This window comes from Sturnus vulgaris, chromosome 5 (assembly GCF_052056855.1).
Source record: "Sturnus vulgaris isolate bStuVul1 chromosome 5, bStuVul1.hap1, whole genome shotgun sequence".
Classification (NCBI taxonomy): Eukaryota; Metazoa; Chordata; class Aves; order Passeriformes; family Sturnidae; genus Sturnus; species Sturnus vulgaris.
In genome coordinates, this window is record NC_142247.1 from 31577717 (window position 1) to 31719830 (window position 142114).

The 142114-nt window shown below is 45.8% G+C and overlaps 4 protein-coding genes across 6 annotated transcripts; all 4 read right to left on the bottom strand.

Annotated features, from left to right (window-relative positions):
* Nucleotides 1-564: 564 nt before the first annotated feature.
* Nucleotides 565-9794, bottom strand: MCM5 (minichromosome maintenance complex component 5). The gene is made up of 17 exons (XM_014889298.2): nt 9711-9794; nt 9322-9504; nt 8331-8457; nt 8105-8233; nt 7636-7808; nt 6221-6376; nt 5961-6127; nt 5191-5362; nt 4974-5085; nt 4080-4223; nt 3714-3779; nt 2979-3155; nt 2770-2882; nt 2422-2550; nt 2045-2187; nt 1344-1471; nt 565-921 (listed from the first exon to the last, which is right to left on the bottom strand). The coding sequence occupies exons 2-17, from the start codon at nt 9486-9488 to the stop codon at nt 820-822; spliced, it is 2205 nt and encodes a 734-aa protein (XP_014744784.1). The 5' UTR covers nt 9489-9504; nt 9711-9794; the 3' UTR covers nt 565-819.
* A 2048-nt stretch (nt 9795-11842) lies between these two features.
* HMOX1 (heme oxygenase 1) lies at nt 11843-17703 on the bottom strand. The gene is made up of 5 exons (XM_014889295.2): nt 17573-17703; nt 17132-17252; nt 14369-14860; nt 13632-13743; nt 11843-12575 (listed from the first exon to the last, which is right to left on the bottom strand). The coding sequence occupies exons 1-5, from the start codon at nt 17602-17604 to the stop codon at nt 12439-12441; spliced, it is 894 nt and encodes a 297-aa protein (XP_014744781.2). The 5' UTR covers nt 17605-17703; the 3' UTR covers nt 11843-12438.
* Nucleotides 17704-26364: 8661 nt separating this feature from the next.
* Nucleotides 26365-47303, bottom strand: TOM1 (target of myb1 membrane trafficking protein). Of its 2 annotated transcripts, XM_088165368.1 has the most exons (16): nt 47185-47303; nt 39809-39893; nt 37965-38043; nt 37649-37798; nt 37402-37536; nt 37012-37158; nt 35948-36064; nt 35381-35514; nt 34709-34742; nt 34083-34188; nt 32989-33109; nt 30515-30594; nt 30050-30129; nt 28276-28335; nt 27895-27931; nt 26365-27789 (listed from the first exon to the last, which is right to left on the bottom strand). In XM_088165368.1, exons 1-16 carry the CDS (start codon nt 47234-47236, stop codon nt 27641-27643), a joined length of 1566 nt encoding a protein of 521 aa, XP_088021494.1. In that variant the 5' UTR covers nt 47237-47303; the 3' UTR covers nt 26365-27640. The 2 variants fall into 2 exon arrangements, with proteins under 2 accessions (XP_088021494.1, XP_014744779.1); XM_014889293.2 differs by lacking the exon at nt 30050-30129 and having other exon boundaries at nt 30519-30594.
* A 3093-nt stretch (nt 47304-50396) lies between these two features.
* HMGXB4 (HMG-box containing 4) lies at nt 50397-62826 on the bottom strand. Of its 2 annotated transcripts, XM_088165367.1 has the most exons (11): nt 62704-62826; nt 60584-60689; nt 59874-59989; nt 58481-58556; nt 56391-57550; nt 55141-55222; nt 54594-54658; nt 54196-54301; nt 53483-53652; nt 52180-52302; nt 50397-50589 (listed from the first exon to the last, which is right to left on the bottom strand). In XM_088165367.1, exons 2-11 carry the CDS (start codon nt 60612-60614, stop codon nt 50545-50547), a joined length of 1974 nt encoding a protein of 657 aa, XP_088021493.1. In that variant the 5' UTR covers nt 60615-60689; nt 62704-62826; the 3' UTR covers nt 50397-50544. The 2 variants fall into 2 exon arrangements, with proteins under 2 accessions (XP_088021493.1, XP_014744775.1); XM_014889289.2 differs by lacking the exon at nt 62704-62826 and having other exon boundaries at nt 60584-60840.
* Between the last annotated feature and the right edge of the window lie 79288 nt (nt 62827-142114).

Sequence of the window (142114 nt, forward strand, 5' to 3'; positions counted from 1 at the left end):
GTGGGACAATCCTCCCCATGGCCACTGGCATAAAGGAGGAGGTGGCAGGGACTACTTGGACGACAGCACATAGCTGATGGGGATTATCCTGCATCCACATCCTTACTGGAGCAAGCAGGGAACTCTGTCCATGTCTCAAGCAAGGCTTTCACACAACCCTTTTAACATTGCACAGTAAAGGGTTTCCCTGCTGCAGCCCTGGGAGAAGGCAAAGATGGATTAGCAAAGAGCAGGGAACAAACAGGAAATAATTTCTTCACTGCCATTGGCCAAGGGGGAAGAAAGCAGCAGACTGTGGGTAGAGAGTGGGTAAAGTGCATCCTGCACTGCTGAGCCCAACTGGACAGCTTGTGCCAACAGGCTTTATGCCTTAATAGACAAACCCTGAGTGAAAAATGAGTTTCTGCCTTCAGGGATGCTGCCCATGAGTCTGGAGCCCGAGTTACAGTAAGTGCGTAAGAGAGGGCAGACAGGAGGGACACTTTTCTATCCAAAATCCTGCACCCTCTTCAAAGGAGGAAGGGGATCCATCTCCTCTGCCCCTCAGGGCCAAAGATCCCGAGCTACCAATATCAGGTTTTATTTTAATACAAACTAAAAGCTTTTGGAGCTCAAAGAAACACGGACGTGACACAGCAACAGAGCACACAAGGGGACACCCTGACCACCCCAAACCCTGGTTCAAGATGGACACCTGGGGCTTTCTGGCTCCCCAGTGAAAAGCTTCTTTCAGGAGCAGGCTCCAACTCCCGGGGCTCTCTGCCTGCTCCTGGGAAGGTGTCAAGTAGCAGCTCCCTCCTGGAGCCTGGGACAGGGAGGTCACTTGATGCGGTACAGGACCTTGCGCTGCATGCGGTGCTGGATCTCACCCCGCCGCATCATCAGCTGCAGCACCTTATAGATGGCATGTTCTGGGTATTTCTGCAAAAGGGGAGACCAGGGAAAATGAACCAGCACGGAATAGAAGACAGGAGCTCAGCAGGAACCTGCAACCTCTGCTAAAGCCTGGCTAGGACTCTCTAGAAGGAGCAAGCCCAATAGTCCACGACACTGATGCTCCCTTCCCTTTCACTACTTTAGATCTGACTGCAGCCAGTGACATAAATCAGAAAGTTCTGGTTTCAAGGGCAGAACCCCAAACCAGCCCCACGCCTCAGGCTGTTGCAGAAACTCACCTCAGTCCCCTTAAACTCTGCAATCACATTGCAAACCATTCCCTACTACCTCAAAAGCATGACCAAAGGGCTTGCCAGTCTGCTCTTGAGGAAGTGGTTTCATGCCCCCAGGAGCAGCCTGGGGTCCCAGGTTTCACAGCCCAGCCCTCCATGGGGTCCCTGGCCCACCTGCCGCATGAAGTCCTGGACGATGCTGTGCTCGGACACCTGGGAGCCGATGGCAAAGCGGCGCTTGAGCTGCTTCTCAATGCGGGACAGCATCTCCTGGTCCTCCTGGGTCGTGAAGCCTTCTACCCCTGCAGGGAGACACTGTGTGAGCTCGCTGTGCCGCCCAGAGGTCACGCTCCAGGATATGGTGCTCATCTCCTGTGTCTCCCATCACACCTGCACAGCTTAGAGACTTCAGGGAACCCATGGACAACACCATCAAAGGCTGTGGCTCTCCAGCCACAGAACTGAATGTGGACCTGACTGCTGGAGCTTTCACCAAACCCTTTATTCCATGCTGCTGCCCAAGGAAACATTGTCGTCACCCCCACAGGGAAAGACGTTAGAGGATTAATAGGTTGGGGAACCAAGTCCAGCATCAGACTTTGCCTTTGGGACCACAAGGGGCCAGCCCAGCTCTCCCCTGGGCAGCACAGGAGACTCTCAGTGTAATTTGCCTTGCCCTCCCTGTGAGGCACAGTCCCACAGCCACAAGGGCCCCTTGAAGCCACAAGCATTGCTTTATCTTTGCTCAGGAAGAAGGTCCAACACCTGCCCCTGACAGCCAGGTCCTGGGAGAGGAGCTCATCTCTCCTGCCCTGAGCAGCCAGGTCCAGCGTGTCTCCCTCTCCTACCCCCAGCACAGAACATCTCCTCCTCACCTGACAGGTTGCCCGACATGGCTGCATCGAGGGTGGACACGTGGAAGAGCCGCAAGGCCTCCTCAACATCTGCCTCAGTGGCAAAGGGCTGAAGCCTCATCTTCGCCAAGGACTCGGCAATGCGCACAATGGCCTCCAGCTGCCTGCAGCCACAGGAAACATTCCCTGCTTTCTACTGCAGCTACAAGAGTGTCTTCTTCCCACTGACATCCCCTCTTACCCCACTCCAGGCACCTCTTGCCTCCCCCCCTTAGCGCTTTCAATGTTCAAGGCCACACCCTCACACCCCAGCACTGTGAGAGCTCCTCTCCTGGATCAGCCCAGCAGTGCAGCCCCAATCCCGGAGGTTTGGGGGGTGAGGAGGGGGTTCTGCTCACCGGACAGTGATGGGGATGCTGGAGCGGCGGTCGCTCTCCTGCTCGTGCTGGCGGGTGCCGCTGCGCATCAGGATGTAGCGGTTCTTCAGCTTCTCCGCAGCCCCTGCCGACAGCCGAGGGCCACACTTCCTGCAAGGGGGACAGGAGATGGAGGCAACGCCACTGGGGAGGGTCCCCCGGGCACCCCTCCCTTCCTTGGGTGCTGCAGCACCACCGTGCACCACTCTTGCACCCTTTTTTCAAGGCAGGAGTTAAGAGAAAGGTCACTCAGAGTGCTGGGTGGTTCTCTTCTCCTGCTGCCTCCCACTGTGCAGCCTGGCTGCTGCCAAAGACACGCCTGCCACTCACGTCCGACAGAAGGAGATGAGCTTCTTCAGCTTGTTCAGCTCGATCTCGCCCTCCACGGCCTGGGTCTGCGTCAGGGCACTCACGTGTAAGGACATCACGTGCTTGGCCAGTGTCTGGGAAAGCAGAAGGCAGTCAGACATCGGGAACGCCCCTGCCTCCCCCTCCCAGAGAAAGGGACTCCGTGGCTGCACCCGCGCGGCTCAACGCACCATGTCTCGCTCCTCACTGTGCTCATCCTTAACGATGAAGATCATGTCAAATCGGGACAGGATGGTGGGCATAAAATCAATGTTCTCCTCGCCCTTAGTCTCATCCCAGCGCCCAAAGACTGAGTTGGCAGCTGCCAGAACCGAGCAGCGTGAGTTGAGTGTGGTTGTGATTCCTGCCTGCGGGTGAAGGCAAAAAAAAAGGATGGTGTCAAGACTACCTCCATGTCACAGCAGGTCATTAATTCAGTGAAAGGTTGAAAGCCATTTTCAAGGACTCATTGTCAATCACTTGCATTTAAATAAGTAGCACCCAATTGCTCTATAATGGTGGGGCTGGACACACATATCCTTCAGGAGGGGGATTGGCTTCAGCTGAAACTTGAGCACTGAGTAATTTCATTTAAAACCTCTTGTCAAGAGCAGAGACACAAGAGACCTCACGCCAGTTTTGTGATCTGAGACAAACACTGTGCGGACAGGGCTGAGTCCTCCAGGGCAGCTCTGGCACAAAGTACGGGTTTGCAGGTGCAGCCTGACAGCCACCAGCAAGGAGAACCCATAAAGTTCAGGCTGCCCAAAGCCTCCAGGCAGGGCTGACTGGTCTCAGACCAGAGACATCATCAGTACCACTGCCTGGACTCTAAAACAGGCAGTTCTGGCAAAAGATATGTGACAACTGGTTGCTGGGCTCTCAGATTCCCACCTCAGGGCAGAATGCATCAATCCACAGCTCACCTTGGCAATGGAGATGGTCTGCTGCTCCATGGCCTCATGGATGGCCACACGGTCATCCTCTCGCATCTTTTTATCCCAGGCAAGAGAAAGCAGGCAAAGAGAAAAAGTCACCATCAGTCACCTCTGCCAGACCTCTGTTACACACCTATCGAAGTGACCCCTGACACAAAGCTCTGTGAGGAGCTTCATGCCCAAGAGGGCAGGATGTAACTGAATTCCCTTGCAGCCTCATCTCCCTGACCTTCCCTGAAAGGAAGTGAAGGAGTCTCAGAGGAATTGTCCTTCCTCCTGCAGCTCTGGGCTCTCCTGGGACAGACTGTCATTCCAAGGGCTCTCCTTCCCACTCCCACATAGCCCCACAAGTACCTTGTCAAACTCATCGATGCACACCACTCCTCCATCTGCCAGCACCATGGCTCCTCCCTCCATAAAGAAATTCCTGGAGGCAGGGTCCCTGATCACGGAGGCTGTCAAGCCAGCAGCACTGCTGCCTTTTCCTGAAGTGTACACCTAGTGGCATGTGGGACAAGGAAAGGGACAGCACATCAGCTGCAGAAGCACCCAGGAGCCCACTGCTGCAGCTGAGAGACAAAGCACTCCTGGCACTGCAAAATCCAGAGCTCCTGGGGGAAGAACCTCCAGGAGAAGCCCTCAGCACATGTAAAAAGCAGATGTGCTGGGTGAAGAGCAGGGCTATTGCTTCATCCCAAGCCTCAGACAAAGCAGCTGTGACACACCGGAGGGCATGCAGACACAAACACAGATATTAAGTACAGAAGAGGGAGTGATTCATTGTTTCGTGGGCTGCTGCATTAGCTTTGTTTGCCCCTTGAGGGAACAATACAGTCAGAGGCTGAGTTTAATAGAGACTACAGAAAAAACACAGCTGAAAACATAATTCTATGCCTTGGCTCAGGCTGGAGGTCCGTGCTGGAGATGCAGTCAACTTAATTTGTCCTGACCAGCCAGCTCCTCTGCTGATCAAGTCTCAACAATAAACAGCAGCACCAGGCACGTCTTTGGACATCTGCAAACAGTCTGGCTCAAAGCACAATAAAAGGCATGACATTCTTCCCCTTCTCTCCCTCATTCCCCGTCCCTTCTAGTCTAGTACTGAAAATGGCCAGTTCACGCCTCTGCCACCAAGTCTAGCTGTGGATGCACGGGCAGGTGTCTGCTGTGACCATGGTTTGTCTCTGGGGTAGACAAGGAGCAGAGGGGAGAAAAGGGGTGCACAAGTGGGCACCTGGAGCCACATACCCCAATGGGCGAACACTTCTCAACAAACTTCAGCAGCTGGGATTTGGCCGTGCCAGGGTCCCCCAGCATCAGCAAGTTGATGTCCCCTCTGCGGGTCAGCCCATCCGGGAGCCTGGAGTGATGGGGTTGGGAAGAAGAGAGGGAGGAGAGATGGTGAGCCTTTATTTTGATAAGGAAGCACTGACTTTGATAACAAAGGCTGAGCCTTCCCCCCCACCTCTTGCGGGAGCCTCCAAACAAGAGGCAGGCGATGGCCTTCTTGATGTCCGTGCTGCCGTAGATGGAGGGCGCGATGCTCTTGGCAATGGTCTCGTAGATGTTGGGCATGGCAGCGAGGCGACGAAGCTCCTCCTCTTCCTGAGGGGTCACCGAGCCAGTGAAGCAATGTCCTGTACAGGGATGAGGGGAATGATGCAACAGTGAACAAATGGGGGTTTTAAAGGAAATTATACCACTCCCCCCATGCACACTACAACAAAAATCCCCTCTTGAAGATCATGCCAAGTGCCACCAGGTGGGAAAGGTGGAGAGGGCAAGCATCTGCTAACCCAGCAAGGCAGGTTGTATCCTTAGAGGCTGGTAAGAAAAAGCAAGGATCTTGGGCAAAGCAGCTCTTCTGGAACCCGAGGGAGAATTACAGTCAGGACCATGATTTAAATACAATTTTAACCACGGACTTCAGCTGGGATCCTCAGGGATGGCTTAGCAGATTCTCACTAAAACATCCTGGAGGACTCAGGGTGAGACCTCCTCATTTAATATGACTGAGAAAAAGCCTTACAGGATATGACTATAGAAAAAGCCCAGGGCAAGTGAGACCCCCGGAATGCCTTGAACCTTCCGTTATATAAACAGCAGAGAAGGACCAAGGCTGTGATTTCAAACAGTTCTTGCTGAGGGATCACCTTGCTCAGGAACAGGGTGGGGAGTGTCTCCTAACACCAGGCTACCAACACTGACCAAAGGCACACCAAAAGCAGCCCTCACCTGAGCCCTCCGTATCCACCTGGATGCCCACCACGCGGATGTAAGCGCTCCGGATGCCCACCCCCACGTTGTAACGGCTTTTGTTCTTGCTCTGTGCAGATTTCTTGATGGAGTAGATTCCCATGATAGTGACTCTGTTGCCTGGGACAACTTTGTCACACAGGTACCTAAGAAGAGACAGGGGAAAGCAGAGGATGGTGGTGGGAAATGATGGCACCAGCAACATCCAGCAGGGGCAGGGTGGAAGGCTGTGCCAGTACCTGTCACAGTAGAGCTGCAAGTGCCGGGGCATCTCCCCGTGTGGCACAGCATCTGGGGACTCCTGCAGTTTCAGGACCTGGAAATCCACACACTTGCACTTATCTGGCATGATAAAGTAAGGGTCCAGAGGGCACCTTGGGCGACCAGCTTGTTCTCTGTGCAGAGAGATCAATCAGGGAAGGCTGTTAGCACTGAGGAGCTGTGCCGTGGAGGGCACAGCAGCAATAGCAAGGGGAAGCTGCCCCTTCCAAGCAGCATCACATGAGCAGGTAAGGGCAGACACACGGGGCCAGACTGAAGGCCATCAAGCCCTCTGTCTTGTCTTCAACAAGTGCCAAATGTGTGCATGAGAACAAACCAGAGCCAGGTGACATTTGTCCGAGCACTCCGCCTGACTCTCACCCCTCCCCTGCTATCTGTAAGCAGGGAAAGTAATTCATTAATTACACAGAAGGTAGCAGCACAGACTCAGTGACATGGCATAGCGTTTTTCTTTCCAACCTCATGCACGAAGCAAATGTTAAGTGGTTTCTGGTGAGAAAGCAATTAGCAATGTGACAAGGCTGACATCCACCTCCAGTCTCTCAAGACATATCTGCCTTGCTAGATTACAAGCTCTCTGAGACAAAGAGCAGCTCCATGTCCTGCTGCTGTCTCAGAGGGGCATGACTGATGCCTGACTCCATGCAGGGCTTTCAGGGAGGGCAACATCAGAGTGCAGATTCACTCATGCAGTCAGGGATCAGGAGTGAGGTGCTGTACAGACCACAAACAAGAATGATCCCTAGCCCAAACCCCTCTCGAGCTGCATTAGAGTTCAGGTGCAGAGAATAAATACTGGCAGGTATAAGCCCAAAGACACAACCCACCAGGACTGGCTGCCTTAAGAGATGCAGCACAATGGCAGCCTAATGCTCACAGTTCTCAGAGGCACCAAGAGCTGTAAAGCAGGATGGAAAGGCTAGCAGAAAAGCATCCCTAAGGAAGGCAACACAAAACAGGCCCCTCAGGAGTGGGAATGTGAAAGCAAGGAGTTTGTTTGGAAAAGAGAAGAGCCACTTAACATAGCATTATGGGACAGCTGGAGGCAGAAATGAACCTCTAGGTATGACAGGCGAAATTCCCTATGAATAAAAAGAACTCCCTGGACACAGTCACTCAACAGTGCATGCAGCACTGACCATGCAGGGTCACAACCAGCATGACCGGAGATGGACAGCTAGAACTTGCCAGCCAGAACTGCCCACTAGCACAGGAGCAGCACAAAGGGCGGAGGCAGAGCAGTGCAGATGCTGCTGCCTTGTGGGACAGGGAGCAGATTCTGAAATGCATGCGATGTAGCAGGAGCAGGAAGAGGGAAAGCAGACTTTTCTTGCCCTCCAGCCTGCTGGTGCATGCCCTTGTCAGTCCTTACACGTTGCATTTCCTGGGCAGAGCGTAGCCCTCCAGGCCCGGGCGCACCGCGATGTTGCTGATGGTGTTGCGGCAGCTGCGGCACTGGATGGTGATTTTGGTGGCTTTGGCTCTCACAGGGGTTGCTGCAATTACAATCCCAGGGATCTTCACAAGGTGGGACATCTGGTCAGACTGAAAAGGGAAAGGTGAAGGGAAGGTGAGAAAACCATCAATGGAAGATGGATGGGAAACTACAAAGCATGAGAACAAAGGATGGAACACTGTGCAGAACCTCACTAACAGCAATAATGTCCCTGCAGTAGCAACCAGCAATAACAGCCCTCTGCAGCCTTTAAGCTGCAGAGTAATGCTGCTTGTAAATTAGTGAGTGACCTGTGTCCTGAGCCATGTGACCAAGTACCAAAAACTCCTCTGCTATAACCCCCACACAGACACTCTCTGTGTGGCAGCCATTCACTTCACCTCACCTTCAGGCTACGGATGTTGGCTGCATTGGCATCCGACCTCAGCATCACCTGGATGTCTTGGAGAGTCTCCTCTCCTGAGGGACGAGGACGAGTGACCTCATCTGCGACTTCTTTTGCTGCTTCTTCCAACTAGAGAGGGAACAATGGGCTATCAGTGGGTCTGTCACAGCAGAACATCAGAGCTGCTCTCCTGACAATGTTCTAGGTTGCCAACCTCCATCCTTACCAGCTGCAGGTGCTCTGCTGGTTGCTTGTACAGATAGTCTGCAAGGTCTTCATCAAAGCTGGCCAAGTCTTCCATCTCCACCTCCACCCAGTACTGCCCCAGGTTGTAGTGCCGTTTGAGCTCATCCCTGGAAGACAGGAAGCAGCTAAGGTTTGCAGGGCAGAAAGCACCAGTCACCCACAGTGGCCTTAGAACAAGGAGGGATCAGAAAAGGCAGGTTCTGCAGTAAGTCCTTGGTTTGGAAAGAAAGTAGGACGAATTAGGTGAGTTCCAGGAGAAGTGCAGGGGAACCTGGGCAATCTCACCCAAACCCACTTTGAAAGGTGACATAACACCAGGAACACCGGTGCTGGCAGTGGCAATGTAAAGTATTTGCTGAAGTTACATGTCCAAATAAACAAAGAGAAAATTTCTGTGTAGGATATTAACTCCTATATGTAAGATGTGGTTTAAAACAAAGGAAGTAATAACAGAACAGACAACATTTTTTTAAGAAACACCAGGACTAATGAAATTCAGATGTGAAAGGCTGTTCTAGCCCTTGATTATGACGTATCTCCATGTTTTCTTAATGTTGTGTCTCCAAACTGCACAGGCAAAGGGTGGCCAAAGGAACTTCATAGACTTGGAAGACACGGAGTGGTGCACTGATTTAATGGATACAGACAGTTCTCCAGACCAGAAAGCACTACAACTTCCAAGACAGATCTTGAATCTCAGAACTAAGTGCAAGCCTGGCAGTGTGGATCCCTCTACTGCTACCTTTTCCACTGGCTGGCTGTCTAAATATTTGTGAGAACACCAGACCTCTGCTTTTTTCTCAGGTTAAATATGAAAATTTATTAATACTGAGCTTTTTACGGCCTACGAGAAGAGACAAAGTGGCTATGGTGTATGCAGGGTGTGCACTGTAGAAAGGAGCTTAAGAACAGACTGGATGTGCAGGTGGGGATGGGAAAGGCTCAGAAGAACAAAAGAGCAACAGCAGCACCTGTATTTGAAAGTGAAGCCCGTCCGGTCCGTGCCCACCCGGTACTGCCGCAGGAACTCCTTGAACCGCTTCTGCAGCTGCGACTTCCGAACCTGCCCCTCGTCCACGGACGCATCTCCCCCAAAACTGTCGCTGTAGTAAATGCCGGGGTCATCGAAGCCGGACATCGCGGCTGCTGCTCCGCTGCGGGGGCGAGAGCGCTCGGTCAGCCCCAGCCGCCTCCTTCCGACGCCCCGCACCAAAGGCCCCGCGGGATCGGGACCCGCCGAGTGCCGTGCCCTGCCCTGCCCCGCACGGCACCGGCCGCGCTCTTTCCCCGCAATGCCCCAGGGACATCCCAACCCCAGTCCCAATCCCAGTCCCAGTCCCAGTCCCCTGCCGCTCCGCACCTCGCTCCCCGCCGGAACCCGCTGCCAAACTTTTTCGCGGCAAAAGCGGCGCGCGGCGGAAACCAAACAGGCGCAAAGCGCGCGAACCGCCTCCGCCGCCGCGCGCTCCGATTGGCCCTCCCGCCCCGCGCCGCCACTGATTGGCCAGAGCTCTCCGCTCCCCCCGCCCACCCCTAGCGCTGTGGCGCGAAATCTGGGCGCGAAGGGCGGGGGGAGGCGAAATGGCGGGCGGGCGACACCATTGCGGTGGCGCGCAGAGGGGGAGCGGGTGATGCCACTGCGGGCGGGGGGAGCGGCCCGGGCGGTGCGGGAATAAAGTTAATATTTATATATAAATATATATAATTAATGCTGTAGGCTCCTGGGGCCCGTCACTGCTTCAGGGCCTCAGGACACGAGTTCTCCGGGATGCCTTCCTCCCGGCTATTAGGGAATTTAGAGGGAAGGCTGGCAGGTCGCTGGGTGCATATTGTGGCCCCTCCAAAGCGTGGTAATGCACACCCTAAATGAAGAGTAGGCTGGGAAACGCAGTTCATGGCAAGGAAGAGTTCAGCTGCAGCCCGTGGGAAATAAAGTTGGTGTCGTTGTTGCAGAGAAACCAGATGTATTCATATTGATCATAGATGGGTACAAACAAAGCCTCAGTCTCCACCTGTGCGGACTGGAGGCTCAGTCTGGGGTCTTCAATGCGTGACCACAATGGTTGTGAGATACCCAAAGCGCCATCTCTCTCCTGCCATGAACAGGGAGGGTATGATGCCAATCAGAATTCATATTTTCCAACATTGAGGATGCAGTCAGGCTCTCTGAGCAGTGGAGAGGGGCTGAGTGTGGTGCAGTGTGATTCTGAGCTCATGGGCTTTTGTTTGTCTCTGAGATCTTAGTTACGTCAGCGTGTTTGAATGAACAAAATAGTTTAGTTGGGGTGGTTTAGAGGAACTCAATAGGTAGAACTTAACTCTGAAATCTGAATGAACAAGTTCTTGTATTTAAATAGCTATCAAGCCTCATGTCCCTGCTTTTCAAACACCCGACTATCTTTTTCTATTAGTCGGTAGTACTGAGAATTAATTATTTTTTTCTGGCAAGTGGACCCAAAGAGAGAATTATTAAAGGGGGTTGGAGAAAGGATGCAGAGTAGAAAAGAGCCTGAGAATGATGACAGTCCCGTTTTCCTGCTGCTCATTCTCAGCAGGACCTGCCTTCTGATTCTTGTTCTTTGAGCAGGTTCAGTGCTGGTCATTAAAACAGAGCAGTAGGAACACGCATCTTTGGGATTAAGGTCACAGCCAGAACAGTCAGATCATGGAGACAGGTTGGTCACAGAGGCTTTCTGGTAGAAAGAGAGGACTCTGAGGTGACACCTCCACAGTTTTGTCAGTACCTGCAGTGCCATACCTGAACTGCAGCCTCTCCTGTGCTGGGAGAGCTCCTGGAGCAGGCAGGGCTGTGGCTGGACACAAAGCCAGCCCTGCAGATGTGCCTCACAATAGTCAAGGAAAGCAAGCTGTGTGCATGGGCTGCTCCAGCAGTGCTGTGTGTTTGCAGTGCCTTTAGCAATGCCATGTGTGTGCCAAGTCCTGGGAGTGGAGGGTTGGTTTGCCACTCGGTGAGGGCAGTGGTTGTGTACTTGATGCCTCCCATTCAGCTGCCTCGACCAAAACCTAGAATGCCTTTAATTTTTGGGTGGTGAAAACATACTTGCATTTCTGATTCACGCTGAAGTTCGTGCAATGGCAGCCTGGTAACACAGAGCTTTGCTGGCAGTTCAGGGAGAACTGTCCTGCTTTTGACCAGCTGAGGGTCCCATCACCTTTTGCTTGTGATAGAATAGCAACCAGCTGCTATGTACCACTTCCACCCCTTAAAAATACTTTGCACGCTCACTGAATTTCATGCTGTTTCTAGAAATAGAGAGTGGTGTGTAGGAGCCGAAGGAACCTGCCTCAGCTTATAACAGGTTATTGTTAGCACTGAGTGGGAGCTGAGTCTGGCTCTGATGATAGCCTCCACTTCTGTCAATTGTCATGTCTGTGCAGGCAGCAGCTCCAAAAGACACATAACCAGGAGGATGAAAGACACCTCCCTTCTCCCCGGGTAAGGCTTTAATAATAGGAAACACCAGGCCTCAAGACTTTACATTGAAATTTATTATGTGCATAAATTATACAACCAGACAAGAATGACACTCTATCTTCAACAACTTTTGTCTTTTGTTTTTAAAAGACCAAAAATGATTGGAAAAAGGAATAACAAAGACCTACTAGTGTCATGTAAAACCGTCTGTAACCCATGGGAGCCATGTGGCTCCACAGAGAAAGTGATCACAGTATTATCTAGCAGTATAAAAAAACTGAGCAAACAGAGCTCCTATGAGCTCCATCTTTCTAAGGAAAGACAGATGTCAAAGCTGTGTTTCTGATCCTGTAAGACTTTTGTAGGCACTCTGTAAAGCAACGACAACTCTTGGCCATAGTTTTCAGCCTTTTCTACCCTTGGTTTTTGGTGATAAAGTTAGTCTCTGAGAAGAGCTCACACTGAGCATAGGAGAGACTTTGCCTGAACCCACTTACAGCACTCTTTGATTTCTGGGGAGAAAAGTCTCCTAGTATTAGTGGCAGAACCAAGATCACAGTACCCAGTCCAGGATTTCTCTCACAAGGACTGGAGAAGGTGGATTAGTTCAGGGTGAGGGAAGTCACAGAGAGAAGGTGAAGGTCCTGCTTTTTCACATGGCAAATAAGCCCACGGCGACTGTCATGACGAGGAAGCTGAGCGCCACGATCCACCGCACCAGGGAAGTGGTGGGTGTCATGTCTGTGTTTCTCGTCTTTGTCCTCTCACTTTCCTTCCCAGCTGCTGGACCTAGAGCAAATAGGAAGAAAAAGCAAATAAGGACAACTGAGAAGAGGTTGTGGCAAGAAGCTGCTAATGTGCGGTGTTTGCACTCTGCAGTGCCAGAGCACACCCTGCTGGAGTCGTCCAGGGAAGAAGGAGAAAGCCCAGAGCCCAGCTGGGAGAAACAGTCTTCAGCACTCCAAGCAATTTCTTGGAGTGCTGAAGTTGGATTCCTCATCTGACACTGAAAATCTTGCTTGTATGCCTGTATTGGGAAAGGAATGGCAAAGTTTCACAGAGAACTTCTACTGCCTTTCCCACAGAAGCTGCTTTAGCTTCACTATCTAGAGATGCTTAAGGCAAGGTTTGCTTTTCATCTTTGCCATGGAAAAACTGTTGTTCAATCCAGAATGCACTGAATACAAATCTCCAATTTGGTTTCAGAATGGGTAGGCCATAAGGGTTTTTTTTATTTGAATTGCATGTCATCATGGAAACCACTCTGCTCTGTAAACATCTGAGCTCACTCCTCACTCAGGTACAAGCCTGACTTACAAGCTGATTACATTGCACCATCCAGAGCAATATAAACCCAGCATACTCTCTGGAGTGTTTTCAGCAAATACTTTTGGAAGGCAGAAAAATGATCAGAGTGAGATACAGTCCAAAAGGAGAGGTTGCTGGATAGGACTGTGTCCAGAAGAACTTTCTGTCAGCATCACAGCACCATGGCTGATCTGCAGCACCCAAAATTGATGCCTTTGCTTCTGTGAACTCAAGGTCAGTTTCCCCTGTGTTGAATGAAACTTAAATTTGTTAAAGCCCTAGAGAGGAGTCTATGTTTTTTAAACTTCCTCACTGACACTCTGGTGAGCCCACGTGTGTTACCCTTGCTCTGTCAAGTCGAGTAGAAGCTTTGCACACAGCAGTGCCTCTCCTTGCACTACCTGCTGATGGCTGGAGAAGAGATGAGGCAAGCACCTCATGCTTGTTTCCCAACAGCTTTTACAAACAAGAACAGAGGAAGGGAAGAGAATGAAAGGAAGGAGCTCTGTGAAGCACCTGCCTTTAGAAGTGTCTTACCATGCTCATGTGATTTGTTGATGTTCCTCGTGCGAAGCAGCTCTGCCTTTGGCTGCACAGGGTGACCATTCTCCTGGCCCTTGGACACCAGCTCCTGCAGCGCCTCGAACACCTGAGAAGAAGGAACACGGTCTCATTATGTGGCCTCCTGTTGTTCTTTCACTGGACCACTTGCCCCTTCCTCAGGCACTTTAGGAACTAGAGGAAGACATGAGACTTCAGTCTAGGCTTCAGTCCAAGTCTCCTGGCACATTTTGCATAGAACAAAAATTGCCTGTGAGGTCAAGAGGATGTCTTTCAAACTCTTTGTTGTACAGGTTCTCCCTGAGTTTTCAGCTAAGGAGAAGGCTATTGCCCATCTTCTGATGGGAAGGAAAGCAAGGTACCTGTCACCTAGTCAGAGTGTATAGCAGACCTGTGGAAATTGACCACAGAGGCAGGACAGATACTAGATGGTAATCCCCACTTCCAGTATTAACCCTCATTCATATCTGAATAGTGGCACATGGAAGAGACTGGATTCAAACACTAAGGGAGGGAGAAGAGGTTTTGAGGGACCATTGTTTTATTCAGCTTCCAGGTTGGAGAAGCATGGCCATCCAACTCTGACCAGCTCACCCTGTTCCACAACTTCTCATAAGCTCCCCAGTGGAAATACTGGGCTTGTATTTCCCCTGTAGCTATTTTCTTGTTTGAAAGAGGATGTGGGCTGGCAGGGCTGGCTGGTTGTTACTCACCTGTATATTTAACAGGAATGCTTTCTTGGCCTCCTCCATGACTCTTTTCTTAGTGGCAAGGTCCATCTCGAGAGCATTCATGCGGGAGCGATAGAGCTGCTTGAACTTGGTGGCATTGGAGACGCCATCAAAGGTGAAGAAAGCCAGCCCTTCCCCAGTGCTGGGCAGCTGGAGAGCCTTCTGGGCAATTTTCTTCAGCACCTGCCCCCCAGACAGGTCTCCCAAATACCGAGTGTAGGCATGGGCCACCAGGAGCTCTGGCTCGTTCTTGCCTATGTAGTGGAGCCTCTCGACATATTTCCGAGTAGCCTCAGGACATGGGATCTCTTCCCTCCAGTTTCTGCCATAGAAGTACTTCAAGTCTTCCTCCAGGGCAGCTTTGCGGTGCAGCTCCGCCGGAAAATACACAGGGGCATAAACTGGATTGTTCTTGTTACGTTCAATCTCTTCCTCCAGAGCAGCGTAGACAAAGTACAGGGATGCTGTAACCAGCTGAAAGAGAAGAAAGAGGATGAGCTATAGGTGCATCTGTTTGTCTTTTTCAAGTCTGTGGGAAAAATTGTACTAACAAAAAAGGTACTTGTGGGCACACCCACTGTGAGTCACAAACAGCTGTAATGTTGCAGATTTCCCATGTGGGAAAACAGTGCTAGGTACAGGGAGACACCGTTTAGCCCTTCCCCTTCTGCTTGACACAGCAATCAGGTGAGACCTTTCCAGCAGGTATTGGTCTTACTTGCTCCTAAAGTCACTGTCTTGCCTTCAAGTTAAAGTCTTGCAGCTTAATGTAATGTAAACTGGAGCCCTGTTTAAGCATTCCTGGTCTCTCCCCATTCCCTCAGTCAATAGAGAGGGTATTCCCAAAGGTATCCTTTCTGGTACATTGTTCAAATTTGAATACTCCAAAATGTGGCTTCCCTTTGTGGGGCCTTGTGAGATGATGACACACCCTGGTTATTTTTCAACATATTCATCCTGTCAGCATCCCACCGTCCTGGGAACTGAGGCACCACCACTCTGCTCACTCAGGCATGCAAGTGGGGTTGCCTCCTCGGTTGCCCCAGGGAGACAAGATAAAAGGGATCTGGAAGCACAGCCTGTCTCTGAAAGATGCCTTTGTGAAGGAGCGCTGGGAGGCTGTGTTCCCCCCTCTATTTTGAAACCATTGTTATTGTTGTTTTTCCCAGATTATGCGATACTTTCTTCTATCTGCCAGCTTTTCCACGTGGTCTGAGACAATATAGCTGTGTTCTTTCCTTCCCCAGGCATTCTGTTTTCAGAGGCTGTTATGCCTACACCACCTCTTGTGAGCAGTAGATGGTAAAAGATGAAGGTGTTGCAGCAGAGGTGAGACAGGTTTGGGTAGGAGGGATTATGCTGCTCACAAGAGAGAAAGCAGTTTACTTTCTCACAAAGCAGTCAGTTCTGCAGTGAGAGAGTTCCCATTTCAACCTTTCCCCACTGTGCCAGCAAATAGGACTTTGATAAGCACACGGGCAGTGACTGGTTGTGGAAACAAATATCCACCATCTGGGGAGTCACGTAGCAGGCCAGATATATAGGTCTGCCAAGAGAGTAAACAAAAACAATTTTTTAAACAGTAACCTGTTACCCAGCTTACTGGAAAAGAAACAAAATATGGGAACATTGCCTTACAAATTAAGCAAAAAAAAAAGCTCAACTGATTGCTTTCAGAGGCAGGTAGTGGTTTAATGAGCAACATGGCTTTTAAAAACTTGTTAATTTTTAAAATCCATGCCCCATCTCATTCGCCTGACAGCATGTAAAAATCATCTAAGAAATAAAGTTTTATTCCTGAAGGTCTTGTCTATCTCAAAGTTCACTGCCTAACCAATGCTGTATTTCTAACCGCAGGAAGTCAGCACCTGAGATTGAATTTATGCTTGGCTAAGTATTCTGAATGTCACCTGTCAGAAATAAGTAGTCTCTTTCTACTTCTCTGGATTTATTTACCAAGGAACAATTCAACAACAAAGTAATTAAGTCACAGGTTGAATCGGTAGCTGTTATTTGCAAGACCATGTGTCACATCCTATAGCCTCTCAGGAATTTCTTGCCCAGGTGTTTGCTTTGGCTTTGCTCATGGCTTTGTTATGTGGCTCAGATCCCAGGAAATGTATCTAGCCAGGTTAGGCTAATGTGTGGAAATTCATCTCTTTTATCTCCAGAAAAGCAACAGGCTCTTGCTTGTTAGCAGCAGACACATTGTTCAAACTCAGTCTGCTTTTGAGTTACTGTTCATGATCTCAGCTGTGGTATAACTCAAGTGACAATGCAAAGTTCAGTGCCAACAATGATCCCACATCCTCACTTTCTCACCATCCCATCATTATTCCTAGCAGCAGCTGCCTAGAGTGTTGTAAATATAGAATTTCCCCTCTTTTGGGCATTTCAGCTGCTCAAGTATCTGAACATACTTCTTTCTCCATTAACTGTATGGCAATAGTTAACATGCAGGCATTTATGAAGAAAGAGAAAAGTAATACCATTAGTCCCATCAACCTCTTTGTCTTTTTTCTCCTGTTTCAGCTTGGCTGCCCATCGTGATATGCACAGTCCTTCCCCACCTTCTGCAAGAGGAGCCAGTAGGACCTCAGGGTGGAGAAGTTTGATGTTTTTCATGTTTTTCATAGGAGATGCTGATACATCATGGCCCCATCCTCCCCCCTTTAGTCCCTTCACAGCCTATCTGATCTAACTGGTGAGGAAATCCCATCCCTGAGCAATGCTGCTGTGAAGTACCTTAAACTCCTGGAGTGACACCTGCCCCTTCTGGAAATTCCTCATGAACGGTGTGTTCTCTGCCTGCTCATGCACCTCCTTGGTAGCTTCCTTCAACAGTTCTGACAGGTCTGTGGCCATTCTGGGGAAGTACAGTGAAACAGGTATTAGTGCTGTCTCCTCTGACAAAACAGATCTTCTCTCTCTAGGACAAAAGGGGGAGCCTGGGATGGCAGAAAAAGGAGCAGAGCATTCCCAAGAGATGTGGATGGGAACCAGAGAGCACCAGCTTTCCAAACGCTGTCCCGAGCAAGGAAGACTGACAGACTCCATCCAGAGGTGGAGAAAACAGCATGCCTTTCCCCGCAGAGCGGGAACAGGAACAGCATGCCTAAAAGCAAAGGGAGAAACACAAGACTCCTCTGACAAAACGCTTCCGTCTCATTCCCGTCCCGCTCTCACCTTTCGGAGCTGTGTGACTGGGAAGTTTCCATGTTTCTCCACGTCTTTCACTCCTCTGCTTCCCTGCCGTTGTTGCTCGTGCCTTCCTCCGTCCTCCCAGCTCGCAGGACAGTGAAGCTCTGGGCTGCTCTGAGCTGGGCAGCCTGACTCCCGCATTTATACTGCCAGGCCACGTGAGCAGCGAACCGCTGACCTCAGTGCGAGTACAAACTTCTTGCAACACAGCAGCACTTCCCTTCCCAGCCTGGCTGTCCCCCTCTCCTCGCCTGCAGCCCCAAGGAGCCAGGAGGAAGTCACCTGATGCGTCTCGATAACTAAGCAAAAACAAGAGGATGTCCAGAAACTTCTCTTTTAAGGGTGCCTGGCTCTGTAACCCTTTCAGTGCCTTGTCTGTGGCAAGCAGAGCCCGGGTACTCCAGGAGATGCTCATTGTCCTGGGGACAGCGGGGTTGAACGAGGAGGGTGGATTTACAGGGCTGATGCCTGGGGCAGAGAGGGCAGCCTCCTCGCCCTACATCCCAGTCTGTGTGCCTTGCACCCTGCCTGGAGAGCTAATCCAGCACTCACCATCACCTGCTCTAGCACAGCTCAGGTATAAACATCCCATCTCCCATGTCTGTGCTCATACATGCACCAGCTCTGGCTTGCAGGTGCCAAACCTGCCCTCGTGCAGTCCCCCTTGCCCTTGGCACTGGGCAGCACCCTGTCACTTTGCACAGAGCCAACACAGGTGTGCCAGCACTGATGCACAGAGAAACGCATTCCACGCTCTCTTGCTCATGGAAACTATGGCATCTGATTTGTTTGGCAGCTGGCTCCCGTTGTCACCATAGCAGTGTGCAGGGCAATTTAGGAAGATATCACTCCATCTCCTAGATATCTAGAAGGCTGAGGTAGCTCAAAGATACTAAATAAGACTTGGGGGAAACTGAGGAAGTCTGCAAAGGCTTTCAAGGGCAAATAAATTCTTTGATTTGGTAAAAGAGTTGGACATGGTGCTTCTGCCTGTAGCTATTGCTCTGCTTTTTTTTTTTTTTTTTTTTTTTTTTTTTAATAAAGTGGTCTGAAGCAACAAACAGATGAAGCTGGGCCCTTCTTTCCCACCTGTAGCTATGCTGGAAGCAGGGACAGATGATGCACTTTGGAAAAGCACATATTTGTGCTCAGCCCAAAAGAGCAGGGCACTTAGAGCCACCTTTCCCCTGCTGCTGTGGGTGTAAGAAACTCCTGGTACACTCATGCAGGGGGTGGTGGGGAGGCAGAGCCTGGGTGGAAGGAGAAGGACTGTGGCATCTGCTGTCCCTCTGCAGCCAGCCCTCTCTGTGGATGCTGCCATCCAAGCCAGCACCCTGCCTGTCTCCCTGTCACTGCATCCATACCAGCCCCAGCAGGATTGGAGGTTGTAGGTTAAAAAGCTGTTCTAGAAAAAACATGCTTCCATGCTTCTTTTTTTTTACTCCAGCAGACATCTGGTATGCAGCGTTCAGGAAAGATTAGTCAGCATTTCCATCCTGACTCAGCCAGACTTTTCCTGTCTTGCTTTTGTCTTTTAAAGCAACAGTGCACGCTGGCAAAAGCTGTCACGTTCTATTCTTACCCCCATGCCACTGCAGACCACTTGCTTGCTTTTCTGGAAAGTAAAATAAATTTATCAGGATGTTTGAATCTTCCAGGCAAGTGTGACAAAGCCCCAAACATCTCCTAAGACTGCAGAGTCCATGTGTAGAGCAGACAGCCCCATGGCCAGTCCCTCCTGAAAACATTGATACCAGTTTGCCACAGGAATGGCCCCAAAATGAATGTTTCCCACTGGCATAGTTCCTTAAAGCTCTCGTTTTCTGTCATTTTCAGTGAGCCCTATTCTGACAGGGGAAGCTGGAGCACAAACTGAACTTTTAGTTCTAGTGGAGCAAAGTAGGAAATATATGAGAATTATATGAGAATAAGAGTTGTATTATGAGAGTATATTATTCATTTTGTGAAATAATATGAAAAAAATCCAATCCTCAGGCCCTGCCCCTCCTTTCACCTGCAGTCCTGGCAATGCATCCAGTTCTTCCCAAAGACTTTCTGAGTGCTTTCAAGCCAATGATTTTGTCCCCAGCCTGTCCACCTGCCTTCTTCCAAGAAGCTGCATGCTTGGAGGCCCTATAAAAGATATAGCCAAAAATCCTTTTCCCTTCCATCCAGGATTGCGGTAGGTCTGAATGAGACTGGGGGGAAGAAAGAGAGGGTCTCTAGTCATGTTGCTACCACTGCAGGTAGGTTTTCTGGCTTGTAACCATACTGCTCCAGGACATGGAGCAGTACCTTCTCTGGCTCTTGGGGCTTTACCTTCCCCTGGGCAGGCCACAAGAGATGCAGCTCACCTCTGCCAGGAGATTGGCAAAGGTGCAGACAAGCAAGCTACGCCCCATAAGTGATTCATGCTGTCTGATCTCTCTCTGATTTGGGTTTCTTGGGATGGAGCAGCTGTGAGACTGAGCCTAGCTCTCTGGAAAGGCCCAAATTCCCTGAAGCAAGATGGAAGGAGAACTGAAAGTGGGGTGTCATCATCTTTGCAGTTGCTGGCCTGGAGCATTTCTGGCCTCTCCAGTGTTCTGCAGCAAGGGCTTGAATTGCTTCTGCTGTGCTGTTGCTTTATGATGGGTGGGAGGTCAGTGACACTGAGCGAGCCAATGTGCCAGCATTGAGGCCATCTCTTCCTCAAAGACAACTTTGGAAGTCAGCACTTGAGAGCAATGAATGGGGAGGGAGCAAACTGGCTCCCAGAGCACAGTGGGCCATGGGAAATCAAAGGCTAGCCTGCATCCAGGTCACTAGGAAATTCTGCTTGAATATCACTAAAGTATCAGAGCTGTGATAAAAAGGTCTGCACTGTGCTTGCCAGAAACCCTGGTGTCTCCTGCCCTTCCAGTGAGCTGTGTCTGGGTGGTGCATGAACTACTCGCTGTAAGGGCACCAGCAAAACTGCCCAAGGGATTTCTAGGAAAGATGAATAAAGTAGCCTCAGGCAAGATAATTTAGAAGTTTCTGCTGGGCTTAAAAGCCTGTCTTAAAATCCCACCCCCTGGGAAAATGCTTAGTCACGAGATGGGAGATTCATGGTTAAACACAACAGAAAGTTACTGAGGGGTCAGTGTTTCCATATGCAACAGGGAAGTGGAGAATTTTCTCCTCTTTGTACGTTAACAGCCTATTTTGCCAGTAGATTTATGGCCAGAAATGTCTAGTTACACAGGCAGTCACGGGATGCAAAGTCAGCTCTCCTGAGTCTCTTGTGGAGACTGTTCCATACTGGGCTCTGGCAGGCAGCTCCCAGCATCTCAGCTGGGCTTGGCTTCTGTGGGAAAAACCAGTTTTAGCCAGCTCAGAGGGGCTAATGGGCTCTCTCTCAAACCATGACACAGCAAAATGCAGCTGCCTGGTTAGCACTGGGAAAGCTGACTCAGTGACCAGGATTTGCTGTGTAATGGTCGGGAAAAAGGCGTTACATTAATTGCTTAAAATGGCCTGCTGGAGAAAGGAGTCTGTGCTGGACTCTACAGGGATAACCTGTGTATTAATTTGTGAGATTACCTCTCCCGGCCTTGGCAGACCTGACTCACTGCTCTCTCAGCATCCAAAAATCCCAGTCTAGATCAAGGATGCAGGTGGAAAAAAAGGAGGTCAAGTGTCCAATGCACTGGAAATCCCTATGGAGAGCTTAGGTGCTGCAGCTGTCCATGAGGCTGGCTCTGCTGGTACCTTTGGAGGGTTGTATAGGCAGGCACTGCTGTGCTAGGCAAACCCCTCACACAGGAACCCTGGAAAACAGTGTGATGGGAGATGGAGGTGCAGGCAGATTTCCCAGGATAAGTGAACCAGCATGACAAAAATAGGAAATGCAGATTACAAGAAATATTTTCATAAATGTATATGTGTGCTGCAGCACACTGGTATCTCCAGCACATAGCTATGAGCAAGGAGAGTGCCTGTGCCTGACCAGAGTCAGGCAGTGACCTTAAGCACATAGCAGGTTAAGGGTACACCGGGCTGAAATTTTGGGAGAGGGTGCAAGAGCCCACCATGCTTCCTAGAGTCTTGGTGGTCATGGGAATCAATCCTGTGTCCAGCTAGGAGCTGCTTTGGCAGCCAAAAGGACATGTGGAAGGGAATGAGACAGAGCTAGCAAATAAAAATCCCATTTGCGCAAATGTTTCAGTCAGTGCTGGTGCCTCCTTTGTTTCAGTGCCACAACCGTGGAAAACAAAGTGCGCCTTGATTGCGAGATGGAACAAACCATGAAACTTTGGATTTGAAAAATCACACGTATGCAACAAAGAGGACCTTGTACCATACGGCTCATATCCTTTTCTCAGGAGAAGGAGGAACGGGAAGCCAAGTTTTGCACAGAAAGTGAGACCCGAGTCCCCCCTCCCCGCAAGATTTCCAAATGACCTCTGCGCGGTTCCCTGGTCCAGGGTACAGGAGAAAGGCTGGGCCACAGGAAGGGGCTGTTTCTGGAGATTTCTCCAGTTGTCCGGAGCACTGGGACCGGGGCCAGGAGCAGCAGCTGCAATCCCGGCGCTGCGGAGGGACCGCCCTGCCATAACCAGGCTCACGTGGAGCCCGCTCGCCGTGACTCAGCAAAGAGCCCCTCACACAGCAGTTACTCAGCAATCGCGGCGGCCCGGCCTGACCCTGACTCAGCAGGACGCCCACGCTGGGAAAAGGGTGACTCAGCACTAGCGGGAGGCGGCTGCGGGTTTTGGGGCTTATGCCCTGGGGGAACGTGCGGCATCACTTGCAAACACAGTGTTCCCCTTTCAGCTGTCTTTCCCAGAGCCGTGCTGAGTGAGGCAGGAAGGGGTGGAAAAGCTGGCGTTCCAAGCTGGGAAAGCTGCGCACCTCTCTGCCTGGGGAAGCGGAGGATTGCTGTGTCCGTCTGCTGTGGGACTGGGACAGTCTCTGTTCCATACGGGAGAATCAAGCCATGGGAGCACTGGGGTGCCGGATGGGCACCCAGCTTTCACCTGTGCTGGTGGAAAACAGCAAGCCCAGGAACAGAGTGTGGGAATGAATCCATTTTAGAGACTGGCATTTAGGATGTGCCGAATTTAAGTGACTTACTCAAGACACACGTAGGGTGTCTATGGCATAGACTGTACTCCCTCCTTCACTCGTAACCAAAGATCGCTCCAGGGCAGGCAGGCAGGACCTTATTTACCGCACCGAGCTGCTGTCTGTTTTGAGAGGGTGACAGGTACATGCTGACGAGGAGAAATAAGCCAAAGAAGGGTTAGAAAGGGCAGCTATTACTTAAAAGACATTAGTTTAGGGCAGAGTGGGCTCAGCATTGGAGAGCCCTGTGCACTGTGGTGCTTATGGACTGCAGCCGGTACAGCAAAGGAGCCAGACCATGCCCCTTTTGGGGGGGATGCATTCCCCAGCATCCCAGCACCGAGGAATCAGGGCTTTGAGCTCAGCCCTTCCCCTGAGCAGTGCTGGGCACAGCAGGACCTCGGGGCGGTGGCGGCAGCTCTTTAGCTAAATAATCATTAACAAGGCGACGTGGGATTTGAATTGAAGTGTTCGATTGCCGGGTGTGGTCTGGCAGAGGCTGAGAGGGACCAAAGGTACTTGGCAGGTGGTGACTGAAGGTGCCTGGGGTGGGGTGAGCCACCCCCTGACTGCCCTGCTGGAGCTGGTGGTTCATGGTGTGCATGCCAGCACAAAACATGTCCCTGCCCAGGGGCAGCGAGGCACTGCTGGCAGGTCACCACACCTTGGCTTTTTTTTTGCTTTTTTTTTTTTTTTTCTTTTTGGTCTAAGACTGCAAAAGAGCTCAGAGAAATTGGCACCTCTCTCTCACTGAGTCTTATCTGGCATTTAAGCTCTTTTTTAAAATTGTTTTTTTTTTTGGTCAAGCAGCTAAAAATACCGCTGAAGTGCCTCACAGCAACCTTTCTAAACACAGATTTTCCTACCACTCTGTGCTGGTGAAAGAGACTCCCCTAAAGCCGCAGGGAAGCCGTGTCCTTGCCTCACCCTGCTGTCAAATTTGCTTTGTGCCTGGTCCATGCTTTTTTGCCGAGACTAGCCAGGAAAACAAGCACTTGGATACAGGTACACATAGCTTCTCTGTGCTGCAGTGGAATTTCTGATCCCCCACAAGAAAATCCCTGCTTCAGAGTCCCCAGGAGTCTCCTTGACAGGACTGAGGGCTGAGCCCCCAGCCTCTCTGTTGCACAGGTAGCATCCCTGTATACTCCCATCCAAGAACTCGTGGCAAAGACCAATGTCCAGCCTTGCAGGAAGGCTGCTGGAGACAGCACTGCAGCAAACTTGCAGTCATAGGGAGTGATCCTGTCAATGGCCATCTCTATTCCCTTGCTCCTGAGCACTGCAGCACCTGCTTTTCCTCTTATTTGTTTATACTGTCTTCACCCACCCTTAGCAGCACCAACAGTAATCTAAAGGAAAGGAGAAGTGGAAGGGTTATTCTCATTTTGTGAAGGGAGGGAAAATTTTGTTATTCAAAATAAGGTTTGAGGAAGTTTTGACATGGCAAAGCAACATGAGAGTGGAATGGGGAACAGCCTTCCCAATGTACTGGCTCGGAACACTTCTGTGCTGACTTTGTGAGACAATGCTATGGGAAATCAGGACATATTTTTGTTACTACCCTTTAAAAAAAATAATGTACTGTTTGGAGGTTAGTAGTTGGTAAAAGAGAATCATATAATTTTTGGCCTGTATGAATGTAATGCTGGTGTGCCAAGTATCACGCTACCCAAACATCATGGAAATTCTCATTAACTTTTAGCATATATTTAGTTTTTAAAGATGTCGAGCAACTCTGACCCAGTACAAGGAAGTTATGTCTTTCTTCATCTGGCATAGCAACAGCTGTTCTGGGTTATGCAAAATATCTGTCCAGGTCAGGATTCTGTGGTCATTAATGGGTGCCTAGGCAAAGCACAAGCACTCCTTCCCGTGCTCCGTGCAGTCACAGCGTGTGGATGAATGCACATCCTGGAGTGGTCGCTGTGCGAGGCTGCACAGGGCTGATGGTTGCAGCATAATACTAGAATACGGAAAAACTTTGTTTTGTTTCTGTCCCTGGGGGTGGCAGAGCTTGCTGAGCAGGTCACTGCCAAGGGCGGGGCTGTCCTCTGCAATCGGGAAGCCTGGGCTGGGTGTGCGAGGGACCACAGCCATCTGGTGGTCAGAGCGAGCACGCAGCGCTGTTCTTTTTAAAACGACAACATCGGAAAACTTTTTAAAAGGGAAAGGTATTTAAAAGAATTCCTTACAGCGCTCTTTTTTGTTTGTTTTGGGGTTTTTTTGTTTTTTGGTTTTTTTTTTTGCAATCATGAAGCAGTTTTTGCCAATGCGAAATGCCCAGCGTCTACTTAAAATGATCCCTTGCAGAACTAGCAGGTCTTTTCCCACCAAGTTCCTTCTCAAAAGAAACCTTGCAAAATTATTCAAGTTATTACTGGTATAGTCTATAACAAGTACGACAGTACTGATTTGGAATATTTCAAATCTTTTTCATCCCCATTCTTCATATTTTCAGTTACTTGAAAAAGAGATACCTTGTCACTGTTGGATAAATCTCAGTGAAAAGCACTGTGACCATGCCTGGCTGTATGGTCAGGAGGGGACAGGCTCATGCTGGGGACCACAAGCAGCTCTCTGAATTTTCACCTGTTGGCCATCGATTCAAACCGACCTCACTTGGCAGGCACCAAAAATGTTTTCCATCTGTTTGTGCCTTGACGAAAATAGAGGCAACCCATTTCTGCTGCACTCAAGTCTTCCTCGGGGACAGTTCCCTCTTGGCTTTTGCCAGGTCCCGTGCCAGCTGTTCAGGGACTTAAAAACAAGGTGAGGGTGAAGATGGGGTCTTTATCCTGAGGTGGACCCAAGGTATCCCAGAGGCAGTAAGGAGGAGTTGTACTCCCTCTACCCAGGATATTAATTCAGGGATGTCTTAGTTTCTCCTTTCAGGGAATTTGCAGGCAGTGCTCCGAGGGAGCTGGAGGCACTGAGAACTTTAAGTGCCAGCTGAGGCATGAGCCAGTGTTAAAGCATCACCAGAGTGAACAGGCTGGTACCCTTCATAAACGCTGACAGGGCACCAGAAGCCCTTCATTCCCAGGTGAGCCAGGCAGCCTGGGGCCAGGCACTGGCCAGAGGGCTTAGCCTTGCTTGTTCTGGAGGCCTTTCTGGCACCACAGTTACGAACGAGCCTGTGTTCCATCATGACCCTGCTCTTGCTTCCTCTCCTGCACGTGCTCCAGCAGGGGAAGCTCAGCCACTTGGCCCTTTTGCCCTTCTTCAGATGACATTTTCAAATCCACTCAACCTTATTTTAAGAATCCTTCCCACGGCTCCCACTCAGCTAGACACTGGAGAAATGGTATAAGGATAACTGAGGATGTCCTGTGGATACTAGAGGGCCCTTTAGTAGCAACTGTATTTCTTGCATGTTTTTTAAGTGGCTTATAGGCTGCAAGGTGGGTATTCAGATCTGGTCACAAAGCAGAGAAGGGAAAGAAGAGGAAGCAGCTCACCCGTTTCCTATTTTGAGATAGCCTGTAGTCACCTCCCCACAAGACTGTAGTAAAAAACAGGGGGCACCTGCCTTGGCTCCCAACATCCTCAGCCCCCATGCTCTTCTTCTCTCAGCACCAGTGCCCTTGCATTTTCATGGAGAGCAAATATGGCTGTGTGGTTTCATTCCTCTTCTCTTCACAGCATCCTTCCCTCCCCACACCAGCACTGACAGCACACGCCATATCTTCAAGGGAGGCTCAAGTCTTTGCTCCTTTAATGTGCAGTAAAAAAAGACAACTCTCCCATGCTCAACAAGAAATCCCACGAGCAGGAGCCCTGAGCTTGGCACCCTCCTCCCTGGCTTTCGTTTACAAGTGGGCAGCGTGTGCAGTTTGCTCTAAAGGGTTTTTCCCCCTATGTGCAGAGGAGCTTCTGGCAGCCACAAGGCTGCTTTACTGGCATGAGATGACTGATGTTTTGTTTCCTCTCTGTGCTCACCAGCTGAACAAGCTTCTGCAGCAACAGCACGTTTCCAGTGGTGTAACAGTGCTGAAGGAAGGGCCTCCTGCTTTAGGGGGACGCAGCTCTGTGACCCCAGCACACACAGCCACCCTGAGGGAGTCTGTGGCATTGGCCTGGCTCAGAGGGACTCCCCACACCACTCCCCACCCACAGGCACGATGTGGTGGAAGGCATTAGTGGAAGTGAGAGAGGAGGTAGGATCACCTTGGGAGAAAAGTATTATAATGGAGAATTAAATTAACTACAAATAGTTTGCTAAAGGCACATCCTACCCCATGGGACAGCCCCTTCAGCCTGAGGTACCGCTTGCAGTCCTGTGTGCTGCTAAGGGTTTGGACGACTGGCTGTCATGCAATGGAAACATCTGGGCTGTGGGTAGGATTCTGGATAAACTGGTGGGGAAAGAGAGGCGAGGAAGAGAAGCAGTTGTGAGTGGGAAGGTGTTGCATACCACAAGCACTTGTGCAAGAGAGATTAGGGCAACAGGATCCCTCTACCATTAGTGTTCCTCCTCAGCCACCAGTAATGCTTCACATCCCTGTGCTTTCCAGTCTAACACTGGCAGGCAGAGGGCTGGAGATACATTCTAGGGGAGGGGTGAGGAAAGAGGCAGGCAGGAATGATTTCAGCAGCAGACTGCAGCCTCTCCTGCTTCTTGGGCAAGATCTCTAACTACCTCACTGGAGAGTAGAATGGGGGAGCTTCTTCAAAAGCTTCTTCTGCTTTGCCCACACTGTACCATAAAAAGAAAAGCCCGCTGAACTCCCACATTCTCTAGCAGCTTTGAAACTCCCCTTCATAAGTCTATTGTATGATATCCCTAAACACAACAAAGATTGTCTGAAGTCTGAAAGCAGCTTAAAAATAAAAACAACTCAAAGGTTAAACAGAAGGAGAATGGAGGAAGGGGACAGAGTCCTTCCTCTCCTGGCCCCTGGCTGGAGGCAAGCAAAACAGCACACACAGCCTCTTGCTCCACAGCACACCAGTCCATAGCATTCACAAGGCAAACATAGCATCATCTTCCTTTGCTTGCTTCTGATGATGGCTGGCAGCAGGAGGGGAGACAGACGTCCCGGCTGAGGAGCTGGACAAAGTGGGGAGGCGGTCTGCAACTTTCGCTCGCTCTTCCAGAAATTTGTCAAACTCTGAGAGCAAGAGAAGAGCAGAGCATTAGCAAAGAGGGAGGTTTGTAGAAAAGCCAAGGTGCTGCCAGGAACAGTTTAAGAAAAGGGCTGGCTGGCACATCTCACCTTCACTGGTGACACCTTTTGGATCCTCCGATTCTCCCTAGCAAAGAAAGAGAAGGGCATGGTTAGAAGGCAGGTAGGTAAATACATCTCACAGATGTGATTCTTTGCACATGGAGAGACAGGATAGTGTTCTCCCACTTCCACAGGACAGACTTGTTAGAGGGGCCCTGAGCCTCAGTTCATTAGCTATGGCTCGCAGAAAGCTGATGATACTGTTGTGGTATCCCAAAGCCTATGTCCCTGGCTTTTCCTTCCATGGTCTCTCCCAGCAGCCTGTACCACACATTCAGTGATGCCAGCACAGTTATACACTGCCTGAAGTCCAGCCCACAGACAACTCTGGCAGGACTGCTGGCTCCAAGAAGGCAGTCCCTCACTTACCACATCAGTGGAGAGCCACTTTTCTATGTCCTCCATGAAATTGCCTTGAGGAACTGGTACCTATGACAGAAAAAAAGGTCGATGAGGCCAAGAAAATAGAGGATGTTCCAGTAAATCCACTATGTAAAAATAAAGCCCAACCCAAAAGCTTAGCCTCTTGCTCCACTGTTCAGTCAGCTCAGCCCATCCAAATCCAGCTAGTGCCACTGCAAAACCCTCCAAGCTACCAGTGTGTAATGGTTTTGGTTTGCCAATTTGAAATTTCTCAGCTAATCCACTAATTTATGTTGAGGGTTTTAGCACTAGCCATTGCTTACCTGCTTCCTCTGTCCCATCTATGCCCAGATGTAGTTTCCAGGATACATGCCATTAAAAGCATCTGTGGTTTGGTGGTTGGCTTTGGGGTATTAGGACTGGACCATACTTTGCTTTTTGGTGAGGACCCACTGGGTGGAAGTTAGCTGCTTGTGTAGGCAGCCAGAGAATAAAAGATATGCATTTCTCTACACCCTCTCCCTCCACAAACCAGTGACAGTCTAATGTCAAAGTCTGCAATGCTGAAGATATTGGAGGTGCCTGGTCTGACAGTAAGGGGGAAAAACACCTGCCAAGAACTGATTCTCTGGTATGATCATGGAGCACAGCAGATTTGATATCACACCAAAGTACCGAAACAGACCCATCAAAGAGAAAGTAATCTACAATTAAATTTCACTTCCAGTAGGGATGAGGCTAGCTCAGAAGAATTCATGGCCTTGGTCAATTTAAACAGCAAAGATACGTATTCCTAGTGGACAGAGGTAACCTTGAAAGAAACAGTCTGATTCAAAACCCCAGATCCTTTTCTCCAGTCCTGAGCTCCCGAACAACGCTGAGCAAGAAGCAGCCTTTGCTAGAGGCTCCCCAAACAGAAGAATGAGAGCATTTGTGGGAACTTATTTATTCATTTTCTATATATATGGCTTCCTTGCCCTCAGGAAAACACCAAGACCAAGAAAAAGAGCAGTATCCTTGTACCAAAGACAGGCAGATTTCCTCAAACCAGGGAGGAAGCGCAGATAGTTATCACAGCTGGCAGATGCATGAATGGGAATGGAAGAGGATGTGTGAGATTAGGGAAGTTTCAAAGCAAGCTGGCTTTGCCTACCCAGAGGGGCTCTCTTTGGGGTAGAAGTGCCAACTGTACAGCACGTGGGGAAACTTCCTAGAGCAGACATCAGCCTGGGCTGTGCCCATTACAGGAAGACAAGCTAACAAGCCTCAGACCCATGAGCTGTCAAAGCCTCTGTGTGCCTGAGGGAATATAATTGCAGGAATTCCTGCTGCCAAAGGACTGAATTCTGAACTGCCTGAAAGCTCAATCACTAGCTACAGGAAGAGGCTTTCAACAGAATGTGTTTTCTTTCAAACGAGGCACCCCATGCTAAGGAGGAGAGACTGCAAGGAGAATGAATGGCAGCAGTTGCCCTCATGATGTCACCAGCTATTGCCTCTGCCTCAGATACCCACTCCAAAACAGGCCATCCTCTAGCTCAGAGTGGCACATGTTCTTGGTCTCAGAGCTCCTAGGATTTTTTCCTACATATATGTTTACTTGAGGAAGGACTGGCACCCTGCCTGCTTCCTTCCCAAAACTGGTCTCCACTACTGGCCCAGCCCAGGGTTGCTCCATTTCAGTTAGCAGTATCTACTGATGTCTGCTGTGCATCCTCATGTGCTGTGGCAGTGACACTTCTGTTTCAGCAGCCCCAGCCTCCAGGACCTCAGATCTCACCATTCCTTGACGCATCATCCACTTTGTCAGCTGGGCTCCATCACTAGAGGTACCAGACTCCCCCTGGATGACAGAAGAGTCTGCATTGCAGTGTGAGGGAGAGGGGAGGCAGTGGGTTTAAGGTGAGGGAAAGAATATACTAATACTGGTGGCCTACTTCTCTGATTGCAGAGAGAAGGCAACTGGACTTGGAAATTTGCTGAAGAGAAATAAAACATACATTTCCAGATGGAAATTTCCCTGGCGAGGGACATCCTTCAACTGCCTGAGGCAACCCCAGATTTTCCACAACTCCTCACCTCAGGGCTTTAAAGAATGAGGTATGCAGCCCAGCTAGGAAATGCAGGTTGGTGGAGACTGGGAGTTACCATCATTTGACTTTTTCCAAACAGACAGCACCGTTACTGCCTTGGCAAGCCAGGAGGTTACTCCCATTCCTGGTGATGCAGTAAAAGCTGTGGCCACTTACCGCTCCTGTGTTCTGCTGCCGGGCATCCAGGGCACCAGCAAGGCCTTTGGTGGCTTGGGGGTCTTCATACTTTACCCTGGAAGCAGAAAGAGAGACAACAGGCTGATGAGATGCCTGACAGTGAAGAGCAGGAACTCCTAAACACGTGTTCAGTTCTTCTGACTGCCTAACTTTTCATGTCTTGTCATTCTGCTGCCAAGAGCTTCTAGAAAGGTGTGCAAAGCCCTTATTAAAGGTGTAGCCCACCACGAAACAGACTAATCTACTCACTGGAACATTGTGGGATACAACAGGATAGCTCTGGCACAGTGACAGAAGGATGACAAGGACTTATATGAAAACTAAGACACGGACTTACAGAGCTAGGTGTATTAACCATGACACTCACCTTCTTTGGGGTGGACTATAAAGAGAGAAAACTAACACAGACTGACCAGAATATTACAGATATTTTAGATAGGATTTGAGCAACAAACCCCTACATACTCACCTATCTTTGCCGACACAAACAGCTCAAAAACATATCTTTAATTAATAACATGCAGGAAGTGATGGTGGCAGAGGCTCACTGGCCTATGCTGGCCATAGGTGAGACTGGGTGATCAGAAGAGCCTGGTGTTGCTTCCAGGTCTCCAAATGCACTATTACAGCAACCTCTTTCCACACACAGACATATCTCACCCATAATTTCCCTCATCCCAATCCTGTGTCCCCTCTAGGCTGCTACCACACATGACTATGCCACACGTCACCATTTGATCCATGCCGAATGGGGAAAACTCTCCATGCTAGGAAAATGAAGTCTTTCACAGAAACTCTCCACAAGTTTCCTCTCCAGCTGCTCCCAGGCCCATTCCCACAGATCCAGCAAGTCATCAAATGGAGCTGTTTTTGTTGGGGGCCAGGGGCTTGGGCCACCGCCGCTCAAACTTCTCAAAGAAGTGCTCATCAGTGAAGGGGCCGCTGTGGATAATGGCATCCAGGATAAAGTACAGCGCTGCTATCATGCCACTGATGAGGAAGAACGGCAGGAAAGGCTTGAAGTGCCTCAAGCACTGCCTCATCAAGACACACATGAAGCATGGGGGGGTCAGGAACAAACCCCAGAGGCTCTGACAGCACGTCCTGTTCAGGAGCTGTAGAGCAATGGGTCTGTTCAAGTGGAGGGAGACACTGAGAGCAGAGGCTTGTGAGTGAAATGTGAAGCCTGAGCCACTAGAGGTTACTTGGCAGGAGTGCAAGTGCAGGCAGATGAAGGGCAGTGAGGAATAAATAGAAGATGTCTTGTTACTTGTGCAGAGATCATAAGCCTCAGCCTGTTAAGGACTGTGCCACAGCAGAGAGGATACAATTCCACCTCTGTCCAGAACTCCAGCACTGAGCACATACCAGCGGCTCCGATTTCAGCCCCAGATTGGGTGCTATTGATACAACTGTTTTTGTGCTGGACTGCCTCTGTCCTCAGGCAGCACAACCCACAGTAAAAGCAATGGGGAAACCCAGGGAAAAAACACATAAAGTCATGTGTAGGCCATGGGTTTCCCCACCACGTTTACCAGAATCAGTCTGAGGTAGAGGAATGGAAGGAGACATCATTAGGAGACCTTTATGTATAAGAGACCTTAACTTGCTACTGTCCAGCTGAAGAACAAGGCATTCCAGTGGCTGCAGGAATGCAGGAGCACAGGCCTTGGAGGCCTGGAGGCAGTGATGTGCCCATGGACTCTACTGCTTGGTACCTATAGAGAGCAGCAAATGGCTCTGCCAGGCAAAGCAGCATGAGATCAGCCACAGTCTCTAAACCCAGAGGATCTGGTCAGCACAGCTCTTTCCAGCTCCTCCAGAACAAGGATTCAGGAATCCACTCTGCAGTGGACGAGGCTTCTTCAGTTCAGCCAGTACTATGGAGACCCAACTCTTAGTGCTTTATACCAGGAGGTCTCAAACACACCATGGAGGAAGAAACACCAGTCTCACTTACCAATAGGGAAGCTGAGGCACAGAACAGTGCCCTCTTGCAAGCCACAACCGACTGCATTCTTCCTGCTCTCCAGCTCAATACTCTGTCTGTTAGGCTGAATCAGTACTCAGCAATTCCCAAATTCAACATCACCCCGGTCAGGGCACATGACTTCAGTGGCAGACAAGAAAACTGAGCCAGTCCCACTTCACACCTTCATCCCCAGACACTGAATCTCCCAGAACATGTGACACTGCAATGCTCACATGCAGGGACCAATTCCTTCTCCCCATACCCAGGAGGATGCCATGAAGGGGAGATTATGGCAGCAGGAAAAAGGACTGGGACCACAGAGCTCATCCTACAAACACTGTGCATATGAAGAGTGCATTTCCCTTTCATTCTACTGTCTCCCAGGAACTGCTGCTGGTTGGGTCATGGCCCCATTTTCCCTTAGCCCTTGTCCTTTGCAAGAAGGCAGGACAGGACAGAGTGAGCTTCTCCACTCACCCTCTGCGCTGCTCAGCCAGCGAGCTGCCACGGGTCAGGGCAAACATGTCAAAGTCTTCTTCCAGCTTGCCAGAAGTGTCGAGGGAGTGCAGCCCTGCACTTACACTGCTTGAGCCCAGGTCTGTGGGAGAGAGAGCAGGGTGAGCCAGCAGCACAGAATAGTAAATGGAGGACTGTGGGCTTGGAGAGTACTGGATGGAAAACTACCATCAGAACAGGCTAAACTACTCTCTAGGCTCACTCCTCTATCCTGCTTCTCAGCTGCAGCACAGTCTGTGCATGTGTGCAGTCGTGGGTGAAGTAACAGAAGCTGTTTCTTTGCCCACTCAGTAGATATTTTTGGCTTAGCTTCAGCAGCATCATTTTACTGATGCTGAAGGCTAGATGTGTCCGACCATCTTAGACAACTCTGGAGGGTACTGCTCTATAACCTGTGGAAGAAAATAACCTGTGCTTCTGGGAAAGCACCTCTGAGACAGAGTGGATTTTCATGACTCAGGCATCATCCAAAAAAAACTTGACTTGAAAAATATTTCAGCTGACTTGTCTATATAAATAGGCTGGTGCCAATTTTCTGCAACTGCATCCAGTTGGTATGTCTTGAAGAACCCCCAGGACCCCTCAGGTTTTTTGAGTAAACAACCTGTGAAATCCTGAGTCCTGAGCCCAAGATGCTCATGGCTGTCTTTGCAGCATAGCTTCAGCTGCTCTGCTTCTCCCAGATCTCAGTGGTCAGCCTGACACCACACAGCAAGAGAGGCAAGTAGGCAATGCTGCCAGGCATTGCAGAGGGAGCAACTTAATCCCCATTCCTGCTGGAAGGCCAGGTCCTTAGCCACAGGCTAATACTGAGTCCCTTCTTTAGTCATGGCCACCTCCTGCACAACGTGAGGTGAGGACACCAAGACATATGCTTGAGTGCCTTGGGGCATATACAAGTTTCTATTTGAGTTTATTAGTTGAAAACACATGGCATTTCTCTAGGTTACTCTAGGAATCTGACTAAATAATTTTGGGAGATGATTCAAGGGTGGGAAAGGATTTTCAAAGCAGCACAGGAGAAAGACTGAGGGGAAAACTACATGGCAACATACTCATTCCAGCCAGCTGAGAGGAAAGATTGGTGACTTCAGGCTGTTTCAGTGCTGAAGGAGTACCGGGTCCCAGGTCAATCAAGCTGTTCTCTGCCTCATTTGGTGCCTTTGGAAGAAGAAAAAGAAGATGGTAGAGAGCTTCTGAAGCTTGGACACCCTGACCCTACAATCCTAGCTCATTGATACTGGAGAGGAAAGCTCTTCTGCACCGAATGAAAGATATCAGCAGTGAAGAGGAAGAAGAGGGATAGTGATCAGAGAACTGGTGGGGGATAGTGTCAGGGCAGCATATGCCTTGGTAGCCATCCTCCCAGCTCTGCTGGATGTCAGTAAGTAGGGTAGATGCTGGTTCAGAGGACAGGTTCAGAGAAGGCTCATATGGGAATTGGAATCTCACTATTCAATAACCATAACTGCTGCTGCTCTGCTCTTGCTCTTTGGGCAGGGTAGGAGAGGTTGGCAGTGGGAAATGGGGTGTCCCACACACCAGGTGCTCTGGTGCAGCTTGGCTGGGACAGCAAAGCCCACCATTTCTAAGTGAGGCAGACTGAACCCTCCCTTCAGGGCACTGCTGGACCTGCAGGATGCAAACCAAGCTGCACAGAGGGGCAGTTGCTCTGAGTTACCTTAACAGGCTGTCCTGTCCGAAGTCGCTCGAACCTGCAGAAAGGTGACAGGATGCATTTCAGTAGTGTGAGCTCATTTACCCACAGCCCAAGAGATTTTTTATAAGACTTGGAACAGTTTGCCCTTTCATATCCACTAGGAAAGGGGAACTATGGCTCAGGGCCCAATTTCCCCTCAGGATAACCCAGCAAGACGCATAGTCTCCTATGGATGTCTCCTGAGAGGTGGTGTGAGAAAGCTTCTTAGGGTCTTCCACAGTTACTCATAACCAACAGCTCTCCTTACAGTTCATCTGGGGATGAACTAGCAAAGACGTGTTTGTTGAAATGGAAGGAAAAAAAAAGCAGTGCTCATCCCATCCGGGCAATTTCTTTCCATTCCCATCTGCCTCAGAGCTAGAAAACCAGCTCTTTCCATGCAGTTGCCTCCTTCTTTGGGGTTATGCCATAGAGGCATATTTATATCCCATCAGGAACTTACATAGCAGCTTTGAAGAGACAGGAATTAGTCAGCAAAAACTGAGAACAGACTTTGTTCTCAAAGATGGATGATACAGACTGTTACATCTTGAGTATTATACTCATGGGCAGATCCAAAGGATGGGATAGGTAGCCTTCAAGGGCAGTAAAGTCATGTGGGAGAGCAGGGAAGAGAAGGGAGGAGAGAGGTACCTTTCATGGCGCAGAAACACGTTATTGAGGTTGTCATTGATGAGGAGCAGCTCCTCGGTGAGTTGCTCATGGAGGACACGGGGAATCAGCTCCAGGACTCGCTGTTGCATGGCTCTGCATGTCCGATTCAGCTCCTGTTCAAAGCAGGGCAAGTCACCACAAAGGTCACACTACAGCTGAGCACTCACAGATTTGGAAGTCTGACTGGAACACAGACTCCAGAGGCTACTGGGATCTATCAGGAACTGTTGATGGGCAACAAATATTGGTGTGAGAGGTAAGTTGAGTCTGAGCTTTACATGGAATAATTGTATGCTTTTTGTGTGACACATCACCCAGAAAGAAAGGCTCTTGGGGACTACAAGTTCCCTTGTGAGATAATGCGATTTCCATCCACCACTGAAACTCTACCTTCCTTGTGTCTCCCTTATCCCTGCACTCCCTGATAAGCCCCACACTAAACTGTACAGTCGTTCCCCACACCTGGCATGCTTTGGGCTTTAGTCCATCAAGTCTACTAAATTGTGCTGCATGTGCCAGCCCTCCACCTTGCCCATTGTTCCTTACCTGCAGCAGCTCCAGGTCAGAAGGCTCGGCCTGGGATGGCACCAGCTCTGTCAACATCTCCGACATAACCTTTGTGTTCCCATTCACCACTTCCAGCTCACTGCGCAGCTTCCCGAGCTGCAAAACAGAAGTGAAGCAACAGCTCTACCAGGGAAGGCTGGGGACATAGCTGAGGTAGCTCTGAATGGCAGGGAATGGCACCACGTGTGCATGCCTGTTCACAGAGCTGGAGGGAACAGCCACTGGGGAGTTCTTTGTCACCACTCATTTTAGCTCTCAGGAGCTCCTAGCAGAAAAGCCCTCCATTACTTACCATCAAATTCATTTGCTGGTAGCACATGCCAGGCCCTCACCTGGGATCTTTGGCCACTAGTACAACCTTGATTTTTAGCCAGCACAGGCTGCTGGTATGATTCAAATATCTCCTCAGCCAACAGCTCCCATGTGGTAGCCATTTAAGTTGTTTAATTTCCAAAGTGGTGTAAGAGGGGAAAACAATTCATTCCCATTCAACAGGAGAGCGTCAGCTAAGTATGCAGTTGAAGCTTTAGTCCTCTAGTTTACAAGCTACTAATGAGCCTCTTTAGAACAGTTTCCACCCTCTGTTCTGCAAGGGAATGCAAAATACTGACAGCTAGGGGTTTGGTGCTGAACATGATGTCATATGAAGTCAGGATGAGGAAAGAGAAAAGAGGATGGGGAAACAAGTGAGGAAGCCCTAGCTTTTGGAAACCACATAGCCAGACAGGGTTGATTCATAGAAAGTAAGCAGTGAGGCAATATAAGCAAAGATGATAAGGAGGCATCATGTCTCAGCTCCCCACTTCCCTCTACCTGCAAGCAGCCATGTCTTAGGGAAACATAAACACTCCATGGTTGCGGTATCCCAGTTCATCACTGTGACCACAATGGAGCTCTGGGGAGCTCTCGAAGGACCATGCTTTAGAGGAACAGCTCTGTGAAGACAGGGGCCAGGGCAGGACCAGTACTGCAATCCTAGAACAGTGTTTGTGAAATAGCCTCAAACACAGGAAGAGTCATCCTGGGACTTGTGTCCAACTCACCTGCTCTGGTGTGGGTGTGATGGGCGCATCGCTGGGTGTGCCTCTCCCGGGGGGCAGGGTGACAGGGTGGAGGATGGACTCCATCTGCTGAGAGGAGTTGACTGCAGGTGAATTCTGTCCAGACTGAGAGTTGGAGCTATACACAGTCTACAGACAAAGGTGGGGAAAGTGACAGAGAAGGAGATGTTAGACACTCACACTTGACAGGGCAGCGCAACTAGAGGAGAAATATTGATGGCAACTCCCCACCTGGTTTCAACAGCTCTTGGCTGTGCTGGAGCTTCTCACCACCCAAAAACCCTCTAAATTCAAGAAAGAGTTCCTGAAATCCCCTCACTGCTCCAGAATGGCAGCTGCCCAACCTTCTTCTCTTCAGTAATACTTCCATACCCTCTGTGGTGTGTGGATGGGTGACAGCATGTCCAGATCAGTCATGGGGAACTCCAAACCCTTTCGTCTCAGGTCTTCATAGACAGCAACGACACCAGTCAAATCTGGAGAGCTGCGGAAGGCGTCTGCCCAGGACTGGGGAGAAGGAGACAGTACAGCCCATCACCAAATACAATAGCCTTCTGTACAAAAACCTAAAGATACACATTCTCTGGACTGCTGCAGATGCTCACACTTCTTGGCTCACCTGGATGAGGGTCAGCACCTTGTCATGCACTATGGCAGGTGGATTGTTCTTTGGCAGGATTGTTCTCACCAGGACACCTTCTACAAAGTCCTGGCTGGACACAAGGACGTGGAAGCGGTGGCCGCAGTTCTTGACGCAGGTTTCCAGGACCTTCAAAGGCAATAAAGCATTAGCTGTAGCCTTCTCTGCCCTCATGTGTTAGCCTTGTTGGCTTTAGGTACATGTGTCTGTTCAGCATATGTGCTAAAACTTGTGTTCAGCATTCAGCTTTACTGCACAGTATCACAGAGCAGAGAAAGAGCCCTTGACCACTCACCGTCAAAGCCAGCATAACTTCATGGAAGTTCTTATTCCCTACAATCCTCTTCTTAATGGCTCGGAAGGCATCTTTGGGACTGAAGGAGAAATGAGATGAAGAAAGATCATCACAGGGTTGAGGCAAAGCAAAACAGCCACAGGTTCTGGATGCCTCATACTCAGTGGGTGTCCCTCCTCACCATGTTTTCAGGATGGCTTGAAGCAGTGACTGGTAAAGCAGCTTTTGCTTGTGGTTCTGCAAGAGGAGTGGGGTTAGCTGATCATAGAACCATTTGGGTTGGAAAAGACTTTTTAAGGTCATCGAGTCCAACCATAAACCTAACACTGCAAAGTCCACCATGAATCCATGTCTTTGAGTGCTATAACTGAAATTAGAGGCCTCTGTGCTGATGTCTGCAACAGCTCAAGGTGTTCAAGACACAATAGAGAACAGAGTAAAAACAATGCTAGAAACACACTCCTGGGGGTTAGAGCAAAATCCCATGGCAGAGAGACTGAAGAGGAGGAGATCACAGAAAAGCTTGGCATGGGTTAGAAACAGGAAGGAGAAACCAAGCTGTGGCAATTCTTGTGTTACTCAAAGAGGAGCTGTTTAACATTTTCCTGGGGAGAAAGAGGCTCAAAAGCTGCAGGGAAGACACATTGGCAAAATCTTGTCTATACTGCAGGTGGGTAAGAGAGCAACAGCATAGCAGGGCCTCATTAACCATTCTCAGAAGGGAGAAACACCCTGGTCGCAGACCACTGTGGTCTTAAGAGGGCACAAATGAACCAACATGCTCTTGCAGAGCACAGGAAAAGAAGCTGAGCTGGAAGAGCAGCAGTGCTGGAGGAGAAAAGTGGGGTGGAGACACTGAGGCAGTGAGGAGGGCAGAAGTGTATCAGCCGTTGGGGCAGCATGGTGTCAGTGGATGGGCATTAGCAGGGCAATGGGAGAGCCTGTCCAGCTATGTTATCAGGTGCCCAGACCTGAAAGAAGACCTGAGCCACAGCTCAGGCCCGAGAACTGTGGACAGAGACAGGTGTATTTGCACCGTGGGGACAGTGGAAAAGGAGTGGTGACAGATCTCTAAGTAAAGATGTTTGACTTTGTTTCCATACAACTGTGAAGCTGAAAACTGGGCTTGCTAATTCTCTGTCAACATCACTGTGGGGGAGGACAGCAGGAGTGATACCTACATGTTTTATTCCATGTAGCACCTGCTTTTTTACATGCTGCTCTTGACATCTCCACTGTGAGAAAGAGCATTCTCCCTTGAATTCACTGGCAAACCCCAGCTCCTGAGTTAACAAGTCTGGCAGATTGATGAACATCTCCCTGCAGGGAGAGGGAGACAAGAGCTCCCCCACCCACTTTGTGTGTGTTTAAGTGACTGTACATGAAAATACCTGAGAAGAAACCCAAGAAAGACTGGCACAGTGAGAGGACTGAATAGAAGCCTGAGATTTCTCCCTCTTCTCAGTCACCAGCCTTTAGATTTTTACATTCCCAGTGGAGAGAGAGAAGGGTATGAAGGGGGAATAAATCAAAGTTGAAGAAATGCAAATACGCCTTCTGGAGATGGGAGGCAGCCTGGCTTGAACAGAGGGTTGTCTGGGGACCCTGAAGGCCTGTTTGAATGACTCCTAGCGCTCACCAAGATTTATAGAGAAGCATCTAATAAATGCTCTGACAGCTTTGCTATGTCTCTAGATCTCCTAGCAGAGCCTTGTCTCAGGGATTGCTGGGAAGCCTAGCTTATTACCTCCATCAGTGCATGCTACCATTGCAGCCTAGGGATGTGGTGTTACACGGAATGCAGGGACCTGCTGCTGGATATGGGCCCTTGTCTGCTCCCTTACCCTTCTTCAGTCTCGTTAATGATGTCACAGATCTCCATGTTGAGAGCCCAGTCCTCACTCCGCAGGGACCCATCGGTAGCTCTCTCTGGAAAACAGAAACCAAGGCAAGGTTAAGAGCAGCCCTGGCACTCTTAAGTTAAGTTCTCACAAGACCCCAGACCATAGCCTGCTTCTCCCTGGCTGTCACGACAACACGCAAGGAGGCAAATCCATATGCAAATTCCAGGTCACCAAGTACTCCCCACTAGGTGTCACCATGGCAGAGCACGCTGCTGGGATGGTGAGTCCCCAGCTTTGCCCATGCCACCAATGCTATTGACACACAAACACACTGCGTGTCCTCTGATGTCTGCACACGAAGGGAAGGGGCTCAGCATGACTTCAGCTCCACAGCTAAGGAAAAGGGGGCTTATTTGCTTTGTTACTGCAAGGCCAGAAACCGTGAGTTCAGCCTGCTCACATGGATATGGATCTAAATGCCAATAACTCCAATTCTTGGTTTGTACTACATAAGGAGACAAAAAGAATCAACCCCCCTTTTTTTTTTTTAATACCAGCTCTATAAAAACAAACAAGCAAACACAGAAAACCAAAGCAGGGTTTCTCTTGTTTAACATTTACACCTGTCCCCTGAACTTCTGGCCTCTAGGGAGTGTGGGCAGAAGCAAACTGCAGGCTGAAGTCGAAGCAATATTGTTCTAGCTTTGATTGTGTCCCCTTTAATTAGGAATTCCTCAGTCAGCCTTGATGTTATTTATTCAAGGCAGAGATTTGGAAAACAAGCAGCTATTACTGGGAGCACCAGTGTCTCCACCCTGTAATCATCCATGTCTCAGTCCTAGCCATGCCATTGACTCATGCCTTCAGGGACACCACCAGTAGCTGGGGGAAAGAGAACTGCCAGAGGGGCCAGCAGGACCCAGGCACTCCCTAGACCACAGGGAAACACAGAGATGCAGCAAACGGCAAGCAGAGGACAAGAACCATCCTTTCCAGCTCTCTCATCCTACAAAACACTTGACTTAGCACCGGGGCAAGAGAATTAAAACTGGCCAGACCGGTTTAGCACTTACCAGGTGCTCTTCAGGAGAGCTTAGTCCCAGCAAGGTACTTACAGAAGTGCCTGGATTTTCAAAACTGCTGTCCCTGCAAAATCTATGTCTGTCCCTTGCTGCTGTGGGTCCTCTACTCCTCTTGAGAGGTCCTTCCTCTGCAGAGCTGCCTTTTTATTTTCTTTTTTTTTCTTTTCCTTTTGACCCATCAGCTAATGATCCCTGTCTAGGAATGAAATTAAATGCCCGTTCACGAAGTAATGGGATAAGACCATAACACAGGAAGAAGATTTTTTTATCTCCTGCCTGGTTAAGCACATCCATCATGTCCTGTTAAGGGTCAGGCACAGAGCTATTCACACCACTGTGTAATGCAGCCTCTTATACACGTGTCCCTCCCACAGATTGCACACCACAGTGTGAAGCTATCTGCATCTTATCACAATCCAGCCACCACCTTTTTTGTTGGCTACAGAATGCATTGATTACACAGTGATTATGCTGATGACATTGTGGCCACAGCCAGATGGAAGACGGCAGACAGGGAAGGAGAGTGGCAGAATATTCTTGATACTCTTCCACTTTTCTAAAGGTCTGGCTATTACTGGAATAACCTTAAGGCTCCTTGATTCAGGTAAACTTTTGTCACTTTGACTATTAACTTCACATAGGGATCCTTATCTCTGGCAGATCCAAGCTTCCACAGCGAGGCACAGGAGGAAGGACTGCACTGGGTGATGTGGAGGAGAATACATCCAGGGCAATAGGTGCGTCTGGTGCACCAGGGCATGTATTAGTGAATGGGGAAAACTGTGGTAACACGTGAGGGAAAATGTTTTCCATTGGGGCTCCTTTGGGATCAGGACTCAGTACAGTGTCAGAGCTCCAGGTTTCCTCCTGCCCTGGGTCACAGCCTTGCTGGCAGGCAGGCTGCAGCTCAGGTCAGTCTGATGGGTTTGGCTCACACAGTCACAAAGCCCCCCTCACTTGTGCTCTCCTCCGTGATCCCCTGCTCATGACACATCATGGTTTGAATAAGCCAGAAGTTTCCCTGCCACTGGCAATGAATCACAGAAATCCACTACAGTGGTTGCTCTGCTGAAAGGGAAGTCTACATCCACTCTTCTCACTGCACATGGAAGGAAAAACCCACAATTTAGGAAGAGGGCTGAGCCCGCTTAGAAGCTCCGAGCTACAGAAGAAACAAAGGACAAAATAAAACCTTCATTTAACCATCAATCCTTGCTGTTCAAATCTCCCCAACCTTCCTTCACACTGTACCCAAACATGAATTGAATCTGCAAACACCCTTTTCTCGCTTCCCAATGTTTGGTGGCACGCTGTAACCCGCTCCCCACCACCTTTTCCCTCCAAATGCACCAATCCTGCCAAGGTCGAGCAGCAGGTTTGCTTTTCAGAAAAGAATGTAAATAAACCATGCATGCTCCTTCACCTGGCTGGCCATTTAGGAGAAAACTGGACTTCCTCAGAAGTGACACACCCTGCCCCTGTTAGCCCACAATACAGGGGTCATCCTGCTACTTTCACCCCAGTTCATACACTCAAGAGAGAGCTGCAGGAAAGCAGCAAACCTGCCATAAACTAAACACAGGGTCAAAAAATGCAAAGCTGGAAGAGCAGTATTAGAGCATATGGAAAACAGGAATGTGACCCTGAGGCAATTCCAAGGACAAAATGCTTGAATTTACCCAGTACAAATTAAGGCCTGGCCTAGCTGGCACTGGGAAAGCTGGAGTTAATGCTTTTGTAATCCTCTTTGCTCTCTTCTAAGTTGTAAGGGACTGTCCAAGCCTAGTAAGATATGGAGTTTTCTCCAAAATCCTGAATTTGCCCTTCTGTAAAGCCTGCAGAAGGGAAAGAAACAAAGACTAATTAGTCACATGAAGGATCAGGGTGGCTGGCCCCATTTCATGAGCTGTAATTAGCACATGAGCTGTCTGCTCCGCAGGAAATCTGAGCCTAGGATGGCTGGGGGCAGCAACAAGTCCCTAAAAAAGAGCGAGCACAGGAGGCAGGGCACTGCCACAGACCCAGCACTGCCTGGTGGGACTCATCAGGCAGCATCTGCTTCTGTGTGTTACCACCTGAGCCTGACCTGCAGCAGAGAATTCCCGTGGCAGAGGTTATCGTCAGCCTGCAAATGCCATTCCCCTCCAAGCCCCAAACCAACCGGCTGCTGAATATACAGGAGGCCCTTCATGGGGCTGCTCCAAAGCCACATTGTTTTGGCAGCCAGTCCAGCTCCCGGGGTGTGACAGCATTGGGGTTTGTCTGATTCCAGCCTGCTGCCTCACAAATTGCTCAGAACCGCACAGGACTGTGGTACGGGTTGGACCAGAGCATCGGCTCTTCTCCTGCATGGCACTGGATGTGCTCCTGCTGACTGCACTAAGTGATAAAAGTTATTTGGAACCAGCAGATAACAAGGAACTCCAAACACTTGGCATAACTGGCGCAAAGGAGCTGTACATTGCTTTGTGCTATGATTACATTTCACAACTTTGCTTCTTTACAAGGTTATTGTCTCTGCCCTGGTGGCAGGGGAGAGCTCACTGCGGGGCTGGGGATCCCACTCAGGTGTCCCTGCACACCAGCACTGCAGTCAGTAGTGGGGGGAAGTACAGGAGCCAGGGATAGAAGATCCTGTGCAGGCTCCTGTCCCCTTTGCTCCCCATTCCAGACCTGAAGCACCCATGATCAGCCAGATGCTGCTCAGAAATATTTTGCCCGTGATATGCTCTACCCCTCCTCCAAGTGAAGCCTTCAAACAGTGCTCCCTGCAGTGCTTCTTGCTGGCTCTAAGTTCCTCTGCAAAGCATCAAGCACCTTCTCACCCATTTCAACAGGCATTTGAGGTCACCAGCAGTTCATTGCATGAGACAGCTTAGGTTCAGCAGAAAGTAATGCAAGATGTCCCTTCTCCCAGCTTCCCTTCAGTTCACAAACTCACAGGCCCAAATCAGCACCCTGTACAAGCCTCATGCTTTTACTTCCCTTGAGGGGATTTCAGCACCAGCTGTCAGGACTTCACCGTTTAGCTGTATCTTTCCCCCAAAGCCTGAGAGGACAATGTGCATTGTAAAGAGACCAGAGATACGGCTCCAAACCTAATTCGAGGATGCTGATGAACACAGACTGCGCTGACAGAGTGGTGTGGATATTTCTGTCTCTGAACTCCTGCTCCTTTCCTGTGAATCAGCTCAAATTCTCAGGGATCAAGTGACTCTTCAACTGCTTCCTTTGCCCCTTTTCCTCCAGACAGAGCAGGTACAGACAAGGCAATGCCTTTTTGAAAAGCACAACCTTGCAGGGATCCACAGAGCCTACAGAGGGGTGCAGAAACACCTGCAAGGTGGGAATCCAAAAGATTATGGGGATTTTTCTGGCATATTGTTTTGCATCTGCCTCTTCCTCACCCAGGAGCCTTTCTTACAGGAAAGCCCTCTTTACAATCTCAACTTTTCCTAGTCCTCATGCTTAAAATAATCCTCATCCATAAAAAAATCTGTGTCATCTCCATGCTACACCGTTACTTCTATCCCTTGTCTGCCCTCACTCACTAAAATAACCTGCCTCTGTCCCTTTTGGTATTGCTATAATTACTAGCTATTTTAGACTTCCAAGGTGAGGAGAGAGCATTGGTGGTTTCTTCTCCATTCTCTCACTCAGAGAACTCACCTCCTTGAAATTAGATTTTCCATTTTGAAAATGGAAAAAATCTTCTCTTAGCTCCTAGATGGAGGTATAGTAGATTTCCCTTTCAAGAGGGGAATCTGAACTATGATGCTTTAACACTCTTTGGAAATATTCCCACTGGTGTTTAAAAAAACCCACCACACAACAGAAACAAATACAAAAAACCCCAAACAAGTAAGTCTGTATTCCTCTTACTTGGGAAGAGACATCACAGTACAAAAACAGGACAAAGCCAACTTTTGTGACTAAATCTCAGAACTGTGAGTAAGAAACTAGAAAGCCTACTCCTCTGCAACTGACTCATTCTGTGACAGATCACTGAGATTATCTGAGCATTGCTTTCCTATTCAGCAAAATAAATGGGTCTTACTAGATTAACATTAATGAAGGAATTTGAGAACGTTGCTGCAGTGTGCCACAGAGAATTTTTTTTTTATTCCTTAGTCTTCATCTAAAGCTATTTTAGACTTCATAAGCTATATCAAGCATACATGACTTTGACCAAATAATTTACAAGGACGCAGCATTATCTTTCTGCAGACAGCCCAGGGCAGCAGCACTGTGCAGGTTCGGTGATCAGGCTCTTGGGTTGGACACACAGCTGCCACAGACCTACCAAACAAGTTTGGAGAAGTTGTGTTTGCGTCCCAAATTAAGGAGTGAAGATAGCATTTATCCACGTCCCCCAGGATGTTGATAGGCAAGCTTCAAAAGGAGAAAATATTCATATTTTCAATCACCGGCCCTTTCAAGTCCTCCACAGAGCTCCTTTCTCATATGCTGTAATTCTTCCACCTCTTTGGACTCCCATAACCCCAGTCAATCCCAGTCAGTAAAATTTCCCTAGTATCACATCTCTGCTTCTCAACTCATCTCTGACAACACTTTTGAAATACTTTTTCTTTTTTCCTCTTCTTTGCTGTTGGTTTGTTGCTTGGGAATCCCTTATTTAATTGAAACAAAGCCTAGAGGTATAACCCACTTATAATCTGGTTACTAAACTCGCCAGAAGATCTGTGAGGCAACTTTCAGATTCCCTCTACCCAAACACAAGGATATATCTGATACACTCACTGAGGGAACAAAGAGCATTCATTCAGGAAAGGGCAGGAGACAGCTTCTCCTGGAACGTGTGATGAAACATGTGATGCTCTTCTGGGAGTATGTTGAAGATCATCTGGAGGATTTTGGTAACACAAAGTCTTCTCTGATGATCCTTCCACCACCTGGCTGTAATGCATTTCACCTATATCTCCCAACACCAGAGTGGCACATCACAATGCCCCTGACATACTTTGGGACAGTGTTAGGGTAGCCTCTAAAATCATTATAATAAAAGTATTACTTAAAGCAGCTGCTTGCTCTCTTCCCACCCCAGGCACAGCCTCCTATTCATCCATGCAAGAACACCAAAAAGACTGAATGTGGGACCGGATGTTCACAGCAAAGAGCAAAGGTCTGACAAACAACGAACAGCAAGAATGAGCAAGTGCATAAACTTACAAGTGGAGAGTTTAAATGGGCATCAACCTTCAAGCACAACTTCAAGACCCTTAGACAACACAACATGGGAAGTGAGTCTCCATTCTAACCATTTTAAGAAGTGCATCCCTGTTCTGACACCAGTGCAGCTGTTGACGGTCTTCCCTCTAACTGCAGCATCTCTGCTCCACTTTCTCAGGCCACATCCTTCTCCCACGTTCCCCAAGCTGCCCTGAGCACTGTGGGACACCACGTGCCCATGGGCCTGCCAGGCCACAGGGTGGGTGCTGTTCATTGCCAGAGCTGGTGCTCCATGCTGTGAGCCAGCTCGTGCTGCAGGAGCCAGGGCACGGCCCTGCCAGGCACCGCCTGCGGCACAGCTCAGTGCAGGAAACACCCCCAGCTGCCCAGTGCGAGTCCTTCGGGTAGGGGACACTGGTCTGACTGGGTGAGCCGTGTGCCCCAGGGCCAGCCCAGCCTGATGCTGCTGTCCCCACAGCCTTGGTGTCACCGCAGCTCTCGCTGAGCCCCGTCCCTCCGTCCCGCTGTCCCTGAAGCCCTCGCTGACCCTGCAGAACCTGCTGACCTCCGTCCCGCAGCGCCAGTGTCCCTCAGCCCCGCTATCCCCTCAGCCCTCGCATCTCGCGGCCGCCCCTCGTGCCACCGCGGGTCACGCGCTTCGTTCCCGCCCAGACGCGATAGGCTGCCCTGGCTGGAGCCAGGCCAATCAGCAGCTCCCCGAAGCCCCCGATGAGGCGCGGGCGGGAATGGCCCCAAGCCAATCACGGGGCTCGGCGGGGCCGGGGGGCGTGGCGCGGACCACCGGCCTGCGGCCTCTTTAAGTGAGCAAACTTCACCTCGCCACCCCAAGACCCCCTCGCGCCCGGATTGGCTGGCGGGGCCCCCGACGGAGCCGCCTCGGGCTGCGCGTCCGCTATTGGTCAGCGGCACCCGTCAGTCAGAGCAGAACTCCCTTCTGATTGGTCAGCGCGCTGCTAGTCCCGCCGCGGAGGCGGGTGCCGGCGCTTTCCCGAGGAAGGGTCCGGCGTACGTCTCCGGGGGCGCGGGGCCGGACGGGCGAACGGGGGCGCAGGGAGGGTCGGGGGGCGCGGGTGCGGCTCTTACCGATGCGCTGCCCCACGGGGGAGCTGAAGGGGTTCCCCAGCAGAAAGTCCATCGCCGCCGCCGCCGCGCCGCGATCAGCTGACGCCGCCGCCGCCGCCGCTCACGTGACCCGCGCGCCGGCCGGGGCGGGCCCCGCCGGGCCCCGCTGTGACGCCAGCGGCCGCCGCCCGGACCGGCCCCGCCGTGCCACGGGCTGAGTGAGGCGCGGAGCGGCCGCGGAGGAGCGGCGGCTGCTGGGGCAGGGCAGTGTGCGAGCCGAAAGGTCCCCGGTCCCGCTGGCCCTTAGCCCCCGGCTGCAGGAACCGAGGGGCTCCCGCCGCCCAGAGCCTCCGCCGCTTTCTGCAACCACGGCGAGCTCGTGCAGAACACCCGCGAATCCGAGCAACGCCCAAACCCTGGAAAGACTGTGGCGATGGGTTTTTAGTTTTCCATAGCCCGGTGTGGGAGCGTACTCGTAGGAGTTAGGAAAAAATTCTTTACTGTGAGGGTGGTGAGGCATTGGGACAGGTTGCCAAGAATTGTCGATGCCCCATCCTTGGAAGTGTTCCAGGCTAGGTTGAATGGGGCTTTGAGCAAATTTTTTGTGATATGTGTTCCTGTCTGTGGCAGGGGTGCTGGAAATGATCTTTAAGGTCCCTTCTAACCCAAACTATCCTATGACTACCCAGGGTGGTTGGCACGTTCTGGGACGTGCTCCGGGCCTAAGCAACTGCCCTGCCCAAGCTGAGCCTGCAATCAACCAACACCCATACCCGAAAAATGGGGACGTGTTAATACCAGCACAAATCCCGCTCTAACGCTGCCACGCCTGACATCCTGCACAGCACACTCGAGTCCACTGTATTGGTGTCAACGCCACGAACCTGAACTGAGGTGAGGCAGCAGGAATGCCCTGGTGTTACCTGCAGTGCTCCATGCAACAACTCCCTTCTGGGGGGTCCCAAGCAGTCAGGAACCTGACCGACAATTTGGGTGACTGGTGCTGCTGGAAACAGTACAGCTTGCCTGCCAAGTGAGTGAGTTTAGCACGGTTAGGATTGGATGTGTTTTGCTGAGAAACACTAAATACAAGTGGTAACAACAGCTGCAGAAAACAGCACAGGCCGGAAATGAACGACAATACTCCAGAAGTTAAAAAAAAAAATTATATTGTAAGTACAGTACAAAAAAGTCTGTGTATAATTGTAATGTAATCAGGACCAAACAGCAAAGAAATAACAAAAATATAAAACCTGCTAAGTCTTGACAAAGTTTTCCCTATAGTACCAAATACCACAAGATACAGATTATACAAAGTGTACAAATTTTAATAAAAATACAATACACCAGGGTTGTTTATGTTTTTCACTCTTCAAGAGTTTTCTGTTGTACAGAGGACAAAGCTAAAGCTGATCCCCTTCTGTTTCTTCAAAAGCAGATCTACCCCTTCACCACAATGCTCTCAACCGTGAAGGGCTGGAAAGAGCCGGTTTTTTACGCTGCTCACAACAGTAGATGCTTTAATATGGGCCAGAATTTAAAGCAGGACTGGACTGCCTCTCTCCTGGGCCCATCCTATTTCCAGGCTCATTGGGATTTGTCCTAAGCTGTTAAAACATGTTTCTGGCCTGGTGGTCTGAGAACCTTCTGCGCCTCCTCTGATGAGAAAACCCCTCGCTGCACTGAGAAAAGATCTGTAAGAGACAGACTACCTTGTATAGGCACATCTGGGGAATACGTGGCAAAGAGGCATGGGGAGAAAAACCCTCCTCTACACCCCAGGATTTAATTTACTTCTGATTTGGGACTCAGCCACAATGAGGGACAGCTCGCTTTCAACTGTCCTAAAAAACAGAAGCTAGACTCACTTGGAAGTAAAAAATGCCTCTTCTGTAATTTTAAAACTTTCCTGTTACAGAGCTGATAAGGCCTGAGTCAAATGGTATTTCAGTTGTTCTGCCTACCTTCGCAAGATAGCCTGTTTCTACACACACTTAGAATCTCCCTGGTGTTGCCTTACACAATGCCCATGCTTACACAGAGTTGATTCCTGCAGGAAGTGAGGTGAGGCAAACTTGATTCACATTTTCCACACTGTTGGCTGAGGGAGGAATTTTTGCTTTTAAATTATGTATATATATATAAATATATACACACACGCACACAGAGAAATATACAGGATAAATTAAAATCTGTTACAGATATTGGTAAAAGTTAAATACATGTGATATGAACACCACATACACATACATACATACAGACAAAAGCCTAAACAGGAATCAAGTGTTCTCCTGCCGCTCCTCTTCCAGAGGAACAGAAAACCAAACTCCAAGTATGTGGCTGGAAGGAAGGGAAACCGGTCCAATCAACCCACATGTGCCTTACTTGGCCATAACTGCTTCAAACTGGCCACTGGTCACTGCCTTGCAGCAGCACCACAGCTACTGCAATAGTGCTGGTGAGAGGGATGGGGGATGAGCCATTTCACAGAACAGGTACAAGATGGGCAGAAACAATCCAAGTTTTCTCATCTACTTCTCTAGTCCTTTCCATCAAAGCAGGCTGACTATGTTGTGGAAAAATCAGCAGGAGGTTCATTCTCTCAAGCCAATGCAATGGGTTGATATATTGTGCTAATGATGATTTGAATATGAGTACCCAAGGAGAAATTAAACTTGTCATCTTCACTTCAAATGCCAGCTACCAGACCAGCCAGCCGACACTGACAACTTTCAGTAATAACTGATTGAGGAGTAGAGGCTGGAGTTTTCCCCTCAAGAAGTGGATTTTAAACAGAAAGAGTTACAAATAGGGCTGGTGAAGAATTCAGTTCTATTCCTTGGTCCAAAATACATTATCATCTCTACCTGCCCACAGACTATCAGAATACTTTAGTTTAGGCAGGGATATCAGGAGATCATCTGTTCCATCTCCCTGCTAAAAGCAAGTCCAGCTAGAGAAGGCTGCTCATTCAGTTTTTGAGTATCATCAAGGAAGGAGAGTCAAGAACCTCTCTGGGCCACCTGTTTCAATGACCTCTCTCGTGGTGACAGCTTTCTTCTTTATATCGAGAAGTCCCTTCTCTGCTTGCTTCCCCCACTAAATCTGAATTTAAGGCGAATATCTCAAAAGCTTTCTGAATTCTTCATACAAAATACCTTCAGATTGGAGGACATTTCACCCACCAACACAAAAGGGTTTTCTCAGCTTAAATTCACAACTTTTCATAAAATAGAAGTCAAATAGTTACAATCCTATGTATATACTATACACATATAAAACTTAAAAAGCCTCCACATGGAGCCCTTCAGGAGCGCCGGTGTAGTGCATGTACACAAGTCAGTTGCACAGAGGTTGAGTACATCCCAGGATCCTTTCCCATCAAAGTCCAGGCATGATGTAGGCAATGTTGTCTAGTGTGTTTGACTGGGAAAAGAAATTTGGTGGTTTTTAGTGTCAGGTAATAACTCGAGATCCTGAAAAAATGGCACAGGTGAGGGTACTAAGCACAGTCACTTGTGCTACAAGTTATCATACGATGAGGCAACCAAATCTGCCTATTGATCACTCTAATAGGGTGTCAGATGGCAAAAAGAAGTGCCCTTCAGTTTTTCTTGAAAAATGTAACAAACGGAATTCTGAGAGTAGGAATCCTTCTCATGCACATCAGAAAAAAAGACCCAGCTGTATGTTTTTCAGACGCAGTGTTTCAGTAAGCTCAAGCCCGTAGCTGGATAGCTGAAGGAGGCCTTAGGAACAGCACCTTTAACTGAGAGATGGAGGAGCTGGATCTGCACCTATTGTGATTCTAGAATTTAGCAATGCCACCTACTGTCCCAAATATAAATTGCAACACAACCGCTGGGGTTTATCCGCGTCTCAGAACACCACTGTCGTTATGTATCTGACTGTGAAAATCAGATTTATCATCAGCTTCTGAACACTGGTTTCCAGAAGTGAAGGGTAGCTGCCATAATTCACCTAAAGCTCCATTGCTCCTTATAACAATAAGTTGATCGAGTTTCTAAAAAACACACCACTGATCATGTGATGTCACTGCTCTGAATAAACTTGGCAAGCAGAAAGGAAAAGAAGCATCCGAGTTTTTCCATGGCTTAAGATGGGAACACCCCACTGACTCAGCTTTTGTGCACAGAGCCAGTTTGTGGGTGTCCACAGACTAAACTGTCAACTTTGTTCCTGTTGTTGATAGTCTATTCTCTTAACAATTAAACATTTAGGCTGCCCTATTATGACAAGTCAATTCATATCCCATTTTTGTTGCCCCCTCTGCCAGATTTGGCTTTAGTCTCTTAACTTCTGCAGACTGTACTTTTAAATTTTTGCTCTTCTCCTTTGCTGCTTTATTCATGTCTCCTGTAGGAAGTACGACTCCTGATGGCAGCTGCCATCTTAATCTATGTCCACATCAGACTACATATATGCCATGAGCTGTTGCTAAATCAGGGCTCAATACTAAGAGTAGCTTAAAGCAGAAAAGAAACTGTAGTTATGCAGCTCCTTAAAACAGACTATTTTTCTTTCCTCAGAGAAGTTTTCAACCAGTTATAAAAGGTCCTACACCATCACATTAGGAATCCTGAGATCACAAATTGTTTTTTATGCTACTGAAGGGAAAAACAGTTTGTGTGGTACAGAGAAGCTAGAAGGTGGGTTTTATTTTTATAGAAAATTAGAACTTTCATAACTGGTATACTTTTATTTGATTCAGATTGATTGACTCCATCATGACTAAAACGGGACCTTTGCACACTGCAATCAATGCTACAAATACTAGGTCAGTTGCCAGTGGGAGAAAAAAAGTTGCACAATATTGTACAACGGTAATATCTGTAAGAATTTCAATAAATATTCCTCTATAAAAGCCCATGACTAAGACAAGTTTTCTTATTGCACTGGAATTATAATAATGTTACACTGATTAATCAAAAAAGCTCTGTTTGGACTCTACTGAAATTAACAGTGCTAGGAAGAAAAAAGCCACAAAGAACTCACCAAAACATGCTTTGGGCAGCCATTCAACTCAGGCAGTTGTGTGGTCAGACATGCCAACGGGCCCAAAGCACAGATGATTGAATCTAGGAGTACTGACAAACTTCCTGAAACAGCCACCATCCCCTGGTAGTGAGGAAAGAAAAAAATTGCACAGGGATAAGAAGTGGAAATTAAGCTTCTTTCTCAACTGTATCCATTCTCATACAGATACTGTATCCTCAGCTCCTCCTCCACTCCACTTTCATTGTTTACATAGTAACAAAACTGTGCCTGGTGCTTCACAGAGAGACTGCTGGCTCAAAAATTTCAGAGCTCAGTAAGCAACGAACTGGTGCAAGATAAAGACAGGAATCAACAAAAAAACATCAGAAAGCTGTCAGTCGTATAAAACACTGATTCTACAAATTTTTGTAATATATTTTCTGTGCCATTTTGTGCCATCTGTTTTGTTAACTGCATGAGTCCTAATGACAACAGTAGTTTTATTTTTGAAGTTAAAGAAATGATAAGCCTGTATCAAATGCTTTAGTCATTGATATACTTTCAAGAAAGGAAATTTGCCTGTATGTTTTTCTGGGTTCTGGTTATTCCTCTCGTGATCTCAATCAGTCATATCAAAACCAAAATGCAAGAACACTTATTTCACTGTTGATAAAATAAGCAAGCATAGTGGAGTGAGATTATCATGCTACTCATAAAACACAGTGATGTTATTTGAGACAAATATGTTTTCTCCTTAGAGGCTGGCATGAGTTCTCAGAGTGAAAAATAGGGGTGAATGTGCATTCACAGAGTCACTGTTATTTAACAGCAGGAAAGCATTAAAATGTGACATTGTGTTACCAGGTAAGTTAAAACAATTGTAGCCCTATCCAAAGCAATGGCAATGATGATACTGCCAGAAAACTAGAGGACATGCAAAAAAACTTCTTGGGAAAGGCTGACAGTTTTCTAAAAAGTAGAACAGTAACAAACTGACCAGAGACCAGATAAAATAGCAAGGAAGTACCAAATCCAAGCTGAACATACAGTAAGAAACGACTGAAGAGTTTGCTGAACTACAAATTGCTTTCAAGGACCTAGAGCTGCAAAGCACCTGTCTTTCTTTGTTGCCTACTGTTTACTGAGGCCTTTTATTTCACTGAAAATAAAGAGTGATGCATCAAAGAAACACGGTATGCCACCTCTAGTTTCTCTTCCTAGCAGAAAACCACTGGTTAAACTTCTAAGAAAATAATCATCTCCCTGAACGTATTGTGTAGATTACAGGACATCACTGCGACATTGCTGGTTACAAGCTCACCTCTGTTTCCTGCAGTCTGTGTCCAATGAGGCTCAGAGATTCACCCAGCAACTGTAAATGTGCAGCTACATCAATGGGATCTGTCTCAGGGACTTTGGCTGGTGAGGAAGGCACCACCACAGTGCTGGTGGGGGATTTTTTGTGAGGAGAAATCACTCCTGTTGGAGAAGCTGGAAAACACACAAATTAAAATTCCATATTATTTGCTTTCCCTCTTTTACTCACAAGCCTATTTATCTACTAAAGTTCAAATCTCATAGGCATGAGATGCTTAAACAGTTCTGTTGCCCCAGTCCCGTAGTCTTTGGAGTTTAAACTTTTTTTTATACACGTACAGAATACCTACTTCAGCTGAATACAATTAGGGAGATTTGGTATCAGAGATGATAAACCAAGAACAACCCATCTTCCCTCTATAGCAGCAAACTAATCCCTCTAGAACCTCCCTTCTGCCTCTTCTTATTTTACATATCAATCCCTAAACTGCCAAAACCAATACCATTCTACGAGTCAGATAAGGAAATCTTTATGAAAAATGCTGACATCATTCTGGCTCTCCCAGAAAAGTTGATTTGACTAGGGATTTAAATGTCATGTTTTGTGAGAAAGCAGGTAGGGAGGTGAAGCAGGTAAGGACCTTTTTTTTATTCCACAGGTGACACTACCTTCCCTGTCCAAGAAAAGAGATGAGACAAATAAAGTGCAACAATTACCTTTCATTTTTGGTGCACCATCTGAAGATGATGCCTTTCTCTTCACAGTGGTGGCCTCTGCTTTATTCTGTTTGTGTTGGAGATACTGAGCTTTCTGTTTCCAGACCTGCAGTTACCATGGGAAGAAAGAAAGAAAGAAAGATTCATAACATTAGGTAATTGTTACCTGATGCCAGGACCTGGAGGCAGAATGTTACATAGCTAGGAGGTGAAGCAATCCCATGAGAAGAAAATGAATGCTTTTATGTTTGCAAGGGCAAGATTTCCATACTTTCCACCTTTACGCTTTAAGGATATAGGTAACATATTTCATGGCATTGTGTCAATGCTGCCAGCACATTCTGATCTAAGCACCTAGTTCACAGAAATAATTTTACAAAAACATCTCACACACTCACCAGTTTATCCTTCTCAGGTAGCTGCTTCCACACTTCTGCCAGTTTTTTACTTAACTCCCCAAAATCTGGCAAAAAGAAAGAAGAAAAATGTTTAAAACAAATTTGATCATAAAATCCTGGAGAAAACATATGAAATTTACTGGCCCATCATACACATTTAGGAAGCAAGCCATTCTACAACCAGAACTCTCCACACTGTCCTGAAAACTTGCATTCCTGTTACTCTTTAAAATGAAAAAAAGCTGATAGCAGGAAGATGAAGTTACAGTGTATTTACAGGACAGCGACACAATGAAGGTAATTCTTTAAATAAAGAAAAAGCTAGCAAGTTCTTTATATAAATTCACAACTTGGTTAAAATAAAATTATAATACAATAATGAAATTCACTCCTGTCCCCTTTGCCACCTCTTATTCTAAATAACATTGCCAGATTCTTTGCATTATGTCAGAATTAAGAAGTTGGTCTGAAACAGAGACAATATGTTCTGCTAATTAATATGACTGTTGTAAAATCAAGAGAAGAGAAGGCTAGATTATTCCCTTACCTATTCCAGGGTGCTCAGACACAATAGTTGTACGATATTCCTTACAGAACACTTGATAAGCAGACATGTTTTTCTTCTTTGGCTAGTCAGAGGAAGAAAGGAAACAAAGATTTGTAATTATGATGAGATGTTTTCCAATTTAATAAGAATTTGGCACTTATTAAAGACTTAAAGAAAGATATGGTACTTAGATCAGGAACCTTAAAAAGCAGTCCTTTACATCTTCTGGCTGAATTTAGTCTTTATGCATGCACAGGAATCAGCCAGAATAATCTTAGTATAATGCTTATCTTGCAAAACTCAACAAGCTGCTATTCTAAATTCACGACTAACATACAACTTTGTTAATACATCTCAGTTTCAAAACCTATAATAAAACCCCGTATCTGTTACACTATTCACAGTAGCTATTGTAGATCTGTCAAAACAATTTAGTCCTCATGATAATGTTTTGTTCTATTCCTTGCATCCTTACAAAGTACTTCCATTTGGCAGGAAAAGAGACTGTGTGGTACATCGACAGCAAAAGTATTGCAATTGCTGAGCTATGATCAGGGAAAAATTCCCAAACAGAAAAGGATAATGGCTGAACAGATTTGGGCTCTGTCTTTCCATTTCCTCACACAAGCATTACTTCTCTATCTGAACATGCACAAGCTGCTTTCCCCCATTTACTTACACAGCTACAATTATCTCATTTGTAAACTTGTTCATAGGCTAGCTATCATTTCTGCTACTCGTATCTTTATGCTGTAACCATGGAAGACTGAATATGTAAGTACAGGACAAAACTGGGAACATGGCAATGTATTAGAATTAGAATTTCATTTGAATACAAGAGTAAATGGGTAAATACTTTCAATTTTCAGGTAACAGCTTGATTCCTTTTTACAGGAACTTTGATCACTAGTCCAAAAGTCTGCCTGAGAATAGCTAGAGCCAGTCACGTTAGAAAAAGACACAGATGTGCTTGGTACATGACCTGCACCAAGCAGAATTAAGTATAACCTTCCCAGAGAACCTCTATTAGCTAAGTACTGTCTGTGCCACAAAGCCAGAAGAACATATATTCCTTTTGCTACAAATAGAAATCACAGTGGCTGACACATTTTTCCAAACACACTTCAGTTGAACCATTGATAATTGGTATCAGTTATCCTTTGTTTCAATTTAACATGCCTTCACAATGGAGTGCCTAATTCACCATTACCCACCACCCAATTTCTATTTTCCCTCCAATTTTTCCTTACTTTGTCTCTTTCTCTTTCCTTTTCTTTTTCTCTTTCTTTTTCCTTCTCTCTTTCCTTTTCTTTCTCTCTTTCCTTTTCCTTCTCTCTTTCCTTTTCTTTCTCTCTTTCCTTTTCTTTTTCTCTTTCCTTCTCCTTCTCTCTTTCCTTTTCTTTTTCTCTTTCCTTTTCTTTTTCTCTTTCCTTTTCCTTTTCTCTTTCCTTTTCTCTTTCCTTTTCCTTTTCCCATTTCTCAGCCTTGTCTTTGTCCTTGTCTTCCTTTTTCCTCCTCTTCTCACCTTGACCATCTGAGTGAAAAACAGCAGGAGGGGGTGGAGAGACAACATACGGGGTACTGGGAGGTGGTGGTGACACTCTTACTTCTGCTACCGCCACAGGAGAGTGCCCAGAACTCTTTTTAGATTTGGAGTGCTTCTTCTCTCTGTGTTTCTCCTTGTCCTTTTTTTTCTTACTTTTTTTTGACTTCTTCTTCTTCTTGATTTCCCGGTAGGAGTCATCTATCACCAGCTCTCCAGCCTCCAACTCTCCACCAGAAGAAGAACCAGATTCTGGCGGCGCCTCCACACCTGAAACCTCGTACTCACTTCCATGGCCCTCTGAATGAAGGGAGGTGTCAGCACCAAAACTCTCAGAAGGCGGATGTGAGTCCGGAGGAGCTTTGTGCTTTTTCCGGGATGACTTCAGGAAGCTCTGCAGATCGTGCCCCAGCAGGAATGAGCCTTGTTCATCTCGGGCTGATTTCTTTGAAGATTTCTTTGCAGCTGCTGGTGCTGAAGAGTAGGATAAAGAATCATCATCTGCTGCACTACTTTTCTCTTTTGGTGAAAGGATGAGCTTCATCTTCAAGCCGTCAGGTTCACGAAGAGTAAGTGTCTCCGTGTTCACGTAAAGAGGTTTCATTTTTTTAGATTTGTGAGAGCTGCTGTCATCCACTGAGTGCTCCCCACTGCTCCCACTCAGCTTCTTCTTGGGATGCTCTTTTCTGCTTTCAGAATGGCCAGAGGAAGAATGAGATGATTTTTCAGAGGTCCTTTTTGAAGACTTTGAGCTTGTGGCCAAAGGTGAGTTGATAGCCTTGAGTAAATCCATGGTTGTATCAGCTGAGGATGGGCTAGAAGCTGCTTTTTTCTTCTTCTTTGATGGTAGATCCAAAGGCGAGACACCTGAAAAAGATCAACAGAAATGTACATTGAGATGATTCCCTTAAAGATGGCAAAGAAGGGAACTGAGAATCCTGTGAGCCTTACGATTACAATTACAAATGTCAATCCTGGCTTAAACAGAACCACGGCAGCCCAGCACAGCCTTACTGATACAATTCAGAGGCTGTGACACCTGAAGTGATAAAATAATTTAAGGAAAGGAGAGACAGTAGGAAAGTTCTTGAAGTTTTGTGAAACTCCATTTGTGAGTTGTGAAATAAAATGTTTTGATGAAAATACATCTAACTGAAAATACATCTCAAGTGCAAGGTTCTTGTGACATTTTTAGCCAAGGTAAGACCATTGAAAATATTGAATTGAAAATACGAGCTTTTTCATTCTGTAGACAGATTTTGCTGAAAGATGAAATTTCAGCTTGGCTTTCTCCTTCTGTTGGGCCAATAATAAATCCTAAAAGTGTTAAGCTTCTATGAGCTGAATTGTCATTTTCTGGCCAACTTATTAATTGTGAGAAAACTGAACAGAAAAGCATTTATTTTTCAACCTCAGACATCCTATTTTTTATAAATTCGGAGAAAGTTATACTACTTGTAAGTATAATTAGTTTGTAATGCAATAGGAAAACAAGAAAAGCAAATGTCAAATGTGAAGGCATGAGTTAGAAAACTACAACTCGTCAATGAAAAGAGGATGGAAGATCTCTACCCCCTACAATGACAACTTGTTAAGATAGACTGAAAATATAATTCCCTAATCTTCTGTTCTCTGGTGCTGATCACTGTCAGGTTTCTGATTACTTGTTCTAAGACAGGCTGATGTACTCTCCTCCTATAACATGCTAACCACAGAGCTTGATGACACTGGTTTAAGAGCATCCTTTCCTTAAAGTCATGATATGTAAGCCCCTTGCCCTGATGATTACTACCTTACCTCTGTAGCAGAACTCATCAGAGGTGTGCTTTCTCTTCTTTTTGTGAGCTTCTGTCCCTGGAAAAAACTCACTGTCCTGGAATAAGAAAAAAAATGTTGCTGACAAAAAGGAGGGAAATAATGTAAGATTCACACGGACTATTAATATAGATAAGAATTTGTAGGAAGTATCAAAAGTTATTTGTACTACTGTAACATCAAGGAACTGTAGGTATGAACCAGAATCATTATTCTAGGTGCTAAAAGAAAACCTATTCTGTCCTCAAGAGCACACAGTGTAGGTTTAAAGTAAGACAAAACACGTTACAGACTGGTGTGAGAATACAAAAAATATCATTAGTCAGGATTGGTTTCAGCACAATGGTGACCTAATTGACATCGAACTTTGTAGGCACAGCAGCACAACAGGGCTCCAAGGAAACTGAAAGACAGATCTCTGTAGGGAGACCCCCAAGTGAGAGGAGCAACATAAAAGAAAAAGCCCATTTGCAAAGTGTTGAGGTGTGGGCAGTGAAAGCCATCACTTGGAGATCAGCTGATAAGTTGATAAAAGACATCTACCCTTTAATAAAGCTAAGAAATAACTTCAGATGCATAGACTGTCAAGCTTTGAAAATAAAGGAGAGCATTTCATGCTTACTATGCTGAAAAGTAGTAACAGGAGGTACAAAGAGGTGACAACTAGAATGATGAGACAAAAATATGTCCTTAATGTGCCATGTCACCTAATTATTATCTGTGTTTTGATCAATTTATGAATCTGAAACTCCTCTAAACAATTCCAGCTGCATGGTAGAAGATTTTAATTTTAAACAAGAACTTGCTTTCAAGATGAAAAACATCCCAAATCACTAGATAGCCAACAGCAGAGCTAACAGCAGAAATTGTAGCTCAGAGAGAAAAGCTTTGAAGAAATTTAAGTTGCCACCATAAGATTTCAAGAGTTACAGCCCCAAAGAGGTAAAAAGGGCAAGTTCATTCTTCACAAGAGCTATCGTTTGAGGCTGTCTGCAGAATCAGGAAGACAACAGTACATCAGGTAATATTCTATCCATCCTTTGGTGGCTATTTATACAACTGCAAATGCTATTTTTTTAATGGGTGTAAGGAGTTATTCATAGCATTTTCTTACTTGCAAGGTTCTACATCAACACTAGGATAACACTCCTACTACCTCATTTTCTGAGGCCAGAAAGATTTGAATCAGGGATTGATTCCCTTCCTTTTCCCCAGGAAAATTACTGAACGATAAAGGACATGATTAGCTGCTCTTGCTGTCTTTTACATGCATTTATAAATTAAAAAAACAGGACAAGAAACCCATTCCATCTCATCCCATCACTACCTTTATGCATATCTTTACACCTTGAACCTTTTCTCTGAGGGTTTCTACCTGAGTTGTGATCTCGTTTTCCTCTTGCAGAAGATCCTTGTACGAGCGCTTTTTCTCTCTCTGTATCCTGCCAGGTGCCAGCCCGTCATCAACACTTCGGTGACTCTCTAGGAACTCTGTGATTCATGTGAAATGGGAAAGAAGGAAAAAATTAAATACCACATTAAGGAATGACAGACAAGTGGACCACTCATAAAGTAAGCTAATAGAGGACATTGGCACAGAGTGATGCACAAAACCCAACAAGCGCAGAGGCCTGAAAGGTAACAAATAGTCTGTACTGCCTGACCAGAGGCATGGGGCTCAGTGCTCTAACACAATCATTCCAGATTTAATCTCTAATGCCTGTATGTTCCTTCCTAAAGATGAGTGGACCTACAAATGTTACCATGACTAAATGCATCCTTATCTGCATCTCCTGTCCCACTGACTTGCCAGGGAGAAGAAAGGCTGCAGTGGCAGAGCTCTCAATTAGGGTGTCTGCATTAGGAAATAACACCCATTGCTCTCAAATTCTAATCCCAGTAATCCCATCTAGAAGTCAAAGGCTTGGGATCTGCCAGTAATTTGGCCAGGTCAAATTTAAGGGTTCCACAGCACCCTAACTTCTTTCCCACTCTAACTGCACGGCCTTGCAAGGGCTGCAAAGGGCACCCTTTTCAAATTTTTTTTTTTGTGCAAACCCCTCTGAGATTATGAAGCAGTCATACCTTCTTTCTTCTTGGTGCCATCATAAGCCATGGTGGTCCTGCAGGAGCCTGTGAATGAGTTGCCACGTCTGGGCTCCTTCCCCCGTTCCCATCTATAGGAAAAGGTCTGAGAAACAGAGAATGAAAATAACCCTCCCATAAAGAAGAATCACTATGTAAATGAGGAAACTTTTTCTGAACTAAATAAGGACTCTTTGGAAGACAGTGGGAAAGGGAAAAGCAATGAGTAGTTATTCTTCAGGCTTGACAGATCTGGCTTAATAAAAATGGGTGTTGTATTATTCTAAAGATAGAAAATACCACCTCTTTCTAATACAGTATCTGAATCACTGAACTAATTTATTTACAAAAATAAAAAGAGGATGAGAAGACAACTGGGTTTGATTTTCATGACACACAAAACTGCACCCAAACTGTGTCAATGTAATTTTTTGTCAGGAGCCACTATAGCAAAGAGTGGGGTGTTTAAAGAGATTTCAAACCCTTGAATCTCAGATGAAGTGAAGGAAAATAAGGGACTAGGCAGAAGGAATTAAATTACAAAAGAATTATTAGTTTGTTTGATTTTTAGTGGAGGATCACACTTTTTGTATTAGAGGTGTGTATCCTTCTGATGTGTTTTCCAATGCCACCACTGCAGCCATCGTGAATGCCAGCTTGGGAGAGGGGATGGAAGAGAGCACAGCACTCCTTTTAGCTAGGCCTGCAGCAACCCAACCTCTGCCCCCCAGGTTTCAGGCCTCCTCTCACTGTGCCAGCTAAGGGCACACAGCAGGACAGTGCTGCAATGGAATGGCCACACTCTGGTTCTCTCAGAGCAAACAGCTTTTGTTCCTCAGCCAGTGACCAGCTCAGCAAGAAAAGATCCACGTTCTGCTCCTATGGGATTAATCCAATCGCTCTCAGCTGCCTTTGCCTGTTACACATGCACATGTGTAAACACCCAGCCACAAAGACCATGCAGTCTGCTCATCCCAGCGGGCATCATAGTCTCACCACACTGAAGCTTCGTGGGAATACTTTGGGAGCAGGGAACTTGTGCTTGTACATCCCCCATGCAACTCGATTTTATAAACAACTGGCTGATGCTGACAATGTACAACTTATTCATCCTAGAGTGGTTACTTCACTGATGCAACAAAGTCACAACTAAATGAGGCTTGTGTGTATACAGATGTTTCTGTTTAAATGCATAGGAATACATGTCATTTCTTCAGGTTTTGGGAAAACACCCACTGCAGAATATCAAGTCGGTATTCTGACCATTTTATTTTGCTGGTAGCAAACACGAAGATTCTACCTACACACAAGAGCACTGCACTTGGCAATAAAAAAGAGCATCTTGCCACTTGTGGCTCGTGATCTTAAACCAGACGTTGTCAACATTTTGTGCTGTTTGTCAGAGACTTGAGTGGGAAGACACACAACACCAAGGTATTGTACTCAATAGGTAAGGGCCTAATCCAAATAATGCTCAGCAAAACAAAGCTGAACGTAGTAATTCATGAATGGATGACTCGGAGAATCTTCTTTGTACCTGCATGCATACCTTTTAGTCTCTTTTTAAATGTTATCTGCTTGGCAGGTACAAAGATGGTAGATACTGCCCAAAGGCGCTCACAGCCCAGACCTCCAATCCGGGAAATACAAAAGATACTCTTAACTACTGTCATCTTGTAAACCTCAATTAGGTTCCCCTGCTTCAAATTCCCGGGTTTCAGCAGCGATGGCACAGGCTCAGCGGGGAAGCTCTCCCTTCACGTGTCCCATTCCTGAGCGCACATGCCTGCGGGTTCAAGGCCCAGCATTGCTCTTCTGCAGCCCCGGGACCCCGCACGGATTCCCCGCTCCTCAGTCCCGCTCCGACTGGCCGCGGAGGTGACTCCCTCGCCCCATGTCCCGCCAGTGCTCCCAGCCGGGGTCGTGATGGCAGTCGGGACCGTCGGGAATTCCGCGGGCAGCCAAGGGCGCGAACCCCGGCATCGGCCCCTCCGCGGCCACGGACCGGCGGCCGGCCCGTCCTGCGCATGCGCCCCGACACCCCCCGGAGCCCGGGCCCCGCCGCCGCCTCCGTTCAAAGCGGGCTCGTCCGCCCCGCTCCCGCCTGCGCGTCCCCTCACCCGAGCGGGCTCCAGCCTCACGCCAGCCCGCGGCTCCGCCCCTGCAGCAGGTCCGGGCGAGCCCCGACTGCGGGGCCGCCCAGCGGCGATAAAGCCCGCCGGCGCCGAGCCGCTGCCGCTGGATGGGGACGGGCCGCGGCCGCCTCACTCGGCCCCGCCGCTTCCCGCCGCGCCGCCGCCTGCGGCCGCCATCTTGGACAGGGAGACAAGGGACCCGCGCCAGAGCCGGCCAGCCGAGCGCCGAGCGCCTCCAACGCGGCACCCGCGGGGCGGGGCGGGGCGCCGGATTGCCGAGCGCATCGATGGCCGGCGCGGCTCCCCGGCAGCGGCGTGTCCCCGCGGAGCCGTGCGACACACGGGTGGCACACGGGTGGCACACGGGTGGCACACGAGCGGGGCTCTGAGCCCGACCGCCACCTGTGGAGGGGTGCCCACCGAACCCCCTGGCTTGGCGCAGCCTCCTCTTGGTGTGCGCTGGTGCTGCGCGGTTCCGGCACAGCTTCCCCTCTCTTGTCTGTGTCTGTAATAGACTGAGCTGGCTGCGCTCGCAGCCCGGGCTGCTTGTTGGCTGCTTGTTGCTACCGCGGTGGGTCAGTGGGAAAGCGTGAAATCCTGTTATTAGGCAGTTACAGAGCCTGCACTTCCACGAGATTAGTCACACACGCACATCAATGGGCATATCTCCCTCAAGGCTATCAGATTCCCCGAGGAACTGAGTGGATGCACTGCACAGATGGGGATGCGGGGCCAGCTGGGACAGAGATAAGCACGACTGAGCAGCACACGGGACTACTGCCTGTGAAGGCATCACGCAACCCTCGCACCCATTCTTAACGATTGTCAAAGGTGGCGGCCAAGGGAAATGCAAATTGCCCCCAGCATCTTCTAAAGGGCTCATTCATTATTGCAAAGGCTTCAAGACAGAGGTTAAAAAAAAGCTCAGGAAACAGCCGGGTCAGAAAAGAATCCTTTTTCCCTCTAGGTTAGCCCTTCTTTACTCTGACCTGTTGAGAAGTTCAATAAACCTCATTTCACTGTTACCTTAAATCCCATAATCTCCACTGATGCAAGAGCTGTCTTTTTATTTAGGTGCCAGCAGATATCCCCGTGACTCTTTGGCAGAGGCTGCTCGCAGTCACATGCTGTCTGCAGACTGTGGTTCCCAGCCATGCCTGAGGTTAGACCTGACCCATCACAGACAGGCCATTCCCAGCCCCTACAGATCCGCCTTCTGGTCCTGCTGATGCTTTTGTCTTCTAACAAGTACAGAATGATGACAGTAATTATTTGCAGTCCAGTAGGACCTAGAGGAATTTGAAGATAATAGAGGCCTATGCCTGTTATGCTGTATGAAAGTGTAGTTTGATCCAAAGTGAGGGGTACAGCCTGTACACACAGATCAATGTCTGCAAGTGCAGCAACTGTAACACATCAGGGTAAAAACTCACCAGCCCCTAGGCTGAGCACAAAGCCTGTGCAGATGTTCTCATGCATGTACACGTGTGCTACGGGCAAAACCAAAATCACTCCTTGCCCTCCAGACCGTAACCGTGGGAGGAATCACCAAGGTGGACAAGTGCCTCTGCAAATTTATGACCAGGATCTTGCCGGAGCTGAACCTGATATTACCTGCTCCTTTACTTCTGCCTATTATTGATGTTTCTAGGGGTCCCAGTGGTGGATTCATACCCCGTTTGACAGTGCACAGCACAACAAAATCACAGTTCCTGTGTTTTTATGGTCTTCAACTTTCTTGCTCGTGTTACAGACTGTACAAAAACATCCATGGACATAACAGAAACCTCCTGGGAGCTCCTAGCCTATAGGTCAGATGGAGGCAGAAAGGGAGCATATCAGAAGAATCCATGAGCATTGTTGGGAGAGGCTATGTGCAGCCCAAAGAAACAAGGATTCAGATTGCTTTGAAAATTGAGAGCTTAAATTAGTCTGGTATTTGATGATAGCAAGCATTTGGTAATGATAGGTAGTAAATGCGTGGGGATGGTATGTTTAATATTCTGCACCCTAGAAAGAGAAAGCATTTGAGCTCCCCTGTAGTTTAATGTTTTTAGTGCTGGATGGTTCATAGGTATTATATTGTGTCAGGGCCTGTGTGTATGAGAGAGAATGAATTTGCAGGTGAATTTGCAAAAATTAGCATCTAGCAGTTTACTTGCACATAAAGCCACTGAAGCACTGATCATTCTGACTTCCCCTGTTGAGACCTATCCAAGTTTCTTTCCTCCCACAGAACAAACATAATAGTAATAATAATAGGAATTGTAACAGTAACAACAATAACATACAGTCCCTTCTACTGCAGTTCTCATCAGCAAAGAAATGCTCAGAAAAATTAATTTCAATCATTCCCATTCTTCAGAGCTCATAAAAGGAACCAGCCAGCACAAAATCCTGGCATTTATTGGGTGCTTTCAGACAGCTTAGCCTTTCGCTTTTCTAGAAAATACAGGAATTTCTTTAGAGTATACACCTAGATTAAACAGGTCAGGTACAGAAAATGTCAGAATGCCAATAGCAAATATAAGAGAGTCACAATCCCTTCAAATCCTTAATACTTGACAGAATTGTTTCTTTGTACTCTGGAATATAAGAGGTCGTAGCGAGGGAATCAGAAAATTAAACAGTCCCTGTGGCTTTTAAGATCTGAAGTGCAGCTTCAGTCAGTCTCAGACTGTTGTGAGAATATTGCTTATTCCTTTGGCTTAGAGCATCTTGCATTCTTTTGCCTACATTCCTGGGAAAGCAACTGCAAAAGGATATATGTTATGTTCCCTCAGGTGTCCTCTTGGTGTGAGTTACATATTGTATAAAATGCTCTTGGCAGTGCTGAACATTTTAGGATGTGTGTATACTTCCCTCTGCTTAATGCAAGATTAGTTATGTACTAAGGACTTACTGCCCATGGAGCCACCCAATCTGGCCTTGCTTTCCTCACTTTATTTTCACCATGCATCCTTGTCTGCTTATTTTCTCCTGACTGAACAGCAGTCCAAGCTGCTAGATTTAGATTTAGATTTAGATTTAGATTTAGATTTAGTAGTTTTCTTTTGTTTCATTGGGCTTTAGTACTTGGTTTTGTGTTGTCTCAAGTGCAATGAGTATAAGAGGAATGAATAATAATAACATGAGCACGAGCTTACAACCAAGTTGTGTAATGAATTAAATTCAGCACTCAGAGCTGTGTGAACAATTATCAATTTTACCTGTCATAGTTTTGCAGCTCATAAATTTATTTTCACTCCTGTCCCAGTTTCTTATATTTTTCCCCAGATTTCGAGATTTTCTGGCATTAACTAAATGGGATCCGGTATAAAACCTCTGCTCTCCACCTGTCGAAGAAAAGCAGCACACAGGCAGTGCTACTCTTATAGCACTTGTTTGTCTTGTTGCTTGTTTTGCACAGACAGCGTTACTCTTCTCTGTGCACATTACAAAACTTGTGTTACCAGCCACCAAGCTGCCCTTAAACAGAAAAGTGAAGAAAGTGACCACGATGTCACAGTGACTTTAGGTGTAATGAATCTTGCTGGCTTGCTTGCTTGCCAATTGTCTCATCCATATAATTTCCTTAGTCTTATTTATAAGCAATGCTGGTGACTCCTTTGGATACAAGGACTTGCTTCCTTAGAGAATCAAAACTTCAAAAAAATTGTTATGTGCGTTGTTTCAGTGTTGAGACTTTATTTAAATTGCTTGCCATTTGTCTTTGCTTTTTTGTAGGATGCATTCATTTTCATGCCTCTTCATCTTTTAGTTCAGTCATTAATGAAACCACAAAGGTGTGTGCATTCATTTGTAAAGTCAATACAGCAGCCTGAATATTCCCCGGAGCCACAGCATCTGTCATAGTGGGAGCACACCTTCTCCTCCTGCTCCTCGTGCTGCATCCTCTGTATTCATGCTGAGAGAGTTAAGGTTAGATGAGAGGTCATGTCCATCTGGTAGGGAACAAGTACAGTGAGCTACAGTAGGATTTGTGGGTCTGGAGAGGAAGAGCCAATTCTTGGAAGGGATTAAGCAAAGGGAATGGACTATACTGGGCTGATACACAAAAAGAAAAGGCTAAATGCAAGCAATCAGTCAGCATTGAGTTTACCTCTTTTCACTGATTTTACTGTCTCCTTTCTCATCACCTGCCAGAGAGGTAGAATTCGTTTAATCTGAGTTTCACAGAGCCATGCAAGGCCTATTGCATTGCTTTCAGCACTGAGGTCATCTTCCATGCCTGTTCCCTGGAAACCTTGTTGGTGTCTGCTCACAGCCCTGGTCCCATAAAACAGCAGGCATTCAGCTCTATCTGTATTCTTGGTTTGCATTTGCCTTTTTTTTTGTCCTTGAATCGGTCAATTTCTTTAAATTCCTCCTCTCATACCTTGATTCCATTATAGTCCTCTTCTGTACAGGTCAGACTGACCTGCTCTTCTTTTTAGACATTTTAGCATGATCCTTCATCTTTAGGAAAAAAAGCCTGTAACTCTGGGGTACTTCATTCCTGCAGCTTTCTGCTTATGACAGATCCAGAGCATTGACAGCTGTTCTATTGGGTGGCAGAAATTACCATATTACTAATATTTCTCTCCAGATAATGTACATGGCTCATGGCTATTCCTGTGGACAAAGCCTGCATATTGCCTCTGCTTCTGGCTACAGATGCCATTGATGGAGATCAGAACTTTTGGTAAAAGCAGGAGATTTCACTGTTACCTGAACTAGAAAGCTAGAAAGTGGCAGTGGAGTTTGCAGGCAACAAGACAGTGCTGCCTGTAAAATTCTTGAGATGCCAGCTGGGGTGATGCCAAGCTTGTGACTGTAATGTGCCATGGTCTATGGAGCTGCTGCAAAAATATGAGCAAGAGGTGACATGTGGAAACGCTCCAGACTCACCAAGACTGGAATCACAGTAAAGACAAGGAGATGTACTGATGTGATGAGAGGTGAGGAATAACAAATGTTACGAATTGCAGAGTGGTATGTGTTGGGAGAAGTTAGTGGTGTTGCAGCACATTTTATGTGTTTTACATAACAGGTAATTTTCAGTGCTTTCAGGGTCACTGGATAAGATAACATGATCTGGGTCATCAGGTGCTGTTCCCTGCTATTGTAGGCCCACTGTTATTCAATCCCTTATTGTAAACTGATCAATCTTTATCTTTAAGGTAATCAAGTCTCATTCCCCCACAATGCTCACTGGGAGACTGTTCCAGAGGCTCTTTTGTCTGATGGTTAGGAAACATCTCCTAATTACCAGCTTAAATGTATACATGGTTAGCTTGCATTCATTTGTTCTTGTGCCAACATCTTATTTTAGCTAATATAATTATTGCCTTTTGTTGCTGTTTTTGCTCAGAGAGCTGTCATACCTGCACTCATTCTCATTTTGCAAATATAATATGTAGCTCAAAGGAAAGAAAAACTGTACTGCATGGAGACATCAACCCCTCTTTCCCCAAATTTGTAAAAGCAGTTAGCCCTTGATATGGGGGTAAATATAGCTGGTCAGTGATACAGTGCCTGTTTTTTGTGATGGAACTATAATTTGTTTACAAACTTGCTTAAAGAAGCCTCACCTCTCACCGTGCCACAATCTGAAATAAAATTAAACCAAGCTCACTTTTCTGGGTTACAGGAGAATCTAAAAATAATGACCTGTGGCTTCGCAACCTGGTACAAGAGAACTATCTAATGGGGAATTCTGCAGTCTAGGCTGTGACTGAGCTCATGCTGGGAAAGATGGAGGAATGAAAGGCCTCTATAAAATGAATTTTAGCTGTGCTTTGCACCAAGCAGACAGAAGAGTCATAAAGCTGAGCTTAAAATTTTTATGTTAAAACAGTATTGGTCTGAAGCATAAGTACAAATGTGGGATACACTGGAAATGAGAATATTTTCTTTGTAATGCACATCAGAAACCTTCAGAAGAAGTTAAGGTGCTTCAAGAATCAGAGTGGAAGCTCCTTCAGCTCGTCACTCACTGCACCATGCAACAGCATTTTGAAATTTCTTCTTTTCTTTCATCAATTATTCTCCAGATGGAAGTTGAGGATTTTCAATATTGTCTGAGGATGCTGAAGCTGCGACAGTCTGAGAAGCAGTTTTGACCAACCTCCCAGTGATTCTCAAATCCTTATCATGTGCCTGGACTGTGTACTGATCACTTGTACACAAGGAAGATAAATTGTTCTCTCAAGAAGTGCTGGTCCCAAATAAGGCACATGGGTCTGTGTGCTCCACATTTATTTTGGTGAGAGACCTAGGGAAGAGTTTGGTGGGTTTCAGTCATGACTTCGGAATGGAGGAATGTAAAACAAAAAACCTACACAAAACCTGTTCTTTGTTCCTATGCAGGATATAACAGTGTGCTTATAAAGAGACAAGCTGAGAGATTATATCAGTGTATATCCAAGTCATAACTCCTTTCTTTTCTTAACAGTACCAGCCAGGGAAGGCTATTGAGTATTGGTGCTGCACTTGGAACACAGAAAGAATGGGATGTTTTACAGTCCTGGATTCAATTCACGGTTAAATGTCTCAGGTAATGGAAGCATTTACCACATCACTCGAGAGCATTGTATTGTCTGCTAGATTTCATAAGCAAGGAGTTTTCTTTTTTATTTAGTTGAGCTGCTTGCTTTTTCTGAAGAAATGAATGACCAAATAAAAACCAAATCTGAAAACCTCCCCCACTGAGTCTATTTCAGTTGTTGCTGTTTTCTTCACATTTTCCTCCTTGAAATGCATTAGTTTCCAGTTGAAGGAACCTGAAGAAAAGATGATTATTACCAAGAAATTTGCAAATTAGCACGGCTCAAAACACCCCCACAGCAGTGTTCTAGTAAAATGGGTGAGGCTGGGCTAAAACCTCTATATATTTATTTGGATCATTCTATATTTGCATTTAGCAATCCTATTACTGAGCTAAAATTTAGGACTCTTAAGACACATTTGTCCTGGAAACTGCACTGGTAAATTACAAGCTCTGATAGGTGGGAGGATGAGGACAGTGTCTAAGCCCTAACAAGGAGAAAAGTAACAGAGATTCTTCCATTTCCATTAAGTGCCTTTGCGTATTTTCAGCACATTCAACAAATGAATAGTTCTGTGCTCGGACAAAATTAGTGGTTAAAGAGAAGCAAAATGCACCAAGTATGGTGTGTGGGATATTGCAGTGCTATTATGCAAATTGGTGCTATGTCTTCAGCAGGAGTTTTCAGTTCAATTTAGATCTACTCCAAAGGAGAAGAGTGTGTTTTAGTCTGACTGCTGGGATGAGACTATGCATGGAAAAACTCCCATATAAAGAAAGATTAGAACATCAGTGAAAAGATGGAGAAGGGATGGAAAATGTACACCATGTAAGGTAGAGTGCAGAAGAAGATGTAATCACTAATCACTGAGGATATTTTGTGAAACAAGGAGAAAGGAGAGGTTAGTGGAGAGGGAAATGACTGGTTAAATGAAGCTTTGTGCTATGACAAAAGGAGGCAGTGGAAATCCCTGCTTTCAGGTTTTTTGGAGTACAGGAGCACAATTTTAAACAATGGTGGAAATTTCTGTGTTAATTCTAGTGTAATTACTGTAGTTGAAATACGCTTTTTAAAAAACTTTTCCATTTTTGGAAAGCAGAGATCTGCCATATTCCAGAACAGAAATCGAATTTGAATTCTGAGAACCTATCAAGTAATGCTCATGGGAGAAAAATGATGGCATAAATGTCAAATGCATCATTTCTTAAATGTTCCTGCCTGGTCATTGCTAGCGGTCATGTCTCAGCAATATCTTTTGGGCTGAACATGGATCTACACAACATTATTTTCATTATGTGCTGAAGACATCCAGCACTGTATTTTTCACCATATTCCTGTCTTTACCGCAGGTAAGCTAACAGTTTATGTCTGTATTATTCTGCACTGCTAAGCTAGTGCTACCTGCCAAGATTTACAGCATCTTCCCTTAAGCTCAAATGGTTATAAAAATCACTAGATGGCAGCAGCGCCATTTCTGCTCTCCTGTTGCCCTGAACTCCTGGTCACAGCTATGTGCTCTGGGGTGTTCCTTGTAGCCAGTTCCCAGCTTTGCAGGGTATGCAAGGGCAGCTATGCCCAAGAAAATACTTGCCTCTTCCTCAGCAAGAGATTTGTGTTCTCCATTTGGTGACTTTACAAAGGCTGGCTTTTAATGGATGATTCCCTTTTTTTTCTTCGGATTCCTTGTTTTTCTCTGAATTTGCCCCAATTTTTAGCTTGCAGACACTGGTATATACACATGCTAATGGCTGTGTTGTTATGACATGTTATATGCTTCCAAGGCAGTGCAAGGTAACTATCTTAGCTTTGGCAGAGAGCAGAGAATATCCCTGGAACCAATAGAGCTTGACTCCCTGGCTCAGGTATGAAACTAGATAACAGAAATTCGTTAATGGCACTATTTGTTGTTGTACTGTTGCAATTGGCTTTGCTCAACAAAATGCTAAAAGCAAAATGCTAAGAGGAGAGAAATGCACTGGAGAATTGAAAAAATCAGAATAATTTTGGTCTTGAACAATCCTCAACTTTCTCAATTCAGGAATTTCCTGGGAAAAGGAATAATTCCAGTCAGTTCCCCAGCTACAACCGTTAGAATCTGAGGCTCCATAGCAGTGTGATGAATGGGGGCACAGCCTGCTTGGCAGTTGTTTTGCTTACTTTCCAAAGAGATCTCACCAAACTTAAGCAATCTCCAGGAACCCTTCAGATGTCAGTGTAAAAAAAAAAAAAACCAGGAGAAAGTTTCCTCTGGTGGTTGAAATCTGGTCTCTGTGGGTTCACTAGCTCCTTCCCTGTCTGCTTCAACGACAAGCTGAACTCTAGGGCAGGGGCAAGAATGGAAGGTTATTGTGATTCTTCTGGCTTACTTTTTTCAACAGATCATCCCCCCCCACCCCCCTCCCCCAACCAAAAACCAACCCACACTTTTATTCCTCATAAAAAATCTCTTTTCAATGGAGTTTTAGGTCTGGAAATGGACCAAGGCAACTGTGTTCAAATGTACTGGGAAGGACATGGCTCTTGGCTCTTGTCACAGATTTTAAGATCACCTTCACCAAGTCTCACAAAGTCAAAAAAGTGCTGCTGTGCTCTGCAAAAAGGCAGATGGGGTTTTCAAAACTGAGGGTCATCAAACATAATTCTGGATGGAGATTCTTCCAAGGTCACCTCCTCTGTAATTTATGAAACACTGATTTCTTTTTCTAAATTGATACTGGGGGCTGGTGCATCTGGAAACTCTCACAAGATTAAGGGCTTAATTCTTATTCCCACAAGTTCCTATTACAATTTGGTGGTGAAAAGAATCCTTCAAACTGGTGCTAATCCATACATTTTTGTGGCCTTCTTTACCCAGCCAGAATTGTGGAAAGGTAAATAGAAAAGGAGACAATTTTATGTGTTTGCACACCCAAATACGCATTTTGGGCTACACATTTTCACTTTCTCATTCTCCCTCCTACTTCACTTGTTCCATGCTGTCCTTCAGCAGGGGTTGGAATTTTGAAAGGGATTTAAAACAAAAATACATGCTCTGTTTTATTATGAGCATATTTCAAGGGGAAAATGGATTGTATTTTTATTGGACTGAGTGCATTCAATTGCAGCAACTTTTATTATTTTGAAACAAAGTTTTCTTATTCAAACAAAAGCCTAAGTGGTACCTACTATGCCAACTCAAAGCATTTTTCTACAGCTCATTTTTAAATTAGCCTTTAGGATTTATTTGACTAAATCAAGCCTCAGGAAAGAGAAGCTTGCAGGGGGGAAATCTCATAAAATGAGAAATGAGAGAGATGAACATCAGTGCAAACTCATCAGCATTAGAATAAACTCAGAAATAGACATTCTACATTTCCATAATGCTGTCAGCTGCCACTACAGAGACAGGGATCTATTTCCTCTGTTTATACTGCTGCTAACTTAATTTATAGCAATTTATTGTATGAAAGTAGGCAGTAACTTGACTGGCTGGGAAAAAAATCCCCTTTGTGCTGAAAATAAAAATGATAATGCACATCACAGATTTCTGAAGGTAATTTGAATGGCCGGTTGAAACACAAGGTGAGTTAGATATATTTTTAGTAAATCTAAGCACAAATTACTTACTTTCATATGCACATTTGCAGATGGATCGATAAAGGGCAGACATGGGACATTTACTTTGTAAGATTGGATGGGCCCAGGTTATTCACCACTTGCTGTCTTCTTTATTTTGCTGTGGCTGCATGGGGGGATGAAGCAAGAGCAGAAATAGGCAGAATGCTCCCAGGGCTGAAATCAGGTGCCTATTCATGATCAGCTTTGTGAGAAAAGAATCTGACACAGCCTTGTCCCAGAAAGAAATGGGCAGTTCATGTCATTTCTGTCCAGATGGTGGAGAGGATAAGAAACACCAAGCTTTCCACAGCTTTCAATCTAAGGAAGTATCTGTAAGATATTTTTCAGGCAGACACATGTATGCCCTGATTTTGCTCCAAAGCAGCTGACACAAGCCCCAGACTGGAGGCTTTTGTTAATGTCTTGTCCCTCATCTCAGTGTCTTAGCTCAGACTCAGCCCTGTGCTCACCACCACTGCTCCAGGTTTGGTCTGGAGCTGATGGCATCCTGTCAGATTGGCTCCAGAGCAAGTTGGTATTGGTTTGCAAGATACCATGAAGACATACTTAGAGGTGGTGGGATCTCTGCCCTTTGCTCAAGCCCATGGCCTGACCGTGTCACACCTGTCCTGCTCTCAAGCAGTGGTCCTTGGTCTCTAAATTCCCTAAGCAAGAGTCTGGACCTTCTTTGTAGCAAACAAGCCTCTTGGTGAGAAGCTTGCTCTTCCTAAGTACCTTTCAGATCCCCTTAGAAGTAGTTCATGAGTCTCTAGGGGTGCATAAACCAGACACAGAAAAGCATGGCTCTGGCAAATCTAAGGGATATAATCATCAGCCTGCAGGTAAACATGTGCTTAAATGTGTTGCTGATCAGAGACAAATTGCTGAACTGGGGCCTTGGGAGATGCCATGCAACCACAGTTACTCCCTTTATGACAAGAAGTTGATCTTCAGCCTGAGGTGGAATGCTCTTCTGTTGCAGCATAATGTGGTTTTGCAGGGAAAAGGAAAGGGAGGGTAGGATTGGCAATAGTGTGTGGCAATCTGTGCTCAGAATTAAAATACATGGGAGCAAAATTAGAAGTACTGTCACTGCTGTGCAGATACAACCAGGTTTGAATAAAACAGGGCATGAGGTAGCTGAGAATTGAGTTGCATTGACCAAGCCACAAAAGGAGAAGTGTAGCACAGAAACAGCCACGTCTGGCACATCTGATAAGGACTTTGGGTGGAGACAGGCATGAGGAGTTTGCATGATGTCAGCTTTCTGTCTCCAGAGCATGCTGGTCCAGAAGAATCTCAAATCTCAGGACATTGTCATGAGCAAAAATGAAGCCCCTATCACATTTGGCACCACAATGATCCTGCTGTCTCAGTGGCATTCCTTCCCAGTGGCATCCCCAGTGTTTCCAGGATTAACAGGTGTGTTTGCCCTCATGTGGATGTCACTTCAGAACTGCAAGGACTCCAATGATAGCCCGTGTTTCTCAGCCCAGTTCTTTCCATGTCTCCCACTATTTAGAGGCCTCCAATGTGCTTTCCCCTGAGCAACTGCAGGTTGTCAGCACATCCTCACCTCCCCTGGCTGTGGAAATTTCTGGGGTTTTCACTGCTGTGCGGGACCAGCTTGGAAGAGGACTGACTGGCAGAGTCCCATCACAAACAGCCTTTGCATGGACTCCCTCCAGCATGGCAACTCACCTGGCATACACAGAGCACCCCCGTGAGTCCCATCTGGATGGTGCAAAAGGCCAGTCCTGAAGGCAAGCTCTCAGGCTGGTTCCTCCTGCTTTGCCTGTGTCAGTGCCTCAGGATCAAACCAGTGATTGAACTACTTTGTTGATGCCTGTGCTGTTTCTATTGTGAACTTTGTACAAATAGCTGTTGATAAAACAAACCTGGACTATGTTCAAAAGTCAAACTAGTGGTCTCTGCATCAGGCCCTGGACCCCTTAATTTGTGGCTGGTGGAGGCTTATCCAGCTGCTAGCCATTAACTCTTCCTGCTGCAGGACTATGCTGTATTATATGTCCCTGCTCCACTCAAATGGAAAAGAGGAGACAAGGGAAGTGCTGAATTTAGAAGGGCTTTTGATTTAATATTTCAAAACTTTACAGAATACTCAGACAGGGGTCTGTGTAGACTCCTCCTTCTAACTGGAATTTTAGGTTTAGAAAAACAAGCTGTTGATTCATTGACTCAGGTCTTTAGTTCTGCAAATCAGCAGGGAATTGATTTATAAAAGGTGAGAGTCTAGGACAGCCTGGAAGCCCACATCGTGAGTAAGCATACAAAAAGATTTATAAGAGTGCAAAAAGATAATGCTTCTGGTCCTTATTGGTTTTTAGCTGCTTAAATACCACAGTAGGTGTCAGAGGATTAATAATTTTGAGAATCTGCCATCTTGCACATCACTGAAAACCTCCTAATGGGGTTAAAAGAGCACAGACAAATTTCCTGAAGTTTGGCATACGTCAGCACCTGTTACAGTCTCTCCGAATTCATACAACAAGCAGACAACACTGGCATGTGCAACAGCATTGTGGGAAGGAAGGGAAATGTCACAATGAGTGGAAAAAGGTGACAGGTCTAAGACATGGTGCCATATGAAGCAGGATGCCAGGTTGGTTGTTGGAACAGGGAACTAGACAGAGGGTGAGGAGTGACACTGAAGTAGTGAGCACTGAAGTGCGAAGCAACACACGTGTCAAGTTGAAATCTTCTCACTACAGAATGTACCAACAGAAAAAGAAACATTGCCTATGATTTCAAGCCTGATTGCTGCTCCTTGAGGGCCTCAGCATAACAGTTTATTATCAATGTGAAAGCAAGAGCTTCCTAGGAAACATGGTTAAATAACAATTTGAACTCTAAAAGCTTTGATCATAGGGATGATTTGTGTTCACTTCAGCCCAACTTACTTAACATACAGAATAGCTCATGACAGCATTTTTGATAGTATATTTATGAATCATTTTCTGACCACACATCAGAAAGAAATTAATTTAGCAGTGCAATGTAATGCATTCAAATGCAACACATACCACACAACTCAGCCACTCTGCAGCTTATAAACAACATCACACATTGCATTTGAATAGCTGCACTGTCAGGTCTGCAGAACTCCATGAGGTTTGCCTTCAAGTGCAATCCTGCTCTGAAAAGCAGGCTCTAAGAAGCTCATTGTGTGCCTCTGTATTTATTCAGTTGTTCTAGTCCTTGTCAGATCATAGTGCTTAAAAGATCACAGAATCGTAGTGATTTGTGTTAGAAGGCACTCATCTCATTCCAACTTCCCTGCCATGGGCTGGGACACCTTCCACTAGATCAGGTTGTTTAAAACTCCATCCAACCTGGCCTTGAACACCTCCAGGGATGGAGCATCCACTGTTTCTGTGGACAGCCTGTTCCACTGCCTCACCACTCTCACAGTAATTTATTCCTAGTATCTAATCTGTTTGTACCCTCTTTCAATTTAAAGACATTAGCCCTTGTCCTACCACTACATGATCCTGTAAAAAGTCCCTCTTCAGCTCTCTTGTAGCCCCTTTAAATACTTACAGGTGCAATAAGGTCTCCCCAGAGCCTTCTCTTCTCCAGGTTGAACAACCCTAATTCTCTCAGCCTGTCTTCATAGGAGCAGTGCTCCATCCCTCTGATCATCTTTAGCCTCCTCTAGACTTGCTCCATCAGGCACATGTTCCTTCTTACATTGGGTGCCCCAGGGCTGGATGCAGAGCTCCAGGTGGGACCAAAGCAGAGCAGAGGGGCAGAATCTCCTCCCTTGTCCTGCTGCCACACTGCTCTTGATGTGGCCCAAGACAGGGCTGGCTTTCTTGGCCTGCAAGTGTGCATTATAATGGAAGAATGCTTCCTTCTATTCAAGAAAGATGCCTTTTTCCTTCTGTTTCTCAGCTCAGGATGGGTTCAGAGAAGAAAGATAGATTGTCCTTCCGTGTCAACTCAAAGAGGATAACTGATACATGAAAGATTTCATGTTGTGTTTCCCACTATGTTTGGGCAGCCCTTGTTATCTCACCTGATAACACTGCTGCTGGAGCATTCACCACAGTATTTGTTTTTTATAGAAGCCAGCTATACCTTCCCTGCCTGGCATCATTTAGGTCGAGTTGCATTTCAAGGTAAGGCAGCTCATAGGTCAGCTGTGGTATGGTCTCCTTCTTTTGGTGCCTGTTCTCAAAGGTCTGTCTAGCCTTAGACTCCTGGGGATGGATAAAAAGCACCATCAGACAACAAAGGGTGCACATCTATTTGTGTGTGCATGAACCAACAACCCTGACTGACAGATGAGAGGGAAGCTGAGTGTGGTGAGACGTGGGGTATTGAACACATCTGTCAGAAACATCTGTCAGAAAAGCTGAGCACACTTTCACAGCTGTGTGATGCTCATTTCTTTTCAGCAGTTACTGACTGGGCCTTCTGGGTCTTATTTAGCTCTCCTAGATAGCTGACTCCTACCTGTCCTCTTTTCCTTTCTTCCCCTGCCTTTTGTGGAGGTTTTCCTCTTGTTTCAGCAGGCAGGCACAGATGGACAAGTGCTGAGACTTCATTCCTGTTGTCAAAAGAGGGCTCTCCAGGAGGGACGTGGCAGGAGGAAAGGTGCTGTGAGCACCAACACAGCACAGCGCCTTTTTTGTGCTTTTTGGTGTGACGAGTTCAGCCTCAAAGTCTTATGGTTGGGGTATACTCAGGTGTCTCTTCCTTATGGATCCTCGAATCTCTAGGAATGCTGAGCTCAGCTGTGCTATTCAAGTGTTCACCCCTCAGACAGCTTTTGTTCATTGACTTGTTGGAACTTAAAAGTTTCTGACCCTCTTTTACCAGCCTGGCTGGTCTCGCAATCAGCCTCTTCAGAAGCCACTCATGAGAAAGGAGAAGGACTGGAACCTGATAGTTTTGTTAGATTTTTTAAAATTAACTTTGTTTCTGTAGGAAAGAAGTAACAAGTACACATCCAGTGAGTTTTCCACCATCTAAGATGACTTATAATACTTATGCATCTGGTTTCTTCTGACATGCCTGTGGATCTCATGATCTGCTCTGACAGTCTTCTAGGAAGTGCTGATAATGAGCAATCTTTTCTTTTCCTAACATGCTTGTTTGTTTTCTTCCTAATCCACTCTACAGCTAGGACAAGATCTCATGTGGGGTCCTATCTATACTATCATAACAATTACACTTCCTGCTTTAATTAACAGTGAGCTTGACTTTCCTTTCCAAAACCAGAGAATTAATTTTCCTTACCTGTAGCTGTGCAGCTTTCTCTGACTTGGAGATCAGACAAGTGCATGACAGGAAGCACCCAGCTTCTTTCAGGGTTCCCACAGGTATCACCATGGGGAGAGAATCTCCCTCACTTTTTCTGAGAATAAACTGCTCAAATCCCTCCATAACCTCTAAGGGAGAGGAATTAACTCTGACATTAACACTGCCTTCAGATACAAGCTGCTTACCTGAGAGCTGAGCAGGGCTTTGTATGGGAACCCCTTAGGAGGCACTCCATCACAGGCTTCCCTTCCAAAGCAAGCAGTCAAATGGTGAGCCCCCCAGAAAGACAGAGTGATACACCTTAAACTACTCTGCTTAACCACCCCAGCAGCCCTAAGCAGGTTCCCCAGGCTGTTGGCACTGCTCTGACACAGGGAGTCCCTGCCCTTGCTGTGCTGCCTCACATCTACAGGCGTGGTGGTCAAGTGGGGCTGGAGCACTGCTGCCTTTGCCAGCATCTCCAGCTGCATGTGCTTGAGTTTTGGTAGTGGTGCTCCCTGGGCCCCTTGCTGACTGTGCAATCCATAAATGGCCCTTGATGACCTCCATCACTGTCCTTGGGCCCTGACAAGGTCTCATCCCCATGAGCAGCTGTAGATCAGCAGATTAGTAGTAACATAGGAAGAGGGAAGTCACCTGGGAAGTAACAGTCATAAAGAAAAATAGTTATCCTCTCATTCAAGGGCGGTTTAGAGGAAGGTGAGAGCAAAGAATAGTTTCTTCCTTTTAAATCAATACAAGAGAAACAGGGAAAACACAGCCTTTGTTCTGCCTAAGCATCCAGAGGGACAAGTGGATGTTGGAGGAGCAGAGGTGGAAATTATTTCCTTCCCCATCCCTATTCACCATTAAGAATCGAAGAGGGAAAGGATTCAGTGCCTCGAGAGAGGACTGCTGATGGCCTAAAAGGTACTGCAAACCTGCTGGGAGCCTGTAAGAGGAACAGGAGGAAAGGAGGAAAGAAATGAATAGTTGATGACGAGTGGAACTAATGAGACCTGGGTCAAGTCACTCCAACTGAAACTTTTTCTGTGGTTGGGACATTTAAAAGGTTTCCTATCCATATGGACTGTCTTGAGTCTAATGAGCTGTGATTTCAGCCTGCAAACTTTCCATAATTTAGGACATGGAGACTATGTCCTCTACCCAGACATCCTCTTTTTTTCTATGAAACTTTTCATTTATGCCTGTCATTCTAGTTAAAATCAGATAAAATTTCCCTGTGAGCTCAGGGGAGTGAGGAAAAGAAAGGCAGACAACTGAACAGACAGACACATGTGCATTAACTCATCTGCACAAAGCATAAATGTTTGAATCCCATTTCTGTAGAAAATATCTGATTTTTCAGCAAGCAGAAGACCCTGAGAGCCTTGGGGACGTGAAGGACTGTGCAAATGGGATGCTCAGTTTTTATTGTCCAGCTTCCATCACTGCTCTAGAGGAGGAGAAATGCCACATATGATGCCTGAATCTACCTCCAGCTTCTCCCCTGCAATTGCCTTCTATATAGAAGAAAATAGTTTCTCTGCTCTCAATCTCTAACTCATACTTTTTTCTTCTCCTCCTTTTTTTTCCATAAACATAATGAAATCATTATTTGAAAAGAGGGAAAGAGGGAGAGATTAATTAAGAAGCTTGTATTCCAGTTTGAGGCTTTCACTGGTAATCAGAAACTGCTTGAGTTGTGCTTTCAGGGGGTTGTAATATGAACAAAATCTCTGGATAAGGAGACAGGCTGTAATTAATTTCTCTCTTCAGGACAATTACAGATATAAATAGTAAAACAAAGACAGACAAATATCAGCAGAGCTGCCCACATTGCATATGCTCCATTGCAATGTGGCTCAATGGCAGTGATGCCTGTGAGAGGCTGCCTGGGACAAAGGCTAGACAGTGTTGAAGGTAGGTGTTTATTAAAGTAGGTGTTTATTAAAAGGTTTTTAAAGGACACACCTTGGGCAGTACAAGAGCCTGGCCATGGCACTATCCAAGATGGACAAGGGGTCACACATTGTCACACTTCTAAGTTTTGGTCCATTTACATATTGGGGTTAATTGTCCAATTACAGCTTCAGGTTATGAAGTCCCATTCTCTGAGATTGCTTTGCTATTGCTTACACTTTTTGGGCCCAAAGCTGCAGCGATGTCCTTGGTTCTCAGGCTGGAAAAGGATTGTTTTGTCTAACTACCCTGTGAAGAGAACTTGCTAACACTTTATATGAAGTGCAAAGTTACACACTAAGGCAGTACAGAATCTGAAAAATATGAAAGCTAAAACTTAAGGCATCAGCAGATTATTTTCTACTCAAGGTCAGTGATTCACAGCATGAAAAGGATATGGCACAGGATTTCTAGGATTTCTAGCCTTTGCTAGCACACACCTGATAATCATCACTTCAGCGACTTTTCCAAGTGAAAAAGAAACCAAGCATAGGAAAAAAACCCAGCATAGAAAACATCCCATCCCTGCACTATCCTGTCCTCTGGAGAGCTGGCAGCAGAAACAAGTTAAGCTGGGGTAGTTTGAGCATGAGTGCAATAGTATTGTGGGAAGCAGAAGCCTTAGCAAGGAGATGAAAGGGAAGGATTGGCAGAAGCCTCTAGCTGCTTTTCAGCATCTCAGGTTTCATAGAAAAAAAAAGCGCCTGGCTGCCAGGGCTCTGCAGCAAATTTTGAAAGAAAGAACTGGCCTAGTGTTGCAGCACTGAAGAAGTCTGCAGACAGTTGCAGGAGCAGCTGTGGTGCATGAATGACATTGGTTTGTTTTGGTTTGTTTCCTCACAGCCATTGCTGACACTTGCATTGTCTTCAGCATGGAATGTTTTGTTGCTGCCCAAAGAAGTCTGGGGAGAAGAAGGAGAAAGCTGGGCTCACAGAGGTTCATGTGTTCTTCTCGGGCAAGCCAGTGGCCTAGGCAATGTTTTGGGCTGTCAGACAGCAATGGGTAGGGCTGGGGGAGAACCCATTCTTGCTTTCATGTCCTGCATGGAGGATGGAGAGATGGAATGTTCTGGAGGAAGGGCCCTTTGCATGCCCAAACAGGCCAGTCCAAAACTAAGGGAAATTATTGGTGTAGGGTACCAGCCAGCTCTTTCCTGGAGCTCTTCATTAGCAGCCATCAATATTCTTGCAAAGCAGGTCAACAGCATCACTGAGTGTTTTATAGAGAGGAACAAAGAGTCAGGTGAGTACACAGACCAATGCACACACAGTTTCTGCTAGCAGCAGACACTGTGTTTTCCAAGACCCATCTTGAGCCCTACTCCAAAGCTACAGCTTATTTTAAGGGAAAAAAAGCCCCAAAGAGCTAAACTATGAGCTGCTTCCAAAGCAAGTCGATACCATAGCAATAAAAACTGCTTCTGTTGTTCTCTCCAGGCTTGTCAACAGCAATATCCAGTTCTGTGTGTGTGTTAGGAGTAGAAATGAGTGGATAACTCACTTTGAAAGCTTTCTTCTGAGGTTTGTGTAAAGATTTTATCAATGTGTTCTTGCACTGACAATCTGCCTAAAATAAAGGACTTTGCTTTGAAAACAGGGACTCCAGTACCACTTTTAAATAAGCAGAAAGCAAGCAATAGTCAGGGACTGGCTGAATAATGCAACAGGCTCCCTTTTAGAGGACAACAGGAAGGATCAAGCTGATGAGAGGTCAGAAATCATTGTTTGTCAGGTGAAGAAAAATGTAGGAGATATTGAAAGGTCCAGAGAAGGTCAGTGAAGATACAAGTGTCATTGAATTTACAGATGATGAGAGATTGCAGGGACTCTTTAGCCAGAAATGATGACTAGTTGGAGGGAGCCTTGTCTGAGACATTCACAATGATTAAAGATGGAAAGTGAAATTGATTGCTTCTTCCTTTCTCTCCTTTTTTTCTTTTTTTTTTTTCTTTAAACTCTGCCCTGCAACATTGGAACAAGGGGTCATTCACTGAAATTAAAGGGCAGCAGCTTTAGAGCTGATAATTTTTTTTTTTTAAATGCTGCATGTAGTTTATCCATGGAATATATTGCCCCTCTCCCTGAGGTCGTGGACGCAAAGGCTGTGGCTGGATTTTAAAGAGGCTGGACTAATTTCACAACCCTTTACAACATACCTGAGGCAAGGCAAAAAGGACAGGGATTGGATCACATGCTTTGGGGTAAAACCTGAAAAATCCTGCTCCTGAGGCAATGGACATCTCTTTGTCAGAGCATGGTAAGCAGTTGAAGTGAACTCAAACATGCTCACCCCTGTGCCACACTCTCTTGTGAGGGGTTTCTGCCTCCCTCTGGAAGCACTTGAAGGTACTATGAGGATCAACTCAGCTTCTCTCATTCCCAGGATGGGATCTTAACAAAGATTCACCTTCTCAGATGCTGTAAGCCATGAATTAGTGCACCCATGCCTCAGTTCCACCATGGGCAGCCTCACACAGCAGGAGGCTGCAGATGCAGGGTAACAGCAATTCTGCAGCCAAGGAAGAGTCACTGTAGGGTGGGAAGTACTGCACATGCTGCTTTGGGAAGCACTTGTGAGAATCAAACATTATTGTCAGACTGACAAGATAAGCCTTCTGTCAAAGAAATAAATACATGCCAAGCCAGTGCATGGCTTTTGAGTGCTCTCCAGAGTAACTGGGATCAGAGCAGAAGGACAGATTCAACTCTCACACTTATTTGGCCTTGTCTTTTCTTGAGGAAGATGCCAACCATCATGTTTAGTACTTTGGAAAGAGATGGTTTCATTATTCATTGGCCATGAAACTCCATCTACTGGGGAAAAAGGGACAGACAAAGCTGGAAATCTGCTGTGACATGAGTCCCAGGGTGATTCTGCCAAGGATGAAGGACTCCCCATTTCACCACCTGGGCCCTTCAGGTAAAATTAGAGCCTTCTAAAGTTCCATAGATGGCTCACATAGAGGAAATAATGGGCTTGGTGTTGTCTTTTGGGGCTAGGATAGAGTTTTGTTTGCCATTCTGTTTTCAAGGGAAGATGGTAATGAACATACATATTTGTTTGAAGAAGAGCTGCCCTCCGGCAAAACACAGATTAGAATTTATTAGCATTTATTAGAGGATCCTTCTCTGGAAATATCAGTGCTCACATTCCTGTGTCCTAGAGAGCCATCAGACATTTCTAGTGTTAAGGGAAACACAGGGCTCTTAATGCTCTTTCCTAGAATTTTCTGAAGTAGGGATTACTTGTCAGTGTCCCTTGGCCCTTTTCATGCCAGTAATTTTCTTTGTTTTCTTTCCCAACAGGAGCCATGGCTATAGATGGGGTTCTTCATTGCTCTGCTGTGCCACCAGACAGAGTTTTCCCACTTTGCCAGTTAAAATAGGGTCATGTCACTGTATTGACAATGCTGTCAGCTCACTAGAATGTTGCATGATGCCCTCCCAGTGAGGACTTGAGCCAGGCAAAGCTGTTATCTTCATGGTTTCCTGCAGAGTTTTGGGGTGAAATCCCCCTTCACCTGCACACTCTTCACATTCTGATCTTATCAGGATAGCTTCCTGATTAGTTCCATTAAAATAAGTAAACCCTTGTTCTCTTCCCTGTCACTTCATCCTTCACCTGTATCCTGCATGGCCAGCTGGAGAGGATGCTTTAAGTAGTGATGGACTGTTTCTCAAACTGGCATAGACGAGCAGACTTGTGAATTTTTTCCAAATCCCCACATGGTGCCCTCCACTGAGATTGCTGTTGATCAGGTGGAGCTCTTTTCCATCTGGGCTACAAACACACATACACACAGAGGAAGGATTATTAATAATGCAGCAGTGATTGTGATGAGCCATGATAGGTGGTGACAGAAACTGGGAGATGAATACATTCAAATCAGTGTTCTTGGCAGGTATGTGAAATATTATTGTGTTAGAGAGAAGACCTTTAGCACTATCATGCCAATACCTCAGGCAAGAGATCCAGAACTGAGGCCGTCAGTCAAATTTGATTTTTCCTAGGTTCCTCTCACCCATCACTGTGGTGTAGGAGCTCCTCTTATCAAGCAATATCTGTGGTGTCTGTCACTGGTTCTTTCCTCTTTCCTCCCTTTTTGGCTCCAGGAGAAAGAGAACAAAATTTAAACAGGAAAATAAGAGGAGGAGAACTGGTGCCTCTGTGGGACCTATGTCACAAAGAGGACTGCATGACACTACAGGCCACTGAATAGCTCTATCCAGGCCCCCAGTGCTAGAGCAATTACCAGATGTGAAATCAGGGACAAAGATATTCCACTGCAAAGAGGATCACCCTCATGTATACAAATACGATTACTTTTTGAGACCATGAAGAGAAAAAGTGACCTGAAGTTTTCCAAACAGTCCATTGATCAGGCTTATACCTTCTTGACACTTCGGACAGGAAAGGATGAAAATATTTCTAAATTTGAACCCTGCCTTCATTGTCTGTATTTTTTCTCACAGAAAAATATCCTGCTGGTCTTCTTCTCTGATGCTTCTTGCAGGGAATGTTTCTCCTTTCTCAGCCCTAAGAAATAAAGACTGAAGAGAATGGTGAGGTAGACAGATCCCTTGGCAGTATGTGAATGTTGAACTCTTGAGTGAAGGTCACATCAAGTGATTTGTAGATGATCCATGTACAGTTAAACATGTTTGCACATACTGCTCATCAAATAATTTTGAATAATGAGTGCAGGTGCAAAAGTCTTGATGTGTTTGCAGGCGTTTCATGATCAGAAATAAGAGCTTAAAATTGGCCATCTTAAGTTGCTCCTGACAGAATAATCAGCATGCTCTGATGTGCCATGTGGTTGCACCCTCTGTTCTGCACCTGAATTACAGATAGAAAGAAATCTCAAAAGCAGACTCACTGAAAGGTAGGCTGGGTCTAAGGAATACAGAATGAAAACCAAAACTGACTTGGATTCAGAGGAGACTGGAGGTGACCAAGGTTTTATGAAATGAGGCCATTGGTGTTGATAGTGAGTCTCGTCAGCTCTTGGGTCCTTGTTTCCTTGTTTTGCACACAGCATTCATGCTCCACCCAGCTCTGCTCCGAGGAGAGATGACCTGGCCTGGGCTGGCTTGGTGTGAACCAGTGAGCTGTGCTGGTTCAAATCCCCAAAGGCCACATACAGATGTGTGTGAAGGAGAGGAGCCAGTGACCTGGGTGAGGGTGGCACTGCTCCTCATCACAGGCTGAGCTACATGGACACAGTCACAGCAAATCCTCTGTGATCCATAAGCCTCCGTATTTGGGGTCGGTGCTTGATTAACTCTTCAGTCATGGAAAGAAACACTCACATCTCATGTAGGAGCAGATTTGACACTGTGGCCAAGAGCTAGGCAGGACTGCTGCCAGGGCAGTCCCCTGCCTCCAAAGGACTTTATTCTTTTGGAATACTTCAGATCACTTAATACTATCTATGGTCTAGCTTTCCTGACCCTACAAAATCATGTCAACAACTTTTGACAGCCAAGGGTTAGCAGACAGCATGAGCTTCCTGAAACAAAGGCTGGGAGAATTTCTGGGAGAGATTTACAGGCAGGGATTAACAAAGCCTGGTCAGAAATCCTGTTTCTTCATGGTGAGAGGGGCCTATGACTGCAAGAAAAGCTAGTTGGCTCTCTGAATTAGATCCCCTCCTCACACATACCTTTCTCTGATGGTAATGTGTCCCAAGATAAGAGCACCAGATGGATATTGCAGGAGGAACTCTCTGGTTGCTTGCATAAATAATGCATTCCAGTGATGGAGGAGTTGAGATGTTTTCATCTGACTTTGGTGCACACTGGCTTTACAGAAGGGCATATAATGCTGATGGAGACTGGGACAACTTGGCAAATTGGTCTCCCAAAGCAGCAGCCTGCAGGATCCATCCAGTCTAAAGTGAGGGAACACTCACTTTTGGACAGATGATTAAAAAGCACGAATATCTGGTCAAATACAGAGATAAAATCCTAAAATAGATACATAGGTGCTTTGTTGTTTTGTAATTGGGAACTCTGCAGGCCAAAGACTGTAAACGTGTACATTTCTAGTCAAATCTGCTTATAGCCCTTTAAACTGTTGGCTAAATTGGACACTAAGAGGGTCTAGCTGCACCTAGACTTCTCTGAGAAGTTTAGACAGCATGGGGGGTCTCACTGAAGCTCACGACTCAACAGGAGAGACCATGACCTGATAATACTGTAATCCACTGTAATAGATGATAAAGCTATTGTTTAAATACTGCATTGGCAATATTTAGATACTGTATTAGTAATAAATCTAATAGTAATCTTCCATATAATCCCTGTGTCCTATTTCTCACAGCTAGCTGAGAGCCTTCTCTCCACTGCTCTGTCACAGGGACTCAGATGTGAGGATGGGACTGTGGTGATTTAATCCACTTGCTCTCACAACTGGGGATTTAGATTACTTGCAACTCCTGCACTGCCATGCCTCTCTCATGGGACAGATCCTACATTTGAGCTGCCCTTGAATTGTTTCTGAGTGTTGACTCAGAACCATAGGCTGGTGGCTCCTGATTAAAGGTCAGAGATGCAGACATGGGGATAGATGTCTTTGTTTGGATTACTCTAGTGCCTGTACCAGTGCTGGGCAGTAACTATACAACGATCTAGAGTAGCTGCATCTCTGATGGACAGGATGAGGCTCCCTGAGAGGGAAGCATCTGTTTCCTGGATTGAATCTGTTTTGTTTATAAAGAGAGGACAGACATCTTCAGGGCTGTTGGCTTGGCATATTACAGGGGTCCTATATGTTAATGGAATTATACATACGAAAATCCCCTGAGAAAAATCCAAATAATTCTTAAATTGACACAGAGACTATAATGTTAAAAGTGGTCAGCCTGTTGGTTGTTACATTTCAATTACCTTTACGTTCATTTGGTGCCACTGAAGTGAAGCCATTTTCACTGATTAGTGCCAAGAACTGACAAATATGTTACTCCTTTTTGTTTTCTCTTTTTCAAAGTTGTTTTTAGTGCTGGTGAGCAGTGCCAAAATTACAGCTCTGCAGGCTGTAGTGTTTTATTCAGCCAGGGAACTAATTCTAGCACAGTATGAGCAAAGGATGCTTTGCTCTGGAATGGAGGCACAGAGGAAGCAGGAATCAGTGAGCTGCACCTCCTCTTTTAGCTGTGTGGTGCATACTCCCAATTCTGGGGATGAAGTGGCAGCTTTGTGAATTTTCACAGCCCTAAATCAGCTACATGAAGCACATTTTGACTTTCCTGGGAAAAGACATCATTTTTGGACTAGAGGGAGTAGGTGGAAGGAGATCCTACATTTGTGCAGTGCTCAGACACTTGTTTTGTGCCTGACTGTGGTAATGGGGTGAGCACACAGGGAACAGCAGAGTGAAGAGAGTCAGTTTTCTTCTCTCAGAGGCAGCATTTAATTGAGCTCCCTATATCCATGTAGCACATTTCCAAGGAGGTAAGGTCGTGGAAATGCTGCAGCCCAGTCAGCAAGGGTCTGTACCTGCCTGTATAAGGGCTGCTGCTTGTGCCTCGGGCATGTTTAGGTTGGAAAAGATCCTTAAAATCATTGAGCCCAATTATTAACCAAACACTACCAAGCCTGCCACTAAACCATGCCCTTACTGCTTGGATGGGAATTCTTGGTGCTGATGTCTCCTTGGCTCACTCTCATGGACCAGGTGGATGAGCCCTCTTGACCCCTGCTAATGGGACTGGCAAAAATCAGGTTGCACAAACCACAAAGCAAAAGGTGGGATAACAGTGGTCTCCTGTCGTGCACTTGGACACATTGACACTAGAGCTAGGCTGTAGTCCTTTCTGTGCCCTTGTAGGCACAGGAAAGCAGTGACATCAAGTCTGGGCTGGGCTTCTTGGTTTGCTTAAAGCACAGCCAAGCAATGCAGGGTCTTCAGGACAGGCCAAATGTTCCCATGAGGAAAAAGAAATTGACTCCCAATGCTTTTGTATGCCATCACTTCCTATTTCCATGAAGCTGCTCCACACATACTAATGAATGATAAGGGCCTCAGTCACCAGGAATGCCACAAACAGCCTTGCTGGGTGCATCTCACTCCCTTCACCCTACCCTGACACCTCTCTTCCTGGAGCCCTAAGAAAAAAGAGAAGAAAGGTGGATATTTATGAGCATGTCAGAGATAAACAAATGGCAAGTGTGCTTGAAGCCACGCTTTTCCTCTGACATTTTGTTATCATAATTATTATTTCAGTTGTCTTTGGAGAATAATCAACAGTTGTCTCCCCATGAATGTGCTTAGTAAAAATGTCTCAAATGCATGAGAGAATCCATTTATTGCTTCTGTGTTGCAGGAAGCTGAAATTACTGCTTAAATAACCTCTCAGTTCAAGTGAGGGTAAATCAATGCCAACCATGGAGAACAAACAGTGCAGATTTTACTCTTGCGACCCAAAGCTGCACACCATCACAATTCAGCTGATCTTCTCATCTTGCCAAATTAAAATGGAGGTGAATTATCTATCTTTTTCCAGCTGGTATCCCAATGATGTGGACAGAAGCTGCATTATTACAATAGTTTAAAGGATTTTTTCTCTTCAGTTGCCTGTTTGTACATTAAAAAGGGAATAGAAAAAACCATGATGCTGTCCTGTTTAATGTGTTTGTGTATATTGTCTCTTGCTTAAGGTTTCCTCTAATGAGTAATTTAAAATCTTATTAAGCATCTGCTTTCTCTGTTAAATATTTCACATGATTATGGATTGAATATTGCTTTCAGCCTTGCCTGAGCCATCTTCCTAAGTCTAAGAGCGTATGCAGTGAGAAACGAGGTCAAGTCCTTGTCTTCTCGGTTTTCATTGTGGTATATTCAACACACGTGAGGAGCTGGTTTTCCCACCTACTGCTTTGGTTTGCTCTAACCCTGACAGAAGCAGCTTAAACATATGATTGCTTGTATTGCATCTTTATGGCCAACAACGTGCTAGTGCCTATAGAAGTAGTTTTGAAAGAATGTGGCAAAAATTGGTCTGGGATGCTGCATTTTCTGGATACCATTTTTCTACAGTCATGTTCATCTGAGATTTACCTTCTTATGCTCTTTGAGGTCCCTGGATTTTTGAACCATTTGTCCAGCTGTGCAACTTGGCAGACATTTAGCCATGAGTTTCACTGGTAAAGCTGGAACTGTAAAGAAAGACTTTTCTTGGTTTCTGAAAATTTAGTGAGTAGCAATGGGTTATATCATTCTTGTGTGCTGGACTTCCATCCTGGTGATTTTGCCAGTTTGATTCCTACAGCAGGTCCAGAACAACAGTGAAGAGCAAGTGTAGACAAGATGCCTACATGTTCCAGGGATATTCTAGCACCCTGGCATTGTCTGTGAATAAATCTCACTTCCAGCTGTTTGCTTTAGCTTCATAAGACTTTCAGACCTTCATAAGATCCTTCAAAATGCTAAAGAGTCCTTGAATTTGTTAATGGGATGATGAGTTGAGGAAGCTTATCATCTTCCAGACAAGGACCTTTTCTAGAACAGGTATTTTAATTACACTGCATATTGGTGCAAGAAATAGAGGGTAAAATTTATGATCTATCATGTGCATGAGTGAGATTAGTGGATTATAATGATCTCTTCTCTGACTTTAAATTCAATTTCCCTTTTATTTTTATTTAAAGTTGTGTTTCAATGATTTTACTACTCACTTAAGCAAGGGGTTAAAAATGTGGAATATGGTCATTTGGAGAGGGTCTTGGTAAAAGCCCTGGAAAAGCTGTTAAATGAGCAAAAAATCCTTGGTGTGTGTGTCCTGGTTTAGGGCAAATTTGGGGGAAATCCTCTGGAAGGAGCCCCCAGAAAGCAAACCCCCACGACTCCTCCCCCCACCACCGGGTTCAGGAAGAATTTCCTCAGAGAGGAGTGGAAAAAAACCTGTTTATTTAACAAGCGAAACACTCCCCAGCACAAAAAACCAACACCAGATGACAAAAAACTCTTTCACGGTTCTGGAGGGATGACAAACTCAGAAAGTCTCCCCGGCGAGTGGTCGCCCAGTTATCAGTCTCTGGCGCTGGGGGTGACTGCTGCAGGTCACAGAATGCAGACTCCCGGTGTTTCTTGGTGTTTCCCAGGTCCCCGTCCGGAACAGGTTCAGATGGTATTCAGGAAAGGGAGAGAAAAAAAAAAAAGCAGTCCAGGGAAAAAATTGGACTGCCTAGCTGAACTAACTAATAAGCAAAAGCAAGGGCAGAAGCAAAAAAGTAGGAGCAAAAACGAGCAAGCGAGCGAGCCTCTCCTAAACACAGACCATGGGGGAGGTGAGCCGGCTGATAACGAGACAAAACAAAGCTTCACTTTCAGAGTCAGTCCTGAAAGCACAGGACATAATACCAAGCACAAACAGAGCACACGACTGGAGATAAAAGCACCATAATGTCACTCTAGGACAGAGTGATGCAGGTGCTGAGAGCTCCCTTGTTTGTGACCAAAGAAGGGGTAACAGAAGGGTTCCCACTGCATGTCTTCTGGAACATCCTGTCTCTGGTCGCCACTGCTCTGACAGCAGAGCTGTGGGCAAAGGAAAATTTACAGGACAGAGAGAGCCTTTAACCACCTTCAATTCAACTGAAAGAGAAAAATCAGTTTCATACTTAGACCCTCCCATGCATTTTGAATTAGTAAAACCTATCTCCAGACTGTTGGATGATCTTAATTAAACTAAATTAATTATTTATTCAAATAAAATAAGACATGCCAAGACTCTCCAGGGAGGCTGTAAGGACAATAATGCCTGTTATTAGAAAAACATGTCAGTACCTCACACAACCTGGTTCCATTTTATTTGCATGAGATCCCGTTTTCTGAAATTCTTCAGGAGTCAAAACAATGAATTTCCATTTGCATAAGGACCCCTCCACCCCTCTCTTGCCATTACCCTCTTCCTACTGTGTGTTGTGGAGCTGCTAATACCAGACAGGCATCTCTTTTCCTAAGAAGCTTCTGGCAGACTTCATACAAACTTTTAGGATCATTTATACAGAGAGAAGCCTAGCAATGCCAAGAAGATATTTCTTTTCCATGACACATTGTGAATGATTCTTGTATAAAATTGCCAAAGCACTTGACAAAGTCATAATCACAAACTAATGATCCATAAGGCGATTGCTGTAATTAGTAGCATTATTGATATTACCTTACTAGAGTAATTGGACTCACTTAACCTTTGTTTGTAGCAAGAGAAATTGGGATATTGATGCTGACAAGGACTGGCATCAAGTGGACAATAAACAGTCTGTACAGCAGTTATTTGCTAACACGCCTGCAGCCTGGTCTCTGCTGCTCACCATGGCTGTGTGGTTGGCTTGGAGCTGCAGGAATCTGGAGCAGTGCAGAGCCCTTTTTTCTCTTGAGCCTGCTCTGACCTGTCAAGGCTATACCTCGACTGAAAGGTTAGGTGTGCTCTAAGCCCCATGACCAGTGGATTAAGCCCAATGTGTTCATATTCTTCACAGAAGGAGTCAGTTTGAGCTATCTGCTGGTGGGCAGAGCTGGAGTGTGCTTGGCCCCTTGCACAGAGGTGAGTGGGGCGATGCACCCCTGCAGTGGGCTGGACCTAGAGGCACATTGCAGGGGATGGGGGGTGCTCCACATGCTGTGCCATCTTCGGGGTTCTGCCAAAAGCTGGGAAGCCCAGTGGTGACATGTGCTTGTTTTCCCCCAGCATGGAACCAAGCTGAGACAAACCACCCACCAGATGGCAAGAGCTCTGGCTGCTGAGAAGCTGGACTGGATTCAGTGTGTTGTCATGGAGCAAAGGGCTGGCTCAGACTTCACTGGGGAAGCAGCAGCCAGAAAGAGGAGTTTGCTCAGACAGGTTGGCTCCAGTGAGGGGGTGAAATGACAGATGACAGATGATGGTCATGAGGCACAAGGTGCCAGCTACTTTGAGCTGAAGTCCTATAGTAAAACCTTTGGGGAAATCAACATCTTTCTCTTCTTAATGACTGCAATACATTATATTGTCCTCCCCCTGCTTTAATAGGAAACATCTACCAAACCTGTCCATCTGTGCACAGGCCTCCTCTTGGAGGCTGGTGATGAGGATGAGCACCACCTCTGTTCCCACTGCCCATCTCAGGCAGGGTAGGTAATGATGATGTTCCTCTTGGCTTTGTACCTGTACAATTTATGGCAATAACAATAATGATGATGATGATGATGATGATGATGATGATATCTGGAGAAAGAAACCATGTCTGCATGGAGCTCTTACTTTCCACCCTGAGCCCCATTTTGAAGGACACAGTGGGGACAAAGGCAGAGATGTAGAGAGCTCTCTTCGTGGAGAGCTGCCTTTCATCTTAGCAAAGCCATCCCTCCTACCAGCTCACCCCAGGGCATGGGCAGGAGCCTCTCTGGCTGCATGGCTGCATCCAGTCTCCGAGAGCCTCACAGGGCTGGGTGAGGGCCAGCCTGATGACTCTGTCTTCCATATTGGGCCAACTACCTTGGTGCCATTCCAAAGTTATCTCCTAATTAACCTTGACACAAGCCTTAGCTTTTCAAAAGTCTGCTGGACCTCTGAAAAATTCAATTTTTTTTCTCTGACGAGATGTATTCAGATGAGTTTCAGTGTATCAGGGCCAACAAACAATCTCAGTCCCTTAAGTGTACAGGTGGATGCTTAACCATACTTGTCCTCTTCATCATAAGGAAAACTTGCTATATGCCCAAGAATTTATTTGCTGATCTTTATAAAATCTATTTATGCCAAAAAAAAAAAATCTACAAAGGGGAAATTAGATTGAAGACTGACTCCAGATACTACTTAGTAAGAATTATTTCATGCCAGTATATGTTAAATTCAATATTTATTCCACTCATGCAGTGTAGTTTATTAAAATAAACAGCATTTCAAATATGCATTTCTGCATTCAGTTACCTCAGCCTAGTCTTGATGGATCTATTACTGCTGAAGGATACAAATTTCTGTCAACTGTGAGAGAGTTCACGGCCATTTGATGGTGAAAAAAAGGCGGGGAGTTGAAGGCATAAAGTGCCTCAGCCTAAAAATAGCAGTAAGAACTAACCAGCAGGAGACTCACTTCAGAGAATATATATGCTGTCTGTGGCCTTTCTGGTGACAGAGCCTGAGTGTCACATCACTGCCAACGTACTGTGACCATTTTCCATGGGAGGGAGGCATTTTTCCAGGGCTATCTCAGGAGGTGCTGGAGCTGAGGTGCTCTCAGCAGCCTTCAAAAGCACCCTAAGTCATGAGAGTTTGGTTTTGTTTGAGCCAACAGATGAGGTTCCTCCCCAGACCTAACCACATCCTTCCATTACCAGCCCTGTACCAGTTCTGCCCCTGGAAGCCCTGCCAGCAGGCAGGCACCTCTCCATCCCATCCCTGACAGCACCTCTGGTTAGGTCTGGTCCTCCCCTAACAAAACAAAGCTGTCCCCACTTCTCATCCTGGCCTCCATGCAACACCAGGCACCTGTGCATCCAACTTTTTGTTTCTCACACCATCTACTTAAAATGTCTCTGTCCCAGGGACAAAATTCAGTGTGCAATGCACTCCCAAGAGGCAGCTGTCATAAAATTCTGCAGGAGTAAACAAAATCCAGAGGGTCCAAGACAGCAAATGAAAAAAGAACTAGCTGTATTGACTGATTTAATGGGTAATCTTGGCTTCTCTGTCTGCACCCATTTTCACTTTTCTAAGTGTCTTGCCTCCACCTCAGATGTTTTGCTATATTTAGCTTGATAAGTAACTGCATTTCCAGTAGCCTGGCAAAGCATTTTGAGCTAAATGAATATGGAAGATCCTACCAGAAACAGTATGATGTGATTTTGTCTTACACATAGGCATTTGCCTTCCTGGGGTGAAAAAGCTTAAAACACACATGTGCCTGGTGGTTTTAGAGTGCTGCTCGAGTGCTAATTACATGTGTGAACTAAGTATTTCCATCAGCTTTAAAGTGGGGGAAAAGATGAGGCTGATGGAGAAAGAGATTTGCTAAGAAAGTCAGCAGAGAGTCCATGGCAGAGCAGAGGTTGAAAACATGGACACTGATATGTGTTAAGTCTGATAAACCAAAGCCCTCAGCAGTACTATATGCCTGCCCTGACTCATATCATTAGAGATCTTGCACCCACCCATTCTGTTGCATCCTGAACCCCTGACTCCCAAAAATCAAGTGCTTCTCCATGGGTAATGAAAACAAATGTACTCCATACCAGGAGGAAAAGCAGGGAAGGGATGGCTCTGGGGTGTTCTGTTACAGCTGGGTGGTGGTACCTGACATCTGCTGCAGCCAGAGATGTGCTGTGTGCTGGAACACACCTCTGTGAATTGACTCACTGAGGCAGCTGGAGCTGTAGCCTCATAAATTAGGACTTCCAAAAAATGCTGGTTAAGGACATAAATCAGTGGGTCACTCCAGCACCAGAGATGTCTTTAAAATGGATCCATTTTCTCCAGGGTTAAATCTTCCCAATCAGAGGCAGCCATTTGGAGCCTGGCTTTGTCATACGAGACTAATTGACAAACCTCTGTGCTCTACTGTCACCCCACTGAAACGCAATAGTAACACCGGCTCCTATAAATCAGCCAGATCTTAAAAAGGAGAGTTAAATGAGCATCACATTATAAACCACAAAGCACATTCATCACTCTGCTACAAACTATAAATATGACAAGTACATCCATCAATTCAGCACCTTTCTTTCAGGTCTGACTACACGGACGTTAGTGACTTAATGGCTCCAGAAAGCTTTCCCTTCCTAAACACATTGTGGAGCCTGGTCTTTCATTTAGTGCAGTTACCACAAATGGAGCTCAACCATCTACAGTCATGTTGCTGTGCTGGGAGCTCCTGCAAGGGAAAAATCCACCTCTTGGAGGCTGCACCTATCATGACCCCTTTGGAAAGTCATGTTGGTGCTACACTGCTTGTGCTTTCACTGGTACAAACTGGGCAAAACAAGTATGTCAGTCTGCTATAGTCCAATGGAAAAAGGATAAACAGATCTAGAGATAAGTTTTCAATGATCTACTGGCAGACTGTAAAGATTTATTGAGTGGCCGCTCTATAATACCATGTTTTCATTAAAACAGTTTGGTGGATGGGCTAGGGGATTATTAAATCTGCAGCTGAGGGTGAGCTCTACACACATCTGGAAAGGACTCTACACACATCTGGAAGGCAGAATTTGAAGTTGAAAAAGTGACCCTGAAAAATAGTTTATGGTTCAAGGATGAACATCACCAGTTGGAAGACTGCTAGGTCCTCTTTTGGACATGCTCCAAGAGTTCTGAGCCAATTGGTGACATATAGATAGTGATCATAGATGGTGGAAAACCTGTTGGGGCCGAGGGGAAGAGTGAAAGAACTAGGCTTAACTGAGAGAAGAGATGACTGAAGACACAGTTGACAATGGTTTCTAAAAACAAAAAAAGCCACAGTAAGGAAACAGAATACTTTTTTTTTTTTTCCTGACTGCTTTGATGAGGGTAAGGAATAATGGCCTTACGTTGTAGAAGGAGAGATTTAAGTTTGGCATGAGAACAAAACTTCCTGACAGCAATGGCAGAAAAAGCAGTGGAGAAACTTGCCTGGAAAGGCAGTAACATCTCCATCGTGGGTGGCTTTTAAGAGCTCTCTAGGCAAACAGCAGATGGTGCCTTGTGGAATTGGGGTGGACAAGATGTTGTTTGAGCCTTTCCATCCCTGTTTTTTATAATTCTGTGTTTGGCTACCACCAGGACTGTTAATTCTGTTTGTCCTACAGGATGTAACAATCCATGCTCTGCCTGCCCAATTTGCCATGTGCAGTTAGATTTTGGAGAAAGCAGAACTAGCAGTTTCCCACTTGCATCTTTCCTACCTCCTGCTGAAGAATGGGTCCAGACGAGTCATCGCATTTCCTTCATTTCTCTCGATCCTTTGGGGTGAACAGCAGTGGAGCCCAGCTTCTCTGAGGAGAACAGATGGACTTCAGAAGCAGTACACTTGAAAAACCTCGTGGAAGCATTGCCACCAGAGTGCTGTGTGCTCCCAGAAACAGCTTTTAGAAGTCAAATCCCAGGCACTGTTTTTGAGTAGAGCAGCTGACAGCATAAAGACTGGCAGTAAAGCATCTAATCCTCCAAGGAGAGTAGAGCTAAAAACCACTATTCTATGCCCAGTGTACAAGGATCCTGCCACAGCTAGATTCTGGGGGAAGGGATTGGTGGTTTGGGATGTGTAGATGTATCACTAGAAGAGTTTTGGGAGAAAATGTCAAGACTTCCTATTGCTTATTTGCTATCTGGGGTTGTGAGGGTCTGTGCCTGATGCTGTGAGTCTGACAGTGTTCTTCCAGATCATCAGGCCTGAGACCCTATGACACTGGTGTTAATCCCCAGCTCCTCCCCTCCTGCCTGAAGAGAATATTGCTGCCTTTCTGTCGGAGCAGCCCCCTCCCACTACATCCAGCCTTTGTGCCACAGAGCACCAGTGCAGCTGTAGCTCCCCACAACGGGGTGAACTGGCAAAGCCAGCAGACAAACAGCACCTTCATGGGCCTGGCTGGGAAGGGGAGAAGAGTGTGTCAATGCTGTCTGCCTAGATCCCACACCCTGCAGCAAACGGGACATTTCAGTGGGCCTTTTTCCACCTCACCCACAAAATAGCTTTTGTAGTCACCAGAGAATTTGTCAGCCTGAAAAAAGACAACTCTAAACAAAAATCAGCAGCTTTCTTTCCTTTCCTTCCTCCCCTTCCCCCCCAAACTGTTGCCATAGATAGATGCATGGAGAAGAATAAGAGCAGGGCAAGTGTATGTGCTGCTCTTTCTAATAAACATCACTTGTTAAATAATTTAGGTCAAGTCAATACACAGAAATCACAGCAGCTGAATTAAGTGGGTGCTGAGAAAGCTGTAGTTTTATTCCGTTTTGTTCAATGTTGCACCTGAAGCCCTGGTAAATTTGTTGGAGCAAATCCCAGGTAGTATCCCTAGCCAGGCTGCAGGCAATGCTGCAGATGAGGAGTTGGTGACCACGTGAAATGGAGCTGATTCCAGGGGCAGACAGGACCTCACTGTTGGAGTCACTAAGTCAGAAGTTTCTCTGAATCCTTCAGGGAGAGATCAGAATGCAGGGATTGAGTTGAAACCTTTAGATGGATTGAAGTATATTAGGCCTCTCATTTATAAGGCAGAGGTGAAAATTTAGGTTGTAACATAAGAGAGAGAAAATAAGTAAGTAAATGGAATAAGTTTTAAGTGCTTTTAGTAAGCAAAAGGTCTTAGATGCCTGAGAAGTAGTACATGTTCTAGTGAAGGTTGAAAAACATACTAGTGCTTTCTTAGAGGCTCCAAGAACCTGGCTTCAGACATAATAGAGTTAGAGTTAAGGATATTGCTTACATTTTTCAGTTAGAACAAGATAAGACATGTACGTAGTCTATACCTAGCCTGGCATGCTAAGAAACCAGAATTCTAATAGGTTAAGAAGTAATGGTCCGAGTTTGTGTCTTAGCTAGTTGGAAAGTTTCTATAAAAGAACATGCATCAGGGAGAGCTGGGGCTCTATGCCATGGCTTTATGCCATGTGCATTTTGCCATTGCATTTTGCCACTGCAGCTTTGCCATTGCTTTTAGCCATTGCTTTGCCTTGCTTTGTATTTGCTTTTGAGACTAATGTGCTTCTGCAATAAATAACTTTATAGCAACTATTAGCTGCTTCGCTATTTACACATAGAAGAAGAACAGGCCTGACAGTGTGGGTGCACAAGAGGCACCTGGAGGGTTCTTCAAAACCTCACACCTCACCCTGGGCAGAGAGGGTCTGGGTGGGTCTGGAACCTGTATGTTTCTTGACCTGATGGGCATGCTCTCACGCTGTCCCATTAGCCTCCCTAAAGACTTCTAGCTATGAAAGCACTTCTAGTCCATGTGTTTGACGTGCATATGTGCAGCTTTAGAGCAGGTTAACATGCATGCAGACTCTAAACTACCCAGAGATTTAGGGGAAGTGGACTTCCGTAATTAGATCTCTGTCTCTTTTTAAAACAAATCATGCAAAAGATACATTCAACATATTAAGGCAAATACCCTGGATGCTGAAAATATGAAATAGATTTCTCTCCATGCTTAAGCCCAATCTTTCACGCAGCTTCATTATGGTGCACTTAATGATTATCATGATCACCTATTTTTTCCAGATGTTTCTGTGAACCATTTCTCCTTACTAAGTTTAGTAACCAGCTGCTGGCAAGCTGCAGAGGAAAGTATAGATGGTAAAAGTTGCTATTCAAGTGGTTTTAATAGGACAAATTTGAGCAGATGAAACTGGGCACAGCAAATTCTGCTGCTTGAACTCCTCTCCTGCAACATTTCCAGTCTGTGGTGTACAGCACAGAGGTGCAAATCTCTTACAAGCTCCATGTAGGCTTTTTAACAATGCAGAGGGATGGGAAATTTAAATAAGGATGTTGTGAAAAGATACAGATGAACTGGCTACAAGGATTTAGGAAAAGAAAAGAGAGTGTTGTGCAGGTGCTGTTCTTTCTTATGAGCAGGACAAGCATGTTGCATCAGGCAGAACTTAAAGAGGATGGAAGAGAAGGAAGAGACTAAATCCTTCTAAGAAGTGTAACAGTCTTTCAAATTGAAAACCTTGGTTCAAAACAAATTGGAACACAAGAAAATTTAACCTCTAGAGCCAAAAGTCATGGCTAGTACACACCTCTTAGGTAAATAATAACACCTAAGCATATTCTTTTCCTTTTAAATAAGGTCCAAATAGTTACAGAGGTCTGTCTTGTAGGAAAAAAAAATGACCAAGCTAAGCATATCTTAATTAGCTTCTCTCTTCTCAAAGGAAAAAAAATTAAATGAGGTGGTATACTTCTTAATTCACCATGCCAGAAAAGACCATCTTTAAATGCTGAAGCTGTTATAGATGTGTCACTTTTTAACATAATTGAGCCTGGCTTAACACGTTTTGACAGGATATCATAACCTGGTGTGGCATGTTAAGAAGAAAAAGTCATCCTTTTGGACTGGGCTTTAGATCAAATAATATTGACATAGAAAAAGCATTGGGGGAAGAAAAGAAACCCTTACAAGTCGATTGGAAGAATGAGATGTAGCTATTTGTCAGGTGGTGTAATCTGATGGTCCCAAAGGTCAATGACATGTTTTTCAGTAGTGCTGAAACTCCTGTCAGTGTTCAGTCATTGCTGTTCCTGAAGTATGACAGTTGAAGAGACTTGAACAATTAAACTAGATAAAATCTAGCCATTTTCGAAACTCCACTCAATGATTTGTTTTTTGCTGCTGCAATAGGTATTTCACATAATTATAAGATGATCAGGTTTTCGGATGGCCACAAAGTTGTGTAATTAACAGTGATGCCAGAGGTCTCACCTGGCTTCAGCCATCCAAAGACTGTGCATGTAGTGAGTATTTGGTGGTTGATTGAGTTTTCTGATAGGATGTCAACTAGGCAAGGCTCTCCATCTTCAGCTGGGCTGGAAAAATTTTTAGAATCTTTGTTGTACCCTTGAGGAAAATAGAAGCATGAGTTCTTTGGCCTTCTATGGTCCAAATCTGATCTTCTGAGAAGCCTTCATCATTTCACCTTCATCATGATCCTGTGAAACAAGTTATCCCCAGTTTACAGCTGGGATGTCTCAGGCAGAAGGCAAGTCATGTGGCATGGCCAAAGGCTCCCTGGGAAGCCAGTGGTGGGATGTGGAGGCCAGGAGATATCCTCACATCCCACATGATGCAGATAAAGGCCTGTTAGTCATTCACTGGAGCTTATCACAGCAGATGGCACTGCTCCACCTTCTTCACCAGGAGCTGCTGCAAAGCCAGCAGTGACACTGGAAAGGCTCCCACTCACACGACGGGCTCCTGGCCACTTCTCTGTGCTCTGCAGCCAAACGTTTGGATTTTCTCGCAGTTCACGGTTTCCTCTCTCTTCACTTACCCCCATCAAGGGCTTGGCTGAATACAGCAATAAGGAAGCAAGGAGGGTCAAGTTTATAAATGACTGTGGGAAGTTTGGTTTCCATGGCTGCCAGCAATTACTGTGCAGACTCAGATGAGTGGAGATTACAGCCCAGGGCTGCTATTTTGTGCGCTGGCAAGACACAATAACAAATGACAAACTTAATTCACTGCTGCAGCAGGGAGAAGGCATCTCACTCTGTGAACCTGAGGCTTATCTTACAGGAGAAGCAGCTCTAAGTGGATTTCTCCTTTTATTTTCTGGCTGTGCTGATGCCAGCTAATGCATATTCTTCAGTCAGTAGCATCATTTCACCTCAGAGATCTTAAGTCTATTAGTCAGCCACCCTTTCTATTTCTGGACCTGGGAAATGTTAAGCAAGTAAGAAAATCTAGCCCCCAGAGTGGGCTTAGAGATCAGCCTTATTTTTAATTTCTTTTTTCCACAAAGGGATCTGATGAGTTTTTTCCTAATTGAAACAAAAAATAAATAGTTGCTTGGCCAAGATGCAGGGTGGCAGCTTGCATTCCACAGGGGACGGGAGCTCACCTCTCTCCAGAACATTTCCACATGCTGCCTACTGTCAATACAAATGCCAGGGACTTTATTTATAAGACTACAAGTCCACGCTATGGAGCCATTTATTACTGTTAGCAATCAATTAATAGTGCACAGCCATCTGTACTAGCTCAACTCTGTATCATGGCTTAAACCACAGTACAGGATGTGCACTTAGGCAGTGCATGGCACACATTGGTATTCCCAGCAGAAAGGTTTTGTGAGAGCCTCTCTGGCTATTTTGAGACCTTCCTGGTACCTCGGAGGCAAAGGAAGCCATTTGGGGCAAAACAGAGACTTTGCAGTCTGCTCAGTGCTGAGCAGACTCAATAATAAAATGCATGGAGCTATATAGTGAGCTGGCACTGAGGCAGTGCTTTTCAGCTGGTATCTCAGTTGTTGTTGCAATGTCCTGACAAGCAGACAAGTAATGTTCCTTACTTAAAGGTACAGGAGATAAATACTGGAAGTAGAGTTATTCATCAAGGACCAGCTGCAGAGCAGGTATCAGTCAGCAAGTAGCTACCCCACCAAAATCAATGGTACTTTTGCTATTGATGCCTTCCTCTCTGTTGGATGCCAAAAGATGATGGTCAGATCACCCCCACAGCCATCACTCTGGTAAACTGAGCAGTTTGGCTCTTGGAGTCATGCCTAGAAAGGCAGGTTTGCAAATCTCAGGAATATTGTCCTGGATGTTCTCTAGATCATCTCCACCTCATCAAACTGTTTCTTGAACTGAGCAGCCTGGGTCCCTGGTGTGGTTGCAAGTTTCAAAGAAAAGGTGAAATTATCTTCTTAATGGTCTCAGAGGTCTCTCCCTGATCAGGTGCTTTACCAGGCCTTTTGTTGACAGTATTACACTGGATATTTATGCATGACTAATTGGGGTTCACAACTCATTTTTGAAGGCACTCCTGTCTGCCCCCTGTCCTGTAGATATCGCCTACATTTTCTGTTGTTAGATATGCTTACTTCACATTGGACTCAACTGAAATACATATAGTTCTACCATACTTATTCCTCCAAGATCACCAAGAAATTACAAAGTTATTTGTATCAGTGACATCTCCTCACAATTTTTTAGCCTTCCAATCTTAGTATGACAAATTTTAGTTACAGATTTCAGTAGATCACAGGTATGAAAGTAAAATACTATAATGCAACCCATCTCACCTTATGGGACCCAATCCATAAGACTATTGCCATGATGACAGCTTTCTGGTTTCTATTATATTTTTAGAGTCAGTCACTTTAATTCATTTACTACATACTCTGCTGGCTTTGTATTGTTCTGTGATTTAAATCTAGCTAGTGTGCGGTACCAAGTTGAATGCTTTGAAAAATCTTAAATTTTTTTGCCATCAACACCACTGACTTCATCAAGTAAACTTGTAATCACAGCAAAGAAAGATATTAAGTTCATTTGACAGGGTCTGTTTTCCATAAACCCCTGCTGATGGGCATGAATTATATTTCCCATATTAGCTGCTCCATTATTTTACCTGGGATCGATGTCAGCTTGACAGGCCTATAATTACCTGGGTTGTCTCCTTTACCCTTTTAAAATATTAGCTCAACACAAGATTTCTGTCAGTCCTGTGGAAATTTCCTGCTGCTTGAGGAGTTACGGAAAATTAACCTTTGTAGTACAGAGACCTGTATCTGTAAACAAAGCAGCACAGGGCAGGACAAGGCTGGCTTCTCTCACTCCCTGCCACCTGCCATACTCAGAAGGTGTCCTCCAGCCTCCCTGGTGTCATTACACACAGTCAGGAATGTTGCCCTGATTTCTTGAGCACAGGACCCATTTTCGTCCCAGCATCACCACACAATGCCTTTCTTCTGCTCCATACCATGGTCCTGTTCTTCACCATGTGGGCTTTTGGGACCAGAGCTGGGATCTCTGGCAGAGCCATGCTCCTGGGAAGTGCACCCCAGCTGTGGGTGGCAAAAGCTGAGGATTTCCTCATTGCTGTGGCTGGGCTGCTGGGACACAGGAGGTGATATTGTGTCTGGCAGCTCTGCCTCCTGCCTGGGGAGCAATCCTGAACGAGTAGTTCCCCCTTGGATGCTGAGTCTCCTGGCAGGCAAAATGGGGGGGACTGTTTCTTGGCAGGGAGCTTTGTGCTCTGTATATGAGAGCAGATACACATGAATATATTATTTGTCTTCTTTTTTCTTTCTGCTGTCCCTTCTTCTCCCCTGCCTTCTCCATAATCTCTTCTCTGCTTCTTGCCCGTCTCTTAACCCTTGTCTTTGTCTGGGCTTCTGCTGCTGTTATCATACCCAGGCAGGGTCTGGCTAGAGCAAATGCATATGCATGTAGGCACAAGAATCCACAGCCTATTGGACCACATGATGAATGCTGTGTCTTTCATGCTCTGGAGCTGTTCCTGTGTGTAGGCTGCAATTTTAACCAGTGTCAAGGTCCCCTGGGTGAGAGACAGACAGATTTTAATATATAACTAAAAATTGGCATGAATAGCTGTACCTTCTGTAAGGAGGCAAGCAGACTTATGTACAGGAAAGAGTTCATAATCAACAATATCAATAATATCACAGAGCAAATACACAAGCTCCTGCTCCCTCCATTTATGTAAGCACATACACACAGAACAAGGAGGTATGGAAAAGGACTTCCTATGTCAGGCTGGGCTGGATGTAAACTGTATTTTAGTAGCCGATTCTTTTTTAGATACGTTTTCAGCACTGTACCATCTCATCTCAAAGTCAAGAAATTTTTATTGCAAAGTTCTCATGGATTTCTTATGTTAACCTCCTTCAACTTTTTCTCTGGCCTTCTGACAAAAAATAGATCTGGCATGGATAGAAAAAATCCCAAGGGTTACTGGTCTTTGCTTCCAAATGTGGTCAGAGTTAGGCAAGGAAGAAGGGTAAAAGAAAGTTATAGACCAATAAGTTAGGAAGGAAATACTTCAGTGCAGAGTATTTCCTCACGGGCTATTGACAAGGGATACAGCTGCTGCAGTAGCAGGGAGTGCTGATCCTGTCAGGTCAATGAGATGGAAGACACAGGCAACTCACTCAAATTTATGAGGACCCATGTAAGATACTAAGCACGACTTGCATTTGGATATTAGTTTGCAGGGAAGTGATGTTTCTCTTCCCAACACGGGCCCCATGGAATAGTAATAAGGAAATGTTAAGGACTGGAACCAGCTTAGGGTTATTTTATTAGTGTATGTGGTTATCAGGGAAAGCTTAGCACTGGGGATCCTGTTACACACCACTGCTTCCTAGTTATTACTCCAAGCTTATGAGAGGAGTGCATTTCCCTCCTGGGGGACTCCAGATAATTGTTGATTTGGAGAGTGAAGATGAATGGCAATGCTGAACCATGTGTGGACACACACACACACACACACACACACACACACACGGTGTCAGACTTCACTCCCCATGTTTTAATGCAGACGCTTCAAGAGATCGAGTCATTGATTTCTCTCTCCAGGATGAATCCTAAAGAATAGGTAGGCACTGACAGACAATTTGTTTCTCTGTCTTTCTGATAGCAAATAAATGAAGCAGTGCTGAGAGTAGAGCTGAAGCCACTCACTGACCATAAAGCACCCCCTAGCACACAGTGCACCACAGAGAAGAGGTATTGTAGCATTAACTCTTACTTGCTCACAGGAAAACCAGCCTGAGCTGAAACTGAAGTCACTTAGTAACTTCTCCCAGTCTGAGGTGAGGGCACTGGTATTTAATGAAAACTTTGGGAGGAAGGAAAGTCTCAAAACTTTTTAAATCCAAAACTCGTTAAACTTATTTGTAGCTCTCCTCGTAGAGGAGACTCCAGGAAAAGTTTCTGTAGGTGCAGAGATGGGTGACAAAGCTGAAACAGTTTATCCTTGCAAACTCTGGGAGCACAGGCAAGTGAGTTGTAGCTTAGTCTGTAGCTCACTGTGTAGCTCAGTGACTTTATGGAGGTCACCTGGGACAAAAAAATTTATTTCCTTTCTGGACTGAGTAATGAATACCTGAATCCAATCTGTTACTCAGCTGATGAGTAGTAATTTCCTTTCTGGTGGCCACTCTGCCACAGGCATACTGCAGATACACTGCTCATCTTTTAAAAGAGAGGGAATCAGGACGTGTGAAAGAAAGAGGGGAAGAAGTGTTTGTTGATACCCATGACCCCTGTGGGCAGTGGGGTACTGGCTCATCAGTGGTTCTTCACTGGAAGAGGGAGCAGGCTTTTTCCTTCTCAGATCGGATGAGCACTGCTCAGTCCAAAGAAAATTATCTGATCTTAGGAATTTCAGAGAAGTGAGCCATTTTTTCCTATGGCTTTGCTCCATTCCCTATGTTTAACCTCCACTTATGGCCATCAAAGCAGCAATAACCTTCTTCTGTCACTAGCACCTCCCAGCATGTCCAGGGACCACTTTGGCCCTCAATGAAAGGGAAATCAGCTCTAAGTGCTCTCCAGGAAGGCCCTGGGAAACTCAGATGATGCCAAGGCTGCACAGCTACTCATGTCCAAAACAGCCAAATTCTGTCTGGTAAGCAGTGATCCCTGCAGCACAGACATCTCCAGATGGGTAGGGCCCATCAGGGAACTCCTGTTGGAGGAATATTCACAAATGCTGCAGTATCTGCCTGCAGTACTGTGTGTAACCCTAACTGTGCCAGTGGTTCTTGTAAAATGCACAGACAAGGGCCAGTCCTCCATTTCTCGGGTCCAGTACAGGCCATTTAGCACTTGCAGAGTATGTTCCAAACTGACATCCAGCAAGATATTCACTTCTACAACTGCATCTGACAGTGTAGTTCTGTTTGTTGAGGTCTGCAGAGGCCTGGAATTTCTTGCAACCCCACGGTGGGAGAGCAGGTGGGATTCCTGCTGCTCCATCACGGCCAGTGCCTCCTTAGTGACCCTGTAATGACAGGACAAGGAGGGAGGAAGGTTCTCTCACTGCCTTAAGGCAAAGAGCAGAGAAAGACTGAAAAATTGTGAAAAATCATTTGACAGCTTGTCTTTAATTACAGAGCAGCAGCCCTGTGCATTGACCTGGACTAAACAGAGTGGTCCCTCTGGGGTACAAATGTCTCCTGTTCCCCATACTGTTTGTCCAGGAGCTAGAAGGGATGCCAGTAAGTCATCAGGAAATATCATGTTCTCACAGACCCAGAGGTGCCTTAATTTCCATAATAATATTGTTTTCTTCTTAATTATTAATAGTCTTCCTAGATGAATATAGTCTTTAAAAATGTATTAAGCAGATCTGTTCTGCCTTGAAAGAAGGAATAATAACAAAACTTCTTCTTACAGCTGCCTGAAGGTTTTATCCCACAGTGAGATGTTTGAAGGTGAACGAATAACCTAACAAATAAGGCATTGGATAGAAATTTCAGGAGCCTCACTGCTGTCCTTGACTGTGCCGTAGGTGTCCACTGTCACCTCTACTCCCTCTCTGCACACCTGTGGTGCAGAACAAGATGCATTTGTCTGGCATGTACTTTCTTTTGAGGCTTTAATTTTCTTGCCTCTGACTCTGCAGAGGAGGCAGTGGTCCAGGGGATTGGTGTCACAGGGGGAGTTCAGCTGCTGTTGAAATCCATATAATAATGTAAAGGAACATTGATGCTGGTTAAGAGAGGGCCTGGGAAACACATGGAACTGCATTTGAGAGGTGGGTACTTCTAGACGTTTTTCAGGTGATCTTGGCTGTCATCAGTCTCTAAGACAATATTCCAGTGCTGTCATAAAATAAAACTAAGCTCTAAAGGTAAAAAAAATATGTCTCCCAGCTGTGATCTCAGACCTGTTCCTGTATGCTTTGAGACAGAGCATACCTGATGGCAGTCCTCTCCCATAATACTCTCTACAAGTCCTTTAATGTCAAGATCCATATGAGGCATCAGAGAGCCAGCACAAAGGTTATCCTAAAGGGAATTCTGTGCTGGCATTATTATTTATACCAGCCAGTAACATGGTAGATAGCTCACAGAATCCCCACAGAACATTGTCTGCATGGTTCAGGTAGAGAAAGCAAGGCAAGCAGTTTAAGCAATTTATCCCAGAGAGCACAGGGGCCAGGAGCAGAGTGGGAGCAGCACCTGGATGAACCTGTATGCATGCACTCCTCTGTGCTGGCTGTTCAGCAGCTCAGTTTGTCCCCTTAAGGAGAGCAGAACCCCCACTAGGATTGTTTAAACTTTGCAAAACTCATCTATTCCAAATGACTACCCAAAGTAATCATTTACATGCAACCAAGTATTGTCTCAGAAGTAATTTACTACTGATTACTCCTATAATGTGCATGCTACTCATAGCAGCTGCACAGCATTACATGATAATCAGCCCTGTGCTTCAAAGGGGAAAGTTAAGTAGCTCGGCACAATCCAGCCACTCTCGCCAGTGAGAAATAATCTGATTATTCCGTAAGATTATCGTTTTTCCCCTGCAGATAGTTCTGATCACCTGTTACTCCCAAGGACATCCATCATCCCAGCATGTGTGGAGCACGCCACTAGATGGAAGTGTTTGCTCAGTAAGCTGAGATGACAAGCTAAACAAAAGAGGAGAAAGTCCTGGGTATCCTGGTTTGCTTTCTCTTTAGGAACATCTGCACTAGCAGCCCAGCTTCAGACTTAGTGAAAGACACCATTGGAGAGGGTGTGCCATCATTTTGATGGTGCATTGTTTTATGTCTTGCTGTTGAATTTAGAAAAAACAAAAGGAGAAATTGCAACTTAAATTGAGGCTAAATGCTTGATTGAAGCGGCCCCATAATAAGAAATCCAGTTCTGCAGAGTTCCTGCTGAGCTCAGTAGTTGTGAAAAATACAGCTGTTCCTTTAAGTGCCTTAAAAATATAAAAGCTACCATCCCTATTAGGGACTACCTGTGGCATTTCTGGCCTGCCGTGTTTTCCTGGTACTTCTTTAGGCCCTATTTTTGCTGCAAGCTCAAAATTCTAGGGAAAATGAGTTTTTGTCCTATGATCAGGCAGTTTGGCTGGAGAAGAGTTGGCACAGCAATTGGAAGAGCTGCAGAGATGTGATGCCTCCCTGACCCCCACCCGTCCAGAGATAAAGGGGGTGCTGGGGGTGAGTGCTGCCTTTGGTGATGGAGACTGATCTCAACAGGGAGGCTGAGCATGTGGCCACAGCCTGCCCATCCCCTGTGAGTGACAGGACGTCACACCGAGGGGGGACTCGCAGGCAGTGTGGCAGCTTGGCTGCTGCCCTGTAAGGTGCTCGAGTGCTGCTAAACCTGCGTGCCGCGAAGATTTCTTCCTCCAGGATGACTGAGAACGACGGAGGCTTCTTGCTTCTCTGAACGTGTGAAGGAAGGGGGCAGTGGGAGTTTCTTCAGAGGCAGAGAGAGCAGATTTACCTGTAGATGGAGGCATTCCTGCATGGGAAGCTGGTGCTTTACCTCCGTGTTTACTCTCCCAAATGTTGCCGCTTAATTGAAAAGCTCCAGCAGCAATAAAGGCTTTGGTGTGCGGTCTGCTCATGAGCTGCCTTACACAGAGGGGCTCCCAGGGCTGCTCCCGTGCCCAGTGCTGGCTGCGTGGCACTCACCATACCCACGGCTTCTCCCATCTCCTCTCTGCGCCTGAGCGCGGTGAGCTGGTGCCTAAAGGGGGCATAAGTGAATCTTGAAAGGATGGGATTAGTTTGGAGAATGTGAGGAGAATCTCAGCGTACACAGGTATGGATACTGCAGTGTGACAGCTCTGTAAACCCTCTGTGAAACCCACTAAAGGGGACGACTGGACGCTGAGAGTTAAACAGCAGCTTTCTGGCAAGAGGGTATCATTGCATGCTTGAGAGAAGATGTGGAAGATGAAAATAAATTAATGCCCTTAATAGTGCTTGTCTTGGAATTGCAATAGGGAGTGTGAGTTACAGGGACAAACTATGCAGTCTCAATCATATGAACCTTAGCACTCATGCAAGCAGGAATTTATTGGGCTACCCTGTGGCATACAGGGACAACCTCACTGCTTTTACTGCCTTAAGGGCTGTTGCCTTTTGGTAGCTCTTTCAAGTGAGCCTTTTGGGGGACTGAGCTGTCACTGCAATCTCCCAGGCACTGAAGCTAAGCCGGGAGGTCAGGGCAGCCAGTTTTAGAGACCGCAGCCTTTGGGCTTCTTCCCAGAGCTGATACACTGTGCTATTTCATCAAACAGAGAGGTGATGGGTTGGGATATGGCTGGCCAGCTAATAGTGACACTGATGGGTAGTATTTTGGATTAGTGCTTTTTTTCTTTTCTCTACAAGCTCCTGTAAGTCAAAGCAAACCTTAGGCTAGCCCCTTCAGTGTACATGTTAGGAAACACTCATTAGTACATATTAATATACCCCTTTCCAAAATCTTTTCTTCCCCATGCTTTTTGCATTTTCACAGTAGGGTCCTCAGTGGATTCATTCCTTCTTAGGGGCCACACATAGAGGCCAAGGCTGGAGGCTGCACAAAAGAAGTGTCTGTCTCTCCACACCATCTTCTGTGCTTCTCCATGGACTGTCTGTTGAAGGACAGAAGTGCCAGACCTCCCACTTGCCATGTTGAAAGGTATTGCTGCTGGGTCCATCATGCTCTGGTACATAATTGCAGAGCAAAGTACCCCTTGTTTTTCCCACTCTATATGTATCAGAGTCCTCAAGGAAGAAAGTTGCTGATGCACCAATATAATTAGTGGCCTGCAATACTTGTTAGTGTTGATTTAATTTTACATGGTGCTGCAGTCACTGAAAAATAGCTTCTACTAGCAGAGCAGCCCGTGCTGTAAGTGGGGAACCGTCCAGGAAAAAAGGGACCTGTAGTGGCTTAATCAGAGACTCACTGAGGGCTTTGTGGATGAAACTTTGTCCGAGCAGGAGGGTCCTGCCGAAGGTGCATGTGGCCCAGCCACTGATTTATTCCAGCTGAAGATACACCCCAAATGAATGTGTTTATTGTGCTTTTTCTGCTCCCCCAAAGCCAATTCCCTTGTTTTCTGAAACAGCAAGATTAATACTTAGAGCTTGCTAACCACTTTCCATGTTCAATGTGCTATACAAATATTAACTAATGAATCTCATCATGACATAATTAAATCTTATTTTGCAGTGATTGAATGTTATCTTACACTTTATACAATACTGTAATTACAAAGATAGGGGGAAAAAAAGCCTAATAGATCTAAGAGCGGGAATGATTGACAGTATTATGGTTCCTTTTTCCCCCTTCCTTGTATCAAATATGACTGGGGAATCTGGCAGAGTCTTCTGAAGGCCAGGACTTGTGAGCAAATTAGTTCAGAAGATGAGCGGATCCCAAACCCTGCGATGGTTAATTTTTTTCAAAATAATCTTTTCAATGCTAATATTTTGCCAAATTTCTGAGACATCAACACCAGTCTGAGCCCAGTCTAGCCTGGCTTTCTCTCTGAAGGAGCCAAAACTAAATGCAGCCAGCAAAGGGTACTCCTGACCCTGACTCCTGAGAAGGGTTTGCTTACTCAGGAGAACACAGATCCATCCCAGCATCCTTGACATTCTGTGTGTCAGACAGCCCACCTCTGTCCCTCCAGGACCTGCCACACACCTCTGCAGCTCCTGGCCCTGCTCTCCTTGGCCTCACAGAAGCCCTGGAAAGATGGATGCCAGGGGCTCCATGCAAGGAAATGTGGATCAGGACACTCAGACTTCCTAGGTGCTGCTGTGTGGGGTGGCCTGGTGGCAGTGCCCATCCATGTGAGGTGACCAAAGCAGCATGTGTTTGCAGAGTCCCTCCTGCATGCTGCTCCCCAGGCTGGGGCTAGGGAGAAGGGTGGGAGAGGGGTAGAGAAGATGGTGCATCAGGAGAAAGGACAGACTGTAACATGGGATAATTTTCTCACAGCCCGCTCCATGTTATGTGCTGTCTGTCATAAAGACAACAGTTGATTATGAGGGGTAATGAAACTGCTTTCCAAAGGGAATGCTTTCCTTCCTTATCTCTCCTGCCTTGTTTGCCAGGAATAAAGCTCATCTGCAACTCCCCTCAGGACACAAGGCAATTTATGCTGGCACACAGCAGGCGGGGCAAATTGCTGTTGCCACGGCAGAGTATTTGCTCTGAAGTGCCCTGCGTGTGAAATGCAGAGATGGGATAAAGCTCTTCTCACCAGGACAGCAAAACTGGGGCCTCCTTGCTAATAAAGCAGCTCCACGAGGCCAGGGGGCCAGGCTCTGCTCAGCACAGGACACAAGCAAGAGAATACCTGACTCCAGAAAACCATCTGGATAGCCAGAAAACTGCTCTGCCATACTCCAAGTATCCAGCGCTCCCAGGAGAGCAAAGGGTTTCTGGGATGTCAAGGGTTGGTGTAACTTCTGCTGCCAGAGCTTCTAGAGACCCACAAGTCCCTGTTGGCAGCTGTTTTGTGATGGGCAAAAAGGTTCATCAGCAGATCAGGCTGATGTGGTAGCCACAAAGGTGAAATGAGGACACCCATGTGCTTGTAGGAGGCAATAGGACTAACTTGGTCTATGGCAGGAATGTTGATAAGAAGAAAAGCTCTGGAAGGAAGGATGAAGAGGATGCTGAGTGTGATCAAATGGGAGTAAAAGCAACAAAGTGGTGAGGAAGTGACCCAAAAATTTGCTCATGCAAAACCCAGTCTAAGATTTCGCTGAGAAACAGGTGACAAGTAGCAAACAGCGGAACCAGGCAGACAAGCCCTGGATGGATTTCTGCTTCATGAGGGCCCAGCCCTCCTCTACAGGGTGTGCTGACAGCTGTGGTAAGGGGTCAGCCTCCATCCCTGGGGCACTCCAGGCATGGCTGGTGAAGGCAGCAGGAGACAGCATCCACTGGATCTGTTCTGAAAGCAGAAGAGGTTCAGATGCATCAGAGTAACCTCCAGAGGAACAGAGTGGGAGTAAAAGGAGCCTATGGTAGTGCAGCTGCCCTGATGCTAGGAGCAGACCAAACCTCATTCAGGGCTTGGGTATCCTCATGTACTATAGGTTTGGTTAGGTTGCCTGCTGTGCTGATGAAGGTGCAGTAGAAATGTTCCCAGGAGGTGCAAAAAGGGGTGAAGGTGATTGCAGTGCTATCCAAGATGCTGAATCAAGATATTTCTCTCTATCTAAGAACAAAGTCCACGAAATTCTTGGCATTTTGGTATGCTTGTGGATTAGTGTTGGCAAAGCTTTTGCTATTCTGTTAACCCTGCCGTTTTGGTATTTTTTAAATTTTTTTTTCTACTCATAAATATCAGTTATAACTGTTAATATCTGCTCCTGCTTGCCATGGACCTGTAGACAGCTCAGATGCAGTACAAACCCCATGGCAGAACGTTTGGTGCAGGAGGGGTGCATTGGTGCTTAGAGCCACTTTAAGCATCTCTTCCAGAGCCTGTAAGCCCCTCCACATGTGCCTCCAGGAACTCTGCTGGTATCTTTGTGTGGCTTCTCACTAACACTGCTGCACAGCACGGCAGGGAGGGCGTCTGAGCTCCAGCACCCTCCAGCTTTGTGTTGGGCTGTGCTTGCAGGCTGTGTGTGAGCAGTGAATCTGTGTGCAACAGTGACCCGGGGGTGGTCCTCCAGGGGTGCTGTGGACACAGCTGGAGCACCAGCTGTGTAAGTAGTCTGTGGCACAGGCAGAAAGCATGCAAGTCATGGGCTTGCTGCCTTTAAGATGATCTGAGTCCATCCCTAACGCTGCAGCACAAACACAACCATTCATGCTAATCTCTTGTCAGGAGGTGAGTTTGTGCTGTTGCACTGAGATAATGGGGAAGCAATGATTGCATGAGAAAGAGATGCCACCCGAGTCTGCAGGTACAGGGACACAGAGAGGAAGGCTATGTCCTCTCTCTCACCTGGGCTCTGGGCTTTCTCCCTGGGTCCTCCTTCCCTCGGCAGCAAAGGCTCTGCATGATTATGAAACTGTGGCAGCAGACAAAAAACACTGACTGAGGGAGAGAAGCATAGTGGGCAGTCACACGTTATCACAGTTAATTCCTTGTAGATTTTCCCCAATGAGAGTCCGTGGCTATCAAAGAGCATTAAAAGTTGCCACAGGCTGTTTATGGGGTGCAGAGCAGGGATCAGTTTGGGTAAGACCAACATTGTTTCCCTGCTAGGGATCATTCTGTAATGCCTAATGAAGGACAGGGTAGGAGCTCCTGCATGGATTAGCTGCAACCCCTCTGTCAACCTGTGCTGTCCCACAGAGATGATACTGAAATAAACAATCAAGCACATCAGTGCATAAACATGCTGCCTTTGCTCTCCCCAGGTCCTATTCCAGTGGAGCAAGCATTGTGTATTCCACACCAAGCTAATCATGGGGAGGAAATTTGCTGCGGACTGGAATCTCATCAAAGCAAACAACAGCAATCTCAATGAATTGCAGCAACCCAAGTGTCTGCTTTAATCACTCACTCATGTGTTTTCTTCAGCAAAACAAGAGAAAACACAACACGTGTAAACTTGATTGCTCTTAAATGAACAGTTTAATCCTGGCACGGCTCTTGCTTGTCTACAGAAGGAAGGGGATTGACTTTACAGACAGGTTTCTAGATGCAGCAGCACTGGTTTATGTGTGTTGCATGGTGAGGGTAAAAAGATAATAAGCAAGGGAGGGTAGTGATGCTGGGTTTTACCAGATTTTTGATCTGGTGTCAGAGACATTAAAAAAAAATCATACTGTAAGCAGAATGGACTGGACTAGTGTGTTACTGAGTGCCACAGTGGATGGTACATTTGCAGGCCTTGGGTAATGCTGAGGGGTCACCAACCTTTTCCTTCTGAAAGTAACAATTAAGGCTGCTATAGAGATAGAGATTTAGAAACAACAGAAGCTGCTGCCCAAGATAATCTACCAGATATGGGTAAGCTCCTCAGGCCAAAGACAGGTTGCACCACTATTACTCCTTTAGGCTAACTAGACTTTGCTAACTGCTCTTTCTACCACTGGGACAAATTGGAAGATTTCTAGTTAAACAGAACTTACACTTTTCCCCTCATGGAACTTTGGTTGGTTTTCATGCACTTATGGGAGTACTTTTCTTGCACTTATGGTGTACATCAGCTCCTTTGAGGAATAAATGCACAAATCCATTCCATCACCCTCTGCTCCCCTTCTTGCAGCAAAAGTCCAGAGCACCTCCGTTTTAAGCAAGTAGAAGCTGGAATTTTTCTTTCAACAGTGTGTAATTGATCCATACATTATTTTATTTGCTATTTTGTCCCACTTAACCATCATTCTTCACTTTCCACAACCCTGAAAATTATTTGGTTTGATTCAGGATTGCATTAATAGATTTACCCCAGGGCACCGGCATTGACTCTAGTGGCATAATGCCTTGATTTACATCCTGTGTGAGATCAGAACCAAGCATGCCACCTCTAATCCTAAATAATTTTCTCACTTTCATATTGTAATATTGATCTGTCCATTGCAAAGCAGTCCAGGCATTCATCTTGTTATCAGATTCTTACAGGAGCACAAGGCTATGTTCAGTCAATGATTTCTCAATAAATGCTCTATTTTTAAGCTAAAAACCCCCACACACCCAAAAGCAAACAAACAAAAAGAGTTAATCCTTTGACTTGACTACAAAACAAAGCTGAGTTAACAAACTGTAAAATGGAGTGGAGCAATGGGGCCAGTTTTCCCTATATTCATGTTGGTTTTAATTAGTGATTTACCCTAGGATAAAACCTCTGAACTCAGCAGAGCTTGCTGCTAAATAAGATGTTACTGAGCTATAAAGAGGCCTGCCTTCTCACCATGAAGCTCTTGGTGCAGATGAGCATTCGTGTCCCTTGGCCACTTGCATTAGGGAATGAGGAATGTGAATTTAGGGAGAGTGTGTGGTGTGTTGGTCCATCCAAAGGAATACTCCCTTTTTTAACCTGAAGCCCTAAGGATCCCATTAGCTTCAAAGAAAGTTTTTTCAGGTTTAAGGAATCTGAGCATCCTAGAAACCCTCTGCAAGTAGCTGAAGCAGCCCAGTGCAGGTGTTGAGAGTCCTGTTACAGGCAGCTGGCAGGAAGGAGCTTGGCATCACTTCTACTATTGGGCAATTTGCATTGAAACATGGGAATGAACACCCCCCACACCCAACCATATCAGGATTGATGCCCAGTAATGCCCAGTACACAGCAAGTTTAATGTCCTCATAGCTTCTCTCTTGTCCTCACTTCTGGGTTTTCTTGTGTCTTTGATCAATGCAGTATTTCATCTTAGCCACACTCCATTACATTTTCTAAATGTTAATCCTTGCAGGTCTAGCAGCCCTCATAGCAGGTGGTGAATCAGCTTGTTTATTGCTAAACCTTTGGGAGAAGGTGGAATAATCATTAAAGATATTTATGATGAAATAGGGTTTTAGCCGGATGGGACATATTAGTTACAGTAGTGAACCAAACACTGCCACTCTTGGACGCTGGCTATTATTTGCTGTCCTTTTGGAGCCTTCTCAGGCAGACTGCTGGTCTGTTCCAGTTCTTGTTTGCCTGTGGGATTTCTGGGCATGGTTTGGGACCTGGATCATTTCACAGACCCCTCTCCAGTAGCAGTTTGCACACAGCTGCCTTCCTCTGAGCATTGAGCAGAGCATTGGGGAGCTCCAGGCTGCTCCATGGACTTGGCATAGGGAGTGTGTCCAAAGAGGGGCACTGAAACTGGTGAAGGGTCTTGAGCACAAGACTAATGAGGAGCAGCTGAGGGAGCTGCGTTGGTCTAGCCTGGAGAAGAGGCTCAAGGGGGAATCCTGTAACCCTCTACAATTATCTGAAAGGAGATTGTAGCCAATCAGTCTTTTCTCCCAGTTGACAAGTGACAGGACAAGAGGAAATGGCCTCGAGTTGTGCCAGGGAATGTTTAGATTAGGTATTAGGAAATTCTCTGGGGGGGAAAAGTGCACCAGATGTAAGGACAGAAATGGATCCTTCAGTTCAAAGGCTGTTACAAGAGTGTTAAAAAAAAAAATCATAACTGTCTTGAAAGGATGTTATCTCACAGCAATAAACGGGTGCTTAGTTCTTCTTGGCCACCCCATGCCTGCTCCTCCCAAACTGCTGGTCTCGCTCCACCCATGTCACTCTTGGGATGGGAAACCTCGTGACAATATGCTGGTAGCAGCTAAAAAGCTGAAAGAAGTAGAAACCTAATCCTGGACTGTTGGTCCTATGCATAACTCCCAGCATAAATAAGCATGCAGGTGCCGAGGTATTCACCATGCTTTTTTTTCCCAATGAAGTCTGCTAGAGCAGTAAAGAAACAAGGACAGAAAGAAAAGCAGCTTTTATAAATAATTTAAGAGAATTTATCACATTTGGGTGGTCTAAATTTCATCAAAGTTTCCATGCTACTCATAGGGAACAGTTAAGACCTCTAAGAAATTATTTTGGGGTCTTAAATAAGATGTGGAGCCAGTCAACATGAAGTACCAACTGCTGAGAAATATTTAGCTCATATGCCAATGGCCAAGAGTTGTCACCAATTCCCACCTGTCACAGATCTCTCAGCTCCATCCCAAGCTCTGAGATGACCTCTGAGATGGCCAAAGCAGTCACAGCAAGTCATTTAGCAAGCCACATCCCCATCTCAGCAAAAGAGCTGAATGAACAGTGCACTGGGCCCTTGTGCCAGCATGCACGGCTGGTCAGGGCAGCACACAAACCTCAGAGCCAAAACCTGCCCAGAAATGCAGGGACTGTCATTTCCATTGCTTCAGTGTGAGTGAGACTGATTTCATGCTGCATTACCTTTTAACATGCTGCAGATGTAATTTGAAATACCTGTGCCACACACGTGTTGCAAAGTAGGTTATTTTGCTGACAGTTTTGAGAACACTGTGGTTACAGCAGTGCTCCCATTCGAGTAGCACCTAGTGAATAGTGTACAATATATAATCAAACAGCCTTGGCAATCCCTTTTCATTAGTGGGAGTAAATGCTTGGCACTGCATCAATCTTCTGTTCCCGCTCCTCTTCCTCTAGGAGTGCCAAGTCATTTTAAAGACACATTAAATTGCCAGAAGACTCCCAAAGAAAGCCAGTCAGCTCGCTGCTCGTTTGGATAAAGTTAATTACAGCAAAGATTAAAATCTGCAGTTCTTGACTGGTGTTGTTGAAACTTACAGAATCACGTTGTCCTCGAAGAGCTGCCTGCCAGCTCTCCTCCCTCCCTCCCTCTTCCTGTGTGTGTGTGCCTTTTCTCTGTTTTCTCTGTTGTGATGGTTTTGTCACCTTCATTGAGGTGTATCTGATCAGGGGCTGAGCTGCTGGGGGTGTGATGCCTGGTGCTGGTACCTCACACTACTGACTGAGATGTGTGGAGGTGCTCAGCTTTCATCACCATCAGCATTGCATCTTTTCTTGGTTGCTGCCTTGAGTTAGGACAGGGAAGTTTTCCAAGACAGATTATGTCCTGGGACTGATGGTCGTGCATGAAAGTGGAAGGAAGGGCAGCCTCCACAGACATCTAGTGCTACTTATGAGGTCCCCCTGAATATGTGGCTTCTGGCCAGGCCCATGACCCCTCTGGGTGAGCAGTGTAGCTACCACCTTTAGGGTTCTTCTTGTCTTTTTTGTTTATTATGGTACCTAACATCTGCCTTTCTCCAGCCAAGGTTTCCATTCATAAAACCAAAATCAATAATAAATGGTTAATAAGAAGGATTTGTGATGCCAGAGAATGATGAGGTCTGTCACATGGGCTAGCTGTGTGTGCTCTGTCACTGTTTCTTTTGCATCTCTCTCAGGTGGGATTGAAGCATTTTGGGGAAATGTTTGGAGGGGAGGAGAGAGAATAAACTTGCTCTGTGCTTACATAGTGTCCTTAGCTCTTTCTTGGATTTCCAGTGTGCTTTTGGAGATGACTGGTGAGAGGTGTCAGAAAGGTGAAAGCAATACAGTGCTGAAGAGATACATGAGGGGCCTTGCACGTGTGTCTAATTCTGCACCCTAGAAACGTCCAGATAAGCCACAGAAAGTAAATTTCCTCTGTTTTAGAGGAAAATATCTTCAATACCTTTATAAAATTTCACAAAACCACGACTGTTTATCAAGTGAGAATACAAGAACACAGTCACAAATGTATTTTGGCTTGGTTGGGCAAAAGAGGGTTAATGACTGGTTTTCACTGTGCAGCGAGAATAATTATTTTTAGAAAATACATAAAACTTTCAAAATTTTGGACCAGAAGTTTTGGAAAAATTAATAACTAGGAATGTTCCCTAAAACCAGGGTTGACTGGCTCAGGAGCATATGGGATTTGGCATCCTACCTATGGAGTATAAGATGATGAGACATATGAAGACAATGTGGATCAGTGTGCTGGCACATATGTAACATATCTGGAGGTTTTACATATTCTGGGAAAACAAGTTAAAAGTATATTCTTGACTTAATACATCCATTGCCCTGAAGTGCTATTCTCCTTATTTAAGGATATTGCATGGAGGTCCTATGCACAGATTAGGTGCCCACAAGCTCCTTATTTCTGCATTTCCCTCAGTCATATTTAAATCTGATTTTTTTGAGGTAATCCCATGCCATGAAGACAAAGCCTATGTCTCATTGTGCATGTGTATGAGAGTGGGGCTGCTCAGGGTCCAGGTGGTAAGAAGGCAAGAAGGAGAAAACAATACTAAATGCAGAATCACTTTCATGCTGCCTAAAGCCATGGTTGTTCTTTGATGGGTAAGAATACATCAGGGGATACAGAGTATTTGTTTGGCATGTGTCTCCAGCCAGCAGATAATGGAAGAGCTGCTCAGAATCACTGTACTGTAGGTTTTCAAAGGGAAAAGTGATGTCTGAAAGTGCAAGGAGAAAGAGCATCACAAGATTTTTTTATAGAGGATTTAAAGAAACCAGCATGAAAGCAAGTGCTTAGACAAAAAGCAGGTTCCTCTGACAACTGCTTTACTCCTTTCTCCTTGAAATTCCATTTAGAGACTTAAAAACCACTGCTGATATTTTGCAGGACATCTTCACTCCTCTTCTCACCCAGCCTGGACCTTCCTTGTGTGTTAGGACATGTAAAAATAAACTGATACCACAAAAATAGCATCTTGAGCAGCTTCCAGGCATTTGAGGTGCTGTATCCTGACATAGCAACTTTAATCTGTGTGTACTGGAGGGAGGAAACAACTAGGCAGTGATGAAAGGCCATTGGAATAGGGGGTGATTGCTGACTCAGAAGTTATTTTGTGCATGCAGGGACAGAGCTGACAGCCAGAAATGCTACACAAATTTGACTGAGTGGCCACACCAGGCCTGGTCTTGAGGAACATTCTTTCTGTTTTGTCTGTCTGTTCTTGGTATTTGACTTCTAGCAACTAATTCTCTAGAGACTCCTGCTTGTGTAGCTTACTCTGACTGAAAATCTTCCTGGAGTAAAGCCACTTAATGTGTCTCTGTCCTGGCTGCTTTGCTCCTTTCTCTGAGGGTTCATGTCCTGAGTTGACCAAAATTAAGCTGTTGTCCACCTCACCAAGGCCCTCTGAGAGACAGCATGTCCACTACGGCCAGCATCCTGGCTAGCACTTCTGTCTTGCTCCTGCTTTGCTGGAGATGATCCAGTATCTGCTCACAGAAGGAATTTAGACTCTCCCTTGTCTTCTCCAGGTAGGACAACCCACATAGGCATCAACATGTTGGGCTTTTGGTAAGCTTGGAGGCAAAAGGGTCCTGGGTACCTACATCTTCCCCTTAATTTCAAGTATGGCTTTAGGCCTTGAAAATCATCCTGGGCTTATAAAATTGGGACTGAAAAGGAGCTGTTCCCTAGTCAATGAAAGTGGCTTCTGAATGGGAGCTCTTCACTCTGTGCTTCCTCTTTTCCTCATGCAAGAAGTGAAGATGATAATAAAATGTGAACATCAAACCTTGCATTGTAGAGTTCTTTGATCCACAGATGGAAGGTTATATAAATGCAAAGTGCTATCATTATTTATAAGAACACACAGTCAACAGCTCCTTGCAATCTGGTGTGGTGGAAATAAACAGGAAGGCACAAATTTAGCATGATGACTGCTGGATCTAATAAGATGCAAAGACAGGCTGGCAAGCCGTGAGTTTGTTTGAACACATAATGCTGTTTTACGAGTAATTGACACATAAAAATTATGAAAAATTTAATTAAAAAAAATCACAGGTGACGAAAACTGGTCTGACCCCTCAGTACAGCAATCTCTGGGAGTTTACCTCAGTTTTATTTCCCTTATTATCAAGGCCTTTCTTCCAAAGAAACGTATGTTTTAGGAGCAGACTGCTTTCCTTCCAGGTATAAATTAATGTGGCTAAAATTACTCCTTAAACTAGTGCTGACTTAAAGTGCTGGGTATTATGTTCAGTTGTGATGGGAATGCATTTTAACTAATAGCTAGCTGACAGCTTCAGAGACTGAAATCCAGGAGTTATGCTTAAGAGTAACAGGTGGGAAGACAGATGCTCCTCTTCTGCTAGAAATGGAAGAGCAAATTCCTGAGTTTCTGCCTGGCTTTAGGAAGCAGCTTTCCCTCTGTCTGGCTGGTGCTGTGGGATCCCTCTTTTCCCTGTTTTGACCAATTTTCTGCTTCCAGTGAGTAGGTGCAGTACAGGAAAGGAAATACAAACTCTCTGGCAATGTGGTTCAGCTCTTCCCTGGGGAGATGCCAACCTGGGAGAGGAGGGGAACTCACCAAAAGTTTGCTCACCTATGGGTTCTCTTGGGACTGAGATGCTGCTCAGTTTTCTCATGCCTTGGGATTGGTAATTCAGTACAGACCGAGCAGGCTGAAGGCTGTGGGTCCCCTTGCCGACTTTGGTTTGGACGCCATGAAATCCTTGTCAGGCAACAGGAAGATGCTGTGGAGCTGCCCATCCTCTCTTCCTGCTCTCTGCTCCAGACAGAACTGCTCAGGTTCCCTGACCTAGGGAGGTGCCAGTTGAGTGCTTCCTCTCCTTGCAGCACTCTTCCTAAGCTCCAAATCAGATTAAAACATGGTTTGACCAGTGTTTGCTTGGGGATAGAGAGTTGTGTGGGCTGGGTTTGGAGACACAAAGTGGGTTTTGGTGGCTGCTGTGAGTTGACCTGGTTAGGGGCTGTTTTACAGCACCATCACACCAAGCCCATTTGGAACGACACTGCCTGGAGAGACAAGGTGAAACTGAGGCAGGGACACTCACAGCATGGCATATTTTGGCATCTGGCTCCAGTCCCCCACAGTGCCCACACAGGGACTTGAGGCAGCAGGTCACAGTACATAGGCTAAGGGACCTCAGTTTTCATAGCACACCTTTGCTTAGGACTGGGAGACAGGTGAGGGGCCTGGGGTAAGAGAGACCTGCTCAGGCTTACTGACTGCCTGTAGCACACAGGCAAGTGATGCCCATATTATTTTAAAAATCTTGTTCCCTCATGCTGTGCAAACCCCTGCTGTCTGCATTACTAACTCCTGGCACAGGGATTTACTTGTGCTGAGCTCAGCATGGCCAGGCTACCAGCGATGCTCACTGCCACATTGCTGAGGGTCTGCCTGGAGCTCAGCCTGGGAGGAGGAGATGCCTTTGCCTGCCTCCTCCAAACAGAGGCGCAGGAATGAGTTTTCATGCTGGGCCCCCAAGGTGTGAGAAAGTTCAGCAAAATATGTAACTTTGTCTGCTGTTATCAACACTAAGATAGGGAATGTGTCCAGAGAAGGCCTGAACATCAGATTTGCTCAAGGAATGACATAGATACAGAATGAGGTATTTCCCAGAAGCTGAGGAGTACTTGGTCTCAGGGTCTTCAAAGGACTTCTCACCTGTCCCATGTATCTTCAGTCATAAAGGGGATGTGAAGAGATATGTTTGGTTAATACTTTTGGACTATGCCTGAGCTGGATGAATACTATAGGTTTTGTGAAGTGGTGATCTTGTCTTTCATGAAGTATATGTTCTCTGGACTTTGTGTTGTGCTCTGGAGGAATGAATTGGTCGTATATCCAAAGAAGAGACACTTTGCTTAGTGCTCTGATGCACAGCATTTTGGACATACATTATATGGAAAAACCTTGTCTGACTTTTTGATGCTCATTCTTTCTCTCTTCCTCTGTGCCTCCTGTTCAGTGAATAAGTACTAATAGTTTTCCAGATTATAGAACTAGCTGCTAGTACTCCTCAGAGTTTCTCATATGTGCTTTACACTGCACACACGCTGTATTCCCTATGAAGTTCTTCTTACTTCTTAAAGCCCTTTGCATAGGCAGATACAATAATTTCCTTGAAACATGAGCTCTTACCTCTCATGGCCTTCTGGATGGCTTCCAAAGTAATTGTTCTGGTTAACTTCTCTACTTCCCTCAACAGATAATGGTGCCACCTTGCTTGGGCTGGGAAAGGACATTGCAAGCTATAACAGCATGGATATGTCTCTGTGTACAACTGGAGTGATCTGCAAAAAGGTTCTCCCTCATCCAGAATTGGATATCTGCAGAGGCAGAAACCAGAGCAGGGGTCTGGATGCCTGCTGTGGGTGAGGGATAACCTGAGCTCTACCTATTAAATATTGGCCCCAGTATCCATAATCCTCTCTTTCCATCTCAGTGTTCTCAAATAACCACACATTTTTTCAAAAGGAGAGAGGATATATAACTCAATGGGCAAAATCACAAATATCTCTGCTGTTCTATAAGAGCTGTGATGTGACTAGAAAGCATGCACAAAGCGAGTATCCCAACCCTCTCCTGCTGTTATGTTTTTATTTGCTGTTCAGCTGGACTGAAATTTGGGAACAATGTCAAGCAGAGGAGGGTGGAAATGTCATGGAAGTTACTTCCATATTCCACTGGGCATCAGCTCATGGAGAAGCACCTGTGCAAAGTGCAATCCATCCTGCTTTTGCCTGCTTGCTTGCTCGTTCTTGCCAACAACCAGCAAGCTGAAATGAGCAATATATGCACTCTGAATTGCTTTTCATTGCCAGTAAGCAGGGCCAGAAATAGAGGGGACTGGGAAAAGATGCAATATATCTCCATGTCCTCTGGAATATACAACAGTTGAATATGTAGCAGGGTAAGCAAATCCATGGAACAACTTTTGTATTGTTGTTCTTATATCTGGGCAAACTACTTCATCATATGCTAAGGGCAGATTTGTAGACACACAGCATCAGCTGTAACACCTTGAGCTGGGGCTAGCTAAGCCAGAATACTCCTCCAGAAACATGTTCTGGGCAATTTCCTCTGGAGTCCAGGAGGCTCAACAAAACATTTCTGCAGTGGGATGACAACTGGGATGAAGGTTGCTAGTACTGGCACTAGTCTGAAGAGAGATGCATTTTACTGCTGCAATATTATGTAGCTGCTTTTGTCAGGTAGGATGAATCTCAGTTCTGGTGAAGTCAGTGTCTTTATAGGAATTGTCTGTAGTGTCAGTTCAGAGGAGGAATGGCCTTCTTCATCTGTTGGGAAGTGGCACCCTTGTTTAGATATGATAGGGGCAGAGAAGAGGGGAAGCCTGCCCACACCTGATGGGGATGGCAGCAGCACATCTCTGTTAGGCATCTTTGTAGACATCTCCACTGGAGATTCAGTAGGGTTATTCTCAATCTGCTACTACTAATGAAAACCTCTTGGTCAAGAAGCAGTGCCACTTCCCTCTCCACCCTCAGATCCCTTTTTGTTGACTGTGTCCTTCAAATCTTTCTCAGCTATCTGGTGATCTCCCCACAGTCACTGTTGAGTCAAGCTAAACATATGTTCTTTTATTTGTCCCTAGCAAATCAACTCTTCTGACCCTTTCATCATGTTTTACTGCTCTCCTCTGAAATCCAATCACTTTGGGCATGTTTCTGTCTCTTGGATGCTGAAAGCAGAACATAACCCCTCAGCTCTGGGGGATGCCTGGCTGCAAAGGGCTATTACCTCCTGGAGCACCTCAGGGACAGGAAGAAAGGGGTCTACTGCTGCAGGAGCTGTAAACTGTTGGCCATCAGCTCCAGCTTTTGCAAACCAGGCAGCTGCCTTCATCCTCCTGGGCTGGTGCTCTCCACCCAAGAGGTCTCCTCTGTATAGCTGTGGCAGATTTCCATGGACAAAGCAAAACTGCCTTTCCCACTGCTGCTGCAGATGGTTTTCACCAGAGCCTGTCCCAGCACTGGGGCTCAGCCCAGTCCCACTGCTGGCACCAGCAAGGGAGTCTGCAGGAAGAGAGGACGAGCTTGCATTTAATAGCAGCAACTCCTTGCCTTTGCAACAGCCACAGCATGGCTGTGGAGGCAAGGCTCCTTGAGATTTTTGTCCTTGCCATAATTCATGGCCTGCTTGCCTATGAATTTGTGATCTGTCACTGCTGAGCCTCCTTCAGTTTCATTGTTTTATGGGTTTTCCTCCCTCCCTTTGCATATCTGTTGCAGATCACTTATTTTTTCCCCTTCCACACTCCCCTTGCAATATTCATCCAAGGGGGAACTGATTTCTTTTTCATTCCAGAATGCAGTCTCTCCAGGTCGGTTGGTCTTTTCTGCTGCTTGCAATATCTGTCACTTCAAAACCTAAAGGGCATGGACACATGCCTAATAACTAAGGGAAAATCTTCAGGGCAGCAGTAAGACATGGTCAGAGGAATGAGGCTAAGAGACTGGCTTTGTACAGGGTGCAGCATTAGCACAGTGTACAGCCCTGGCTGCTGAGCTGCCCCATGCTCTGTTGAAGATATGGTTGTAATGATGCCTCTTTCTGTGGGGCAGCTCAACTGCAGCATGTCCTCTTAAGCTCTGTAAAATATTTTTCTTCATAAAAATATATGTTTCTACTTAAAGGCCAGTATGAGAGCACACAGGAAGTCTACAGGTCAGGCCTACGGTTGCACAGTTTGAATCATATCTTTAGGGAAATCCAGTGCAAAAGCTGGAGATGCTAGGCAGCTGTGGAAAAGTTTAGTTTTCTGACTAAATGCATCTGCTGCTGGTATTTTGACAGCTTTCAAAATTAGATGGTGCTTGCAAATATCCATGTCTCTTAATGCAAAATCTTTATGGATGGCTGTATCTGAAGGAAATATTCCCTGCAGGTTATGGTTGCAAATGATTGCTGATTTGTGAAACTCACACCCCTGATAAAAAGCGGTGGATAGGTGCAGCTCTTTCAAGTCTTTCTCCCTGGAAATTCGAAGTGATTCATTTTCTAATCCAAATGTTTGTCCCTGAGCTTTCTGCTAAGTTTCCAATCTTGCATTCCATCTGCATTCCAGCTAACACCAGCAAACCCCCACCAGTGCCTCCAGGGCCCAAGGTCTCCCAGCCAACCTAAAAAATATCATAGCTGCTACTTTGAGATGGTTTTGTTTGCACTGCCTAGCAGGTGACACTGCACCTGAAACACAGTTGGTGTAGTGATTTAACCCCAGCTGGCACCATGCAGCAATTCGCTCACCCCTTCCCAGGTAGGGAGGACAATTGAAAAGACAAGATAAACACAGTGGGTTGAGATAAGAACAGTTTAATAATTGGGGGAAAAATAATAATACTACTAACAAATACTAATAATACCAATAATAATTGTAATGTAAAGGAGAGAGGAATAAAATTTGAGAGAAAGAAGTGATGCTCAACCCAATTGCTCACCTCCTGCTGACTGATGCCCAGACTGTTCCTGAGGAGTGATCAGCCCCTCTTGGCCAACTTGCCCCTGTTAATGTACTGAGCACGATGTTCTGTGGTATGGAATATCCCTTTGGCCAGTGTGGATCAGCTGTCCTGGTTATGCTCCCCCTACCAGCTTCTTCTGCAGCTCCTACTGGCAGATCATGGGAAATTGAAAAGTTTTTACTTAGAGTAAGCACTACCTAGCAACAACTAGAACATGAGTTTGTCATCAAGATTATTCTCATACTAAATCCAAAACACAGCAGTCTAGTAATGACTAGCAAGAAATTAACTTTGTCCCAGCTGCAACCGGGACCTCTGGAGAGGGGACAGTACGTCTGCCTGTGCAACCAGGATGTCTCCAAGCAGGTGTCATGGTCAACAGGCTGATGAATAAGAGATAAACAATGTCTAAAACCCAGTGGTTTACAGGGAAAGCAGGAAGAACTGTTCATTGACTGTTACAGCCATTGTCAGATGTCATGCACAGGGCTCAGTTTCATACACCAGTGTTGAAGTAAGGTGAGGTAGTTCATCTTCTAACTGGTGGCCTCTTGCAGGGCTCTCAGTACCTCGATGGGCCCTCACTGGCAATGTCAATACCCATGTGTGCAACAGGCAAGCACACATGCAAAATTACACAGGTGCAAAACTATGATCTCATACATGAGAGATTACATGATTCATCAGTTTGTGGGCAGAAAATAGAGGTCTCTGCTCCTCTATTTCCATGACACAGCAAAGAGGTGTCTGCAATACTTGGGTGACCTGATATTCTTCTGTGGCCTCAAGGATTTGTGTCACGTTAAGCCATTTGCCTCAGGGAGAGAGAGAGTGCAGGGCTGGCTTTGTGGGAAGATAGTTCTGGGCCACACATTACAGCTTCTGGTGTCCGAGCTTTCTGTACATTTATAGAAAGGCAAAATGAGACTAAGATTAAATCAAAGCAGTTATTAGTGCTTTATAAAGAGTCAAGATGGAGCTACATTTTGTGTTTTGTGGTATACACTAATTATTTGCTACTTATTTGCAATTCTGCCTTCAGATATATTTGCCATTGTCCCAGATGTTCTTCAAAGACAACATCAAAGATGGGATCCTGCTACTGAAGCACCAGCACATCCTTGAAATGGCCCTGAGGATTCTCCCATTTCTCTGATAATGCTATTGCTTACTAGATCATATTCTGTACACACAGTCCTATTAGCAGAACAGGACCTAATTTGTTTCTCTTGGCAGCAAATCAGAGCCACCAGAGTTCCAGGGTTCATGCTGAGTTAATGCCAAGTTCCCTGCTCTGCCTGTAACTCAGCACCCAGTTGCTACTGAATTTCCAGACAATTATGAAAAAAAAAAAAAAAAAGAGGGGGGATTAGGGGGAAAGACAGAGAAAAGGAAATATTTCCATGCGTATTTCCTGCATGGCAGTTCAGATCATTGTGTTTGGAAAAATAAATCTACCTGCTACAACAATATGCAATCCCCTGTGAAATGAGGTGTGTATGTGTGTGTGGCTTCAGATTCCTGGGTTGGTTTTAGAGATTTCTCTTTAGCAGCAGAGCTTAGCACACACTGGTAACAAGTTAGGCATGTCCATTTTGAAATTGGAGCTGTTAGGGAAGACTGAATGGAATAATTGATTTTTTTTTATCAGACACAATAATTGAGGAATAATGGAAAAGGAAAGCTCAGAGGAAGAAGGGCCTGGGAATTGTGGTAATACAAAGTAGAGGAATCCCTTGGGGACAGATCATATCAACTGAAGTGGAAGAAATAGATAGGCTTTTCTGTCCTTCCGGCCTCTTGTAACAGCAAAATGAAGAGGAGAGCTGGGAGTATGAAGGGAAGAATAAAGGCAACTTTCCTCTTTCATGCCACTTTCAGGTTAACCCTCTGGTATCTGGTGCAATTGAAAGTAAAATGGGATGTCCTGCTTTTCTTCCTCAAATTGATGGGTTGGGAAACTGTAATGCTCCTGGAAAACAATAGCAGTTCGGTAGGTTCAAGGATAATGAGAAAGAGGCAGGCCTGGTGAGTCTGGGTTTGGAGTTTGGAAGATGCCCCTTGAAGAACATCTAACAATAAGAAGCTCATGCCACCTCCTGGGTAGCATTTAAAGAATGCGTGGATGGTCCGTATCAAGAAAACCCCTCCAAAATGTAGATAAATGTCTAAAAAACATCAGGAAAACTTGGCAAAAGCAACTATCAATTTCCGTACAAGCTGCCTACAAAACTCTTTTAGGGATTTATGGCACCTTACAATATCCCAGGTCACTGGGATGCACTGCCTTCCCTTGGAAAACCTGTTATACTAAGTAGCTTACTATCGTTTCCCAGTAAAGTTTTCTGAAACTTTCTAAATTAATTGATTTCTTTGTCCCTTCTTATGTTTCTCTTCTTTCCAGTAATTTGGCTGTCCCTCTTTCATATTTGCCTTCTTATCAGAAATGATCCTACTTACTTTTAGTTGCTGCTTAGTGAACAGGTACAAACTTTACTCTTTCCACCTTTTCTTGTAATTACATGTCTCTGTTCTGGTAATCAATATATATTGCTCTGTCAACAGTTTTTGGGTATTGAAATGCCCAGAACAGAGAACAATAGTTTAGGTGTGACATCCATAGAGAAAGAAGAGCATGGCTTGCTGCTGCATAATCTATACAATGCTTTTGTACATAAACAAGGGGCTTGCATTGTCTTGCCAAAGTCATGTTCAACTGCCCTCTGTTATAGCCTGTAGTGCTCCAGTGTTGCAGCTATCTTTCCCATTAAGCACCTGTGGTTCAGATTATTTTCCTCCTCCTTCCCTGATCTCAGATAATTACTTTTTCCCCCCAAGCTTAATGTTTCATTTGGGTAATTTCTTCCTGTTGTTTCAATTTCTCCAGCTCCCAGTTTGTTATTTCTCCTCCTGGACTGCCTTCGAAAGCAGACTCTCATTCTCTCCACTCTTTTCCCCCAACTATTCCACATCTTAAATGAAGATATTAATAAAACCAGAATAAACAATGGAACAGTAAGAGTCTTGCTGCAACACCCCTCCTGATGCTCCCCTTACTGGGCAAATGCCACTGGACATGGCTTGCAGGCTTTATTCCTGCTTTTTTATATCCACATCTATGCCTTCATGAATTTGTTTTGCCACTGTAAAAACTCTCAAGTTGCTCTACGAAATTCCCTCCTCACCAATGTGTGCAGAATTGCATTTGGTGCATTTCCTTTTCCCATTATAATATTTTTAGCTAGTGTGTCAGGAATGCAAGCCAGTGTGCCCTGATGTGCTCAGTCATTTCCCAACGCTCCTAACTCACAGTGCTCCCGTATTCCTTGCTTGGCAGCCCACTTGCTTTGCTTGTGCTCCTCAGCTTTGCTTTACATTTATCTCCAAAATCTTTCCCAGTTCCCCAAGTGCCAATATACATCCTTAACCTGTGGTGTATGCAGCCCTTCACAGTTCCCTTCCAAGCTCATTGCAGTTTACAGGACCAGAGCCTCAGCTGCTATAAATTGTTATAGCTCCACAGAAATCAATTGAGCTATGTGATTTGTTCTCCAGCTGGACATCTGGCTGGGATTTTATGAAACACCATTTGCCTGGACTGCAAATAGGGCATTAAAGGTCCCTAGGGCCAAGTGAGCTTGGGGAATGAAGGAGGGAAAAGGAAAAAACAAAAGAGATACTGTAGAATAAGCCAGTTCTAGCAGCCAAAAGACCTGGAAAAGAGCCAGATGAGACAGAGAAGACCATCAGCATGGACTTCTGTACTCCGAAAATGCCATTAATTGTACTCCCTGCAGAGATCTCTCATCTCCTTATTTTGATGGTCCACCTAGTCCTTACACAAGTTCTTACTATTGGGTCACATCCCATTCTCTTGTATTTCAGCAATGTCTCTCCTCACGTAGCAAGACTCTTACTGTACAGGAGGCTGTACATGCACAAAAAGACCAAAAACTTAACTTAGAATCCTGTACACCACCTGCTACCAGTGGATACAGGCTGTGAGCAGCATACTGCTATTAAAAAAAAGCATGGGCAACTTGAGAGGCAATGAGCCTTGTCCTTAATGTTGGGAGAGTTGACCTCATGAGCTCCTGCTTCCTCTGCTTTCTTCCCTCCCGTCCTCAGGTCCCATCTTTTCATGTCGTGCCTTTTATTTTAGTGAATCTCCTTCTGAAAACAACAAATCTGTTGGGCTGTATTGCTTAGAACAAGATGGTAAATGACAGTAATAATGATGCCTTGTGTCTGTAGCCAACACTGTGTGTCCTCCTTTTTCAAAGAGGAAAATGGAAAGCAGGAAAACCCATACAAAGAATGCTTTCAGAGGATGTCAGGACTGCCCAGTGCATTAACCTGGCTGCTGTTTGTGAAATCTCAGGGCCACTTTCCCAGAGAGCCAGAAATCACTCAGCTTGTCCTAGCTGAGCCACAATAACTCACTGCATACCGTCCCTTAGCTCAAGACAAGGTGCCCTTGGTGAGCCCTTGCAGGAGGAGGTCTGAGCAGAGCTTGATGCCCTCTGGCTTGTCACCAGCCTATGTGCCAGCAGGCAGCTGCTGGTGACCCTGAGCAGAAACTCTTGCCCTGGAAAGGGGCCTTGGCTGCTCACCTCTAAGAAACAATTTGTACTTGAGACAGAGAAAAGCTGAGGCTTCTAGCAATCATTAGGAAAGCACTGAGGCGTATAAGCTGTTGGGTTGTTAGTCATTTGGGCAGTCCCCAAGAGGTATTTGTGTGGATGGGAGGGTGAAAAATGTGTCTTTACAACATGTGTAAATGGCAACTAATTTTTCTTTTTTTTTTCTTTTTTTTTTCCCTTTCTCCGGAGTGCAAAAGGCCTATAAAACAATTAGAGCTTAAAATTGGACTCCTGGCAGAGAAGGAGAGAGGGAGTTTATGCCTTGTTAAGTATAATCAGTCTGGTGATCAGGGGACAATTTCAGCTGTGTGAGATATAATTACATCATAAACTCCACATTACAAACAGGTCAAGCAGAGGTGAAAAGGTAAAGAAGGAATCAACTATGATGCCCTTTGGGGGACGTGGCAGAGGAGACTTTTCTGGACTCCATTTCCCAGAGAAACTTTTCCAGTTGGAATGGGAGCTGTGAGCAAGCAGGAAAGGCACTGGCACCTCAGGGCTACTGCCTGCCCTCATTCTGCCGGGCAGCTGGATAGGGTGCCTTAAGTTAAATATTAATCATGTTTCAGAAAACAGACAAACATTTCTTTGTGGCCTGAAGCTGGAGGAGAGCGTCTGTGACTTCTCTGCCAGCTGAATTTAGAATGCCAGCCAGCTACAAAGGATAAGGAGGCATAAATAACCCTCCCAGGCTGTGGTGGCACACCTGAGGCTGAGGATGCAGAGCCTGTTTGCAGGACAGGGGCTGCAGCACAGCTCAGAGCTGAGCTGGAGAGAACATGGTACCTGAACAGGTGTGGGAATGCTGCTCTGGAGCCCACTGCCTAGACCTCAAACAGGACCCTCAAGGTATCTCATCAAAGGAGAGGTGGCGCAGAGCTCAGCACAGCTTGTCCCTTTCCCAGGCCACCTGTGGCAGCAGTGGAAAAGAGTCTCCTCCCTCCATGCAGGAAATCACATCAGGCACAGGCAAGGGATCAGACTTGCCCTGGGGCTGGCTTTGGCTGGTCCCCCGTGGGCACATCCCAGAAACACTTCTTTGAGCACAAGTAGCTGCTTGGGTCTATCCAGGAAAAATGAGAAACAAAAATCTGGTTTAAAATTTGCTACTTTAGGTAAATACTTTTAGAGGTGACATTTTCAAATGAGGAAAATTGAGTAATAAAAAAGAAGGAACACAGCGAGGGATCATGGGTTTGTTTAGGAACAGTTTTAGGAAATGTAATATTTCTCAGCTCAGGGACTTGAATTATTGTCAGAAGGTTAAAGTAATGTTGGGAAATTCTTCTTTCATAGTTTTCTGTCTCAAAAATAGCTGAGTATTTTTAAAACAGTTGTTTCAGTAATGCTGGTCCTCATTTCTGGTTTTGCTGCTAAACATCAGCTCTATAGACTAGAGAAGAACTGTGTCTGGGTCTGGGATCAAGAGTCCCATGTTTTTCTTGTCACTGACATGCTTCATGTTACTAGATAAATCACTTAACCTTTCTGTGACATACTTCCCCATCTGTAAAATGAGGTTTATAATCATACTTGCTTACTTCACAAAAGTGTTAGAAGAATGAATTATCACTGTTTTTATAAGCACTTATATCTCTCTCTGGGGCAAAGACTGCTTTTTTTTTTCTGCACTCATGCAACAGCATAATGTTGGTAGGCTCTATTATGATAAGAAAAGATAAAAATTAAATATAGCTTTTGACAATGCAGCAAACAGGGTTTGCAGGTACGACAATTACACTGAGTTAGATTAAAAGAGAAAGGGCTCTTTTTTTTTTTTTTTTTGGTGCTGAAGGAATGATCAATTAAGTATAATGATAGCATCCTGATATACAGCCCTACCTCAAAGTAGGCAGTGTAACTCTTCTATGATGATCATTCTTCTGTAAAGGACAAAAAAAAAAATTGATGTTTATATAGCCCTATGAATTGATTATTTTTACGTGGAGTGCTTGGAGAATTTGGTCAAGATCAAGTTGCATTCAGACCTTTACAAGCCCAGAGCTGGAGACAGTCCTCACCCAAAAGAGTTTGAGTCCAAAAGCATAAACTTGAGAAAAACCATTTCAAGAGAAGTAGAAATACGTATGTCCAAGAACACACAACAGGTCCCAGCCAGAGATGGGGATTCCCAGGCTGACTTTATTTTAAGTCTGCCTCCTTGTGACTATGACTCCTGTGCTGTTCCTGGACTGCTTTATTCACTTGGGCTTAGTGTTGTTACTAGGAACAGACAAAAAAGTGCAGACAGGCTCATCTGGAGAGTTAGTGACCATGCAGACAACTGAGAAAGCAGGGAATTGGGGAAGTTTGAACTGGCTTTTCCAGTGAGACCATCACCAGCAGGAGTTAATGCAGCTTTGGCTAGTGCATGATGCTGTTGTCATGGAAGAGGCTTTCATGCACCAATCAAATCTGAGTCAGTCATAAGTAAAGAGCTCAGCACTCACTGACATATTACATTTAAAAGGACTAATTAGTCCCTGGTGCTGTCTACAAGGAAAGACTTAAGCTGCAAGTAGCGTAACAGTTTCACAGGATGGCAATGAAGAAGCCTGGGTTAAACCCTGCTGTGAATCATTACTGCCTCAGCTGTAGCATCATACAGACTGCTCACAAATAACTCTGTGTGAAGCTGGGCTGACATCATTAAACATCTTCTTGAGGCATTCCCTTTATGACTGGCTCAGTCCTTCCTACTCATGCCTGTCTTTTTGGACCAGCACAGAGGAAGTACGCAAGGATCCTAGTTCATGGACAGAGAATTACAGCTCTGGCTGTGCTTTGGGACACAGAAATGGTTCCTAGCTCCTGGCTGTGCCAAGAGCAGAACTCACACAGAATTTCTGCTCTTGTGTCTAGGCCACTTTGTCACCTTCCTTGGTTTTGGGGAAGATAGCTTTCTTCATTTTCCTGAAGTGACAGGGCCATAATTTACAGGAGTTTTAGGGACTCTTATCAGTATGGCTTTCCAAAGGGTTTAAGGAATGCTCACACACTGGAGGACGTGTCCCATGCCCTCCCTGCCCAACTTACCAGGGATGGTAAAGGCAAGAGTACGGAGATGAACAGCTGGGGCTGTGAGGAGAAACACAAACCAGACAGGACCTCATGGAGCAGTGGGTGAGCCTTATCCAGTCTGAATGCTTTGGACTGTGAGCCATTGTGAGACCTGTAGGACAGTCTGTGGTGTTTGTCTGATAGGTTTCCTGCAGTGCTGCCTGATCCTGAGATGGGCTCCAGCTGCCAGATGAGGAGAAACAGGCGCTACAGGACCAGACAGGTTCTCCAGTCATGCCACCCCCATACAAAGTATGCCTGTCTGAAGAAAATTTAGAGGGAAACTGGGTTTTTTGCATGCTTGCAAAAAAATATCCAAAACCCAATGGAAGTGCACTGTATTTTTATTCCCTAGAGTCCTTGCCCAGCCTGGAGCCATCTCATCTTGGCAATGTGTGATGTCCCTGAGACAGTGCTTTCATCAGGACTGGATACCCCTCCTGCCTGTGCTGTCCTTTTCTGCAGGGAAAAGAGCCCAAAGAAATCTCTTTGTACACTGCAGAAATCTGACAGCAACTGGAAAAGAGCCCAATAAGTTGAAACCTGCCATCAATGTGGGAAAGGATGAGAGAGAGGAATTATGGCTGGCAGTCCTGACACCACTATTTCTTGGCAGGAGACAAGTGCCTGTGCATCTCAGATAACTTCCCAGAATAAGAAAGTACAATCATAGCTCAGCATAGAGGAGCAAAGAGCTTGGAGAGAAAGTCCCCATCCTTCTGCTGACCCTTGAGGGAAAACTGACATTCTTGCCACCCAGACTGGACAGTCTGACCAGCTTGGCTCCTCACACTTTCCAAACCTTCTGGGCAGTGGCTGGGGAGCTCTGTCTTCCCACCCTGTTGTCCCAGACAAAATCACTGTCTGCAGAACGGAATGCCTCTAGAAGCAGGGCTGAATCTGGCCACGATGCCATCACATTACTCCCTGTGCTGCTGTAGTGAGAAACCATGGGTGGGTTTGATCAATCCCAGCCTGTCAAGCAGCCCAGAAGTTGGCTTTTCCGAGTTTCTAAGGACTTAGCTGCATTATCTGACCACACTGGTGGTCACCTAATACCTGTGCCCAGGCTTCTTCATCCTTGGAAAAGGAAATAGCTGACATACTACTTTGACTGTAACTGTTAAAAGGAGTCTGCCTTCGGGCTGAAGCAAAACCCCAAGAAATCCTTAACAAAACTCCCAGCAGTGTCAGAAAAGTGACAAGAGACTGAAGCAAGGGCTTAATAATGGAGTGACTCTTCCAATCAATTGGTGTGAGTTAATTAATTAATTGCTGCAGTTGCAATGACATTCCCTCTGGCTGAGTAATCGGGGAAATCAGCCACCTGAGGGTCTTAGGGAGATAATTGCCTTAAACTTTATTAAAGCAGAGTGATAATACCATTTAAAAAACGCTATCAATGCACATTTCTTGTCTTTTGGGATCTTCCAAACCCATTCTTCATTTTTCAGAGCAAAACCTTTAGAGTTTTACTTGGAACAACCAAGTAATGGAGACAAATGAGGTGGAGAAACAGAGAGCACAACTGTGAAATATAAGTTCTGTATCATCTGAAACAGAAGCCATGCTGGTGAATTTGAAATACCCTGAATCACTCTCCAAACTTTCAGTGTCCATCCAGACTCCTGTCCCTTCTTAAGTGTTGTTTCTCCATCAGGGAGTGGAGTTTCCCTACTCTCTTGGAGTTGCTATTCTCTTTTAAACCTTGTATGAAAACCCTTTTATTTTTCTCAACCTGATTTTATCTCAAAGAAGTGTTGGCAGAAATAAGAGAACTATTCTGGGAAGAGAAGAAACCCATCTCCCCGCCCTTTCACAGCTACCTATTTCTCAGGATGAAGCTGAGCTTCTCTGTCCTTTAGACCCCCCCTCTCGAGTGAGCCCTTTGAGATCTTTGCAGGACATTGGGTCTTCTATCAGTGGAGTGGATATTTTTGGCTGGAGCCCCTGCAGACATCTTTTTAAGGAGGCAAAATGGAGCCTTTGAATGATGTCAAGCTGTCCTGAGGCAAAACTAGCTCCATCCCAGCAGCAGAAAAATCCCTGTCAGAAGGCTTAGCCTGTGGTGTGTCTGGCTTTCAGGCTGTAGGGTTTCTGTGCTCTCCTTGCACTCCCTGCTTGTTTGTCTGTGGCTACAACACACACTGTGCTCCAGACAGCTGCCTTTGCTTTCCTGCCCAGGGCTCCCATCTGTGCCCTGCAAGGTTTTGGCTCCCTGACAAGTGATGGAGCAGGAGGAAAAAAATTTCTCTCTCCAGCACTCTGAGTTTTCCCTAGCCAGAGCCTGCTAGAAAACTTCGCCTTTTCTTGATATTTTTGATTGGAAACAACTTGCAAAAAGTGAGCTGGAATAAAGAAAGCAAAAGAAAGAAACAGCTTTGTCTCTCAAAAGTTCATCATATGACAGACAGTGAGTGCATATAGAAGAAGCATTGAGAACTTGATGATATAAATTCCCATAATTTTTATCCCACTTGTTTACAATGTTTACTTCCTTGTTTTCCTCATAAAGCCCTTTGAGTCCTGCTATTATAGTATAGTGTCAGGGTTTCTCAAAAAAAGCAGAGCATAGCCCTTCAGAAGACAGCAGAAAGATTGAAATTGTTAGATCTACAGCCTCAGAAAAGAGAACAAAACCAAGACACTCGTGTTATAAATGGTATGTTTAAACATTCCAGAGATTTTATAGGGCCATAATAATAATTTTCTTATTGCTTGAGGCTGGCAAATCTGGTATTTTCTTCCTTTTTCCAGAATGAAGCATTCCTGGTCTCCAAGGGCCTTTTGGGGAGGTGACTTGGGGCTGAGTGTCTCAGATCTCCCCGCTGCAGCGCTGTCAGAGGCTCCCAGCGAGGGACGCCGCAGCGCTCAGATGCAAACCGCCGTTTTCTCCCTTCTATCTTATCTATCAGTCACTTCGTATGGGAGCTCGTACACATATTATTAAATATAAATACAAACCCCAGGCACACATTTTTATCCTTAAGCAATAAAATCTAATGGAAGAATTTACAGTCATGGGTTGTAAAGCAATAATAGCTGTAAAATCATTTAGCAGGGTTCAAACACAGGTGAAAGGAGAAGTTCAGAAGTTCAGTGTCTAAATATGTTTCCTGTCAGTTTCCTATAACAAACAGCAAATCCCCTATTGACATGGTACCAGTAAAGAAAGAGTAGGACTGTTTTCAGCAGCTCCAATTGTATTTTTGAGTTCATAGCTTGTTTAGGTTTATTATTTCTGAAGTGCACTTTCTACAGGTCAAGTTATTCAGTGGGTAGTAGTGAGAACTGGCTGAAAAGATCACTGCAGAGACAACAGAAATCCAAATTTCTTAATAGTGCCACTCAAGCCCAATGAAAGGCGAATAAACTTTTTACCTGAGACGTGATACACATGATGTATCATAGATGGAGACCACTGGCATTACCTGGAGGCAAATTCCTGGTACAAGCAAGCCTGGGCTATATTTTTATTGGCACTTAGTGCTCCACCAAAAAGACTTAGATGTAATTAAGATACTTACGTGTATATTGCTTATATTGCAGTTTCTGCCATTTCTAGCAAGCAGCTCTTTCTAGCAGCTGCTGCTTACTACATGTAGCCATTCAAAGTTGGGCAACAACTTTGTTAAATGTCTTCACCATGCCAGAGCATAAAACACGTTTGGTTCTTAAGAGATTGAGCCTGTCTTCTTGTGCCTCTGTTATTTATTAGTGTAAGAATAAAAACTACTAAACCGAGGCCTCAGGAGTTGCACAAAGCACATCAGGTGGCTGACTTTAAACTCCCGGTCCCACCTGCCATGTGGTGCCAGCCCGAGGCACTGGGACAGGAGTGAGGTAGAAACCCCACAGCCGTTGTTAGTTCTGCTTCTGCTGCTGCATTACTTAACATCCCACCTGAACTTTGCCCTAATGATGGGGGCAGATAAGTTATAAGGTTGCTCACTGGATAAGGAGATAACTTTGCCCCGTGCTTCATTTCGTAATTTTTTTTAAACAAATTATTAGAATGTGTGAGAGGTACTAAAGAGTGTACCTCCTCTCAATAAAAACGAACTCAATTTCTTCAGCAAGCTAGCAGGAAGATGATAGCTATGATGTGTGCAACACAAGAACTTTAGCATTTCATGGTCTTTGTCACTTTTAAACTTAATTAGCCTTGGCAGTATAAACTACTTCCAGAGAATCAATGTTGTGCTCCCAAACAAGCCCCTGTTACTATGTGAAGAAGGGCACTTCCTCGAAGATAATCAAACACTCGTATTTTTTCCTGGGAATTGAAGAGATTCCCTGTCATAATAATATGCATAAAACGTACCTAACGTACCTAAACATCCTGCACTCTTATTGGAACAGGCTGCCATCTCGGTGTAGTGCTATTTCCACACTGGGATGCCTGGTGTGCTGAAGCAGGCAGCCAAACAGCTAACTCCCCAAACAAACAGCCCATTTCTCCTTCTGTGCACATAAGTGTATCATCCTTTCCCATGTTGTCCTCTGCACTAACACACAGCAGGGAATGAGTTGCCCAGAGAAGATTTCTGATGGGCTACCAGGGGAGTTAGGGGACACTGTGGTAAGATAGGGGCTTAGAAAAGTGCTGAAACCTATCCCTGGTGAAAATGAGGATGGCTTCTCTATTTTGCTTGGTTTCTCATGTTGCCAGGCTGTTCTTTTAGGGTTTTGTTTGAAAAAAAAACAGAGAAAGCTTCAGTTCTGATGGAAGTTAGCACATTAGCAGTTTTACTTTTCCACCTGCTTTGCTTCCTCTGTCTGTTCTCTTTCTTTCTTTCTTATGATCTGTGCTCTTTCTTTCTTCATTTAGTCCTAATTCCTGGTGTGATGCTTTCCACTGCACAGCTCTTTCCTCAAGGATAGGTCACAGAAAGTAAGCACAGGGTCACTGGTTGGAAAAAAAGGGCATCTCTGTGGATTGCCCCCATGCTGACCTCTTCTGAGAGTTTATGCAGTCTTGCTTGCAAAGAAATTGTGCTGGACACAGAGCAGGTTTGCAAGGCAAGTTCTCTGGAAGGCAGAGAAGGTCAGCATTTTGGCTGCCTGGAGGGGCTTGGTGTCTCTCTCTCTGCAATGTCCTCTCTTACGTGCCAGTGCTACTGACTACAACACTTTCAAACCTTGTTAGAAGAGGATTAACAGCTGAGAGACACATGGATCAAGAATTGTTGCCTACTTGGGATGGGAGATCAGTGTATTGAGCTTCTGGTACAGCAGGGTAAATCTAGAGAGGATGGTTTACTGGGAAACGATCCCAGGCTCAGTTTCAGAGTTCAAACAAACTGAACTGCGCTGGTACTGACAGAACCGTGGCCTTGCAAAGCAACAGAGAGACTGGCCCTGCATTTGTCAGGGATATGGCTAACCCCAAGATTCCGTGCTTCCTGACATTAATTATCTACCTATGGTTTTGCCATCTTTTTCTCATACATGTCTTTACTCTCCTTCAGCAAAGTCTTGCAGCTGACTACTAGATTTGTCAGTGCAGCCAGATGCCCTGAGACTGGACCCTGGGAGCAGAAGACAAGCAAAACCATCTATAGTTTGCATCCTCCTGGGATCTCCAGGTAGCCTCATTTCCCCAGATGAACAGCTCCACTACTGCATGAGGCAAGTGGGACAAAACAGCTCCTCCAGCTTCACAAACAGGCAAGAAAAAGCACCACGTGCACAATGGCTCATGCATTCAGGGCAAATGTTTATAGTACAAATTTAGCATCGACTGAAGCAGATTAACAATTGGTTGCAGAATGTTATCCACATCCCCATTGTCCCCCAGGACATCATGAGTCAGTGAGCAAGCTGTTGACAGCACAAGGCATCAGACCTTATCAGCCCAGCAGTAGCTCGTAGCACTGTGGGCATGAGAACCTGCAGGTGGAGATCAGTGATGAAAACTGGGGCTACTGATGTTGTTAAGGCTTGGTGGGATTTTAATTCCTAGCCTGACAGATGTCAGATAAGGGGGACAACACACTGTCAAGGGGAAAACAAGAAAACATGATGTTTCAGAGAGCAGATACCGAATCCCCTCGTCTGCAGGGCTTTTTGTGGTGGATTTGCAATGGGTCAGTTTAACCTAGAAAAATTAGCTCTCCCTGCATTCAGGAAAGACTCTGCATGAGGTGGTTGAGAGCAACTGAAATGGGACTCATGTCTTTGCCTGACCTGTAGAACAAAACTGAATTTGAACCTAATACATGAGATTAAGTGCCAGCCACAGCACTCTCAGAGGTCCTGGTATCCCAATACACTAGAAATACCAGATAGATGAATGCAAATAACATCACACTTACAGCAAATGGCAAGGATGTACTATACAGTGCTGCTTCTCAGGGAATTGAAAAAATGATGCATTTCTTTATGAAGGAAGAAAAGAAGACTTTTCTTACTTTGGAAACATTGGTTAGTTGCTCATGCTATATTATTTGATTTGGAAAGGATGGCAATGTTTCTCACTTGTCCCTAAAATGGCGCATCATGGATTCCATTGTGGCACTTCAGAGTTAAACCTTTTTATGGGCCACATTATTTTCCCTTATTTAGCTCCATGCTCCATTTCAGCACCACCAAAACCCAGACTGGTTTATGACCTTCCTCAAACAACATCTTGAAACTCCAGAGCTATCAGGAACAATAGTATAATTGTAAATGAGCTAAGCTGGTTGGGAGGCTAATTGCTGCTAAGTGACTTGATTGTCTCATGCAGACAGCAGGAAGGTCTCTCTGCTCCTATCTCACGTGTACAGTGCAGAACTGAGGTAATGTAGCAGGTGGCTGATTAAAAATAGTAAATGCAAGGGCTGCTGACCTGCCCAGTCAGTCAGATACCTGTTTCTAGTCTATGTGGCTTGGTGGCTATCTGGAGTTTGGATATGTTGGATTTTCTCAGAGGGTTTGGGAGGTGCTTTCCTTCAGGAGGAAGACATGGTTGCCAGATACTCCCTCCAGCCTCTGTGTAAATCCACAACAATTATATTTTGCAACCTTTATTTCCTGATACCCTGGCACTGTTGAGGAGCTTTAAGTGCAACTCCATGTGGAGTGTGTGGTATGTGCAGGTCACGCCTAAACTGCACTATCTCATGAGCACCCACCCTGCCAGCTGGGCTGAGGGGGAGCTGGGATTCTCCTGAGCTGGTCCCAGCCATGGTATGATATGCTATCAGCCATTTGATTAAATGAGCTTCCTATTCCTAATTTTCTCTCCTAATGGGCAGAGCAGGATGGTGCTATCAGCTACAGGAGCAGACACCTCATGGGGAAGCAGAGACACAAGTAGCAGTCCAGTTCCATGCCCTGGCCTGTGTAGCTACCTCTTTCATTAAAGGGAAGTGGCAAGAAGTGGCAGAAGTGAAGCCTGGCTCGGAGGCAGGATCATAGCCTGTGTGTGGTGCTGCTCAGAAAACATAAAAGCAGGGACTGGAGGATGAGTGTCACACCTGACGCTGTTGTTGACAAGGCCCACTGTGTGCGACCTTGCACCAAAATTCTCTGATCACTACCAGTCCCCTCGAAGAATTTTGCCTTTCCAGAGGAGATACTTAGAAATAGCATCTGTCAAGAAGTAGGATGACTCCGGGCCAGACTGTGTTAGGCATGTGCTTCTTGGTATGTGGGGAGACACAGATTTATTGCATACAATTTCTGCAAATGCTGAGGGGCAAATATCAGGCTGAACAGCCTTTCACATGGCAGGAAACCCAAGATGTGGGGCAACAGAGTATTTCCTTTGCAAAGATCACTCAGAAGACCATGGTTTTATTTCTTCATAGCATTTTTAACTGGCACATGGGCATTGCTATTATGATGGGCAGTGCAACCACTGCTGAGAGCATGTGTTAAAGCTTTCAGGACTTCTGGTTGAATTTTTCCACAAAAAACAAAGTAATATAAAAAGTAAGATAAATCTTTAGTCTTTATTAGGATAAATGGGGCAAAGCTTAGATTAAACTCTGCTACTGAAGCAGCATTGATTGTAGGTGGGAGTTGCAGAGCTCAGCAATAGGAAGGCAACCGTGATGCCTTTGGTTAATGAACACATTCCTGCTGTCATCAGTCCAGGCGCTGCCTTTGCACTGCCCAGCTAATAAGAGAGAAAAAAGTTGCTCTGAGTTTTTAGTATATTTCCTACCGAATGTGTTGATTCCATCTGAGTTTGGCTCAGGTATTTTTCCAGCCTAAGGAGAAAACTCTGGGGCTTTGAAGCAATTCCTGCTTGGGGAAAAGAAGCCATTATCAGAGACTTGTGCAGGGGCTTGCACCACAGGGAGTGGTGGAATTGTGCTCATTGTGATGCTGCAAGATGTGGCAAGATAAATCATTTTAATCACAGAGCCAGTGGAGAACGTGTCTTTACCCCCTTAGATTTTCAGATGACCCACAATGTGTAACAATGAAAAAAATAATCCCTTGAAAGGACTTGTAGCTGTTTCAGCATAAAGATTTAATACACTATAGGATGGAAATATATGGGAAAGATCTGTCAATGTGTCAGCATTTTAAAACAAGGAGAGCAAAAAACCAAAAAACAACTAACAGAGAAACTCCCATGTGGACAAAATGGCGTTTGTCTGAGAAAGACTATCCAGAAAGGATATTGCTTTGTTTTCACTTGGATTTCTCAAGCTTTGTTGTCCCCTCATTCTATTCTAGCTTCTCGTGGTTCCCAGGAGACACTGCCTGAAATGTCAGAGTTAATTTACACCAGGCAAATTCTGTGAGCCTTTGTAGGAAACCATGAAACACCTCGGTGTGTTTCACGTATTTTGATTCTTGCCCAGAGAAATTGTGGATGCTCTGTTCCTGGAAGTGTTAAAGGCCAGGTTGGATGAGGCTCTGAGAAATCTGGTCTAGTGGAAGGTGTCCCTGCCCATGGCAGGGAAGCTGGAACTGGATCATCCTTTAAGGTTCCTTCCAACTCAAACCATTCCATGATGCTGTGATTCTTTGATTATTTTCCAAGTGAGGCAGCTCTCTATGGAGAAAAGCTGAGTTGGAGCAGTGAGTAGCCGTCCATGTCCAACATGCCATGCATCTCTGGGGAGTCCAGGTGCTTTCCAAAGCTGTCCCCTATTTTCAGGGATCCGTGCCCATATAGTAATGCCAGAGTGAGATCACTGTGGAAGGAACTCAGAATCCAAATTGTGTAAAATGCTTCCAAATTTGTGTAGTAGATGAATGCAGTCTG

Excerpts from the sequence above, each read along its gene's own strand:
- MCM5 (XM_014889298.2), bottom strand. The coding sequence starts at position 9,488 with ATGTCCGGCTTCGATGACCCCGGCATTTACTACAGCGACAGTTTTGGG. Across the intron at positions 7,809-8,104 it reads CCAACATCCGTAGCCTGAAG|TCTGACCAGATGTCCCACCT; the intron begins GTGAGGTGAAGT and ends TTCCCTTTTCAG. Across the intron at positions 5,086-5,190 it reads TTTGGAGGCTCCCGCAAGAG|GCTCCCGGATGGGCTGACCC; the intron begins GTGGGGGGGAAG and ends CCATCACTCCAG.
- HMOX1 (XM_014889295.2), bottom strand. The coding sequence starts at position 17,604 with ATGGAAACTTCCCAGTCACACAGCTCCGAAAG. Across the intron at positions 17,253-17,572 it reads CAGTCACACAGCTCCGAAAG|AATGGCCACAGACCTGTCAG; the intron begins GTGAGAGCGGGA and ends GTACTTCCCCAG. Across the intron at positions 14,861-17,131 it reads TGTCACTCCAGGAGTTTAAG|CTGGTTACAGCATCCCTGTA; the intron begins GTACTTCACAGC and ends CTTCTCTTTCAG.
- TOM1 (XM_088165368.1), bottom strand. The coding sequence starts at position 47,236 with ATGGACTTTCTGCTGGGGAACCCCTTCAGCTCCCCCGTGGGGCAGCGC. Across the intron at positions 34,743-35,380 it reads GTGTTTCTGCGCCATGAAAG|GTTCGAGCGACTTCGGACAG; the intron begins GTACCTCTCTCC and ends ACCTTTCTGCAG. Across the intron at positions 34,189-34,708 it reads GGACAGGACAGCCTGTTAAG|GCACCAAATGAGGCAGAGAA; the intron begins GTAACTCAGAGC and ends CTTCTTCCAAAG.
- HMGXB4 (XM_014889289.2), bottom strand. The coding sequence starts at position 60,722 with ATGGGAGGGTTATTTTCATTCTCTGTTTCTCAGACCTTTTCCTATAGA. Across the intron at positions 57,551-58,480 it reads TGATGAGTTCTGCTACAGAG|GTGTCTCGCCTTTGGATCTA; the intron begins GTAAGGTAGTAA and ends GATCTTTTTCAG. Across the intron at positions 54,659-55,140 it reads GTCTGAGCACCCTGGAATAG|ATTTTGGGGAGTTAAGTAAA; the intron begins GTAAGGGAATAA and ends TCTTTTTGCCAG.